This window comes from Macrotis lagotis, chromosome 5, assembly GCF_037893015.1.
Source record: "Macrotis lagotis isolate mMagLag1 chromosome 5, bilby.v1.9.chrom.fasta, whole genome shotgun sequence".
NCBI lineage: Eukaryota > Metazoa > Chordata > Mammalia > Peramelemorphia > Peramelidae > Macrotis > Macrotis lagotis.
This window is the reverse complement of record NC_133662.1, coordinates 153,001,704-153,145,882: the sequence shown is the minus strand read 5'-3', so window position 1 is coordinate 153,145,882 and position 144,179 is coordinate 153,001,704. Positions and strand designations below refer to the sequence as shown.

The window sequence follows — 144,179 nt, the reverse complement described above, 5'->3', positions numbered from 1 at the left end:
TTTGACTGATCATGGCTGCCCTTTAGAATCTGTCAAAATATAATAATAATAATAATAATAATAATAATAATACACGAACAACAACAATAATAGTAATAATAATTACTGTAAGTTTTTGCAACTGCATTCCTGGTCAAAGGGTTTTCTTAGCTATTGTGAGAAATGGAATGTGTCCCACTTAAGGTTTTGAAAAGAAAACATGTCCTGCTCTCTTTAATCCAGGAAAGAATTGTGTCCTCCTTTAGACTTAGAAAGGAGAACTTGTCCTGCCCTCCTTGTACTTAAACTCATAAAACTGTTATCTCTCATGGGCAAGATAACATTGTAGGAGGATGATTCTCTTTAAAAACAGAGGGCCCTCCCAAGACAAACCCAGAAACTGTATAAACACAATTATAAAGCACTTCTCCCCTAAATAAAGTCAGATCTAAATAAAAGGAAAAATGTCAAATGCTCATGGTTAAGTCCAGTTAATATGATTAAAAATGACAATCTAAATTAAGTTACATATTCAGTGCCATACCTATCAAACTACCAAATAACTACTTGATGGAAGAAGATAAAATGGTAACAAAATTCATGGGGAGCAACAAAAGAGCAAGAATAACAAGGGAATTGATGAAAAAAAGATAAAGGAAGGTGACCTAGCTCTACTAGATCTAAAGCAGCCAGGTACTGGTTTGGAAATAGGAGTAATGGATCAGTGGATTAGGATAAATTTAAAAGAAGTCACAGTAAAAGACTTCAACAATCTACTGTTTGACAAACCTAAAGACATCAGCTTCTGGGATAAGAACTCACTATTTGACAAAAATTGTTGAGAAAAACTTAAAAACAGTACGGAAACAACTAGGCATGGGTCTACATCTCACATCCTATATCAAAATCAAGTCAAACTGGGTAGAGGATTTATACATAAAGAGGAATATCATAGATAAATTAAAGGACCAAGAAATATTCAGTCTATCAGATCTATGGAAAGGGGATAAATTTATGACCAAACAAGAATTAGAACACTGCAAAATAAATGATTTTGACTATATTAAATTAAAAACATTTTGCACTAATAAATTCAATGCTGACAAAATTAGAAGGAAAGCAGAAAGCTGGGAAATGATCTTCACAAGGAGTTCTGATAAAAGTCTCATTTCTAAAATATATAGAGAATTGTATCAAATTTAAAGGTCACAAGTCATTCCCCAAATGATAAATGGTCAAAGGATATGAACAGGTGGTTTTCAAATTCGGAATTAAAGTTATATATATTCATATAAAAATGCTACAAATAATTATTGATTCAAAAGATTCAAATTAAAACAACAATGAGGTATCATCTCACACCTATCAGATTGGCCAAGAGGGGGAAAAAGGGAAAATGATCAATTTTGGAGAGGTTTTGGGAAGATAGGACAATTGATGCATTGCTAGTGGAGCTGTGAATGCTGTGAATGGATCCAACCATTCTGGAGAGCAATATGACCAAAGAGCAAAAAAACTATTCATACACTTAGACCCAGCAATTCCAATTCTTGATCTATATCCACAAGAAATTATAAAAAAATGGGAAAAAATGTTACAAAATAATCATAGCAATTATTTTTGTAGTGGCAAAGAACTGGAAATTGAGGGGATGCCCATCAATTCGGAAATAGCTAAACAAGTTATGGTAATATATATTATAGAATACTATTTTTCTATAAAAAAACCATAAATGGTCTGACTTAAGAGAAGCATGGAATGACTTCTGGGATCTGATGCTCAGCAAAGGGGGTGGAACCAAGAGAACAATGTACACATTAACAACAACATTGTGAGAGGAACTGTATTAGACCAGCTTTAGACTATGTTATCTCCATCTAGAGGAAGAAAAAAAAGCAAAAAAAAAAACCACACAAAAAAACCAGCCCTTAAGAATCTGATGAACACTTTATAAATTATCTCTTATGTATCTCTTTCCCTTAATCCTATTTCCTCATACTAAAAATGGCACACTGTAAACATTTTCATCAAAATATGTATGTATACTATTAACCTGACTGTTCACTGCTGAAGAGAGGGTGGTGGGAAGGGAGGGTGGAAGGAAAATTTTTAACTAGTAATGTACATGTGCACATGGATTAAAACAAATTAATCTATTTAAAAAATAGATAACTCTGAAGGAGAAAAATCAGACCCTTACTCATTTCCAAATCATGTGTATGTCATGCCATTACCTCCTTGATGTCTTGGCCTTCTTTGATAAGGAAGGACAAACATCTTCTCCATGGAAGTCTAAGGATTTGTGTACTCTTATGTATATTCTGTTCCCCTACCCTTGCTGCTATATAACTTTTCTGATCTTCCTTTGCTTGGGGTGATCATTACCAGAATGACCTCTACCAGCAGGTTGATGGTAAATCCCAGAGAATAAAACATCATGTCTAACCTATATTTTCTGTCATTTTATTTTAATCTTATATTTTAAAGGTTTACAGTTTAAGGTTCGAAAATTTTATTTTTCATCTATTTACTGTAAAATTAAGGAGTTTAAGGAGCAGGCAACTTTATTATGTAATAACAATTTAGGGGAAAGACTGTGATGATAATCTGAGTCACTCAAAGACTAATTCATTTCATCCTCGGGTTTCAGAGCTTGATATTTCTTTTTTGAGTTCTTGTGTTAACTAATGCCCTGTCCCTGAAAACTGTTCAATCTCTCTTCTCCTTTGCCCTTTATCATTTTTTATTTTATTTTTAATTAATTAAATTTTTTTGGTTTTAAAATAGTTTTTCATATATACATACACACACACACACACACACACACACACATATATATATATCTTTTTTCCCCTCATATCCTATGATTACAAACTTCCTTTTCAGAAAAGATAAAATGAAATTAAATAAGCCTGTTACACATGCAAGAAAATGTAGTGATGTAGTCTGACAATACATTCAGTATTCTATGTTAGGAATCTTCTGTCTTCCTTGTGAGAGAAGACAAAAATATTTCATTATTTTTCCCTAAAGCAAGATTTTAGTTGCTTCTCAGCTATTTAGATCTGGCTTACTTTTAATCATGTTTTCATTTATATTATGTGTATTGATCTTCTAATTTTATATTTCACTATTTACCAGCATCATAAAAATAGTTAAATGTTTCTCTGAATTTCTCATATTAATAATTTCTTAGTGCATAGTAATATTCAAGCGTACAATATATTGATATATATATGAGGAATGGACAGATGAAGTGGGTTTTTTTTGAGTATATAGAAGAAACAGATGTTTGTAGGCAGCAGCAAAACCCCCAATTGATAAAGAGAGAGAGATAGGAAATAAATGAGAAAGAATAGGGATGAAATTTGGGATAGTTTCCTGGAGAAGATGGAATGGAATGGGATTATGTATGCTTGTTGAAGGATTAACATTGTAAATGAAAAAGAATTAGCAAAGGAGATGAGGATCTGGAAGGGTTTCAAGGAGAACTACCTAAGGTGCTCTTTTTTATACTTTTGTTTCTTTTTAGTAGCTTTACTTTTTTTATTTTAAAAATTTATTTATTTTCCCAACTCTATGCACCAATAGTTTTCAAAAATCTTTTTTTGAAAGGTTTTGAGTTTCCCATTTTTCCTTCCCTTTTCTTCCCTTTTCTTTTCCCCTGTCAGAAAGCCATATAATATAGTTTTTCATGTTTAGCTATATTAAACATATTAATCATGTTGTGAAAGAAAAGTCAAATTGAAGTGAAAAAAACATGGGAGAGAAAAAAAATATATAAGACAAATTTTAAATATTGAAATTAGTAAATTTTGGTCTGCATTTAAAGTCCATAATTCCTTCTCTGGGTGTGGATTGTATTTTCTATCACAAGTTTTATAGAATTGTCGTTGGTTATTGTATTGCTGAAAAGAACTAGTTCATAATAGTTGATCATCACCCAGTGTTGCTGTTAGGGTGTACAATGTTCTTCTGGTTCTGCTTACTTCACTCAACATCAAGTTTATACAAGTCTTTCCAGGCTGTTCTGAAGGCCAGGTTTCATGATTTCTTATAGAATATGTATTATATAACATTCATATAAAATGATTTGTTCCATCATTCCCCAATTGATGGGCATTCCCTCAATTTTCAGTTTTTTGCCACTATAAAACTGCTATAAATATTTTTATGCCTGTGGGTTTATTTTTTTATCATTTTTTGTGATCTCTTAGAGATACAGACTTAGCAGTGGTATTCAAAGGGTATGCACAAATTTATTGCCCTTTGAGTGTAATAACAAATGACTCTCCAGAAAGATTGGTTCAATTCACAGATTCACCAACAATGTATTAGGGTTCCAGTTTTTCTACGTCCCCTGCAACAATGATCATTTTCCTTTTTAGTCATATTGGCCAATTTGATAGGTGTGAGGTGGTACCTTTGAGTTGTTTTAACTTGCATTTCTCAAATCAGTAATGATTTAGAGCATCTTTTCAGATGACCATGATAACTTTAATTTCTTTGTTTGAGAATTGCCTTTCATAATCTTTGACCATATATCAAATAGGGAATAACTTGGATTCTTATAAATTTGACTCAGTTTGCTATATATTTTAGAAATGAGTCCTTTGTCAGAAACACTATTTGTAAAAAAGCATTCCTTCTTTTTAATCTTGGTTGCATTATTTTTATTTCTGCAAAAACTTTTCAATTTAATGTGATTAATATCATTCATTTTGATTTTATAATCTTCTCTGTCTCTTCTTTGGTCATACACTGTTCCTCTTCCCATAGATCTGATAAATAAATTATTCCTTGTTCTCCTAATTTATATCACCTTTTATTCCTGAATCCTGTACCCATTTCAACTTTACCTTGGTATAGGGTGTGAGATATAGAGTTATGCCTAGCTTCTGCCATATCATCTTTCAGGTTTTCTAGTACTTTTTATAATGGAGTGAGTTCTTACTGCAGAAGCTGGAATCTTTGGGTTTATCAAACAACAGACTACTATAGTCATTTATTATTGTTTCTTTTGCACCTAATCTTTTCCACTGACCCATAAAATGATTTCTTAACTAGTGCCAAATAGTTTTGATGACTGAAACATTATGATATAATTTTAGATCTGATATGGCTAGGCTATGAAGGTGGTTCATTGAAACAAGTTTGATATTATCAACAGAATAAATTATTTCCCTTTCCTCTCTTATTCCCCACCCTAGCTAAATGTTATGAGTCCAAACACAATGAAATAAAAATCAAGCAATAACTCTGAAGACTAGAGAGAAGGTCTTTGGTCAAGGAGTATATAATTACTACCTTGTGGATCAACTAATAGACTTTTTTTAGGTTTTTGCAAGGCAAATGGGGTTAAGTGGCTTGCCCAAGGCCACACAACTAGGTAATTATTAAGTGTCTGAGGCCAGATTTGAACTCATTTGAACTCAGGTACTCCTGACTCCAGGGCTGGTGCTCTATCCATTGCACCACCAATCCACCAGCTAATAGACTTTTGAACTTTTGTGTAATCTCCTCTAGGTGCATTTTACATGGGGATCATGTAGAAACTATTTTGTAAAAACATCATTTATCTGAATCCCCAGCATCCAAATGATGTATTACATCAGATGAGAAAATGTTTGTGAGTCCCTAAAGATTCTAAAAGACAGAGGTAAGGAGGGAGTACCTTCTAGACATATGGGAAAATATATGCAATATCATGGAGAATGAGGAATATGAATGTATGTCATATATAAGTATGTATTTTTCTGTATGTTTAAATGTGTGTGTGTGTGTGTGTGTGTGTATGTGGACATGATGGTAGTAGAGTGGTGAGCAAAACTACCACTGATCAATTTGTGCCTAATCTCACATTTAATGAACTTATAAGATAAAAGAAGATTATATCAGAAATAGTACACAAAGTATAAAGAATAAGTAATTTAGTTAACAAATTTCAATTAATAAAGATATTAGAGCCTACTATATTAGGGTAACCAAAAGAGGCAAAAGATAGTCCCAGTCATCAAGAAGGTTGCAACCTAAAGGTAGAAGGGGGACAATAAACAAATAAAACATGAGCAAACCATATGTGTGTGTGTGTGTGGGGGGGTATATACATATATATATGAAATTGGAAAAATTAATTAAGAAAATGCAATAAAAATAAAAATAAGAGAGACTAGGAAAAGCTTCTTGTAGAAGGAGGAATTTTATTTAAAATTGAAAGGAAGCCAGGGAAATCAGTAAGCAGAGGTAAAGAAGGAGAACATTTCACACATGGGATTCAGGAACAGAAAATCCATGGAGACGAGGAATGGAGTGTCTTATTTGTGGAAAAGCAAGAAATCCAGTGTCATTAGATTAAGTACAGAAGATGAATTAATGTATGAGAAAACTGGTAAGACCAAGAAGGGGTGAGATTATGAAGGGCTTTGAATGCTAAACAGAAGATTTTTGTATTTGATCTTGAAGGTGATAGGAAGCCACTGTGGTTAATTTTTTTTGTCCTTCATTTTCAAAGAAGACGATGACATCAGGGCAGGTGATGTCATGACAAACACATTAATTGGATTTTAGTGAGGGGTATATTGTGCTAAGTCACCAACCTCACTTTCCCCTCCAGAGCCATCTAGGTTCAGTGGCCAGAAATAAATCAAGACGACTGGAGATGGCCCTGGAGGGGAGGCAATCAGGGTTAAATGACTTGACCAAGGTCACACAGCTAGTAAGAGTTAAATGTTAGTATAAAAGGAGAAAAGAGGTCTAGTAGAGAAATACTGTCAATGTGAAATCAATAGTCTTGGGCAATAGGGAGGTACAATAGAATTTCCTAATAGCAATGAGTGCCCAGTGGTATATGAAACAAAATAGTGGTAGTAGTAGCAAATGGTTTTTCTCTACCTTCAGTTAGCATCATATATACATACATACATATATATGTGTATGTATGTATATGAAGAAAGGAGGTAGATGGTGGAAGTGATCCAAGTCTGGGACTTGACAGAGAAGGTAATCAGTTTTATAATAAGGGCTGGAGACTCAAAAGGGGAGAATAATATAGAGTTGATCAGATTCAACAAGGTGATAAGATAGGGAAAAATGTAAATAATGGTAACTATAGGAGAGGTAGACTAGGAAAGAACTGTGGGGTTGAGAGACTGGTGATCATGTTGTGGACAAAATGTGGGATTTGTCAATAGAGGGGAGAGGGAGTGGTATAAATCCAGTCTGAGTATATCAGAGAAGGAAATAGCATCAGATATGTATGAGTTGCCTTAGCCATATGTGTTCCTCACAGTTAGTGTAATCTAAATGTCCATAGATTTAGTGCAAAAAAGCATGTGAGAGGCTCTTGAGTCTATTTCTGCTCCCTCCACAATTTTATAGATCTGGAAACTGAGGTTGGAAGAAGTAAATAACCTGACAAGAGATACAAAGCAAATCAATGTCTAACACAGTTTGAATTCAGATCTTTCTCACTTTTCACCTAGTACTCTATCAACTGCACTATAGTAAAATATGTCTTTCAAATAAAGACTCAAGAGAAACATAAAAAAGTAAACAGGAAACATTTATAATTTCTAAAAACATATTATTGGGGGGAAGCTAGGTGGCACAGTGGATAGAGCACAGGCCCTCGAGTCTGGAGAACTTGAGTTTAAATCCAGCCTTAGACACTTAATAATTACCTAGTTGTGTGGCCTTGGGCAAGCCACTTAACCTCATTTGCCTTGCAAAAACTTAAAAAAATAAAAATAAAAACGTATTATTGTGCAGGGGATTAGAGGGGAAAGGAGAAATTTTCTTATGACTTTTCATGCTGTAGCATTTCAAAAAAATACCTTTGGCTCAGGATAATAGTATCTTTTATCAGATAACTAGAAAAAAACTACCTTGAACTCATAAAACTAATGTCAACTTAACTGAAGGGTTTAGTATATGAAGGAGAGTAATATGTATGGTAGTTTGAAGTTGGTTTGGCAAAGGCTTTAAAATAACAAACTGATTTTTTTTTAATCCCACATATCATCTGAAACATCTTGGTTAGTTTTCTTCTTTTCCTCAGGAATGCTTGAAAGTCTTCTTTTTCATTGAATATTCATTTTTCACTCTGAAGTATTATACTCAGTTTTGCTGGGTAGTTGATTCACGGTTGTAATCCTAGATCTTTTGCCATCCAGAATATTATATTCCAAACCTTTCAATCATTTAATAAAGAGACTTCTAAATCTTGTGGCTCTATGATTTCTGAATTGTTCTTTTTTACAATATTTTCTCCTTACCTGAGATCTTTAGAATTTGGCTATAATGCTCCTGGGAGTTTTCATTTGGGAATCTCTTTTAGCTAATTAACTCTAGACTATCAGGGCAGTTTTCCTTGGTAATTTCTTGAAAGAATAATATAGACTTCTTTCTGATTCTGACTACAATAATTTTTAAATTACCTCTCCTGAATCTATTTTCCAGTGGGTTTCCCCCCCTGAGATATTTCAAAATTTCTTCTAATTTGTCATTCACTTGAATTAGTTTTATTATTTCTTGAAATCTCATACAGACATTAGATTCCACTTGCTCAATTCTAATTTTAAAGGAATCATTTTCTTAAGTGAGTTTTTGTACCTCCTTTTCTATTTGACTACTTCTACTTTTTAAGGAATTCTTCTTTTCAGTGAATTTTGTATATTTTTTTCCATGAAGCCAATTGTTTTTCAAGGCATTCTTTTCTTCATTGTAGTTGCATATTTCTTTTTAACATTTATCCTATTCTGTTTTTAAAGTGTTATTTTCTTCAGTATTTTTTGTGTCTCTTTTATGAAGCTGTTGACCCTTGTTTCATGATTTTCTTGTATCATTCTCATTTATCTTCCCGATTTTACCTCTACCTCTCTTGATTTTAAAACCCTGTTTTTCCTTTATGTCTCTTACTTGATTTTAAAATCTGAGAGCAATTCATATTTTTTTTTTGAGGTTTTAGATGTAACAATTTTGAGTTTGTTGTCTTCTTTTGAGCTTGTGGTTTCTTCTTCCTTGGCACCATAATAACTTTCTATAGTCAGGATCCAGTTCTGAGGTTTGCTCATTTTCTAACCTATTTCTTGACCTTTGCTTAGTGGGGCTCACCTTCTGGAGTAGAAGGATCATTTTACTAAGCTTCAAGGGTTTTTGGGGGGTTTTTGTGCAGTTGTTTTAGAAATAATTGTGAGCATGAATAAGTTTTTGGTTTTCTAAGGTGGTATGATCTAGAGAAAAGTGTTTGCTACTCTCCTGGCTTGTAGGGTTCTGGTATGTAAGGGTTCCACAAGCTTTCTTTTTTGTCCTGGAACTTTAACCAAAGTCTGAGATCCTCTTTAACCACAAGTTCTGGGGTGCTAGTGCTCCTTCTCACCTTGGGACAGAGGTGTAGGATTGCAATCCAGATCCCAATATCAGCAGTGCTGTAGAGTTATGTCTTTGGTGCCAGCAACAGAATTCCTCTAATCTTTTTGTGACCAGCTATATGATCCCCACCCCCTAGTGTCTGTGAACTGAGACATGTGGAAACTCCTACTTGTACCATTGATTCAATCACCTCTAACACCTACTGCTGATTTATTGATGAGCTGCCTATACTTGATGGTACTCCACTTTCACCCCGGTGCAAAAGACCCTTCTTGCTTACCTTCTAAGCTATCTTGGGCTGGAAAATTGCTTCATTTCATACTTTTGTGAGCTTTTTCACACCAATAAAAAAGAAAAAATGTTTTGAGGCAATATTTAAAGATTTTTTGGAAGAGATTTGGGGAGAACTCAGATGAATCTCTGCCTTTTCTTTACTATTTTGTTTTTCCTTCAAACTTTAAAAGTAATGTGGTTAACAAAAGACCCATTAAGAGTATGCTACAGAACTTGAGGCAAGAAATAATGAAACCTTAAATTTAGATGGTAGCTACTATATAGAGAGACAGGGCTGGATGTTGTAGAAATACAATCAACAAGCTTGTAAAAATTAGGAGTCAATTATGCTTCCAACTTCACAAGCTGTTTTGAATAAGAATAGCTTTCCAAAAATTCATGGCTTCCTAAACAGAGAGAGATTTGATTCCTTTGTCATTTCAGTTGAATTAGTCATAGAGTATTTATTGTTCCATTATTAATAGTGTCCCACTATATTGTGATCTCATGGATGGTCTAGTCCATGGAATTTCCTTAGCAATGATATTAGAGTGATTTGTCATTTTATTCTCTAGTGAATTAAGAAAACAGAGGTTAGGGGCAGCTAGGTGGTGCAGTGGATAAAGCACCGGCCCTGGAGTCAGGAGTACCTGGGTTCAAATCTGGTCTCAGACACTTAATGATTACCTAGCTGTGTGGCCTTGGACAAGCCACTTAACCCCATTTGCCTTGCCAAAAAAAAAAACCTAAAAAAAATAGAAAACAGAGGTTAAATTACTTTCCCAGAGACACACAGTTAGTTTCTGAGGTCAGATTTAAACTCACAACTATCCTGACTACAGACTCAGTACTCCATCAATTGAGAGACCTAGCTGCTTTTGGTTATAATATAATTATATATATATATATATATATATATATATATATATATATATATATATATAAAATTATATATATGTATATATATTCACACATATATAAAATATCTCTATAGATATATCTATATATAAATAGGGATAGCTATAGCTATAGTTATATCTATAAATACATATATATTATACATTTCATTATTATATAGATATAGGTATAGATTAGATTATTATGTAACAGGGTATTAAAATTATAAAGTATGAACTTCTCCTTTACTGTTTGTCGTAAGGTTTTATTTTTCACTTAGCTTAGTACTGTGATTACAAATATAAGCAAACAATATAGTATCTTCCATCAAGAAATTTTATTTTAAGAAAATTATACTTTAATTTGTACTCAAAGTTCATCAGTTCTCTCACTGAGGTGGATAGCATTTTTTTTATTGTTTCTTTAAATTCATTTTCATCTATATGCACATGCATATTTTTAATTTTTTTTAATTTAAGGCAAAGGGATTAAGTGACTTGCCCAAAGTCACACAGCTAGGTAATCATTAAGTGTCTGAGGTCGGATTTGAACTCAGGTCCTATTGACTCCAGGGCCAGTACTTGATCCACTGTACCACCTAGCTGCCCCAACATGTATATTTTTAAGGTACAAAATTTCCTTCCACCCTCCCTTTCCACCACCCTCCCCTCAGTGGCAGTCAGATTTACATTATACATACACATTTTGATAAACATGTTTACAGATTAGTTATTTTCAGCATGAGGAATTAGGATTAAGGGAAAGAGATACATAATAGATAATTTTTTAAAGTGTTCATCAGATTCTAAAGGTTTGCTTGTGTGTGTGTGTGTGTGTGTGTGTGTGTGTGTGTGTGTGTGTGTGTGTGTTTTGTTTTATTTTGTTTTTCTTCCTCTGGATGGGGATAACATAGTCCATAAACAGTCTAATTGTCCTAGCTCTCTATATTGCTGAGAAGAGTTGCTTCCATCAAGGTTATTCATCTCATAGTGTTGTTGATGTGTACATTGTTCTCTTGATTCTACTTCCTTCACTCAGCATCAGATTCCTTAAATCATTTTATGCTTCTCTTGAGTTCCTTCAAGGAACTTGCATTTTAATGGAAAGGCAAGGTGATATGGATCTAGAATGAAGATGGATATTGAGGAAGCTGAAGGGCAAGTAAAGAAGTCCAGAGTTCATGAATCCTGGAGTAGTTCATTCAAAGCTCCTCGGAATCTTTGACTCACCAATCAGGAAAATAGGACTCAGATTAGAGGCATCTCCAAATTAGGAAGGCTGCTGCTAAGAAGTGGAAGTCTGGAGAGAATGAACTTATAAATTACCAAATCTAGAAAGTTTCTCTCAGTTCTAAAACTGTTTTGTCAGGTAGAAGAGACTCAAAAGAAAAAACTAGCTCCTCTAAAAATAATAAATCAAACATTGAAATATATTTGATGTCATCTGATGCCCAGGTTAACTAGTCCTATTTTTTTTTTAATAAACCAAAGGTTCAATGAAATCTGTTACATTTCATATGGGTTCATTTAAGGTAATTTAAAAATATTATACTAGCCTCAGTCCTAAAACTTTAATTTGTTTCTAAGTCATGGGCTCAATTTATTAAAGAACTTCTGAAAATTTTTCCCTTTAATGGAAAAATCTAACAAAGCAGGAATCCAAAATGATAATTTGAAATATATGAGCAATAATGTTAAAGTACACTCAAATTAGAAACATTTTCAGCTTTAGAGGTTGAAAATCCTTTATATATAATTCATATGCATAGATAACCTATATATGAATGCATATATGTATATATTATATATAGATGAATGCATGTAATATATATATATATATATATATATATATATATATATATATATATCTGTGCTTATTCAGTTAGGATTTGAAGAGTGTTTGAGCATGAGATTCATTAATTTTAGTGGTTCTTCCCCTTCCAAGCTGCCAACTCATTTTTCAGATAAGAAGACTCAATAGATGTCAGTGCTGGGGGAATTTAAAATTCTTTCCAAAATCTATGACTTTCACTTCCAGGGTGGAAGATTGTATCAAAGCCAAAATGATAAGAAAAAAGTCATTGAAGAAAGAAACAAAATCTGACAGAAAGCAAAGCTTATTTTCTTCCTAACATTGACTCCCACAGAGAGCTCTGTATATTTATATCACATTTTGTTTTTTTTTATATTGATCAATTCATAGAGAATTTTTTAGCTTCAATTACATATATTTTCAGTTGTCTTAATGAAATACATTAAATTTCATAATTGTCTTTTTTATTTAATAATTTAGTAATTGCATTTTTTCTAATAGCAGGAAAACCAGAATGTTTCTTGTTTTATAAATGTGAAGATAATTGGAATATTGTCACCAAACATTCAGATATTTTACTAGCAAGATACAGCAGCAAGAAATAGAAGGAGAAATTCCATTTAAAACAACTTTAGCCAATTTAAATACCTGGGAGTCTACCTGACAAGGCACAATCAGAAATTTTATGAAAACATCTATAAAACACTATTAATAGAACTATTAGTAAATTTCACTGAATTAATGTGCTCAGAACTAGAAACCAATAGACTTCTTTTCGTATTATTATTTTTCTTCATTTTCTCAGATAGTACCATCCATTGTTTTGCAAAGTTTTGAGTTTTAAAATTTTTCTCCCTCCCTTCCCTCCCCCCCAGAAGAAAGCAATCTCATTTAGGCTTTACATTTGTATCTATGATAAGCATAGAATAAAATTATATATGCTGTGAGAAAAGAATCAGATCCATAAGGAAGAAAGAAAACATTAAAGATGACAAAATTACATAATGCATTAGACAACTTTTAAAAATTGAAGATAATAAGTATTAGTTTTCATTTTAACTCCCCAGTTCCTTCTCTGGATACAGATGATATTCTCCATTATAAATAGCCTAAACTTTTATTAGACTGATTATTAGACTTATAGAATGAAGAAGTCCATCATGGTCGATCATCATCCCATGTTGTTGTTAATTTGTACAATGTTCTTCTGGGTTTGCTCACCTCTCTCAGCATAAACTCATGTAAGTCTTTCCAGGATTTTCTGAAATTCTGTTCCTCATGATTTCTTGTAGAAAAACGGGGCAGCTAGGTGTTGATAGAGTACTGGTCTTGTAATCAGTAGAACTGGGAGTTCAAATCCAGACTCAGACGCTTGCCATTTACTAGCTGTATGACCTTGGGCAAGTCACTTAACCCTGATTGCCTTGTATCCAGGACCAACTCCAGTTGTCCTGATTCACATCTGACCACTGTTAGACCCAGATGTGTCTGGAGGAGAAAGTAAGACTGGGGACTTAGCACAGCACTCCCTCACTCAAATCCAATCCATGTGCTTGTTATGACATCAACTCCCTTATGTCATGATCTTCTTTGAGAACGAAGAAAAAAAGTCATAGAATAGTAATAATAATGTTAAGTCATGGATATATATATATATATATATGCATGTATGTATGCATATATGTAATATGTTATTCACATTGTTCAGTCATTCCTCAGTTGATGGGCATCTCCTCAATTTCCAATTCTTGGCAACAACAAAAAATAAATATATATTCTATAAATATTTTTGTACATGTGTGATTTTTACCCTTTTTCATGATCTCTTCAGGATACAGACCCAGTAGTGGCTATTGCTGGATCAAAGGATATGAATAATTTTATTACTCTTTGGGCATAATTCCACATTTCTCTCCAGAAAGGTTGGAAGAGTTCTTAGTTCCACCAACAATGAATTAGTGTCCCAGACTTCCCACATTTCCTCCAACACTGCTCATTATCCTTTAGGGTCATATTGGCCAATCTGAGATTTGTGAGGTGGTACCTCAGAGATACTTTAATCAATAATGATTTAGAGCAATATTTCATATGACTATAGATAACATTGTTTTTCTCATCCAAGAATTGCCTTTGCATATCCTTTGATCATTTGCCAATTGGTAAATGACTTGTTTTTTTTAAAGTTTGAACTAATATTCTATACATTTTAGAAATGAGTCCTTTGTTGAAACACTAGATGCAAAAAATATTTCACAATTTACTGCATGCCTTTTGGTTTTGGTTGTTTGTGTAAAACTTTTTTTACTTTAATGTAATCAAAATTATCCAGTTTGTTTTTTTTGTAGTATTCTCTACCTATTCTTTGACCACAAACTGCTTTGCTTTCCATAGATCTGACAGTTAAACTATTCCTTGTTCTCCTAAATTGCTTATTATATTGTCTTTTGTGACTAAATCCTGCATCCATTTTGACCTTTTCTTAGTATAGGATTTGAGATGTTGGTATAATCCTAGTTTCTATCATACTATCTTCCAATCTTCCCAGCAGTTTTTTTTTTTTTTTTTGAAGAATGAGTTCTTATCTTAGAAGTTGAACCCTTTGGGTTTATCAAACAGAGGATTACTAAATTTCCTGCTATCTCTTTTGCACCTAATCTATTCCACTGATCCACCACTCTATTTTCTAGCCAGTACCAGACAGTTTTGATGACTGCTGCTTTATAATATAATTTTTAGATCTGGTATGACTAGGCTACCTTCTTTTGCATTTTTTTATTAATTCCCTTGATATTCTTGACCTTTTTATCCTCCAAATGAATTTAGTAACTATTTTTTTCTAGTTCACTAACATAATTTTTTAAAAGTTTGATGGGTATGACACTAAATAAATAATTTAATTTAGGAGGAATTGTCATTTTTATCATATTAGTCTACCCATGAGCAATTGATATTTGCCCCATTATTTAGATCTGATTTTATTTATGTGAAAATTGTTTTATAAAAAATAAAAAATAAAGTTTCTGAGTCTGCCTTGGCAGGTAGACTCTCAAGTATTTTATGGTGTCTGAAATTATTTTAAATGAGATTTCTTTTTCCATCTATTGCCTTTGTATCTTGTTAGTAGTATATAGAAATGTAAAGGATTTATGTGGGTTTATTCTATATCCTGTTACTAAAGTTGTTAAATTGTTTCTAGTAGGATTTTAAATGATTTTCTAGGGTTCTTTAGTTATACTATCATATCATCTGTAGAGTAAGAGTTTTGTTTCTTCATTACCATTTCTAATTCTTTCAATTTCTTTTTTCTTCTCTTACTGTTAAAACTTACATTTCTAAAACAATATTGAATAATAGTGGTGATAATGGCCATACTTATTTCACCCCTGATCTTACTGGGAATACTTCTAGCTTAAGCACATTGTAAATAATGCTTGTTAATGGTTTTAGGTAGATATTGTGTCATTTTTAAGGAACAGTCCATTTATTCCTAAGTTCTCTAGTGTTTTTAGTAGGAATTAGTGCTATATTTTTGTTAAAAGCTTTTTTCAGTAACTATTGAGATAATCATATGATTTCTGTTAGGTTTTTTATTGATATGGTCAATTATCAGTACTATATTGGTGTCATAGAAGGAATAAGAAGACTTCTGTCTTCACCTATTTTTCAAATAGTTTGTATAAAATTATAACCAATTGTTCCTTCTTTCTTTCTTTCTTTCTTTCTTTCTTTCTTTCTTTCTTTCTTTCTTTCTTTCTTTCTTTCCTTCCTTCCTTCCTTCCTTCCTTCCTTCCTTCCTTCCTTCCTTCCTTCCTTCCTTCTTTCTTTCTTTCTTTCTTTCTTTCTTTCTTTCTTTCTTTCTTTCTTTCTTAGTTTTTTTTTTTGCAAGGGGTTCAGTGGCTTTCCCAAGGCCACACAGCTAGGTAATTATTAAGTGTCTGAGGCTGGATTTGAACTCAAGGACTTCTGACCCCAGGGCCAGTGGTCTGTCCACTGTGCCACCTAGTCATCCCTCCTTGAATATTTGTTAGAATTCACTTGTGAATCCATCTGGCCCTGCGGATCTTTTCTTAGGGAGTTCATTGATAACTTGTTGAATTTCTTTTTCTGAGATAGGGTTATTTAGGTATTTAATCTTCTTTTAACCTGGACAATTTAAAATTTTTTAAATATTTATCCATTTCAGTTAGATTATCAAATTTATTGACATACAGTTGTACAAAATAGTTCCAAATAATTACTTTAATTTCTCATTGGTAATGAATCTACCTTCTTCATTTTTGATACTAGTAATTTGGTTTCCTTTTCTCTTTTAATAAAATTAAGAAAATATTTATCTATTTTTTCATAAAACCAACTCTTGTTTTTATTTATTAATTCAATAATTTTCTAGCTTTTGATTTTATTAATTTCACCTTTAATTTTGAGAATTTCTAATTCGGTATTTAATGGGAATTTCTAAATTGTTTTTTCTCTAACTTTTTAAATTGCATAATCAGGGGCAGCTAGGTGGCATAGTGGATAAAGCACCAGCCTTGGAGTCAGAAATACCTGGGTTCAAATCCGGTCTCAGTCACTTAATAATTACCTAGGTGTGTGGCCTTGGGCAAGACACTTAACCTCATATGCCTTGCAAAAATCCTAAAAAAAAATAATAAATTGCATAATCAGTTTATTGATCTCTTTCTCTATTTTATTCATGTAAGCATTTAGAGATATAATACCTACTTTGTCTGTATCAGATAAGTTTTGATATGTTTTCTTGTTATTGTCATTGTCTTGGATGAAGTCTGTAATTCTTTTTAAGATTTGTTGTTTGATCTTCTCATTCTTTAAAATGAGATTATTTAGTTTCCAATTAGTTTTAGGTCTAAATCTCCATGGTCTTTTATTGCACATTATTTTTATTGCATCATGGTCTGAAAAAGTTGCATTCAATATTTCTGCCTTTCCACATTTGAATATGAATACTTGGTCAATTTTTGTGTAGGTGCCATGACCTGCACAGAAAATAAAACATATTATTTTCTATCCCTATTCAGTTTTCTGCAGATGTCTATCAAATCTAAGTTTTCTAACATTCTATACACCTCCTTAACTTCCTTTCTGTTTATTTTGTGGTTAGATTTATCTTATTCTGAGATAGGTAGAATGAGCTCCTCCACCAGTAGAGTTTTTCTGTCTACATCTTCCTTTAACTAATTCAACTTCTCTATGAATTTGGATCCTATTTCACTTGGTGCATAGATATTTAGTATTGGAATTACTTCATTGTCTATGGTACCTTTTGGGAGGGTATAGTTTCCTTCCTGGTCTCTTTTAATGAGGTCTATTTGGCAGCTGCTTTGTCTGAGACAAGAATTGTAACCCCTGATTTTTTCACTTCAGTTGAACCATAATAAATTTTGCTCCACCCTTTTCCCTTTACTCTTTGTGTACTCTCTGCTTCAAATGCGTTTCTTGTAAGCAGCCTATTGTGGGATTCTGGCTATCTGTTTCTGTTTTATGGGAAAGTTCATCCCATTCACATTCACATTCAAAGTAATAATTAATAATTCTTTATTGCCCTCCATGCAATCTCTCCTTCATTTATATTTTCCCTTTTTTTCATCTTATCCTAATTCCCCACTATTTTGCTTCTGAATATCACCTCCTTCACTTTGTTTACTCTTATCTAACCCCTCCCTTTTATTCCCATTTCACCTTCTTCCTTCCCTCCCTTCCTTCTATCAGCTTCGCTTTCCTTTTCAACCCCCTTCCCCTCATTTTTTTTTAGTTTTTGCAAGGCATTGGGTTAAGTGACTTGCCCAAGGTCACACAGCTAGGTAATTATTAAGGGTCTGAGGTCATATTTGAACTCAGATCCTCCTGACTCCAGGGCTGGTGCTCTATTCACTGTGCCACCTAGTTTCCCCCTTCTTAATACTTGAAAGGTAAGATAAATTTCTATATTCAACTAAGTGTGTGGGTGTATTAATCCCTCTTTGAACTAAAACTGATGAGAGTAAAATTCAAGTAGTTCTCACCTCTTTTCTTCTTCTCCTCTATTGTAATAGGCCATTTTTTCCTCTTTATGTGATATAATTTACACCATTCAATCTTCCCCTTCCTTGGTATTTGAATTGTTTCTGCTTGACTATTTGCAGGACTTTCTCCTTGATCTGATAGTTCTGGGGTTTGACCACAGTATTCCTTTGTGTTTTCATTTTGGAATTCCTTTCAGGAGAGGATTGATATATTCTTTCAATGACTATTTTACTCTCTGGTTCCAGGATATCAGGGCAGTTCTCTTTCACTATATTCTTGAAGATTTGAGTCCAGGTTTTTTTTCTTCGAGGTTTTTAAGTATTCCTATGTTTCTTAAATTGTTCCTCCTGGATCTAATTTCCAGGTCAATTATTTTGCCAATGAGGTATTTTACATTTTCTTCTATTTTTTCTTTTTTTCTTTTCTCTTTTGATTTTTTTTAATAGATTCTTGGTGTCTCTTGAAGTCATTAGTTCCCACAGATGCCAGTCATTTTTTAAGAGAAGAATTTTCTTCATTTACCTTTTGCATATCCTTTTTCAATTGGTCAATTCTATCTTTTATAAGAATTGTTTTCTTTTTCCATTTGACTAATTGTGTTTTTGAGAGAAAACATCTTCTTTTTGCACTTGTCCAATTGCATTTTCAAAGAATTTTTTCCTTGTTGTAAGATGTTAATTTTTTCTTGTATTTTTTTTCCCAATTTTTCCATTTGATGTTTAAACTCCTTTCTGATCTCTTCTAAGAAGTCTTTCTGGGTAAGAGACCAATTCATATTTTCCTCTGAAGCCCTAGTCTTCTCTGAATTAGGATACTTGTCTTCAAGATAACATTCAGTGTACCCTGCTTTGAACTAGCCGTTCTTTATTTTGGGCCCTTTCCCTAAGGTCTTGTATTGGGGAGGGACTTGTTTGCAGACCTTACATATTGAGATTCCTAGAGGCCTTGCTCACTGGGGTCAGGAACTCTAGGGAGATACTCAGTGGACCCACCAGTATGGGATGCCAGAAGCTTTCTCTGGATTGTTTTATTGGTGATGTCTGTGGTCTACTCCCTAAACCTGGGACAGAATCTGGACTGTTCTACCATAATCTCGGTTAGGCCCTCAGGCTAGAAAAGACACTAGATCTCTCCTGGTAATCAGAAATCAGTAATTAGCTCAGTACTCAGAGCTGGGGAAGATCTGCTGCCCATCCTGGGCCTTGGGGCAAGATGCAAACAGCCTTGGTTGTGTTTGTACTGGAGAAAATCAGGTTCTCCTACCAGAACAATGGGGAAGGTGAGACTATGGCTGAATTTGACTTGCTGGAAACACAGGAGCTCCCAGCCTGGGTCTCCTAGACCAGCTGAGTTGATTAGATAGATGTCTGGGCTGCCACACTGGAGTTCTCCCGTTTGCCTACCATACACAAGGCAAAGGCTTCCCCGACCAGGGTTCTCAGTTTAGTTCCCAGGCTCATCCTGCCGCCCCTGTGTTGGGTCTCTGCTCTTTGCTCTGGGCATATCCATGCTCCCCATGACAGACCATGATGGAAGATGTTTCTCTCTGCTCTTCTGTGGGTTCTGTGTATCCGTAATCTGTTAAGAGGCTTGATTCATGTTAGTTCTGAGGGAAAGCCAGGAGAGCTGAAAACAGTGCCTGGCTGCTCTCTGCCATCATGGCCAGAATTCCTGAAACTGATAGAGTTTTATAGTGACTTACTACTAGTTGAAATCCATGTCTTCATTATCAATAATACAAACAGTACAGTTCTAGGCTTGTATTACTACCTACTGAAAACTTCTTCAATATTTCCATGTCATCTCAAACTAACCTAATCAAATCCACGCTCATAATTCCTCATGATCCCAGACTTCCTATCACTTTTAATGGTAACACTGTACTTCCACTTATCAAGGAATACAGTCTTGGAATCATCTTTAATTCAACTCTCATTCTTTACATATAATCAGTCACCAATTTGAGTAGATTTTTCCCCTTCAGACTGTTTGTTGCATTTGTCTCTTCCTCTTCATTTTCTTCTATTTAACTTCTCAGCAGTGTTTTAGCTTTCTTCCTGACTTCTTTCTCTTTTCCCTTTAATTAATTCTTGAAAGTTTTTTATTTTTTTATCCACATCACTCAATTTCAATTTCATTTATTACATATATGATTTTGTCTGCTATATCCTAAGTACTATATTCACTGGTAAGGGGTATAAACAAAAAATGGATATAGTCTCTGCCATAAAAGGTACTAACATTTTAATAGACATCTTTAAGATATGTACACAAATAAAAATTAAAATTCAGGATAATGAAGTATGTTAAGAGACGATAATTAGTTCTTTGAATTCATTGATATAGAAAACACATAGATGAGTAAACAATCTCTACATTATGACTTTTTCCATCATAGTTATACAGAATGAATCAGCATTAGAAATTAAATGGGAATTTAGGAGTAATTTTCAGGAAATTCCAGTCAACACATAAAGGAAAGTAGATGACTCAGAAAAAGTTTAGAAACACAGAAATCCATGAAATATGTGTATCATATTATATAATCCCAAGCTTAAAGCAATTAAACTTATGCATTTAGTCTTTTCCTACTTTTTGTGACTCCATGGACTGCAGCACCTCTGACCTTCTATCATCCACTCTCTCTAGAAGTCTGTACAATCTGATTTTCATTGCTTCCATGATACTATATATCCATCTCACGCTATGTTATATTCTCTTTTCCTTTTGCCATCTATCAGTTATGCAGCACTCACTTTTCCTTATAGTCCATTTCTTATAGCCATACATTGCTACTGGGAAAAAAAGATAACTTTGACTGTACAGACTATTGTCAGAACGGTGATGTCTCTGCTTTTTAATATGCTGTCCAGATTTGCCCAAACTTTCCTTCTATATAGAAAACATCTCTTCATTCTATGACTACAATTACTATCTACAGTGATTTTGAATCCAATAACATGCAGTCTGACACGTGTGGTTCACTAGGTCCCAAAAAGTTGGACAAGAACAAACAAATCATTAATTAATTGACTTAAGCTTGGGTTTGTTATGTGCTGAGTTTTATTCAAGAAGGGAAAAACCTGTGTTTCTCTTGTATTGAATCCATTGTGTACAGTTGGTTTATGCTGAATTAAACTAATATTTAGCAATATCAAGATCAGAAAACTGAAGAATGAAATATTACTTTTGAGTATTAGAGGAAAAATTGGATACTGTGGCCTAAAGACCAAGAACTTACTATATAGAAAATTTTATTTGTTATTTAATGAACCTGCCTTAAAATATCCTCTGATATCCCCTTTGGCTTAAAAAGGAACCTCTTTTACAAATGTAAAAAGTATTACCAAATATTACCAAGCAGCTCTGTATACATACTGCCTAGAGAGAGCAACACTATTTCACTCTTGGCAAATTGGATATTTTGTATATTGTTAGTGGAAAATCTGATATTACCTATATATATGTAAATTGTTTCAAATGGCCTTTTTTCCCACTAAGTGATGAACAGGAATTAATGCTAAATATCAAGAATAATGGAATCAATTTTATTGACAAACAATCAGAAGACTCTTCTTTCACTAATAACCCTAAAGAATAACTGAAAGTTTGTATCTTGGGCAAACTTTACTTGAGCAAGATGGGGAAAAAATGTGAGCACAATACTGAACATGGATGACTATTAGGACTTTTAAGGTTGGTGTCCATTTTCCTAAACATTTATTTATATGACTATGGAACCCATTTAACTGATTTATCGACAGTATTGTTCATGAAGTCAAATATCAGATATCTTTGAAAGTCAAATACTGCAATTCTTGTCTTGTCTCCTTTGTGTTGTCAGACACTACTGAATTTCTTTTCATTTGGGTAGTCAAAAACTAAAGAAATTATTATATTTTATCTAGTGTATTAGAGAAATAATTAACTCTTAATCATTTATGATATGAATGTATTTGATGAAAGACTAAGTCTTTTATTAAAGTCTGAAGATTAAAGAGGGAAAAATCTCTTGCAGTGTCAGGTATTTTTTTTTGGCAAGGCAATGGGATTAAGTGACTTGCCCAAGGTCACACAGCTAGGTCATTATTAAGTATCTGAGGCCAAATTTGAACACAGGTCCTCCTGACTTCAGGGCTGGTGCTCTATCCACTGTGCCACCTAGCTCTTCCTAGTGTGGCATATTTTGCAGAAAGATAGGCTAGAAAGTAAAGGGAAGGGAAAGCTGTAGCTAACAAAGCTTCAACTGTTCCTTTTGATCTTTCCCTTAAATTTATTTGCATAACTAATAAGGAAAAATATGAAAGTTGTTATATATCTATCACAAAAGCTGTTTCTATTGGGAGGGTGTTGTGATAGAGGCCTCAAAATGGATTTTTTTAGATGTAGACTGACCATGATTGTTTTCTCAAGAGGGAGAAATATGTTCTAATCATCAATGAGTCATATAGTTGATTGAAATAGGGATAAGAAGTTCATACAGGAAAAAGAAACTAAGAATAGGATTATTATCTATATTTCTGCAGGCTGATCACAATGATTCATAACTCTAGGTGAGGCTCTATACTAAAAGAACATTAGTGCTTCCTTACTTTTAATACGTTTATTAGACAATGAAACAGAGATGATTTTTCAGATAACCTTGAATAATCTTAAAATCCCAAATCTAGAATATGATAGAATGGGATGATTTAATAACTTTGAGATAAGTAGAAAAGCTCAATAGAGAAAATCAATCAGAAAACATGGATTTGATTCAAATAGAAATAAAGTAATATCCAATGAACTGGAACCCTGAATTGGCTAATAAATAATTTAAACAGAGTAGAGCAAAGAATCACTAGAGGACATAAGCTTCTCTTCAATGTTGGATATTTAATCTGTTGTAGCTATAGGTTTGCCCTGACTGTGTAGGGTTCTGAGGGCTATGGGGCCCCATTACACATTTCCTGACTTCTTGTATTCATTGCCTTTAAATATTTCATGTTAATATGTTCCCTTTGTATGTGCCTCTCCACATGAAAGATATCTACAAACACACACACACACACACACACACACACTTAATTGTCATATTTTATTTTTATCTTTTGCTTACTGGCTTACATTTATGAATGTCAATAAACTCTATTATCTTCCTCTATATTTGAACCAAGCTCTTCTCTTTTCCCATAATTCTTTCTCCTTTGCTTAATCATTTTTATTTATTTTGTATTTATTTGTTTTATTTTGATTTTTAGCAACTAATAGTATAATCAAGTTGAAATCTTGAGGTATGGGGAATAATGTCCCTAGCCTCAGCATCTTCTTACTGTTATTTTTTGAGATTTATCTCAAAGTCTAAACTTAGAATCTCCTTTACACACCCAAGTCTCAGTTAGTGCTCCCAGGGATTGTTATTTATTGATTCTTCCTGGGAGTGTTTTCAATTCACTGAGGCCAAACTTCTGCTCCTGGAGTTCTGCTTTTTCTTGTGGTCTTCTCATATTGTTTTAGGAGGACAACTGATTTATCCCCTGTTTATTTCTACTCCTCTGAGGTAGATGCTCTGTCTTTTTTATAAAGGAAATTTGGAGAGCCTATAATTTTCTGACCTCCTCTACCATCTTCCCAGAATCCTTTCCCATGCTATATTTAAATACATTTTATTATATAAATATATTTGTAGATTAGCCCTAATGAAAAGTAATCTTTAGTTTACACAATACTTTACATCATAGATGGCATAAGTAATAACATTGGGAGAGAGAGAAAGTAAGGTTAATTTAGTAAAAATGCTTTATTTTAGCAGGAAAAATCCATTAGGTTCCTTGGATTATATATCTCCATAAGTAACCATCAGGATTCAATCTTCTAAACTTTAAAACCTTGAGAGAATTGAGCACATTGCTATTTCTAACCAATTTTGATTTCTTCATTTAAGCAGATATGAAAGAATTTTTATATTGATAAATAGATACCTAAAAATAGATATAGATAAATTTAAGTATTAAAATATATTAATTTTCCCAGAACCTTTGTCTTAAAAGATTTCATTTAAGTAGTACCAGAGAAGGTCTAATAATACTGAGGTTACTTAATGTTTAAAGGTTCAATGTTTATTTCTACACAAGAATTAATAATATAATAATAAATAAATAATAATAAATAACAAATAATATGTTATTTTTTCCTAGAGCTTGATGCATCTTTGATTATACTATACCTCTCTTCTACTTTTCAAAAAACATTAATAGTCAACTGAAAAATTAAAAATATATGCTCTTTAATGTGAGTACTAGAAGATAGAGGAAGATAGGACAACATAGATGCTATTCTTATATATGTGTATATAATTATATAAACATATAATATATATATACATACATACATATATATATATACATATATAAATATATGCTATTATGATAATGAGTCTCAGAAAAAAAAGCATAGACTACAAAAAAAAAATAAACTCATCAGAAAAGTTTTCAAGCAGTCACATATACCAGGGAAATTTCAAGGCAGATGGCTATGTTTATTGCCTATTATCATATGACATTATCAGTGTGGACAATTGGGATATTTTCAATGTTACAAAAAAGGAACATTTAAGTATTTAATTATTGATTAAATTTTCTAGTACATCATTTCACTTTATCATTAGTGTCAAATCAATAATCTAGGTGCTACTCTTTTTTTTTCTATCTCCTCCCTTGCATCATCTTTTTTTTTTTTTGCCATGGGTTAAACGAGACCAAACAAAATGGAGAAGAAAACATGATGTTCTTTGCATAAGCTTTTCCTCCAGTCTTAGGTAGAAGACTGAAATAAAAATTTTATAAACCTCTAACAACTGAATATGGTATCTGTGGTTGAAATAAACAATGATCTACCTTCTGACAAGGTAGGAATGAAATCAAGAGTAAACATTGTGGCTCCCTAGCAACAGTTGACCCTAGGTTTAATGGATACAATTGTTCTGAGGCTATGGTCCATCTGTACTAGACTGAAATTTCCTAACTCTACCTGCTATTACAATGGATACCATATCTCAAAATCTCACAGGTGGCTGGTAAGTGAAAAAGTAGTACAAGTGAAAAACACTATGAGACAATAATAGAAAGGAACAGATGTACTGGAGATTGGTTAATTTATTTTATTGAAGCTTAGTACCCTTTCTAGTCTGTCTTGTAAATGGGAGAATATAATCAATTTTATATTTGGGATAATGAGTCCCTAACAAGTCCTGGATTAGATACTGTCTGTATGCTTGTACACAATTTGTAATTTCTTTGAGCACCAGTATCCTCCTCTGCAAATTAGTATCAATAAGTTTTGCCACAACTTCATTAATGTATTTTTGTAAATGTTTTTTTGCTAGGACAAAATTAATGTGTTGAAATGATATGCCTATTTCTGTATATACTTATACTGAAAAGATGTTATTGAGTTAGAATGTTAGTTTCCTTAATGGCAAAACATGATTGGAAGGGAGACTTTTCCTTACTATGCTATCTATTCCTTATTTTGATGTTCTCCTTGAGAAGAGGAGAAAACTTGGTTAAGAAAAAAGATAGCACCTTAATATGAATAAATTCATCTAATTCTGTTACTGTCCAGACTATATTTCTCCATCTTTCCTTTAAGCACACACACACAACAAATTATCAGGCTAGAGTCATTCAAATTCTCTTGTATTCAGTTTCCTCATCTGTAAAATGAAGTTTGGATTAAATGACTACCAAACACTCTTCCTGCTCTAAATCTATGAAAACATATCCTGACCATTCAGAAAAACCTATCCAGAGGCAAGGTACAGTCCAAGAAAATGCCTCTGTATTTTGACCAAACTACCATTTTGATTTTTCACTCTAACATAGATTTCACATTATTCAATGGCCATTGCTGCTACTGTTGAATACCTCAGGATAGGTAGTCATAGTTACATTAACATTAGGTTCACAACATCAAAGTCAGTATAATGAATAGCTAAAGACATTTTCCTTTTAAGTCTGTAACTTTATGTAAGGGGGGAAATTTAAATTTACAAATTAAACTGCAATTTTAATTTTGAATATTAATAAAACCCACATATTAGGGTATCCTTCACAAAATGATAGGAGTATAATTTGTGAAATCTATGGTATCATTTGATCTATCTAGATATCTGACTTCCTTAGATCAGCTTTTTCAGAGGTAATGAAGAAGCTCATTAAAGTTGTCTGATCTTCCCCATAAGCTTTTTAAAGGACTGATTAAGATCCTCTGCAGAAATATGCTATGGTTGAAGGCGTAAATTGACTCTGTTTCAATACATTTATTAATTAATTCTACTAGAAATATCAATTTGTCTTGGTCTTTCTGCATTTGTATAGTTTGTATGTACAAGACAAAGCATTATTTATTTTTGGCCAATGTTGGTTTAAATGAACCCATAACATTTAAAAATGTTATCTTCCTCACCCCCCCCAAAAAAAAACACAGTATTGTGCTTGTCATTATCACAATCTATCCTCTAACAGTTTTTTAAAACAAAACAACACTGGACACATAAGCTATCCTGGTATCTCACAAACCTAAATTAAATAAATCTTTTGACAGTATGTAAATGATTTGCCAATAATTCCTTCATGGTACCCATAGCAAAGAATTCTTTTTAATAGAAGATAGAAGTTGTGATAGTCTAGGGGACCCTCCAGCTATAAGATGAAACTGGCTTATGATCCAGGAAAAAAAATTCAAGTCCAAGTGGAATGAAGTAAGAAATGGTCCATCAAGGGAAACATGGAGGGGAATATTAACCAGAGTACAAAGTTCTGGATCTCTGAAAATGTGACTAGAAACCTGAATTCAGTTATATATATATATATATATATGGAAAATGATTGTGGGAGTATATTATGCATGTATAAAATTCAACTAAGATTTGGGAACTTATTGAAATCCAATTTTCATGTAAACACTGGTTTGATGGAAGTGACAGGTTTGTGAAATGAATGCAACTGACAGATTTTAATTCTGTGTAAAATAATTTCAGGATTACCTGTGATTCTGATTGTCTATAAACTTCTTACAGCAGTCAAGGAACATGAGTGACTGGATCTTTTATTATATCCCATTATAATTAGTAGCAATTAGGTAGCTTAATGGGTAGAGCACAGGACTTGGAGTCCAAATGGCATTTGACACAGTGTTCCTTTTCCTGAGACACCAAGTGACTTAGTCTCTCTTTTCCTTGGTTTCCCCATCAAATGACAATAATAGAAGTACCTAACTCAGGGTTGTTGTGGTAACATCATAATGAAATAAACATGTAAATGTTTATCATCATCATCATCATTATTATTATTAGTAGTAGTAGTATTTAATATGGGGGCATCTAAGATGTCTCAGTTTGAAGAATATGGGACATAGGGAATCTCAGCTCATTGGACAGCTGATGACTCCAATAAAACATCTCAATGACAATAAATACAAATGAAGCACCTGCTGGTCTCACCACTCTTTGCTGACCAAACAATACAAAAGTTAAAAAAATGATACAGTCTCTCTGTTACAAGAGGAATATACCATGGATCTCTAGATAATTGAGAAGCTGGATGGTATAATGGTTTGAGAGCTAGTCTCAAAACCAGAAAGAGTTAAGTACTGGTTCAAATTGATCATATGACTCTTAAAATATAGGACCAGCACTAAGTCCTATCATTATATAATGGAAGATTAATATAATGCAATGGAAAAATATAGAGTGACCTTGATATAGTTGTAATCAGGAAGACTAAGACTCAAATTTTCCATTAGCTATTTTTTTAATTGTGTTACCATAGATTAATTGTGTTACCATAAGTCTCTTAACTTCTATATGCTTGGCTTTGTTCATCCATAAATGTGGGGATTAGACTTGGTGGCCTTTGATGTCTCTTTTACCTGTTTCTCTATGATTCGAAATGGGATGCTATTTGTAGTACTTGTTCCTAGAATGTTCTAATCATAACTTGATCAGTGTGACCTACCAACCATACCTTCTTCCATCTTCTAATTTTGCATTTCATTTTCCAGGCATTGTCTTCATCCCCTATTTATCTTTTTTTAATTTTACATAATTCCCAATTATTTTTACTCCAGTTGAAGTTGTAAGTTCATAAATTAGTCAGCCACACTATTTCAGGGGAAGGCCTATTTTCATGTCCATGGTATTCTCCTCTTTATTATTTTTTTTTAGAGTTTTTTTTTTTTTTTGCAAGGCAAACAGGGTTAAGTGGCTTGCCCAAGGCCACACAGCTAGGTAATTATTAAGTGTCTGAGACCAGATTTGAATCCAGGTACTCCTGACTCCAGGGCTGGTGCTTTATCCACTGCGCCACCTAGCTGCCCCTCTCCTCTTTATTATACAAGGAGCAAAAATTTCATGATCATGTCAAGAAAATGCTATATGCTAAAATTACATCTTCATTAATACAAATAGGACCAAAAGGAAAAATTGATGTAAAGTATTAAAAGAAAATTTGAAAAGGGAGAGAATACCTTTAACTGAGAAGAATAGGAGAAGGGGCACATGAATTGAGTCTTTCAGGAAGACAAGATTCTAGAAAAAAATGGGGGTGTTTAGTGCAGTTTTAGGTGGTTGCCCTATAGTCTAGAGCCTTGCTTCTTCCATTCAATATTGGTCTTCAAAAGGGTACCCAGCTCTTGCCTTGGGGTCCTGAACTCCTGATTAGTAAGCTCTAGGATGGTCTAGATCTTCATACCCTGCTCAAACTCTCTCTTCATGTCATGATTCTATATAGAGAAATAAAATACATTTCCTCCCTAACACCTCTCTCTCTCTCTTTTATCTTTTTGTATTTGAATAAGGTCTCATTGAAATCAATGGCTGTTTTCCTATTGGCATTTGAATGTCTCTAGAATTGAGCAAACTATCTGGCACATAATAAATATTTACTACCCCTCATTTATTCATTTAGATGTGTTAAATTGGTGAAAACCTACTCATGTATTTTGGATGGAGGATCTAGCCTATAAATGAGATAAAGAAATACACATAAAAAAGGTAAATTATAGATAGGTAATCAGTATCTCAGTATATAAGCATTCAGGAGTCATTGACAGATTTTGAATAAGGGAATGACATGGAATGACATGGTCAAATCTTCAGTCTAAGAAAGTCCAAGGAGTGTACTGGTAACCCTCATTGCTTTCCCAGAAGCATAAATTACAAGATCACCTTCTGCTTAGGCTATGATTATATATTCTATGTCTGCTGACAAGGCATGTCAGAACACTGTCACAAGTAGTCATTGGGTATATTGTCCCTAAAGATGGTTTTCTTCATGTGATCTGGGTTGACCAATCAGTCTCTCTATGAATACCTCCATATAAAATATCAATGAATTGAATAATTCAAGAACCCATTGTGAAGGAAGTTGAAAAAACTTAATAGAAATAATTAGCAATAACTTACCAATAGGGGCAGCTTAACGGTGCAGTGGATAGAACCAGCCCTGGAGTCAGGAGTACTTAAGTTCAAATCTGGCCTCAGACACTTAATACTTCTTAGCTGTATGACTTTAGGCAAGCCATTTAGCTCCATTGCCTTCAAAATAATAAAAAAAACTAACTGACCATAGGCAAGTAAATTACCTTCTCTGGTCTCAGTTTTTGTTTTTGTTAAATATGCAAAATGGTCATACCTTATGACCTTTCCATCTCCATATTTGTGATCTTAGGATCCTGTGAACCAGATTATAAATCTCCCCTTCTCCCTCAAAAAAGTTGTATACTCAAAATACTGGTAGATATTTTTTGTATCATTTTGAAAAAAAAATCACCCTGGTCTCTCCTCCTCTTGTCAAATCCTTTGCCTCAAAAGTCCTTAGGCAATTTCCAGTTTTCAAATCTATTCATGTCTTAAATTATTGACCTTGCTCCCAATAATTCCCTTAAAATATGATTTTACTGTAGCCAGTATAATTTTCATAGGTACATTTGAAAATTATTCATATAATTTTTACTGAAAATGATGAATATGCCAAATAAAAATTCTTATTTCTTAACTACTAGTGTTATCATCGAGCACCTTAAAAAAGCTTTCAGTATTGCTCTCTGTCATCTTTACTCCATCTCATTTTCCTAAATATTATACTTTAAAAGGAAAATAAATTTAAATGTTAAAAGATTTGCATTTTTTTTGTAGACATGGGAAGCCCCAGAACTTATTCTTTCTTTAATTTCTAAAAAGTGGCTATTCATCAAAGTCTCTGTTTCCAGATTAAAATAAGAGAAAAGAGGTAGTCAACAAGTGTAAACACTGCTCTCTACCTTACATTGAAGCTACATGAAAAGATGAATTTTAGACTTTGAATAACACTGGGATCAGAGTCTTCTAGACTACACACACCTAATTCATTTCCACTTTATTTTTGTGGTGTGCTCACTGACATGCAAAGATTTGTAGACTTTTAGAGTCAGAAGTTTAATTTTGCTTCTCCCATTTTTCCTACCCCCCACATTATCATTAATGCAAAATGCTTTTCATGATGATTTCCAAAGCTGAATGTCCATTAATCACTCAAATAAATATTCATGTAAAGTGAAGTCATGCAAATAAATGTTCCTCAGACATAGGAAGAGAGCAGGGAGGGAATGTAATATACAGAAGTAAAAATATATTTTTTAATCTAACTGGGTGTCATTGCACCCTATGTAACAATTAGAAAATCATTCAAAATTCATCAGTTGAGTTTGCTTTCCATTCATACATATCTAATTATGGAGGGATTGCTTTAATTTAGAACCTAATTATAAAATGTTTTTCTTAGTGTACTTTAACTGATTTTGTATTAAAGGGCTATGAAATGAAAATGCCAGCCCCCCAACTTTCACAATTAACCATGGAAATGGCATAAATTAAAAAGCAATGAAGAAATGAAACATGAAATTCTATCTAAAACAAAATAAAACCATATCACCCATACCAAAGAAGAAGCAGAATTTATCTTAGAAACAGCCTATCTCTGTCTTTACATGTTAAGATCATCCTTAGGACATTGACACTAAATGATGAGGTATAGCTAGCATTTCTACAGTTGGAACACATTGGGAATGGGGGGGGTACATTTATGGCAGCCAAGTGCAAGAAATTTGCCCCAGTATATTATATTTCTAGATGGCTGAAAGGGAGTATTATGAAAGTCAGTTTGACTAGATTATATAGAGTACACTCAGTGGAGAAATGTGTAATAAGGCTAGAAAGTTCTATAGAGGTGTGAGAGTGGTCAGGTATGCTACCAAGGGGACAAAAATAGAATAATTCAGGATTATACTGTAGCTTTCTTTTTTGCTAACATTTGTCAAAAATAGAGTAGAATTATTATATTTTAAATACAATTACTCAGATGGTATATAATCTTTATAGTCCAATCACTAAGTATAGCCATCAAACAGGCCGCCTATGAAAAAGGCAGAGAATATGTATTTTAAGGACCTGGCTAATGATTATAATTTATGAGGGCAAAACAAAAAGAGCAAAATGTAAACCACTGAAATTCTCTTATTTTGTTTGAAAAAGACCAAGTCAATTTGTTTGAAGTCATTCAAGTGAAATGGCCTTAAATGGAAAGCAAGGGTTTATCCAATTGTGTGTTTTTATGACTAAGTCACAGAACTTTGATTAATTCCACAATTTGTATGTGAAATGTGAACTTGTAGTCATACATAATGAAGAAGGCTGCTACTTATAACTGTTAATTGTGGGGGGACAAACGCTGATAAACATACTTCAAAGTTTCTGAATTACCCAGTACTTTAATGAAATAATGATATACTGTATCTGGGTAACAATTATACATACATCATATTCTTTGTTGGTTTAATCTACAACTCTTTCAATAGTTTCTTACTGCCAGTAAGACTTCTACAAAAGAGCTTTAGGGATAACAGTGGACATTAAATTCTTTACTGCATCATTAATTTTCTTTTATCTAAATTTTTTTAAATTTTATTAATCATTTCCCAATTACATTTAAAATTTTTTGACATTTGCTTTTAAAGGTTGAATTCCAGATTCTCTTACCCCTTTTTGCTACTCTGCTACCCCTTGAGAATACAAGTGATATGATTTTGATTATACCTATGAAGTTGTGGAAACCATATTTTCATATTAGTCATGTTGCAAAAGAAAATGCATAGAAAAATAAGAAAAATAAGAAAGTGAAAATAATTTACTTCAACTTGTACCCAGAATTCAACAGTTCTCCATCTAAATGTGAATAGCATTTTTCATTATAGATTCTTCAGAATAATCTTGAATCATTTTCTCTACTTCCATCATAGTTTATATGAGACTACCTAGAGTTTTTATGAAACCATCCATTTTATAATTTTTTTATTGAAATTTTATTTTATTTTTCCAATTACATGCAGTGGTAGTTTTTCAACATTTAGCCATTTGTAAAGTTATGAGTTCTACATTTTTATCCTACTCTCCCTTCCCTCTCCCCTTCCTATGACAGTGGTTAAAGCTGTACATGTGCATTCATGTTTAACATATTTACATATTAGTAATGTTGTGAAAGAAGAATTAGAACTAGGGTGGGAAAGGACAAAATGTATGAGAAAGGAAGGAAAAACATATAAGATTTTTTTAAAGTGAACATAAAATGCTTTCAGATGTCATATTTTTTTTCCTTCTGAATGTGAATGGCATTGTCCATAATATATCTCTAAGGGTTGTCTTTGATCTCTCAACTGTGGAGAGGAGCTACATCCATAGTTGATCATCCCACAATGTTGTTAATGTGTACAATATAGTCTTGGTTCTGCTCCTTTCATTCAGCATCAGTCATGTAATTCTAACCACTCTTGATGTCTTTTAGAACAATAGAATTCTATTGCATTCATATACCATAACTTGTTCAACCATTCCCCAATTGATAGACATACCCTCAGTTTCAATTCTTCGTCACTACAAAAAGAGCTATTATAAATAATTTTGAACATGTGATACTTTCCTGTTTTTTATTGTTTCTTTGGGATACAGACCTAGTATTGGAATTACTGAGTCAAAGGATATGATCAGTTTGATTGTTCTTTGTGTTTAGTTCCAGATTGCTCTCCAAAATGACTGAATTAGTTCACAAGTTCACCAGCAGTGCATTAATGTTCCAGTTTTCCACATCCTCTACAAGATTGATCATCTTTTGTCAGCCAATTTAATAGGTATGAGTTGTTGTCTCATAGTTGTTTTAATTTGAATTTCTTTAAACAATAATGGTTTAGAGCATTTTTTTTAGGTTTTTTGCAAGGCAAATGAGGTTAAGTGGCTTGCCCAAGGCCACACAGCTAGGTAATTATTAAGTGTCTGAAACCGAATTTGAACCCAGGTACTCCTGACTCCAGGGCTGGTGCTTTATCCACTGTGCCACCTAGCCGCCCCAGACTATTTATAGCTTTAATTTCTTTATCCCAAAACTCCCTGTTCATATTCTTTATTCATTTATCAATTTAGGAATATCTTGTAATTCTATGAATTTGATTCAGATCTCTATAAATTTTAGAAATGAGACTTTCATCAGAAACATTACCTGTGAATACTATTTTTCAGCTTTGTCTTTTCCTTCTAATCCCTACTGCCTTGTTTTTATTACTGCAAACCTTTCTAATTTAATATAATCAATATCACCCATTTTTCAATTTACAATGTTCTCTATTTTTTGTTTGGTCATAAGTTTCTCCCCTCTCCATAGATCTGATAGATAGAGTATTCTTGCTCTCTCAATGGATCTGTGGTATCATATTTTATGTCTAAATCCCATACCTATTTTGACTTTATTTTGGTATAGGGTGTGAAAGATGGTTCTATGCCTATATTCTATATTATTTTCCAACAGTTTTTATCAAATAGGAGTTCTTATCCCAGAAGGTGATATCTTTGGATTCATCAAACAGTGGATTATTATAGTAATTTACTGCTGTTTCTTTTGTATCTACTCTAATCCACTGATTCACAGCTCTATTTCTTAACCAATATCAGACAATTTTGATTACTACTGTTTTATAATATAGTTTTACATCTGATGCAGCTAGGCTACCTTCCTTTGCATTTTTTCCCCCTCAGGTCCCTTGATATTCTTTACCTCATCTTGCTCCAGATGAATTTTGTTGCTATTTTTTCTAGCTCTGTAAAATGGCTTTTTGCTAGTTTGATTGGTATGACACTGAATAAATGATTTAATATGGGTAGAATTGTCATTTTTTATTATATCACCTTGGTATAACCATGCTGCTCATCATTTCTTATGGCACTATAGTAATCTCTCACAATCACTTACCACAATTTGTTCAACCATTCTACAACTGATATTCACACTGTGATTTCCAACTCTTTGCCTTACAAAAAAAGAGGCACCATAAATAGTTTTGTGCAGATAGGTTTTTTCTTTCTTCTCTGCTCCTTTTGAAATATAGAAGTAGTAGTGGTATTGTTATGTCAAAAGACATGAACAGTTTTATTACCCTATGGGAGTATCCAAATTGTTCTCCAAAATGATTGGACTAGTAGTTTACATATTGCACAGTATGGCATTAATTTCCCAATTTACACATACCCCTCTAATATTTTTCCTTTTCCTTTTCTGTCATGTTAATCAATATGATAGATTTGATGAGAGACCTCAGCATTATTTTAATTTGCACTTTTCTAATCTAACATGGTTTTGAGCATTTTTTCATGTGCCTTTTGATAGTTTTGATTTCTTTGTTGAAAAATTCCCTATTCGTAAGTGCCTTTTACTTTCATACATTTGAGTTAGTTCTCATTTGGTAATGAGGTATCAGAGAAACTTGTTATAATCCTCCTATCCCATCTCATTTTCTATTTTTCTTCTAATTTTGACTGCAATGGTTCTGTTTGGAAAAAAAATAGCAAACAATTTCCATTTTACTTCCCATAATCCTAGTTAGCTCTTGCTTGATCACAAATTTTTCCCTTATCCATAGATGTGGAAGGTAATTTTTCCATTCTTTGCTAATTTTATTATTATCGCCCTTTATGTCTAAATAATTCATTCATCTTTACCTTACTTTGACACACACACACACACACACACACACACACACACACACACACACATATATATAATGAAATGTTAGACTTTGACTATTTTCTGACAAGCTGATCTCACTTTCTTAGTCATTTTTGTCAAATGGTGGGTTCTTGCCATAAAAAAAAATTTGAATCTTTGGGCATATCAAACATTAGCTTACTATGATCATTTACTTCTATAGATTAATCCATTTCACTGAATCACCATTCTATTTCTTAGTCAATACCAAACTGTTTTGATGAAAACCACTTTTTAATATATTTTCAAAACTGGTACTGGTGGGATGCCTTTTCCACATTTTGAAACAAAAAAAATTACCTTATGGTCATTCAGATGAATTTTGGTTTTTTTTTGCTAAATCTATGAAAAAATTCCTGGTAGTTTGATTGGGATGGCATTAAATTAATAAAGTAATTTGGGTAGGCTAAGACTACCCATAAGTAATTAAATGCCCTCATTTTTTTAGTTCCATTTTTATTTGGGGGAAAGTGTTTTATCATTATATTCATATAATTCCTGAATTTCTCTTGACAGGTAGCTTCCCAGGTATTTTATATTTCTAAAGTTTTCATTTTGGGATCTCTTTTTCAGGAGGCGATTGGTGGATTCTTTCAATTTCTATTTTTACCCTCTGGTTCTAAAATATTAAGGAAATTTATCTTGGTACTTTTTTGTTCTTTACATTTTTTTGCTCTTTTCCTCTATGTAGTCCAATAATTCTCAAGTTATCACTCAAATCTATGTTCTAGGTCAATTGTTTTTCAGATAAAATATATTTTTCTCCTATTTTTTCATTATTTTAAAATGTTTGTCAGTGTCCCATGGACACTAGGGAACTATTTTATTCAATGAACTTTTGAAACCCTTCTTCCATTTCTTTTTCTGTTTGTTTGTTTTTGCAAAGCAGTGGGGTTAAGTGTCTTGCCCAAGGTCACACAACTAGGTAATTATTATATGTCTGAGGTCAAATTTGAACTCAGATCTTCCTGACTCCAGGACCAGTGCTCTATCCACTATGCCACCTAGCTGCCACTTTTCATTTTTTTTTAAAGGAATAATGTTCATTAGTGACATTTTGTAATTCCTTCATCATTTTACCAATTCTGTTTTTAAGGGATTTTTTTTTAGTATTTTTGTGCCTTTTGAAACCAATTATATTTCCATAATTTACCTTTATCATTCTTATTTATTTTCCTAGCTTTCCCTCTATCATTCTTATTTGATTACAATTATTTTCATTTTATTCTGCTTACAGGAATTCTTGTTGAGCTGTGTCCTATTTTGCATTTTTTTTCATTGAGGCTTTGCCTATAGGTATTTAGATAGTGTTTTCTTCTTCTGATTTTGTGTCTTGATCTCTGGCACCATAGCCTTTTGTAGCTGAGTTTCTCTTTTTTTATTTTTTTCTCATTTTATTAATCTATTTCTTGACTTTGATCTTGTAAGCAGATATGTTGCTCTCCAATATGGAACAGTAACCTGAAAGTGATTCTAGGCAATGAAGTTGCCAAATTGTAAATAGAACTGTGCTATGTGTTACTGGAGGGATCGTCTGCACTCTCTTTTTAATCACTCATTACAGTCTCTGCAATGAGAACTCACAGAGTTCTACTTCCATGGCCCATACCTGGTGTTGCTACCACATATGTTTATGACTGGCTCTCACCCAAGATCTTTACTTCTAAATTACTAAGTTGTTTTGGACTTTAAAAATGTCTCACCTTTGCCTTTTGTTGATTCTGATAATCAAAAAATAGATCTGAAGGGCATTTTTAAACTTGTTTAGAGGGAAATATTGGTAGAATTCAGCCATCAAGTTTTCTCTACTGCTATATTCAATCTCCCCTTAATTATTCATTTTTGAATCCTGAGGTTTTAAAGTTGAAAGGCAATCTCAAGACGATCATGTCAATCCCACTTTCCAAAAATAAGATAACTGAGGAAACTGAGGTTCAGAGAATTTAAGTGACTTGTCCAGCATCATAGATTTAATAAATGAGAGCATCAAAATTCATACCTAGAATAGCAACACAAGTTGATAGGTTTACTTCTACCTTTTAGTTCACTTTCCCTATCACACTTTCCCTTGAAGAGTGAGAATTATTGTAAATAAGCAGATGAGTTTGTTTTATTTTTTAGGGATCACTTCTGATGTTTTAATTTGGAGAATTTTTAATATCTCTAAATTTGGAAACAGGAGATGTGGGTCCTAATTCATTCTCTATCATAATTTCTAGTTCTGTGACCCTGAACAAGTTAATTATGTTTCACACCTTCAGTATCTTTATTAATAAAAAGGAGATTAGTTAAAATGACTTTAACAGGATTATTTTTAGAAGTGAATAATGAATGTAACTGATTTTTATTCATAAAATATTATATGAATTTATGTTGTTAATGTTATAAAGATGTCATGTATGAAAATTAGCTAATATAAGGGATAAAGTGAGAGACAAAGATTGTTATGGAGGCAAAACAATATCATCTTCATTTAAATATCAATTTTGGCATATAATATATCTGACCTTAAACAATTCTCTTGAGCTTATGGTACTTCTTCTTTCTCGCTTATAAAATGATAATGAGTTGAGGATCTTTTAAGTCTTTTCCAACTCTATATCTTCAACACTATTAGTTTATATCTATAGGGTACCCATTAAAGCTCTCCAGTTCTACCCAACTCTCTCCAACTCTACCCAAATGAAAATATAAGTTGCATGGAAATTCACCACTAAGTGAAGGGTGCAGGGAGGAATTGAAAATTGTGGTAGAAATTATACTTAGACCAGAATCAAATACTCTATAATAGGAAAAGTTCTAAATATCTCTATCCCATATTTAGGATGATAAGGAATACTTTTTTAATTAAAAATTTCATTTATATTGAGTTTTATAATTTTTCTCTAAATCTTACTTCCCTCCCCTCACCCCCCCCAGAAAGCAATTTGTCAGTCTTTACATTGTTTCCATGTTGTACTTTGATCCAAATTGGGTGTGATGAGAAAGAAATCATATCCTTAAGGAAGAAACATAAAGCATAAGAGATAACAAGATCAGACAATAAGATATCAGTTTTTTTCCTAAATTAAAGGGAATAGTCCTTGAACTTTGTTCAAACTCCATGGTTCTTTATCTGGATACAGATGGTATTCTCCATTGCAGACATCCCAAAATTGTCCCTGATTGTTGCACTGATGGAATAAGCAAGTCCATCAAGGTTGATCATAACCCCCATGTTGCTGTTAGGGTGTGCATTGTTTTTCTGGTTCTGTTCCTCACACTCAGCATCTGTTCATGCAAATCCCTCCAGGCTTCCCTGAATTCCCATCCATCCTGGTTTCTAATAGAACAATAAGTGTTCAATGACATACATATACCACAGTTTGCTAAGCCATTCCCCAACTGAAGGACATTTACTTGATTTCCAATTCTTTGCCAACACAAACAGGGCTGCTATGAATATTTTGTGCAAGTGATGTTTTTACCATTTTCATCATCTCTTCAGGGTATATACCCAGTAGTGGTACTGCTGAATCAAAGGGTATGCACATTTTTGTTGCCTTGTGGGCAAAGATCCAAATTTCTTTCCAGAAAGTTTGTATGAGCTCACAGCTCCCCCAGCAGTGTAATAGTGTCCCAGATTTCCCACAAGCCTTGCAACAATGATCTTTATCCTTTCTGGTCATATTGGCCAGTCTGAGAGGTGTGAGGTAGTACCTCAGAGAAGCATTAATTTGCATTTCTCTAATAAGTAATGATTTAGATTTTAGATTTAGATTTAGATTTTCATATGACTATGGATTGCTTTGATGTCCTCATCTTATGTCCTTTGACCATTTGTCAACTGGGGAATGGCTTTTTTTTTGTGTAAATAAGACTCAGTTCTCTGTATATTTTAGAAATGAGTCCTTTGTCTGAAACATTGGTTGTAAAGATTGCTTCCCAGTTTACTATATTTCTTTTGATCTTGGTTACAGTGGTTTTCTCTGTGCAAAAGCTTTTTAATTTAATGTAATTGAAATCATCTTGCTTGTTTTTAGTGATCTTCTCCATCTCTTCCTTAGTCACAAACTACTCCCCTTTCCATAGATCTGATAGGTAAACTAGTCCTTGATCTTCTAATTTGCTTATAGTATTGTTTTTTTTATGTCTACATCCTGTATCCATTCGGATCTTATCTAGCTATAGGGTGTTAGGTGTTGGTCTAATCTAAGTTTCTTCCATATTAACTTCCAATTTTCCCAACAGTTTTTATCAAAGAGAGAGCTTTTATCCCAATAGTTGGACTCTTTGGGGTTATCAAATAACAGATTACTATAATTGTTTCCTGCTATTGCACCTAGTCTGTTCCACTGGTCCACCACTCTGTTTCTTAGCCAATACCATATAGTTTTGATGACTGATGCTTTATAATATAATTTTAGATCAGGTAGGGCTAAGCCACCTTCTTTTGTACTTTTTCCCTGGAAAATTTGCACTTTAAATCCCTGGAAATTCTTAACTTTTTATTTCTCCATATGAATTTACTTACAACTTTTTCAAACTCTTTAAAGTAATTTTTTGGACTTTTGATTGGTAGGGCACTAAACAGGTAGTTTAGTTTTGGTAGAATTGTCATTTTCATTATATTAGCTCTACCATCCATGAGCAGTTGATATTTGCCCAGTTATTTAAATCTGATTTAATTTGTGTGGGAAGTGTTTTATAATTGTTTTCAAAACGTTTCTGAGTCTGTCTTGGAAAATTTACTCCCAGGTATTTTTATATTGTTTGAGGTTACTTTAAATGGGATTTCTCTTTCTAGCTCTTCCTGCTGTATCTTAGTAGTCATATATAGAAATGTTGAGAATTTTATTTATTATTTTATATCCTGAAACTGCTAAAATTGCTAATTGTTTCCAGTAGTTTTTTGGATGAATTCTTAGTATTCTCTCTCTCTCTCTCTCTTTTTTTTTTAGTTTTTTGCAAGGCAAATGGGGTTAAGTGGCTTGCCCAAGGCCACACAGCTAGGTAATTATTAAGTGTTTGAGGCCAGATTTGAACCCAGGTAACTCCTGACTCTAAGGCTGATGCTTTATCCACTGCACCACCTAGCCACCCCAAATTCTTAGTATTCTCTAGGCATACCATCATGTCATCTGCAAAGAGTGAGAGTTTTGTCTCTTCCTTCCCAATTCTAATTCCTTCAATTTCTCTTTTTTCCTCTTATTGCTGAAGCTAAAATCTCTAATATGATATTAAATAGTAGTGGTGATAATGGGCATCCTTGTTTCACCCCTGATCTTATTGGGACTGCCTCTAGTCTCTCCACATTGAATATAATGCTTGTTGATGATTTCATATAGATACTTCTAATTATTCTAAGGAACAGTCCATTTATTCCTACACTCTCTCTCTAGTGTTTTTAGTAGGAATGGTGCTGTATCTTGTCAAAAGCTTTTTCAGCATCTATTGATATGATCATATAATTTCTGATAGGTTTGTTGTTGATATGATTGATTATACTAACAGCTTTTCTAATATTGAAAGAACCCTGCATTGCTGGGATAAATCCCACTTGATCATCATGTATTATCCCAGAGATAACTTGTTGTAATCATTTTGCTAAGATTTTATTTAAGATTTTTTTGCATCTATATTCATCAGGGAGATAGGTCTATAATTTTCTTTCTCTGTTTTAACTCTTCCTGGTTTAGGTATCAACACCATATTGGTTTCATAGAAAGAGTTGGGCAGAGTTCTACCTTCCCCTATTTTTCCAAAGAGTTTATATAGATTTGGAACCAATTGTTCCTTAAATGTTTGGTAGAATTCACTTGTGAATCCATCAGGCCCTGGAGATTTTTTCTTAGGGAGTTCAATGATGGCTTGCTGAATTTCTTTTTTTCTGAGATAGGGTTGTTGAGGTATTTAATCTCCTCTTCATTTAACCTGGACAACTTATATTTTTGCAAGTATTTGTCCATTTCACTTAGATTATCAAATTTATTGGCATAGAGTTGGGTAAAATAATTTTTGAATTATTACTTTCATTTCCTCATTGGTGGTGAGTTCCCCTTTTTTATTTATGATAATAGCGATTTGGATTCCTTCTTTCTTTTTTTAATCAAATTGGCTAGAGGTTTATCAATTTTATTGTTTTTTTCATAAAACCAACTTTTGGTTTTATTTATTAATTCAATAATATTTTTTGCTTTTGCTTTTATTAATTTTTCCTTTAATTTTTAGAATTTCTAATTTGGTATTTAATTGGGGATTTTTAATTTGCTCTTTCTCTAATTTTTTTAGGTGTATATTTAGTTCATTGATTTACTCTTTCTCTAATTTATTCATGTAAGCATTTAAAGATATTATATATCCCCTGACAGCCTCTCTGAGTGAATCCCATAGGTTTTGGTATGTTGTTTCATTATCATCATTATCTAGGATAAAATGATTAATTTTTTTCTATAATTTGTTTTTGATCCACTCATTGATAAGGAATACTTTTAAGCAAAATAATAACCAAAAAGGAAAAGCCAACTATGATTGCAGGCCTTTTAAAGACTTGTTCATATGCAAAATCAATAGAATAATGAGAACCTTTTGAATAGGGTAGTCTCCACATCATAAATCTTTTACAAAATTATAGTATCCTAGATAAATAAGGAATTGATAGCAATACAAATAACCAGGAGCCAAGTAGTCAAATGCTAGGCATAAAAAGAGAAATTTCTAAGTAAGGAAAATTCTTGACATCAAATTTCTGATAAAATTCTTACATCCAGGGGTCCTAGAGAACTTACACCAAAGTTGAAATATAATGATCTAATAAAGTGAGAATCAAAGAATACAATCATTTACATATATATATATATATATATATATATTATATTTAATGGTCAAAGGGTATTAACAGTTTTCAAATGAAGAAATTAAAGCTATTAATTATATGAAGAAATGCTCCAAATCATTATTGATTAGAGAAATATAATTAAAAACAAGAAAGAGGTATCATCTCACACCTATCAGATTGGCCAAGATGAGAAGAGAAAATGATCAATGTTGGAGAGGTTGTGGGAGCATTGGGTCACTGATACATTGCTGGTGGAGTTGTGAATGGATCCAACCTTTCTGGAGAGCAATATGGAACTAAGCCCAAAGTGCAATAAAACTGTTGATCACCATTGACCCAGCATTTTCAATTCGAGGTCTATATCCAGAAGAAATTATTAAAAATGGGAAATGTCCTACATGTTCTAAAACATATATAGCAACTCTTTGTAGTGGCGAAGAATTGGAAATTAAGGGATGCCTGTCAATTGCAGAATGGTTAAACAAGTTATGGTACATGAAGAATAATACTATTGTTCTATAAGAAATCATAAATGAGGGGGCAGCTAGGTGGCACAGTGGTTGGAACACCAGCCCTGGAGTCAGAAGTACCTGAGTTCAAATCCGACCTCAGACACTTAATAATTACCTAGTTGTGTGGCCTTGGGCAAGCCACTGAACCCCATTGCCTTGCCAAAAAAAAAAAAAAGAAATCATAAATGTTCAAACTCTAGTGAAGCATAGAGTGACTTATGGAATCTGATGCTGAGGGAATGGAGTAGAACAAGAAAACAATGTACACATCAACAACATTATGAGATGCACAACCTTGATGAAAGCAGCTTCACTCAACAGTTCAGAAAACTAGGGTGATTGTACTAGATTGCCTATGGACTATATTACCCTCATCTAAAGGAAGAAAAGCAAAACAAAACACACACACACACACACATCCAAACAACTTTTCTGAATCTGAACACTTTATAAAAATTATCTATTATGTCTCTCCCTTAATCCTAATTCCTCATACCAAAAATTACTCATCTGTAAACATATTTATTAAAATAGGTATGTATTTGACTGTTGCTGAGGGGAGGGGGGGTGGGAAGGGAGTGTGGAAGGAAATTCTGTAACTTAAAAATGTGCATGAGCATATCTATGAAAATAAACAAATTAAATATATATATATATATATATATATATATATTAAGCTTTATTTTCAATCAACAAAAATAGGTTCCCATCCCTTATTACAAAGGGAAAAAATGTAACAAATACAGATGATCAAGGAAATAAATTCCAATAGAGGCCATGTCTAATATATTAATATGAATATTTAGATAAACACACACACACACACATATATGTGTGTGTGTGTGTGTGTGTTTTCAGTCATATATATAAGCCCCTATATGCAGGCACACTGCATATTTATATTTACATATCCATATGTCTATACTCATTTTGCATTATTTAATGAAAGTCTTCTTATCTTTCTGTATTTCTCTGAAGTTTTTCATTCCTATAGGAAAATAATAGTACTTCATTGCATTCATATACAATAATTTCTTTAGCAGTTTTCCAATTGATGGATACTATTCTAGTTTACAGATCTTTGCCACCACTATATATATGTATATATATATATATATATATATATATATATATATATATATATATATATATATATGGATATAGGAATCATATATTTTTTGTTCTCATTGTGGTTTAATGTTATTAGTGGTATCATTTGGTATATAGGTATGCCCTCATTAATAACTTTTGTGATATGGTTCCAAATTGCTTTCAAGAATGGCTAGAACAATTAACAGATGACTAACAGTGCATTAATGTGATTGTTTACTTTTTAACATTACATTTGTTATTTTCACTTTTTTGCCAACTTTGCTAAATTGATGGAGTTTAAGTGGAATCTCATACTTTTCATTCCACTAATTATTAATGTTTTGTAGTATATTTATGGAAATCAGTAACTTTGATATCTTTTTTACAAAAAGGCCTGTACATATATACTTTAATATTTATCAGTTTCAATGATTTTTCTTCTCACAAATGTGATCATTTATATATACATATATGCATATATTTCCATATATACACATATATTTATTTATTTATATAATGAGACCCCTACCAGATAAACTTGACAAAAACTTTTTTTTTTTATCCTATTTCATTTTTAATTTAGTTGCACTTTTTTTGGGGGGGGGCAAATTCTTATTTTATGTGTTCAATTGTTTTTCTGTGATATACTCTCTTTTATTTAGTCATGAATTCTTCAACTATGCAGAAATTTGAAATGAAGTCTTTTTCTTTGATCTAATGTATTTATGATGGAGCCTTTTTGTAAGAGACTGGTGAGGGTCACAGGAAAGTCATTGCCTGACTGGGAATGATTTAAAGGTCCTCTTGCCCATATGCATCAATGGCCTACTACTCACCTGGGTCAGCTGACTGGATCTTCTCATCTGTTCCTTATGTTTTGGCACTTTGTGGAACATTGTGTGTAAACACTAAGCCAGTGATAGTGATAGAGCATGGAGGCATTGTTTATTTGGCTAATTGGAGAATCCCATGTGAATTGGGAGTAAACCAGGGACTAAGGAGTTATTTAAACTCTTGCATTTTCTAAAATAAATGGAGAACTTGTCATTTTTGTCTCCTGTCTCTTTAAAGTTCACCTGAGAACTTGACTACAGTGGGACTGAGTGAAGTGAATAAGTTATGAATAAAGTATGTAGTATAAGTTAGCTGGCCACCATACAACACCTTTTATATCTAGGTCATGTATGTATAGACTACATCTCTAATTTATTTAGATATATATGGTATGAGATATCAGTTTAAAGTTCTGTCATATTGTGGTCCAACATTTCCAGTTTTTTGCAAAATAGTGACTTCTTATCCAGTTGCTAGAAGGAGTGAGGGATTCAGTTTATCTAAAATTAAACTACTAAAAAAAGGAATTAAGATTAAACTACTAAATTCTTTTGCTTCTGGTTGTTTGATACCCCAATTGGACATATAGTATACCAACCATTGGGGAATAATTGAGCAAGTTGTAACAAATACATTGGCATAGAATTTTGGTGAAATAAATAAGGACATCTGAGAAATTCAGAGAAATATAGAAGATGTGAATAAAATGATCACGTATTGAAGTAGACCTAATTGGAAGAAAGAATTACATAATGATTATAATAATATAAATGAAAACTAAACTATACTTAACCAAAAGGTCATCAAATTCTGATTAACTGTAATGACCTATTTTGGTTCTTTAGGATAGATGATGAAACATATATTTCTTTTCTCAACAGAAATATCAAGGACCATGTGTATAGAGTACTCTGATAATGTCAGTCAATAATAGACATTGTGTTGGTTTTGCCTAATTTTGCCTAATTTTGTTTATTGAAAATGGATGATTCAGTGAAGGGGGGGGAAAGAGGGAAATGAATAATCTTTAGTAAAAAGGAATAAATAGCAATTAAAAAATGAATAGGTTAAACTTTGTTCTAAATGTGCTTTCATCTTCTTTCCATTTGTAAACATATTGCCCTAATGAAGTGATTATTTTCATTCCTTTCTAGACTTCTTTCTTGACTCTCCCATATATTCTTTCCAATGTTTCAGAATCTTCTTCACCCTAAAAACCACCTTCACCCCTGTACCTGTGACTTCTACCTCTGGTCTGCTAGCCCTTGTCAAAATACACATTTTAAAGAGAACGTCCAGCCATTTCTTCTTTTTTCTGTCCTCTCGCTTTTCTTTTCTGTTGTCTTTCTCCATTCATATGTAAACATCTTGAAGGCAGGCATTGTTACTCTTTTTTGCTAATTTTTGAATTCTAGTACAGTGACTATAGATGATAAGAGCTTAACTTTTTTTTTATCTTGAGTTAAATATAGAGTTGGGAATAGAGTTGGTTGAATTTATATACAATAGATATTCTGACTGATGGTTTTCAGTCTAAGTCCCCATGCATAAATATCCATATTACTTAGAAATTATCTTGGTGTGCAAACTGGTCTACTTGGACTCCAAAAAACATATTTCTTAGTTGATTAGTAATCTCCCCTGATGGTAAAACTCTAGAAATTACATTATAACTCTGAAATTGCACAGTGAAAGACTTTGAAAAGTATGAAAATCTGGTCAAGAGACAGATAAAAATATTCTGGAATCTTTCTAAAAATAAGTTTTATACTATAGTTCAGAGATAATTGACATTTTCCTTTTATCCCCAGGGCATAGCACAATTTTCTACATGTGAATAGTTATAGAAAATGTTTTTTGTTGAAGATTAGTTAATCAAAAGACATTTTTAAGCACTTTATACAGGTCCAGTGTTAAGTGGTGGGAAGATAAACATAAATATATAACTGTCATTGATGATGATGTACTGCCTAGTGAAAAAGAAAGCTTGGTGACATAAAATTGAATTAAGTATTAAAAATTCCTTGGTTTGGTTCCTCACTCTTCTCACCTCTTGACACTGGGCAGATAACATATTCCCAGAGATTATTTCTTGTCAGTAAAATGGAAAAGCTAAAATTCACACTCAGAAAAGATTTGTAGGATACAGGTTTGAGGACACAGTATAGAAAGGGCCAAATTTGGGGTCAAGTTCTACATTGAATGCTTACTTGTTATGTGATCATGGGCAAATCATCCGACTTTTTCAACTCCTCAGAAAATTTTCTAAGGTTATTAATTAGAGAACATTCATAAGATCATAGATATAGAACTGAAAAGACCCCAGACATCAACACTTCCAAATTTTTAACTTTCTAGGCGAGGAAAATGGTGCCTAGAGAGGTCAAGTGATATACCCAAGATTGCCCAGGCTGTAAATATCACAGTTAGAATTTAAGTTCAGATTGTCTGACTCCAGGATTAATGTTGCTTCCACTATACCATTGTAGATGTGTACCTGTGAGGTGTTTCTAATAAGAATTTCCATATACCTATGAAATTACAAATCATAATGAGCAAAAAAATTTAATTACCAACTCATTGCTTCACTGGATACAAAATAAAGCAATTTATATATGTTGTTTAGGAATTAGTAGTATAATGTTCTTTCATTCTCACTAAGGGGAGTGAAGTGTCAAAAGTAAAGTTCTTCCATGTAAAAGATTTTAAAAATAGAGACAAAATTAACAAGATCAGGCCACAAGATTGAATTTACTGTGGAGCTATAATAGAACAAAAATAGACATGAATGAAGATAAAGTCATGGACATAGACAAAGATATTGTCATAGATGATAGAGAATGGGGTGAGAAGAAATGAAATGATTTCTTGCTCAAAAGCACTCTAGTAATAAAGTCACACAAGACCCAGCCAATAAACCCAGTGATTTTGGCTCTAAAATGCAATTTTCCTTCTACTATAACATTTTATTTTCCATGATTTTAAAGTCAATTAAAGAAACATACATTTATTAAAGAAATACCACGTTCAAGGCACTGTGCTTTTTCTTAAAGATGCTGGGGTAGGGGGCGGAGCCAAGATGGCGACATGAAGGGATCGAGTCTTAGGAGCTCTCTGATAAAAACTCATAAACTAAGGACTCTAACTAAACTTTCCAGAGACAGAACCCACAAAGGGACCCAGTGAGGCAGTTCTCCTACTCAAGGTAACCTGGAAAAGAGCAGAAAGGCTCTGCTCCCCGGAGCTGGAGGGGCAGCCCTTCAGAAGGGTGGCCACCCAGAGCGAAAGAACTTCAGCCTCCCGGAGGCAGCCCCAGGGCGCTGGGAGCCTCAGCTCACAGCAGCAGGGGAGTCTCCTGAGCTGCACCTCAGGGAGCAACGGGCACAAAGTGGGGCAACAGTGGAACAGCTGGGGAGCAGCACATGGAGCCCAGCCCTCAGGGCACACAGCCAGCAGCATGGTCTTTCCCCAGCCCTGATCCAGGAAACAGAAGCAGGCAGAGCTGGTAAGCAGGAGCCCCCAGGGCATGAGCCCATTGAGCTGAGGGAGGGGAGTGAAGAGAGACTGCAGAGCTCTGTCCTCTGCCCCTGGAACAGGACTCTGGGGCTCTGACCACATTCAGATCCTGATAGCAGTCTAGGCGCCCCCATAGAACAGCAGGGCCCCACCCCCCCCAACCTCAGCCCCGTGGCAGAAGGGGGCACTTATGGTCATTCACAGACCAAGAGGGAGGACAGAGCCTCACACAATGAGACCCTTGTGAGAGTCCCAAAAGCTCAGGAAGCACCCCCAAAAAATAGGCTTAGGCTGGGTAAATGAACACACAAAGAAACAAGAGGAAGACCATTGAGAAATATTTTGCAAATGAGCCCAAGAAGGATCAAAATACTCAGTCTGAAGATGAGGAAGCACAAGCTCCTGCATCTAAAGACTCCAAGAAAAACAAAAATTGGGCTCAGGCTATGATAGAGCTCAAAAAAGACTTTGAAAATCAAATGAGGGAGTTAGAAGAAAAACTGGGAAAAGAAAGGAGAGAGGTGCAGGAAAAACATGAAAATGAAGTCAGCAGCTTAGTCAAAGAAATCCAAAAAAATGCTGAAGAAAATAGCATGCTAAAAACCAGCTTAGATCAAATGGATAAAACAGTTCAAAAAAGTTATTGAGGAGAAGAATGCTTTAAAAAGCAAAATTGACCAGATGGAAAAAGAGATAAGAAAACTCTCTGAGGAGAATAAATCCTTCAGACAAAGTACAGAATTCAGGGAGATTGATGAATTTACCAAAAATCAGGAATCAATACTTCAAAACCAAAAAGATGAAAAATTAGAAGAAAATGTGAAATATCTCATTGAAAAAACAACTGATATGGAAAACAGACTTAGGAAAGATAATTTGAAAATTATTGGAATACCTGAAAGTCATGATCAGGAAAAGAGCCTTGACATCATTTTCAAAGAATTACTACAGGAAAATTGCCCTGCTATTCTAGAAGCAGAGGGCAAAATAGAAATGGAGAGAATCCACCGATCCCCCAGAGAAAGAGATCCCAAAAAACCAACCCCTAGGAATATTATAGCCAAGTTCCAGAACTCCCAAGTCAAAGAGAAAATATTACAAGCAGCCAGAAGGACACAGTTCAAATATCGTGGAGCTGGAGTCAGGATCACACAGGACTTAGCAGCAGCTACATTGGAAGCTCATAGGGCTTGGAATACAATATACCGGAAGGCAAAAGATCTTAGAATGCAGCCAAGAATGAACTACCCAGCAAGGCTGAATGTCCTCTTCCAGGGAAAAAGATGGACTTTCAATGAACCAGGGGAATTTCAAAGGTTCCTTTTGGAATGGCCAGAGCTGAACAGAAGGTTTGATCTTTAGATACAGGACTCAGGTGAAGCATGGAGATTGGAGGAGAGGGGGTAAATATGAGGGACTTAAGGAGGATGAACTGCATGTATTCCTGCATAGAAAAATGACACTGATAATACTCATATGAACCTTCTCAGTTAATAGAGCAGGTAGAGGGAGCTTTTATAGTTGAAGCACAGGAAAAAGCTGAAGTTGAAGAAAAATATGGTGTAAAAATGGAATAAATAAGAAAAAAAGGGAAATGGAATGGGAGAAAGAAAAAGGAGAGGGGGAATAGCCCAAGCTATTTCACATAATAAGATTTTTTTTTATTACAATGAGCTATTGCAATGATATGGAAGGGGGGGAGGCAAGGGAGAATGAGGGAACCTTTGCTCTCATCAGAGATGGCTAGGAGAGGAAACAGCAAATATACTCAATGGGGTATAGACAACAGGAGTAAGGAGGGGGGAGCAGGGGGAAGGGTTGGGGATGTGAATAAAGGAGGAGAGGATGGACCATGGGGGGACAGTGGTCAGATATAACACATTTTCTTTTTTTACTTCTTGCAAGGGGCTGGGATTGGAAGGCCTGCCCAGGACCATAGGGCCAAGTGGATGCTGGGCCTCAGGGGTGGTAGGGGGGCTCCAGGCTTCTTGGCCCCAGGACCAGGGATCTGTCTGCTGCGCCACTGAGCAACCCTACAGCAGAGTCAGAGTGAAAGGAGAGAGAAAATATAGTACATGGTAGTGGAGAAATAAGAAAGGAGGGAGTTGCGATCAGCAATGGCAACGTTGGAAAAATATGGAAGTAACTTTTGTGATGGACTTATCATAAAGAATGTGATCCACTCACAACAGAGTTGATGGTGTTGGAAGAAAGACTGAAACACATTTTTTGTTATTATTATTTGGGGGAGGGTGCAGGGCAAGTGGGGCTGGGTGGCCTGCCTGGGGCCACATAGCAGGGTAATCATTGGGTGTCTGGGGCCGGATTCGGACCGGGTGCTCCTGGCTCAAGGGCCAATGCTCTGTCTGCCACCCAGCCACCCCTACTATTATTACTATTTTATTTTATTTTGGGTCTTTTTTTTTTCCTTCTTTTTGGTTTTTGCAGGGCAGTGGGGATCGGGTGGCTTGCATGTCACATGGCTGGGTGATTGCTGGGTTTACGAGGCTGGATATGGGCTTGGGTGCTCGTGGCTCCAGGGCTGGTGCTTTGTCCATTGCGCCACCTGGCCATACCTACAATTATAACTATTATATTTTTTTTAATTTTAATTTTTTTTCCCCTTTACTTTTTTCGCCCAAGCAAGTCTATCTATATTCATGGGGGAGGAAGGGTATTTTGTTTACTTGTAAACAAGAATATTTTATTAATGTAAAAAAAATATTTGTACAAAATGTGAATAAAAAATTAAAAAAAATGGGGTAAAAAAAGTATAAAGTTTAGTGAACAAGTCATGGAAAATTAGTACAAGTCGTTAGTACAAGTCATGGACCCATTGCTTTTTTTTTTCTGACAACCTATGATTGTAATCGATTTCTAGTTGGTACATATAATAAAAAACGAGTATTAATTCAAGACCACAAAACTTACTAAATATGAGATGATGATGTTTCAGATGAAGATAGAATAGAGAACATATTTCTCACATATAAACTTGAAACAAATTACAAACTAGTCACTCAGAATAAGAATATTTATCATAAAAGCCACAGTATGAAAAGTTTTGCAAGGAATGAGATAAAGGAGGTCAATTAAGGTTAAAATGGAGACCACTTTTAAGATGGAATTGTTCATGTCAAGTGCAGAAAAGTATGTGGTCTCCTCTCTGTTCCTTTTTAAAGACAAAAATGACATTTGTCCTTAGCTTCAGGAAGTTTATCATCTATCAGAGCGAGGTGTGGCAACATTTATACAAATACAAAGTTTTAGATAATGAAGGAATATAAACACCTGGAATTGTAAGAAGAAAAAAAGCTTCACAGAGGAGGTAAGACTAGATCTAAACCTTGAAGGAATAAGAATTCTGAAAAGTGATGAAGAAGAGAAAATGGATTCTAGGCAAAGGGGAAATGGAGGCTTATGCAAATTCAAAGGCAAAAAAAATTGAATTCTAAGTTCAAAGAATTGCTAGTGTATAATAGTAAAGGAGATCAATATATTTTGATGTTGGAATTAGGTTAGGGAGACCTTGAATACTTATTTAGTTCGGTAGTTTATATTTTATCTTAGAGGCACTATCAATTTCTGATATTTTTGTTTGGTTTGGTTTTTTTCCTTGTTTTGTTGAAGTTTTTTGGCAAGACAAATGGGTTAAGTGCCCAAGGTCACACAGCTAGGTAATTATTAAGTGACTGAAGCAGGATTTAAAGTCAAGTCCCCCTGACTCCAGGGATGGTGCTGTATCCACTGTGCCACCTAGCTGCCAAATTTCTGATATTTTTGCCATGTGAAAAGACATATGGAATACTGGATGGGAGAGGTCACATGGCAAGATGGCCTTTAAGTGAGGAGAACCTGGGTTTTAATTCCGTATGGACATATCCTAATCATATCATCCTGAATAAGTCACTTACCCAGGCAACTTTCTAAAATTATTCATTGTAGAAGTATCTATATCCATTGTTAAAAGGTGTCAATTCTGGGAAATTACAAATGTGTAATTGCAGGATCAGAGCCTTTATTAAAAATTCTTTTCTTTAATCCTACTCCATAGTACTTGGCATAGGTATTCTCATTAAAGCCTCACAGCTACCTTGTGATATAAATACTACAATTACTGTTATGTCCATTTTCCAATTAAGAAAACTGAATTTTGAGAGTGGGTAAGTGCCTTGACAATGGTCACTTAACCATAAAGTGTCAGAGAAACAATTTAAATACATTTTCCTTAATCTGATTTCAGCACTTTATGTACTATTAGATACCACTTCTCAAAAGGGAACTGTTAAAGGATGTTGAGAAGTAGCATAGTCAGAACTTATAGGATCTTTAGTGCCTCTTCATGTTTATTTTCCTAAACTTATGGACTGCTTATTGGTAGCTGTTTTCCTGTATTTTTCATGAGGATCATAGGAGTATGCTGAAATATGCATTTCAAAGTAAATTAATTTTCCTTTACCAACAGAATACTTTGCTCTATTTTAAAAAGACAATGTGACGAGCTCAAAACAAACCTACCAACAGCAAATAATGATCACACCTGAGCATGTTTATGTTTTCTCTTTTCTGAAAGGAGTCAATTAATATGATAGTTTTTGTACTATATTTACAATCTGGAGGGTTTTTTTCCCAAAAAACCAGACTCTTTTCCACCCTCACTTTGGTTCTATACCAAGAAAACAAAGCACATTGTCCAAAACTGAAATAAAGTCCTGTGGCTTCAGGGCTGCTGTCCTCCCCTTAAGAGTCAAATATCATTTATGTGCATTTTATATTCATGTATTATATTTATTGGGTAGGCTTATTGCTTAATAACCTCTGGGCACTTTTACAAAGGTATTAAGGCCAGCTTTGCCATTGCAGCTTTCAATTTAAGAGTCAACATAAAAACAAGACACATTTAGTCACACAAAACACAAGTGAAAAATAGGACCAAATGAAATATTCTTAACATCTTGAAGAATTAAATAGATAAAGATTTTAATGAGATGCCATTGGGGAAAGTTACACTGCCTTCATGAAGAGAGGAAAATCTGAGCATCTGTCTTTCTTTTGCTCTTGCTTTGGTTTTGTTCATCCTGAGCCAAATATTTCATAGTGGATAAATGAGAAAATAAAGTGAGTGAAATCTAGGGCAAGGCAGCATGTGGATTACCTAAGGTGTTAAACGCTGTGATAACAAACAAAGGCGATTCCCCCTTTTTAATCTAGGCTGTTTCAGGAGGCATTTTATTCCTATTCTGGGTAAAAGAACTTTCTTATGAGCAAATAGACAAATCCATGATGCTGGTAGCAAATATCAGAAATCATTCAAATATCATTTGAACCCAAGTCCTCTATATTCTAGAACCAGGGCTTTTAAGTTTTTATTTTTATGTGATAAATACCATTTTAACAGTCTAGTGAACCTCTTCTCCAAATTGTATTTTAAAGGCATATGAAAAATTAATTTTTGAATTACAAAGAACACTAATCCTATTGAAATAAAATTATCAAAACATTTAAAAAATCAGTGTCCATGTAAAGAATCTTTTCTCTAGAATAATGTTACTTGCTTCAAACAATGCCATTTCTTAGGGCTAATCAAATTGCAATTAAAATCTTCACTTTTTATTAAATAAGGTTAGCCTATCACTTTTGTAAGTATTTATGTATGTATTCTTTCATCATGATCTTTCTACATTTGAACTTTTCCTAACTACTGCATAATTTCCAGTTTACTCAGACTTCGATGCAAAAGTTGTAGTTTATGCTATTCACAGGACAAAGAAAATTTTTCTTGAAATGGGCTTAAATGATATAAAGAAAGCTAGAGAACAGTCAAAATTAAAACACAAATTTTTATTTTCATTCCAGTGGTAACTCAGCTGTACTTTGCAGCCATGGCTTTGTTGATTGTTAATCTGATTATGTTAGAAATCTTTAGAAGAAACTAATCTCTATCAGTTCTTATTAAATTTTACAGAATCACAAAAATTAGAGGCAGTTAGATGGAAGAGTAGATGGAGCATTGGACTTGGAATCAAGTAGAACTTAGTTGAAATTCTGCTTCTGCTATCTGTTAGCTGTTAGACCCTGGGCAAGTCTCAGCCTTGGTTTTCTTATTTACAAAATGTAGTCCTTACCTCCCAGAGTTTTGAGGATGAAAAATGCTGCTCCTGAAGCTGTTGTTGCTGATACTGATGATGATATGTATAGTTCATATTTTGTGTAAATCCCTCTGCTAAACATTTTATAACATCAACAATAATTCTAATAAACTTTTTTATTGGACATCCTATTTGCCATTCTATAATTATTATGTCATTTGGTCCTCATAATAACACTGGAAACGTTTTGCAGATAAAGAAATTGAGGCACAAACTAAGTGACTTATCCACAGTCACATAGCTTGTAGGATTTCAAAGTTGTGTTTGAACAGTTTTTTTTATGTTGCTTGGTTGCTCTATCCCCTGCACTGCAATTGCTATAAAATAAGCATCTCTTATAGTATTACATAACTGTTAACTCTTTTTATTGGAAGGAATTTCATTGGCTCACTAAACTAAGTCATTCTGGGAAAAAAACGATCTCCAAAACATTCCTGCCAAATACCAGCTATCCAACCTTTGTTTGAAAATCTCTAATGAAGATAAAGCTCGTAAATCAATCCATTCCACTTATGAATAGCTTAAGCTGAAATCTGCCCTTCTACACCATTACCCATTGCCCCAGTTCAGCCTTTTGGATCCAAGTAGGAAAAATCTAATCCATTTTGCATATCAAATCTCTTAAACAAAAACATAACAGGGAAACATGAATTTGGCTATTATTTCACCTACCCTAGCTAAATATTGAATTTTTAATCCATTTGCCCTTATTAAATTTCATCTTATTAAATTCAGCTCAACACTTTAACCTATTATCTTTCCATCTTCTGATTGTCATATACACAGTATTAATATCCTTTTTAGCTTGGTGAATTAACAGATACAGTAAATGTACCATGCATCCTTTTATCCTGGTCATTAATCATTAAAGACTATTAGTTAAAAAAAAAAACACCTCAATTCCACCATGACAAAACAAACAAAAATCTTTATAATTCTCTAGCCTACATACTTCAAATTTTCCAAAAAGATAACATGAAGAATTTGTTTTATGCTTACTAAAATCTAAGTAAACTATAGCTATAGAATTCTTTTGTAGGGATATTTCACTAAGAAAAGAGAAGGAAATAATGTTATCCAAGCAAGGTTGATTGTTGATAAAATCCTATTGATTCCTGTTATTCTTCACTTTTTTTTCCTAGATATTCGCTTATCATCACTTTTAAACTGTGTCATTGAATTTTTCCATAAATTTAAGTCAATAATATGGAAATATGTTAAACATTGTTGTACATGTACAATCTATAATCAGGTTGCTCATTGTCATGGAAATTAATTTTGATTATTGTCTTATTTTTATTTAAACAGCCTAGACATTAACACAGAATAAGTCAGTTCTTTCAGAACTTAAGAGATGAATCTATATAAGAATATTTGTCTGTGTTTGGGTAGATTTGTTCTTATTTTTCCTCTTTCTATGGCTATTTTTATTTAAGTTTACTTTTCTCTTACTGCATTATGAATGCTATTATTATAATATAGGAAAACTTTGAGTTTTATGAGTTTATTATTAGTCTGCCATTTTTGCTGAAGAAATTATGTCTTAATTTCCTTTTTTATTCCCTTGAGTTAAGTCATCTGCACATATAGTTTTATGTCTTTGTTAACGTTTACAACTCTAATCTTATTGTTACCGCTAGTTTTTCTAGAACTACATCAAATAATAGTGCAGAGAGGGAGTATCTAGTATTATTCTCTATTCATTGGGGGGGAAATTCTAGTGTATTACCATTGCATAGCAATTGATTCTGGTTTTAGATAGATACATCTTACTATTTTTTAAAATTCCTTAAGTTCAAGGTCAAGTAACCAACAATATGAATAGATAAGCATTTATCTAGCCCTCACAAACTCTCTAAGTACTTCCAAATAATTATGTTCAAGAGGTGAAGCAATTATAGCAGTCTGTTAAATAACAACAAAATGTTTAACGAGGTAATAATCTGACGGATTAATATCAACAACAGAGAAAGTTACTTCCAAAATATTCAACCAGGACACCTCCTGCATCAGTACTTTTGCAGAATGGTAAAAGCAAATCCTTGGGTTTCAGGCTTTAGGGTCTACCTAGCAGTTTTCATACTGCAGCCTCTACTACATCCTGTCTTTGAAATCACTCTGCTATTTTATGGAAACATGCAAGTGAATGATATTTTTCCCCAAGTTATTTTTTATTGATTTTTTATTTTTCCAAATATATGGGTATGAAAGTTTTTCAATATTCATCCATATGCATGGGTATATTTTTAAGTTAAAAAATTTCCTTCCACCCTCCCTTCCCATTCCCCTCCCTTCAGCGGACAACAGTTAGGTAAATAATATACATACACAATTGTGGTAAACATGGTTATGGATTGGTGGTTATTTTCATTATGAGGAATTGTGATAAAGGGAAACAAACACATAAGAGATATATATTTTTTAAAAGCAAATGTTATGTTCATCAGATTCTGAAGGGTTTTATTTATTTTTTTTTTTTTGCTGTTGTTTTTCTTCCTCTGGATGGGGATAGCATTGTCCATAGCCAAGTCTAATAGGGTTATCCTAGCTGTCTGAACTGCTGAGAAGAGTTGCATTTATCAAGACTGATCATCTCACAATGTTGTTGTTAATATGTAGAATGTTCTTTTGGTTCTGCTCCTTTTGATCCACATCAGATCCTATAATTCATTCCATGCTTCTCTGGAGTCTGATCATGCATGGCTTCTTATAGAACAATAATTGTTATATCATACTATTACCATATACTATATGGTAATAAAATCTATATACCATAACTTGTTCAAACATTACCCAACTGATGGACATCCCCTTAATTTCCATTTCTTTGCCACAATATAAGAGCTGCTATGAATATTTTGGAACATGTAGGACTTTTCCCATTTTTATAATTTCTTCTGGATATAGACCTAGAATTGGAATTGTTGGGTCAAAGGGTATGATCAGTTTTATTACTCTTTGGGCATAGTTCCATGTTGCTCTCCTGAATGATTAGATCTGTTCACAACTCCACCAGCAATGCATCAATGTCCCAATCGACCTCTCCAACATTGATCATATTCCCTTTTTGTTTTCCCCAAGGTCTTAAAGAAAAGGAGTTGGTATAGAAAACAGAAGCAATGCTCTACCTAGGGAAGGAAGAGGACATAACAGCTCAGCACCAGAAAACTAAAGACCAGAGAACTATACTGCCTTGAGAGTTGTGAGTTTCCCTTCACTAAAGATTTTCAAAAAAGCCTAAATAATCTCATATAGGGTCTTCTAAAATTAATTCTTTTCGAGTAAATTGCACAACAATGCCTCTGTTCTCTTCCAGAGGTGATTCTATAATTCCATGATTTTTTTTTATCAATGGTATCACTATTTACTCACTTACTTTAAAATATTAGGTTTATCTTTGTCTTTTCCTCTAACTTATCTTTAATTTACAATCAAATTCCCAGACCTTTGAACTTTTACTTCCCTGATACATATTTCATTCAGATTCTCTCCATTCCCAGATTATGACCCACCTTAAATGTCTTCCAGATATTAACTCTTTATTCTCTTTCATTCAGGGATTCTTAACCCTTATTTGTTAGTCTGGTGAAGTCTGTGCCTCCTTTCTTAGAATAATATTTTAAAAGTCTAATACAGGATTCATAAAAGAACCAAAAGAACTCCAAAGTCAATTAAAATAAAATTTTCCCCATCCAGTTACACATAGCTGAATTTCTTCTTCAAACAATTTTACCAGTTGAAATCTGAATCCTTTGCCCCAAGTTAAGAACCCTAGCACTAAACTTGCCTTAGTACTGCTGAAAAAAAATCTGATACAGAAACTTGTTTTTTCTCTCCTCTTCTTAAAATTTTCAGGAGCCTTCAGTTGACCTATGAAATAACATTCAAGTTACTTTGCAAAAAAAACTATACTTTTCTAACTTTTTCTGTAACTAACCCACATCTTTAATTCTATTCCCTAATTAATCTGGATTTATCTGTGTGCCTGACACTTGAACTTTACTATCTCTGCCATTTAATTCATGATATTCCATATTCCTAGAATGCTTTCTCCCCTTCTTCTCCAAGGATACACACAAATTTAATTGCTATCCAATTTTGAAATCCCAGCAAAATTCCATCTCTTCCATGAAGTCTCTCTTTATTCCTTCATCAAATAATGATTCTCTTTATTACATCAAACTTCACATAAACCTTTGTTTAAGCCCTTTTAATGCCTTTATTTTTGTATTATCATTATCTGTTTATGCATCTAGTTTGTTACTAGATTTAACAAATACCCCATGAGGGCAAGAATCACTTCTTACATAACTTTGTACCTCATTTAGTGTATTGCACTGGATATTATGAGGAGAATGGAGAGGATGGGAAGGACATTCTTTGGAATTGGGCTGCTAATCCATGTAAGTCAGTCAATTTGCAGCTCTCTAATTCAAATTTCTGACCCCATTTTCTTAAATCTCTCATTACTTCCATTTTAAAAAGCAATAATTTTTATTGTTATTAAATGAGAATACAGGAACAGTAAAAAGAATTGATGAAATTACAAATAAAAGACAATAATATATCATGGATAAAGGTGGGTTTTTTTTCTTCCTTTCTTTTTCTTTCCTTCCTTTTCTTTTATACTGGTTACTGACTAGACGTTTTATTCAGCACTGAAAGTAGAACACTGTATCCATGGAAACAAGTTGCTCAACTTTAGCACATGAAAAATATTTAAGTTTCCTTTTCTTTTTAATATTTTCTTCGTTCAAGATACTAATAATGACTTTTGGCTTAGGCATCTCCTGACATTAATGGCAAGATGAATTTGAGCCTTAGGCAAAATGCTTTAGGAAGTCATTAAATGTCAGAAAAATTTGTCCCAAGCTTAAAGGTCATCATTGCTTCAATATTTGGTAATTAATGTTTAATACTGACTATTATATAAATGTCTAGGGGAAAAGCCTGTTTGGAAGGTAAATTATCCATACTAACTATATTACCTGGAAGAAAATGTGTTATAAGGGGGAGAGTGAGAGAGAGAGAGAGAGAGGGAGAGAGAGAGAGAGAGAGAGAGAGAGAGAGAGAGAGAGAGAGAGAGAAACAAGGCATTAAATACTAAAATTACAATGTAATAATGTTTTATATTTCATGCTCTAGAAAAGTAGAATTTGTATGATTCACTTATGGCATCAATTTCTCATTTAAAATGTATGATTCATTGATCATAGTGAAAAAGTAAGCTGAATCTTTCAAGTGAGAACCTAGCAAATATTAACATAGACATCTCTTAAGAATTTAATTATCAACATACCCATTTACATATATGCGCCAAATATAGTTAAATTGATTGTGAGATCTCTATTTCTACCTACTTGTATTATGTTATTATTTCTACCTACAGTATTATGTTATCATATAATATATTACACATTTTAGGTACTTACTGGGAGAAACAGGAGGCAAGGGTGCCAGACAGGTCAAAGCACTATCACTTTGATGACCATCTCCCTTCAGACACTGGTATTTCCCTAGGACACTGAACCTATAAGCTTGTAGAGTAGCTTTGATTCTAGGTAAATGTCTGGGTCATCATCTTGGGAAGTAACCCCAATCTGGTAACTGCTCTAGCAGGTGCTATGGACATATATACTAAAGTCTTAAAAAAAAGACAATTCTTGTAACCAAAGTTAATGGCATTTTCAGATAGTCCAATATCAGATACCGAAGAGATGTACTCAATGTAAATGACTTTACAAAGCACTACTATCTTCTTTGTTCTGCTAGCTTCAAGACCATGGAACCTTTCCATTTGACTTCCACCTCTCACATGCGTTTTCTCCCCTATTAGAATTTGAGTTCCCTGACTGTGGAGATTGTGTATTACTTTTCCATTTGAATCCCCAGTGCTTATCACAGTGTTTTTAAAAAATAAATTCTTTTTTTTTTTTGCAAGGCAAACGGGGTAAAGTGGCTTGCCCAAGGCCACACAGCTATGTAAATATTAAGTGTCTGAGACCAGATTTGAACCCAGGTACTCCTGACTCCAGGGCTGGTGCTTTATCCACTACACCACCTAGCCGCCACCAAAAATATATTCTTTATTCATTCATGTACATATATACTCATGAAAAAGATTAGGAGATATTTATTTTTTCATCTATTTTGTTCTTAGTAAAATGTAAATATTATGGGACTTCGCAAGCATGAATATATACGTTTTTATATGTATATAACTATAGTGGTGTCTATGCAAAGAATCTGCTATTTTCTATGTATGGGAACCTTTGTCCATTAATGAAGACTGAAAACTGTCTATGACTTAGTGATTGATAAGTACTTATGTGTCTCAGAGAGCACATATAAAGGTAAGAAGACTTGCTCCAAAGTCATGTATCTGCTGCTTATAAGAGATAGGAACTGAACTTATTTGGAAACTGAGACTGCGCTATATTACACAGATGCTGGCATAAACTTACATATATTAGGAGGGAGATAAGTGACTCAATGAATAGAGCCCTGGATCTAGAGTCAGGAAGACCTAAGATCAAATCTAACTTCAGGTTCTTATTAGCTGTGTGATCCTGGGCAACACTTACCTTCTTTTTTTCTTAATTTATTAGAGAAGAAAATGGCAAACTATTCCATTATTTTTGCTGTGGACATCCCATCATCCATGATCCTTGGGGTCACAAAGACATGATTGAACAAAGCATATAAGCATACATACACTCATAATATATATATATATATATATATATATATATATATATACACATATATATATGTATATATATATATATACAGACATGTCTAATTACATCATATATAACCATACATACATGCATAGGCATGAATACACACATTTCTATATATCTCTATCAAATTTATATCTGTGTCTATATTTGTACCCATCTGTATCTATCCATACCTATCTAGCTATAATGCCCCTTGTGATACTATCCTTAATACATTCCATTGTTATACAGCGATTTCTCCTCAATACTACTCCATGCTCTCCAAAAAAAATAGAAATACTTAGAATATATGCAAATGTTTTCTGCCTATCCCAGAAGGACTTTATAAACTTATGAACATGTGCAGATATCTTTTGCCTGTTGAGATACCCCAACAGAGTGTGGGGTATTGGAGTCAGGAATACCTGAGATCAAATCTAGCTGAATAACCCTGAGAAAGTCATTACAAACTCTCTCTTTGCCATTGTTTCCTTATCTATAAAATCGGGATAAGGATAATAAAGGTTATTGAAATAAAATTATAAAGAGCTTAGCATATAGTAAGTACTATATAAATATTATCTTTATTATTATTATTAGGCAAGGTAGAAGAAGAGGCACCTTACAGATGGTTGCCCTTTGGGGTTTTATTTTTTTTTTTTGCACTCTAAGCTGTAAAATGTGATTTCAGTGAGGAGTGAAGAAGAAATACCTTCTCTAGTATTTGATTGGCAAGACCTTTACTCCTCAGGAGTTATAATAATCTCAATTCAATGGTTTTGTACTGGAGTCCCTGGTTGCCTTTGCAGCTCTTGGGTGATTCCTCTCTTTAAAATTGACCTTGTTTGCATTGAAAGGTCCTGGAGTTCTGAGAGTGATGGTGAGAAACAGCAATAGTCACCAAACTGTTTTGAAGATGCAGCAGTAGTAAGAGAGGATGAGCAGCAAAGAAATATTTAACAACATAGAGGAAATGAGGACAGATGGAAAAAGAATACTCTTAGATGTTCGAAAGGATTGTGTTCAGTGGAGGTGAAATGTAAAATGGCTTATTTGTAGTCTTGCAAATAAATTGTTTAGATCCTATTGAGGCTTAGCTATTTTCTCAACTGATGATACTAGTAACAAAAAGTTTCTGTACACTATTTGAATCACTCTATTACTTACTTTTTTCCTTGAGAAAAAAAGTTTGTTCTATGCCCGATTCATGTGTATGTATTAGATATCTTCTTACTTCTTCCTCTAATGGGGAGAAAATTTGAGTCCACAACTCTTTTTATAAGTAGCAACTTTCACTAGGAATCTGAGGTGGTGAATAGATTAAAGTGCAGGGGAGATTAGTTCCCTAATTGACTAGTTAAGTTAGAGCAATGAACTCAGAGTCAATTGCTATGGCAGTTAAAGGACATGAATTATTACAGGTCACCAAGCCTTGTGGCTTGAACCTCATAGTACATAGGCAGCTATATGTGTGTGTGTGTGTGTGTGTGTGTGTGTGTGTTTATCTATGTGTGTTATTGTGTATATGTATATTTTATATATGATTATCTAGATATAATATCTAAATGAGTATAATGCATCTTTGTGAATCTGCAGATAGAAACCAGGTCCTTGGTAGGTGGGTTGAAGTTGGAATTTGATGGGACTAATGCTATGTGGGACTTGAGTAATGCAATGAAACTATTCCCCTTCTTTCCCCAAAGATTGAGGTATAGTAATGAGGATTATGTCTGAAAATTGTGGAGAAAATGAATGAATATTTGTTATTGTAAAATAAATATTCCTTTGTAGAAATTATTTCAGATTGTTAAATGGTTAAATGAACCTGGAGTACTAGAAGATGGGGTTATATCAGGGAAATAAAATTAATGGGGGTTTCACTCTAGCAGAGAAGAGACTCTTCTCTAGTCTCATAAGGATACCAGCAAATTCTGGGGAAAGTTGGAAAAGAGAGAGGCTTGACCTTTAGACTTCACACAGTGGGGACCAGAGAAAGCAATAACAACATATATGTGTATATAAGCGTATAATACATAAAAATTTTGTTTATATAGATGTGTCTACATAAATACATATGTACATACACAAATTTCCATTTTCCCTTTTGTGAAATTCATTAATATGTTACCAATAAAAATATGCATAGTACATAATTTAGTTTTTCAACTAGCTTGCTTGAAATTAAAACACACACGCAACTTCATTTTAATGTTTTATTTAAATCAAGATAAATCATACATTTGAGCATTGTTCATCATACACTTCCAAATGAGATTTTTGTCTTTTAAAAAATGTATTATCAGAATATGAGCCAACATCTTTCTAAAAGAACATTTATTTAAACTACACAGAATTTAATTAATTCACAGTCATAATGATTCAACACCTAACAGATATAAAATGATCCATCCATCAATTTATCTTTCTCCATTCCTTGATATTAAATTCAGAGGACAAAAACTAAACACCATTGACCTATTGCCTATTAAAATTGTTAAATCACTCTAGAGTTCATTAAAACTTGCTATATGAACTCTGTGTACCTCCTAACATTTCTTTTTTGCAGAATTTTACTACTCAACTACCATTTAAAATTAGTCTGAATGAAATCTAAAATATTTCTATCTAAGAACATGAATATTCCACAGGTTCCTTTTTAAATATCTAATTTTAAAACCATCTGATTTTTTGGAAATATTTAAAAATAGTGTGAACTTCTAAACTGTAATTTTTGAATTTCAAAAGGTTAATGTTATAAAGAGTCAAAAAAGGAAATCTGTGACCCCTCCAAATAATAGCCCTTCATTAAAAGAATCAATAACAACAGAGACTTCACTAGACTTGAAAATGCAAAAATAAATATGAACCATTGCTGATTTGCAGGATATTATACTCTTTTCATAACTTGTTTCATTCCAAACATTTCAGGTCTTCTCATTCCTTACTCTCCTTCAGGTATTCTATGAGCTAGTGAGATTAGCTTCCATTCTTTTCTTCTCACAAAGCACCTCATCTCCCAACTTCTTTATTTTACTAATCATGGAATTTTCTCTTCCTTCATCACTACCTTCCTTGGGTTTCTAAAAGTTAAACCAAAGAGACTTCCCATTCATTGTGAGATGTTTTGTTAGTTATTGTTAAACAAATATTACTTAAGTTCCCATTCAACATATTCTCTATCAATAGGCCTTGAACTATAAGTTAAATGACAAAGACTAATTAAAATGAAATAATCAACTAAATAATAATGTCTATATGTTAAGTTCTGTGCTTTCAGTATGAAATCAACCAATAAGCATGCATTAATTAAGTACCTCTTTTTTGGTCAAAATTTTGCTAGGTATTGGAAATTGTGCATGTGCACACACACAAACTAAATACAAATTAATTTTCTTAAGGGAGGAGGGGAGTAATTGTTGCTGAAGGGTCAGAAAAGACCTCATGTAGATAATTGCTCTTGAGGTCAGAAACAAGGTCAAGACAAACGGCATTTCAGATGTGAAAGCCAGGATATATAAAACACATAAATAGAATTCTAGGTATGAAGAACAGTAAGTGGATCTATTTTGTTGGAAAGAGAATTTGTAAAGAGGAATGGTTTTTAATAATAATAATAATCCTGAAAAGGTAGTGTGAAGTCAGATTATAAATAGCTTTACCAGCCAAAAGGGAGTTTATACTTTATTCTAGAGGGAATAGGGAGCCATTGGAATTTTTTGATTAGGAAAGTGACATTATTAGCCCTATACTTTTAAACTATCCCATTGGATTAGTATAAACTTCTGAGAGTAAGAATCTGAATTCATACATAAACTATTATAATAATTTAGGACAGAGAGACAATAAGAGCTTTTCAGGATCTATGTTATGAACTTTGGCAATTGGAAAAATAGAAATTCCTTTGACAGAACTGAGCAAGTTAGGAAGAGTACAGAGTTTTGGAGGAAAGATTATCAGTTCTGTTTCAGAATTGGATATGTATACGAGACATCAAATTGAAGATGTCTAGCAGACAATTAGTGGTACATCAGAAACACTGAGGCTGAATATGTAGATCTGGGAGTCATATACATAGAAGATCACTTTCCTAGTCTTACCATATCACCCTCCCCATCCATTAACCTTTAGTGACTCCCAATTATTTCTAGAATCATCTATAAAATACTTCATCTTTCAAGACTTTTTGTAACTTGTCTCAATTCTACATTTCAATCTTTTCATTCCTTACTTTCTTCTAAGTATTCTATGAGCCAGTGTTGGCTTTTTTTTAAGTACAAAATACCTTATTTCTCGACTCCATGAATTTTCAGACTGTTTCTCAATCATAGAATTCTCTCTTTCTTCATCACTGTCTTCCCTGGGTTTCTTCAAGTCTGAACAAAAACCCTATTTTTGAAAAAAGCATTTCCCAGCCTTCTTTGAGGAAATTATATGGTAAAGTCGATAAAGTACCAGGCCTGGAGTCAGGCAGACATCTCTATGAGTTCAAATCTGGTATCAGAAACTAAATATGTACATGACACTGATTAAGTCACTTAATGTTATTTGCCTTTAGTCTTCATCTATAAAATCAACTGGAGAAGGAAATGGTAAACTACTCTAGTGTCTTTGCCAAGAAAAGCTGTTATGATGTCACAAAAAAGTCAGACATGATTGAAATTGAATGAAAAACAACATCAAAGTACAGGGAATGGTTTCCTTTATTTTTTTTTTCTTTAAATATTCCTGGGGGTTAGCATAGTACCACAATCACAGCAAGTTCTAAATAAGTAAAATCTTGTTGACTTGTATAGAGATTATAATTAAACCCAACAGAGTTGATGAGGCCTCAGAGTGAGGATATATAGAAAGAAAAGGGGCAGGATACATTTTGGAGTAAACCTAAACATAGGGAATGATAATCCAACAAAGAAGATTTTGAGAAATAAGAAAATAGGTACATACATAACCAAGCTACAGCAGTGTCATACTCATCTAGAGAGGGAAGTATACATGGGGCGAGGATAATCCACAATGTTAAATGCTTCAGAAAAGTCATGAATATTAAAAACTGAGAAAAAGCAAACTATTGGATCTGCCAATTAAATGATCATTGATAACTTTGAAAAGATCAGTTTCATTTGAGTTGTGAGATGTAAACCAGTTACAAAAGATTATAAGTGAGAGGGAAAATAGGAAAGGAAATTAAATAATATAGAGAGTTTAAGGAAAGATAGTATAGAATAGTAGGTATTATGCTGAACTTGGAAAGACTTGTTAAAATCCTGTCTTTTCGAATATAGTTTTATCCTCTTTGAACTTTAGTTTTCTTATCTCTAAAGTAGAAGTTTTTCTTAAGAAAAACTATGATAACTACCTCACAAAATAATTGTCAAAACTAAATAATATAATTGTTATGTAATTTGCTTTATAAACTTTAAAGGTGTCAGTTACTACATTTAACATTTTCTTTGATCCTTACAATGGTTACATAATATGTTTTCAAAGAGCCTTACAACTTTAATCTCATGTTATATTTATTGTTGTCTTTTGAGGTAGGAAATGCATATACTTTTGCCCCCATTTGAGAACAGACACTGATAAGAAATTTTCTAAAGACTTTTATCCCCTTTTTTCCCATATTTTCCTAGTTTACTCTCCCTAAAACATAAGTTCAATCTTATTTTCTCCATGTTCAAAAATATTCAGTGACTCCCAAATGTCTTTTCAAAAAAAACTGTACACTCTATTCTGTCAACCAAGTCACACCATAATTTTTACCTCAACTAATTTTCTAAAGTTAGCCATTTCTACTATTTTTGTCTTACATTGCACTTCAGGCCAAATGGATTACTTGTGGATATACGTGCATCACACATATATCACTTATCGGCAAGGGAACTAATGGAATATATACTTTTTACCAGGAGGAGGAAAAAAGAATCTGAAAGCTCATAGGAGACAAAAACTGAAGAGAACAGGAAAGGTGTTGACCTTTTGTTCTCTGAAAGGAAGGGAGGCTCAGGTTCCAGTACTGACATGTTCCAGTGGTGATCAAATGTAGGAGTAAAATGCCATCCTGAAATGAAAATTATCATGAGTGATTGGATCTCATCTTGTTAACAGTTCAATTTAGAAGTAATCTACCTGTATTAAAAGTGATGAATGAATATCTGTGCCTCCTTACCACTCTATGGAATATGAGTCAATTCTCTCCAAACTCTTCCTCTTCTCATTTCCACCTGATAATTTGACATTGCTTCTCTTGAGGGTCTCCTGGTTTGATTTAAACCTTGGTTTGTCTCCAGATAAATAAAGTTGAATTTTGTTGCATTGTGAATGAATATTTGTTATAAAGGAATGGACCATATAAGAGAAAGATGCAAAGGGAACTTGAGAACAATGACCCTAGATTAGTTCTGAACCTGTATTAGTTTTTTGCTAACTGTAGAGAGCAGATATTCATTCATTTGTTCACTTGTTTACTCTAGGAATGCTTTGTTACCCTAGCTCCTATCTATTCAAATTCTATTTGTTTCCCCCAAGGATCAATTAAATTTTCACCTTCATGAATTTTCTCCCAATCTCAGCTTTAAGAACATCTCCTTCTTCTGATCTCCCATATGACTTTGTCTATACCTTTTTGCAGTACTTTCATAATGTATTTTACTTGATGCTATTATCCCCTCTACTAAATAATAAACTTAATGAAGGCAGGAAGCAGGTTATGTTTATATCTGCTATACAACTGTACTCAAATCTTTCACATCAGGCACTTGATAGCTATTTGTTGGATTCCATTGTTTTGCACAAAATTTAGATATCTAGTACATTAAAAAATATTAACCTAAATTCACCCAAATGCCACTTATACATATAATCTGCATCTGTATATATGCATTTGTGTATATGTATATGAATGTGTTTATAGGAAATGCCTGTAAATATGACAGACATAGCAACATTTTAAAATTATGCTTGACATATGTACACAGTATCCAGAAATAAATCAACACAATAACCTAGTGTTTGATTAACTCAAAGAGCTCAATGATTGGAGCAAAAAGACATTATTTGACCTAAGTGTTGGGAAACCTGGAAAGTAATCTGGCAGAAACTAGATTTAGACCAAAATTTCATAGGCAGGAATATGTATGAGCAAGTTAGTGAATCATGGAAGAAATTACTTTAGGCCTATGGATAAGAGAAGAGCTCATGACTTTCATGAGAAGTTTTCAGGAAGTTAAATGGATAAATTTAATTATGTAAAATTAAAAGCTTTTGTGCAAACAAAATAAATGCAGGAATAAAGAGAAGAAAAAGCATGATTATTTTTTTGAAGCAAATTTCCTGGATAAAGGTCTCATACAGGGACCTGACTCAAATTTATAAGAAAAAAGAGCCATTTCTTAATTGGTGAAGGGTCAAAGAATATGAACAGGCAGTTTTCAGAGGAAGAAATCAAAACTACCAATAACCATAAATAAAAAATGCTCTAAATCACACTAATAATTAAAGAAATGAAACTTAAAATCATTTTGAGATTCCATCTCACAACTTACCATTTCCACTAGAAAAGAAAGAAACATGACATGCTGGAAGGGACATGGGAAGATAAGTACAATGATGTGCTGTTGATACAGCTATGAACTAGTCCAAACATACTAAAAAGCAAATAACTATGCCAAAAAAAGTTATTAATCTATGAACACTCTTCAATCTAGTAAATACACTCTCTACCTTAAAGAGAACAAAGAAAAAGGAAAAGGGTTCATAAACTTAAAAATATTTAAGTCTTCTTTGGGGCAGGTAGGTGGTACAGTGGTTAGAGCGCTGACCCTGGAGTCAGGAGTGCCTGAATTCAAATCTGGTCTCAAATGCTTAATAATTGCCTAGCTGTGTGACCTTTGGCAAGTCACTTAACTCCATTGCCTTAAATAAATTAAAATATAATATTTAAGTCTTTTTTTGTGGTAGTTAATGAATAGATGCCCCTCAATTGGGGCATGATTCAATATATTATTATATATGAAGATGATGAAATAGTATTGTGGTGTAAGAAATGATGAAAGCGATGGTTTCAGAAAAACCTGGGTCACATAAACAAATGCAAAGTGAATTAAGCAGAATCTGGAAAATAATGTATATAGTAACAGTAATGTTTTTTGAAAAACCTTTGTAATTTTTGGCAACAAAACATGACCAAACACAATTCCAAAGGACTCATGAGGAAACTTGGCATCCATGTCCAGGTAGAGAGTTGATGGAATCAGAAGGCAGATTGGAGCATATTTTCTCATATTTCTTTTTTGCCCTTGGGACATTACTATAGACATTTGTTTAGCATGTCTAAATATATTTATAATGAATTTTATTTACTTGTTTTCTTAATAGTTGGGGAGGATAGAGACTTTGAAACAAAAATATAGCAAAATTGAATTTAAAGAAATTAAATAAAACAAATTAAGCAATAAAACATTTCAGCAAATATTTCTTAATCACTGTCTACTCATCAGATTCAAAGTTAGGCAACCATGATGCAAAGACAATTAATAAACCATCTCTGCCCTCAAGAAACATATTTTACTTAACATTGACAATTTTGCAGATCATTTTTTAATCAAAATCTCCATACCCAGCACATCATTTCCTTAAGAGGTTCACTTGAGATTTGATATTAGATGTAAATACTGAAAGGTAAACTTTATTGACCTTGAGCAACCTAGAAATATCTGTGTATTTTTCTTCCACCAAAAAAATTACATTTTTCATATATTATTGATCATAGCAATTCTCTGACTTGGTGAAAGAGCAACAGGTAAAAAAAAAAAACTTCCTAAAATGAAAATTTCTTGGAGGAGGAGGGTTAATGCACTAGCTTACATTTTTTGTAAGTATTGGGCTCTTCAGGTATGCATAAACATAATTGTTTATCAGCATGACTACTTGGCATAAGTGAGAGTCATAGGCAGGGTTCAGTTAAAAAAAACAAAACACAAAATAACCCTGTTGTGATTTATCCAGTGATAGCATCAATAAAACTTCTTGAGGGGAGAAAATGCTTTCTTCATTTTCCTTATTATATTCCTTGTAATAAGTGCTCAAAAATATTGATTAGCTTGGATTTATTAAAAATATTCCTATGTTTTAGTTGAATTCTTAGATCCTTATCATAGCTACATCTCTAATTTTGGACCATTTCTTAGTACTCCTGAATGTAAGTTTTAAATGATTTTGAAATGACTGCTCTCCACATAAATTTCCGTAAGTGACTAAAAAGAAGTTTAGAATTTCCATATTCATAGCTAATGCTTGAATGTAAGGTGATATTTCTCCTTCCTCCCTCTCCCACTCAGAACAATTTTGAAGTAAATGAACTATTGGTTTCCTCTCGCCTTTCTTTTCTGTAGGCATCTCCTCTTATTGATACTTTAACCCTAATGTTCTTATGGGGTTTTGATTACTTCCCAAATAACATATATACACACACACACACACACACACACACACACACACACACACACACACACACACATATTTTATGTTTTTGGAAAGTTTCTCTTAAACTCATGTTGGTTTAAGCTCATGTGGCTTAATAAATTATCTTTACCAGGCTATTTGAATAAAGAACATTATATTTAATAGTAAGATTTGAGGTATTCTCAAATTGAGTATTTTATGGTGATTCCAGCCCCTGATTTATTTCATATAAATATTCACTCACTCTAAAAACATGAAAACATCTCTAGAGAATAATAACCATTTCATAAATCATATTTCTGTTTGCACTTCTATTAGACAGGTCATATATAAAAGGTTTAATTTAACTTAGGCATTATTAGCTTGAAAGTATTACTGTGATACTTTGTTACAGTATTATGATGATACTGTATTGTCAAAAGCCATTGAAGCAAATTGTAAATAACAGCAGGTCAGACTAATAAAGAATAGATGTAAGGGTTCCAGAAGGGACATGGTACATATATACTGTATTTGGAGTTAAAAATTCTAGATTTGAATCTTGGTTCTGCAGAGCTTAGACATCATCTTTTAAGAAATTATCAATAAAAAACTGTCCTGATAACCTAGAATTAGATCACCAAAGATCCCGAAATGAAAGCTCCAAGAAATATTTGTAGCCAAATTCTAAAAATATGTCATCAAGGAGAAAATATTGTAGGCAGTCAGAAAGAAGCAACATATATCAAGGAGACACTGTCCAGAATAATGTTTGCCCTTCATTCTTAAAGAAGAATATGGCATCAGAGAGATTATGCCATGACAAGCACATGAATTGAATTTGAATAAGGGGGCACTGTGTTAAGTCCTTAGTTTCACTTTCTCCTCAGGAATCATCTGAGTCCAAAGGCCAGCTATGAATCAGGATGACTAGAGATGTCCCTGAATGCAATTAGGGTTGACTATCTCAAGGTCACACATCTAGTTAGTGTCAAGTGTCTGAGGCCAGATTCAGACTCCCATCCTCCAGAATCCAAGGCCAATGCTCTATCTATTGTGCCAAGTAGCTGCTAACAGCTCCTATATTAAAGTATTGGAGACTTTTGAATATGATATTCCAGATCAAGAATCAACTAACACAATTGAGTACACTCTTTTAGGGAATAAATGGACATTCAATGAAACTTTCCTGTTGGAAAGAACCAGAGTTGAACAAAAAGTTAAATCTTTAACCATAAGACTCAAAAGAAACCTGAATGGGGGTGGGGGAGGGGGGGCTAGGTGATACAGTGGATAGAGCACCTCCCTGGAGTCCGGCCCCAGACACTTAATAATTACCTAACTGTGTGGCCTTGGGCAAGTCACTTAACTGCATTGACTTGCACAAACCTCAAAAAAGAAAAAAAGAAAAAGAAAAAAGAAACATGAAAGGGTAAACAGTAGAGTAAAAAAAACATATTTTTTTTCAATAAGATCAAACTGTTTATATCCTTACTTGGGAAGATGATATTTGTAGCTCTTGATAATTCTAACTTTATTAGGGCAGTTAGAAGGAATCTAATTCGAGAATGTTGGTATTAGTCAATTTTGAGGTGATGATATAAAAAGGAATTAAGTAGTAAAAAAGAAAGGACTATAGGAAGAAGAGGTAAGGGGAAAGTAGAATGGGATAAATTAAAGAGGTACAAAAGCTCAATTATAAAAATGGAAAAAAAAAAAGGAAGGGTAGCATTGTTTGAACCTGACTATTATTGGATTCAGTTCAAAGGGAAAAGTTTAGAAATCTATCTTACTCTATAGAGAAGTAGGAGAGAAGGGGAAAAGAATAGTATGGGGAAAAGAGACATTGAAGGGGAGGTATACTGGGGGAGGTAGTAGACAAAAACAAAATATTGTTGTGAAGAGATAAGAGAAAAATAGGAAAGATGGAAATACACAGTAATCATAAATGTGAATGTGAATGGGATGATCTCTCCCATAAAAATGGAAGTGGATAACAAATTAAAAAATAGAATCCTACAATATGTTATTTATGAGAACTGAGACACACAATGTTAAGGTAAAAGACTGGAAAAGAATATATTATGGCTCAGCTGAAGTTAAAAAAACAGGGATAGCAATCCTGATCTCAGATGAAACAAAAGTAAAAATTGATCTAATTAAAAGAAACAAGGAAGGAAACAACAAATTGCTAAAAGGTACCATAGACAATGAAGTAGTATCAATACAATACATATATATGCACCAAATGATATAGCATCCACACTTCTAAAGAAAAAGTAGAATAAGTTTCAGAAAAAAATAGTAAAACTATTCTAGTGGGGATCTCAAACTGCCCTTCTCAGAGCCAGATAAGTTTAACGTCAATATAAATAAGAAAGAAGTGAAGGAATTGAATGAAATTTTTGAAAATTTAGATATTATGGATCTCTGGAAAATATTGAATGGCAATAGAAAAAATATACCTTTTTTGCAGTGGTATATGACGTGTATACAAAAAATTGACCATATAATCAGGCATAAAACCTTATAATCAAATTCAGAAAGGCAGAATATTAAATACATCCTCTTCGGATCATGATATAATAAAAAATTGTATGTAGTAAAGGGTCATGGAAAAATAGATTAAATTAATTGGGAACAAACTAATCCAATCATAAGGATGATTAGGAACTATGCCCAAAGGACAAGCAAGCTGTATACCATTTGATTCAGAAATACCATGTCTGTATCTCTAAGAGATCCTTAAAAAAGGAAAAAGGTCAGCAAGTAAAAAGAAAAAATATTTTAGAACTTATTTTTTGTTGTCACAAAGAATTGAAAGTCATGACAGGTCAATTTAATGGGATAATCTTTTTCTATATGGATTTCAGAAAAAAACTGATGAGCAGATAGATTAAAAAAAAACTTGGAAAGACTTCCTTGAACTGATGCTGAGTGAAGGGAGTAGAACCAGGTGAGAATTGCACACCATAATGGCAACATTATGTGATGATCTATTCTGATTGTCTTAGCTATTCTCAGTCAAACAGTGATTCAAGACAATTCCAAAAGACTTATTAATGGAAAATGATATCTCCATACTGAGAAAAACCTATGGAGTCTGAATGTAGATCAAAGTAAACTAGTTTGATTTCTTTTGTTGTGTTGTGGTTTTTTGTGGTTTTTCCCTTTTTTATGATTTTTTTTCTTTCACAACATGACTAATGTAGAAATATGGTTAACATGACATCATGGGTATACTGTATATCAGATTGCTTGCTATCTTAGGGGAGGGAGAGGGAGAGGGAGAGAAAAACTTTGGAATTCATTATCTTATAAAAATGATTGTTCAAAACTACTTTTACATGAAATTGAGAAAAATACTATTAAAATAAAGGGGGAAGGGGGGCAGGAGGTCCATATAAGCTCTAAGATTGCTAGGATCACAACACTTTGGTGAATAACCTTTCTGGAACATTAGTCCTTCTTTGATCTATCATATTTTATATGTTTAAACTTAGTTCATAGCAAAGCATGAAAGAATAATTTCTACCTGGGTGGAGACAACTCTTTCTATAGTGTCAGGGTTGAGAGCAATTCATTTAGATTCAATTCATTTCAATTCTGTCTGACAATCATTTATAAAGTATCTACTATGTTTAGAATCCTCTACAAGTCACTGGGAGAAAAATTAGAAATAAATAAAAATCTCTATCCTCATCAAACTTGAAGGAGGAATGAGTACTTTCCAAAACATCTATAATTAAAATAGGATGTGATAAATATATGACATGCCTTCAACCATCACAGAAATGAAATACAAAGAATAAACACAAGCCATCAATTTTCTTGAGAGTCATAGAATTCAAATCTGTACTTTTATATGAATCCTCTGTACAAGACATACAACAAATGGTTATAAAGGTTTTGTTTGAAAGTTGCCAATGAGACAGCATACTCTATTTTTTGAAAACTTTAATTGTAACAAAAAGTCTTCTCCTCTTCACCTCTCAATACCAAATGTAAATTTGCCATTTTGTAACTTGGTGTAAGTGGTCTTGCTGAAAAACAAATACATATTTGGGGCTTACATGTGTGTATACAGGAATGTGTGCATGATAAAGTATAAGGTGATGAAAAACAAGATGCTAAAAAGTACACTAGACAAAATCAGAAGATGTACGTTCAAATTCTGTGTCTAGCATAGAATTATATATACCAATCAGAATAAGTTCCTTCATTTCTCTGTTTCTTCAGGTATAAAACAAGGGAGATTCAATAACATCTAAGGACACTTTCAATTCTAAATCTGATGATCTTTACATAGTGACTATGAAAACTGCAACTACGAGCACAACATCTTTGTAAACCTGAAAGCAATTTATCAATATAAGCTCTTATTAAAGCCAGAATCTGTGTTTGGCGCTAACTTTTGTTCAATAATCAGAAATTCTGTAATAAAGATGTGGATGTAAACAAACAGGATGGGAAATTCATTTTGTAGTAAGGATGAAATAGTAAAAACCAACTTAGCAAAAAGTAAATTTGGTACTCTGCAGAAAGTCCCTCAGAATGTACTTCATAACCAGAGCCTCTCTTCTAGATGATGCACAAATCTTGAAAACTGAATTATAGATGTGTATGAGATCCTATCACAGCTTCATAAGAAACCTTACAAGTCTAAGAAGATTTGTCAAGTGGTGACACACTAAGTACTCTTGGCAGTGTATTGAAATGTTTGTAATTTTCATGCTTTATAGTTTCCTGGAATCATTAGTACAAATTCTTATTTCAGAGACAGAGGTAGACCTGGTGGTACAGTCAGTAATTTGGGGAAATAAACATATGAGGTAGAATTAATTTTAAGAGGTAGTAAAATAGATTGGGAGAAAGATACCTAATTTTTTTTTCTAGAAAATTCTAGATAATTACATTTGAATGGTGAAGGAAAGGAGAAAGGACATAGTAGGCAAGCCAATTGGGGAGTGATTAGGCTGAAGATGAAAGTTAAAATGATGTTCAGAGAGAAATCTTGAGGGGGCAAGGGGAGGAAATATATAGAAATTAGGAGAGATTGCTAAGCAACATCCACATAGGAATGGAGGTCACAGATCAGACCTTAGTATTAGTTTTTTAAAAGTTTTAATAAAATGAATTTATTAATGAATCTTTTCTTGTTTTTTATAGATCAAATTATATATGTATTAGATATATGCAGAGGCACATATACATACCTTTATCATTTCTTTAGATTGAAAAAGCACCCACTCCTTTGTCAATGTTTTTTGCTAAATTATAAAACCCTTAAGAGGATGAACTGCATATTTTAGCTTAATTATGCCAGAGGTCAAGTGCAACATTGTGTATATATAATTATTTCATATGCAATGTGAAGTAGTAGGGGAAACGTTGAATTCAATTGATCACTGGCCCCATACCACAAATTTTTTTATTGTCTAACAGTGTCAGGAAATAGTAAAGAAATAAAGTATTAAAATTCTACCCTCCAGACACATAAGTCATTACCTGGCATTCTACCCTCATGGACTTCCAAAGGATATTTTTAATGCCTATCTTTAAATTTCAGATAAAGCCCCACCTTCCAAAGGAACCTTTTCCTGATCCTTTTTAATCCTAGAGCTTTCTTTCTGTTGATTGTTTCTTACTTATGAGTAATTTTGGGGGTGGGGGGGGGAGTGGAGGGGGTGGTACATAGTGTTTTTTGCCTGTGTTCTTATCCATTAGATTGTGAGCTTCTCATGGGCAGGAATTTTCTTGTGCCTTTCTTGGTATCCTTCATGCTTAACACCATGCCTTACAAATAATAAGCACTTGAGAAATACTTTTTGACTAACTTACTGACCTGAAGAACCAGAAGATAAAAACTGGACAAAGGTAGAGATAAATCTAGTGGAGAAGGAAATGACTGGTATCATTGGAGATCCAGGTTCTCCTCAATTCTCATTTCTCTAATCAAGGGTATCTGGAACACATTCAGAGTGAGCAAAAAAAAAAGATTTTCAAGAAGTGATATTAGCAGAATGAGTAGTTCTTGGTAAGGTAAATGAGTTCCCTAAGTTCTGGTTTTGACTTATGGGTTTGGGTCCCTCCATGGCATATATGCAGGTTTTTTAAACATTTTTTTCAATAACATATAAAATAGTTTTTAAAATATTGACTTCCAGATATCTCCCTTTCTCCATTCAATCCCCCTGTCATAGAGGAAGCAAATAATTCTATTTAGATTATATATGTGTGGTCATGCAAAGCACATTTTCAATTAGACATGTGAAAAAAAGCTAAACAGAAAGATAAAGTTTAAAAAGTATATTTTGATCATCATTCAGAATTTATCAGGTCTTTCTTTGGAGGTATAAGAATTGTTCATCAGAAATCCTTCAAAATTACCTTGGATCATTATATTGTCATTCACAGTTGATCATCACATAATATTGCTGATACTGTTGTACACTGTTCTCAATTTCACTCTGCATAAATTCATGTAAATCTTTCCACGTTGTTCTGAATGCATCCTATTTCTCATTTCTTAGAGCATTAAAACCATTCTATCACAATTATATACTACATGTTCAACCATTCCCCAATTGATGGACACCACCTCATTTTCCAATTATTTGCCATCACAAAATAGCTGCTATAAACATTTTTTGTACACACACACACACACACACACACACACATATATATATATATACATATATATACATATATGTGTGTATATATATATATATATATATATATATATATATATATATATACTTTTTTCCAATCTCTTTGGGCTACAGACCTAATAGTGGTATTGCTGGGTCAAAGAATATGCACAATTTCATTGCCCTTTGGAACAGTTCCAAATTACTGTCCAGAATGGTTGGATCATTTCACGATCCACCAACAGGTATTTTAGTTGTTCCTATTTTCCCCATTTTCCAAGAATTGACATTTTTCTTTTTTGTTGTATTTGTCAATGTGATGGGTGTAAAGCGGTATCTCACCATCACTTTAACTTGCATTTCTATAATCAACAATATTTGAGAGAATGTTTATATGATTCTAGATAACTTTAATTTCTTCATCTGAAAAATGCCTGTTTATATCCTTTGACAATTTATCAATTGGGGAATGACTTGTATTCTTATAAATTTGATTCAGTTCTCGAAATAGTAGAGAAATGAGGCCTTTATTAGAGAAATTGGCTCTTATTTTTTTATTAGTAATATTGTTTGTCCTACTCTTTCTCCTTTCACCTTGTCATCCCTCAAAATATTTTTTGCTTTTGATTACCAGCTCCTTAATGTTCTCTCTCTTCGAACAGTGCATCCCACCTTTTCTTTATCCCCTTGTTCAGACACTTCCCTATTGGGTAAGATAGGCTACTCTATTCAATTGTGCAAATTATTTCCTCTTTAAGCCAATCCCAATGAGAGTAAAGTTCAAGTGCTGTCTACCACCCCATTGTATATTTCTGTCTACTATGAAAGCTCTTCTACTACTCCCTTTCTCTTTCTTAAAGTAAACCTCTCTTTTTCATACTTTTTAGATATCATCTCATCATAGCTATTCCTCTCTCTCTCTCAATTTTATTGTTTTTAGACTTCATTCAAGTTTGGTCAATTCACATCCCTGCCTTCTAAGTATACTTTTTTTGAATGTTACATGTAGAAATATAAAACCTTTTAAACTTCATTGAATCCACTTCTATTTCACTTAACTTTTTATGCTTATTTTGGATCTTGTAATATGAAAGCCAAATTTTTATTCAATTTATTTTAGTCAGGAATGTTTGAAATTTTTGTTTCATTAAATATCCATTCCCCACCCCCACCCCCTGGCCCTCTGAAGCATTATAGTTTTGCTGTTAGGTTATTCTTGATTACAATCCCATCTATTTGTCTCCCACAATATCATATTCTTATCCCATTAATCTTTTTAACTTAAAAGCTTCTAAATCTTGTATTATCTTTATTAAGGCTCCATGATATTCAAACTGTTTCTTTCTGCTTACTTGTAATCTTTTCTCCTTCATCTAGAAGTTCTGGAATTTAATTGTGAAGTTCCTCAGAGTTTTCATTTTGGGATCTCTTTCAAGAGGTGACTGGAGAATTCTTTGAATTTCTGTTAAATAAATATTCTATCCTCACCCTCAAATAAGAAAGACCTTTCTTGCTGACCTTTTAAATTGTAGAATGAACAAATTGTTTCTCCTCTATCTTTTTGTTGAGTCTAGTCTTCCAGAATTCATTTTGAGGCATTATTTTAAAGTTGTATGGAGGGGAAATTTGAGAGAGTTCAGATGAGTGCTTCCACTATCTTCACTCTGCCTTAGTCTATGTGTGGAGTTTTTCACTTGTCTTGATTATTTAAAATTTCATATTCAGGCACAGATTACCTTCTAGGCAATCATACTGATTGCATACACTCTTCTATATAGAACTTGTATATTTTGGATCATTGTCAGCACAGTTCTGTAGAGTTTAAAGGTTTGGTAGTACTAGGTATAGGTGTCTGTATAAGTGAAAGAAGATTCCTTATGAGGTAGCACTAACTTTCAGAATGTGAGTTTAATCAGTCTTTTTCAGTACCCCCTCTTCCATCAGCCTGGTGGACATGATTTGCCATTGCTTCAAGACTCCATTGCAGCTTTCTACAGATACAGACTAACTTAAAAAAAGAGACAATAACTGGTGGTAAGCATGTATATTGCCTGATTTTTCCTTACCATGGCTTCTTATACCACCTAACTTACCTTACTCTATGGATAAATGATCCTAAGTCTCATGACTCAATCTTTCTCCAAAATTGAAGAATTTATGACAATTATTAATTAACTAAAATCATAAGATGCTCTCTTTTCAGTTCAGTTCCTAGCTGGAGGAAAAACTTATTGTATTAAAACAAACCTGTTTCCTATTTAAATCTCTGTATATCCAGTTGCTTCTCTAGTGGATTAAGACAGGCAGAATTTATTTGCCCAGGGTCACCCAGCTAGTGAGTATCTGAGGTCAGATTCAAATTCATGTCTTCCTGACTCCAGGGTCAGTGCTCTATCCTCTGAGCATTTAATTGCCTAATGCAAAGTGGGTAAAGTGCCAGGCTTAAAGTCAAGAGGACCTGAGTTCAGGCATTTACTATCTGTGTGACCTTGGGCAAGTCATTTAACCCTGATTACCTCACATCCAGGGTTCTCTTTAGTCATACTGATTCATATCTGGCCACTGGACCCAGCTGACTCTGGAGGAGAAAGTTGAGGCTGGTGACTTAGTACAGCCTCCTCTCTCAAATCCAATTCACATGCTTGTCATGGTTTCACCTCCCTGATGTCATGATCTTCTTCAAGATCAAAGGACAAAAAACCATAAATCTCTGTATATCACAATCCATTCACTAAAACTGTTTAATTTAGTCCTATCGTTTGCAATCAAGAGCATAAAATATCAAAAGAATTTATGACTAGTGATAATTTTATATAAAAAATCAGAATTTATGAATAATTTAAAGAATGGAGAAATTTCTTCCATCTTAAGGCAAAAAGGAGAGAACAGGAGTTAAAAGACTTCAGTCATTCTGTGATATCACTTCCACTCTTTTTAGTCACATTCTTCTATCTGTCTTGATAATACAATTTTATAATAGCTCCCATACACATCATCATCTAAACTAAAACTTTAAGGGGCTGTCTATTTTGATGTAGGTATAAGCTGGGTGGGTGCATAGTTAAGAGTACTGAATTTGGAGAAAGAATACCAGGATTCAAAGTCACTTATTACCAATCTGACTTTGGACAAGTTGATTTATCTTTCTCAGTCTTAGCTTCCACCCCACCCCCAAAATACTGGACTAGAACACTTCTGACACTGTTTCTCTTTCTAAATTTATGATAAGATATTGAATTTCAGTGGAAAGGGGTTGGATTTGCAGCAGAGCTCCTGTACTCAAATGTTCTTTCTTTGTACCACTACTTGAGATACCTTGAGTAAATCACTTGCTCTCTTTTTTTACCTCAGTTGGTTCTCTATAAATTTAGAGGAGTGGACTAGATGACTTTAAGGTTCTTCTACCTCGAATGAACTTTTAGCAATATTATGTTGTTATGATCCTAATTTCTTTCAATCTTGCTTTTCCCCCAGTTACCATTCTCCTTTCCAGGATGTTTCAGTCCATGTGTTAAAACATATTCTTCTCTGGACAGTGCCTCAAACATGAAAATCATTTTAAACTTTAAAGATTCTAAAATGTAGCCCACAAGATAAACATATTTTCCCATTACATGCTAATAAAATGTTAACACACTAAATGCTTAGATCAGTTCCAGAAACTGAGCCAACAGATGGGAGGGATATTAGAAGAGCCAGAGCTTTAGAGCTAGAAAATTTCCATAAAGATGAGTGGTGAGGCCCACCCAGATCCCATCTCTTTGGGGCATTCCACATGGGGAAGCATTTTATTTTTTGCATAGTTATTTTCTCTAGGATACTTTGTAAGATGAATATAGTGAAAAAATGTACCTTTGGGATATTTATACCCTTTTTTTTTTAACATGAGTGACCCTTTTGAGATGTTTCCTATGTCCCTCTCCCCCCTCTCTCCAACCCTTCCCGAAGAACTGAGCTTATTGTTTTTGCTACAGTTAGTAGTATTTTGCATACTGCAGCCTAGTGTGTGATATGAATACCAATTCAGAGGTTGTGAATGAAAAGTGTGTGAAAGGCAGAGTGCTAAATGCAAAGAGTGACAAGGATTGACAGGAAACAATGTGTTGAGTCTGTTAATAGAGTGGCTGAAAATCTACATACTGTATATGTTAGATAGCATATGAGTACAGTCATTGCTGGCTTGGAGTGTGTGTGTGTGTGTGTGTGTGTGTGTGTGTGTGTGTGTGTGTGTGTGTGTTCCATTTGACTTTTACACTCTAGAATGAAATGCATACAGAATAGCTCAGACTCAAGGAACATATTTCTTCTCCCAAGAAAACCATTTATTATATTGTTTGGGTATGAAGTTTATTCTAAAGATATTTGCTCCATGTATATTGTTTTCTTTTTATGACCGCATTGCTTCTGCCAGGAAAAGGAGAACTAGAAAGCTTACAGACTTCCAATAAATAAGCATCCACCCTAGATTTTCAGAAATCACTTCTTTGCTATCTGTAGCAAAAATAGAGCTGTCTTTTTCTCTCTCAGACTCTGTCTTCTAAAAGATCTTTTGTTCCCTCTTATATGGAAATGTCCTTTTAACAGAATAAATTGGCACCCACTGAAAGATCTAACATTACATAATTGTAATATATAGACTGCAATGCTACAGACACTGCAACCCATATTAAAAAGCAGCAATTTCAATGCTATTCCATATTGAAAAGCAGCTTCACATCTTTTTCTTCCTTCTAGCCAGACTGAAAATCCACTCTCATTACAAAAGAGAAGAAAATAATTATTTTTTGAACCTGAGTAAGGAGAAAAAAGAGGACGGCAAAGAAGGCCAACAATACTGTTAACAGACCATCAGATTTACTAATCATTTGGATATAGCATGTATTTTACATTAAGAGGCAAACACTCCACCTCAGGGATTGATTCAAATGTAATTTTCCTTGTTTATAATATTGTCACATCATCACGGACAAACACTTTCTAAGTCCTTATCAGAGGCATGGATTCTATTTAAATGAACAATGGTGTTTTTCTTCTGTTGTTGATATCCAGGCCCCAAATCAACTCAGGGAACATTTATTCAGTGACAACTCTGTGCAACTATATAAACTAAAAATTACAATTTAAGGTTTAAGAGTACAGAGGCACAAGTCAATGCTTCAAAATGACAAATATAAAAATTCCTAGTCTTAGCAACATTAAAATCAAAGAACAAGATGAGATTGGGGGGTAACATTAATATTGTAGACATGAAATACCTTTGAAAAAGAAACCTAATAAAGTTACCTAGAAGAAAAAGACCGAGATAATTGACTAAATGATAACCTAGCTGTCATTCATTTTATATATATGAGAAATATGTTTTTGTGAATGCTTTTAGTAAACTCAGTTAAGAGTTTTACTTTTGATGTTTATAATAAAATCTATTGATAAATAAGATAAGAGGGAGAAAATGAGAAAAATGACTATTATATGACTAACGAGATGGCTTTATCTATGCACACAGCTAATTTGGTTATTTGGAAGGAATTATGCACTCATTAATTAGCAACTTATTGATTATAATTTGTTTATTCACTAAAGAGTAAGTTTAACCTTGAGTCACTAATCTTAGGGGTACTATACTTGCTCCCTGTTTTGAACTCAGGCATATGACTTTGGATCCTGTTAAGTCCTATGGGAGAATGTCTCTAATGAGAATGCCCCTGTGTTTATGATAACTTGCTTATCAGACTCAGACTCCAGTATCACAGAGGAAAATTTTTTTTGTTGTAGTCTGGGGTCTTCTGCTATGAAAAGGACATGGAGTTATTTAAAAAAAATTCAATTTGCATTTATGTATCAGGTATAGAGCAGATTCTTTATTCCCACTTATAAAAATAATGATAAACATAAGCTACCAATGTATATTTCTCAAAAAGCAAACTAAGATAGGACTTAGTAAATAGCAAAACTACTAGTATAATTTACTGGGAAGAGAGATATTTATAAAGCATTTTTCATTTTATCTCATCTCTGCACCATCACTGTACTACAAACTTGAATCTTCTGGGAATTCAACTAGTTCTGCTACAATAAGCATTTTGAAAACACTCATGTGTTCCAATATGATGGATATATTAGGGAACATTTCAAGTATAACATTAATGTTGAGTTTGTTTCTGTGACATTTCATTCTGGAGAAACAGTGAGGGAAAACAGAGAAAACTATCACTTCTCATTAAATCACAAACTTCAGGTCTCCTGAAGTCTTTTTTGTTGTTTTAGTCCTTCATTCTTGAGGAAGACCATGACATCATGGACCTAATTCCATGACAAGCACATGAATTGAATTTGAGTGAAGGGAAGCTGTGCTAAGTCACCAACTTCACTTTTTCCTTCAGTCATCTATATCCAATGACCAAATATGAATCTGGATGACTGGAGATGACTGTGAATGTGAAGTAATCACAGTTAAGTAACTTGCTCAGGATCACACAGATAGTAAGTGGTAACTGTCTGAGACTGGATTTGATCTCCTGTCCTCCAGACTCCAAGACCAATGCCCTATCTACTGCTGCACTCTCCTGTAGCCTATTTCCATGAGCAATCTTCAGGTCTTTGTCAGAGAAAAGTATCATATTTGTTGTATACTGGTGCAATTAGAACTGTAAGAAGAGGAGATTGATCCTTACCATCTTACATTCATTTCCACCCCCTTCCTTAATGTCCAGGAGTTGTGGGCCTACTTAACTCAGTCATAACTTGTACCACAATCAGAAACTGAGGATATTGCCATGATATATAGTATTTATATATTTATTAACCATATAATATATATGTGTTTCCATTTCTCTTAGACTCATCTTTCTTTATGTCATTAATGTTTTTTGAGTGTTATGCCCCTAGCACTTTGACTTTTATTGTACAATTTTGGACAGAATAGTGCTGCTTTTATACCCCCCCACACACACTTTTTTTAAATATACCAAAACTAACTCTAGTACACTCAATTGCTCCATAGTCAACCATTCTTTCATCTGCCACTAATATAAATTTCTCTTATTCTACCTTATACTTCCAAGCTTTTTAACCTCAGTGTTAACTCTAATCCTGGACATGTACACCTAAACAATTTTGTTATCACCTTCTCAGAAATGAAACACAAAGAAGAAAAGGCTACCAGGCTCATCTATAATCTCACTCAACTAAGTTTGTGCTCAATATGCAGAGCAGTGTGGGGCAAGGAGTGGGACCAATAAACATGATACATTCCTCCATATCCTTCATAGGAGTCTAGATCCTATGTCATAGCATCTATTCAGAAAACTCACAAAGAAAAAAATGGACTGTAAGCTATATGTTATTGGAACACATGCAATGGTCTCTGTCACTGTCATGGATGGAGGAACAATCAAGGGATTATTCAGTATCCAACACATCATATAGGCTAGAATTAGACCTCAAAATATATATTTGAGCACCAGAACCAAAAGGCAACTCTAAATATGAATCTCTCCACCTCCAATATCAAGTAAGCCAAGACTGATCCAAAATGTTCATTTTTAACATGAAGGGGGAGATAGATTATATGATTTCTAAGTGTCTTCTAGGGTTAACTCTGTGATCTTATGATCCCATAATCTAAATATAAATTATCTATTATATTGCTTTGCACAAGCTTTAAAACATGGTTAGTATTTAATGAATATGTGTTGACTGATTTTCTCACTATTTGCTGGGTGCTCAATATTATATCATCTCAAAAAGTATCATGGTAAACATCAGACAGTTCTGACCCAAGGCTAAGCCAGGACTTAAGAATAGATTTCTCATTCATATGAAATAAATTAACTTTAGGACACCTTGGAGTTTTCTTCTCTTTGAGTACCTCTTTTCCAGATAATAGCTTTCTTATTTTGCTTATACAAGAGTCTCCCAGTTGGACACATAGACATAGCCATAGTGATTTTTTACCCACAAAGATGAAGACATTATGATTTTAAAATAAAAAAGATATTTTTAAATGTTGCAGGAAATAATATTCACCAGCCATGCAAACTAAAATAAGGATCTCTCATGCTGATTGTTATTTCAAAAAGAGAAAGCTAGAAAATTCCTGGAGTAACTTTTGAGGATTTTGAAACTAAAGTCTATAGTTCTCTTGGGACCATTTTAACTACTCAGACATCTGTTGTGTGCCATATATACATGGATCATCAGAAAGCTGCATAAGTTACATAAAGGACAAGTTAATGATGCAGAAAGTAGAAAAATACAACTAGTAGAAACCAGTTGTGAATCTTACAAAGGTAAAAAAAATGTCTAATGGAAATATGTTCCCTGATGCTTTGAAATTAAGAAAAATATCGCTCTGAAGATCTCTGTTCTGTTCCCCTCCCTGTATGAATATGTGTGTTTGTGTATTTGTGTGTGTGTGTGCATGTGTGTATCTCTCTCTCTCTCTTCCTTATCTTCTGTCATTCTGTTTTTTATATACCATTCTCACTAATTTTTGAGGAAATCTCTTTGACTTTTCTTATGGCTAGATTTGAATTTCACTTTAAAAAATCATTATTTTTTGTTTACTCATTATCCCAATATCTATTTTTACCTACTTAAGCTAAGGAATTAAGAATGCTTGTAGTTTCAACTGCCATATTCAACTAGTATAATCAATGCCTTCATGAGAGAAAATGATCATACTTCATTCTCTAGGACATTTAAAAATTTTGTTTCTCAGTGTTAGCCACTTAATCCTGATGATCACTGAGTTACATGAAAAACTTGTCTCCAAACACCTAGATAAACTTTGGGAAAGGAAAAAAAAGTGATTTACAGATACTCAGATGCATATGTCAAAGTTTCATTGTGGAATTTAACCTGATTATGCTCCTAGATGACAAAGTCATTCTTCCTAAGAATACAAAAATTTATTTTCAACGTGAAATAATTTAGAAAACCTGTTTCATTTGTTATATTTCATGTGAAGAAACTAAAGGAAGATAGAAAGAGAGAAATGGAGAAAGAAATAAGGAATGAAGGAAGGGGAAGAATAAATCTTTTTATATTAATTTATATTAATATTAATTCAATCTTTCATTTTGCCAATTATTATATATTGATTTGATCATCATTCTATATAATGAGAGTGCAAATCCCTTAAACATCACAAAAATTCTTACTCAATATTTTTGGTCTCTGTGCATTTTGACATATCAATAATCCCACTGTTCTTTGAGCCTCCTGATTGGACATTCTATGGTCCCAAGGAAGACATTCCACATAACTTATTTTTTAAAAATATAAATTTTATTGAAGCTTATTGTTTCTTTTTGTCATATTCATTTGAACATTTACATTGTGAGACTTTCTTTGTAACAAAGAAAAAACAAATAAAGCTAATGAAAATAGCAAACAAATTCTGTCCCTATAGCTCCCTCATTTCACCATGGACATGAGAACAATGCAATCTCTCTTTTCCTCTTCCAGAGTAGGATTAGTCATTGAAAATATAGCACATTTGGGGCGGCTAGGTGGCGCAGTGGATAAAGCACTGGCCCTGGAGTCAGGAGTTACCTGGGTTCAAATCTGGTCTCAAGCACTTAATAATTACCTAGCTCTGTGGCCTTAGGCAAGCCACTTAACCCTTCCAAAAACCTAATATATATATATCACATTCAATTTCAAGTTAGTTTATTTTTCTTTACATTATTACTCATCTATATTGTTAAGATTCTGATTATTTAACGGTATGCCAGTTAATATGAATTTTCTAGATGTTTATTCCTTTAATTTCTCATATATATAACTCCTTTTATCACAATAATATTACAATATATTTTGTCACTTATTCTATGTCACATTTCCCATTTTAGGTCAGTCACTATATTTTCAGATTGCTGACTACTAGGAAAAAGTACTGTAATTAAAACATTTTAAAATATATAAGGGAACTAGCTTTATCTCATTGATCTTCTTTAAGAATATGCAAAGGAATGTGATTTGTGTGTCAACAATTTGACTGATATTTTTTCTTATAATTCTAAATTATATTCTGTGATGATTAGACTATTCATAGATCGACCAAAAGTGTATTAATGTCCATGTCTTCCTATATTCCCCAACAGTGATCCCCTATATCTTTTGTTAAATCTTGCAATTTTCTGGGTTTCACAGAAAATCTCAAATTTAGATTAATTTATGTTCCTTTACTAAAATAATTTAATTAATAATTGGATAAATATTTTACATGACATTTGGAAATTTACCTCTTTTTTTCCTGAAAAGGTTGATTTGGTTTTTTGTTTTGTTTTTTTTGTTTAGTTTTTCCTTGTTTTTGCTGTTGTATTTGTGACCTCATTGGTTTGTACAGTGTTTGTCACATAGTGAGCAAATTCAATCAAGTTAAAAAGCATTGTTTCAGATACTGTGGAATTAGGAGTGTACAGAAAAGCTAAATATAGTCCCTCTTTCAAGGGGTTTAGTCTAGGTGGAATACAATTGGCAAGCATCTATAATGTACAATAGAGGGGGATGTATTCAAGGAAGGATATATTCAAGGAAGACCAGTACCTTGGTGTGAGAGCTGCTTTCCATCTTTGCTGTCCACCTGAGTCACCTAAATCCCAACTGTGGCTCCAAGAAGTAGCATGTACAGCAGCCACACCCGGTAAATTGCTTTGGCAGGCAGGCTAAACCAGGTTGAGGGTAACAGAGGTAAACTTTAGATCATCAATGAGTAATGGGTGCAGATGAGAACAATTCATTCCAATGACCATGAAGTCAGCTGAAGCAATTGTGGAACACTTGGAGCTTGGTTAGTCATCAAAGATGCCAAGATCATCTACTACATCTAGAGCCATCACCAGTTATCTTGACTGTCTTGCTATTGGATTATGATGACTTTGCAGCTCTACCTCACTAAATCCAATTCATACATGCAACAAAAGATATCACTCATAACTATTCCTCAAAATCCTGTGGCAACAGGCAAGTGATACACTCGGAGCTGAAGTCACAACCCTGCATGCAGGCAGCTCAGACCACAGGGTTATTTCCCCACTGAAAGAAGCATTGGGATTTGGCAGCCCCCTGGGTGATTCAGCAGCCCTTTTAAGGATCACACTGCTCACTTCCTGAAAGGAGAAAGGGGGATAGAAAATGTGCCATAAAAATTGTCTGCTTACCCACCCCTGGCATGATTATTGCAGCAGGCAAGGTATTCTATAGTAAAGTAGAGATACAAAAAAATCTACAAAAGCTTTTTCAAAGTAGATTCCACTCACCATCCATGCATGGAAGGTTCAAACATTCATAGACAATACAAAATCCAATAGATCTGAAAGATGAACAGCTATTATTGCAAGAGAACTCAGAAGGTATGGTATCCAAATAGCAACCCTGAGTGTAACAAGGCTGACAAATGAAGTTCAGCTTCCAGAAGTTGGAGGTAGATACACAATTTTTTTTCTGGAATGGTCACAATGAAGGGGAATGCTGTGAAGCTAGGTTAGATTTTTCAATCAAACCTAATCTAGTCAACATTCTTCAATGCCTACCAAAAGGGCTGAATGATAGGCTCATGTCAATGAGATTGCCACTTCCAGGAAAATGTCATGCCACCATCATCATCAGTGCCTATGCTCCCACTATTATGAACACTGAAGAAGTTAAAGAAAAATTTTATGAAGACCTGGGGACCCTTACCATCAATGTGCCAAAAGAGGACAAACTGTTAATTCTGGATGATTTTAATACTAGAGTAGGCTCAGATTAGAGGCATGAAAGGGAAACCTTAGAAGGAATGGAGTTGGAAACAGCAACAACTTCACACTCATCTTCTCTAAGCTAAATATTCATACTCAACCTAAGTGGTGGCCCAAGGGCAAAATGACTGCTAGAAGAATTAATGTCAATAGGTTAGAGTATCTCTCTGAGCTGGAACAATTTGTTGCTAACTTGGAGGGAAAACTTAGCCAAAGCACAGTTGGCAAGAGTGGAGCAGAAAAAAGAGTGGTCAGTGTTTGGAGATCTGGTGTGCAGCAATGCATTTACTCATCTGGGCCAAAACACTAAAAAATATCAAGACTGGTTTGATGAAAATGATAGGGAAAGACAGAAGCTGCTAAATGGAAAAACAAGAACTCCAGTTTTAACAGCAGGATAGTTCATCTATTTCTTCTTTCTTTCTTTCTTTCTTTCTTTCTTTCTTTCTTTCTTTCTTTCTTTCTTTCTTTCTTTCTTTCTTTCTTTCTTTCTTTCTACCTTCCTTCCTTCCTTCCTTCCTTCCTTCCTTCCTTCCTTCCTTCTTTTCTTTCTTTCTTTCTTTCTTTCTTTCTTTCTTTCTTTCTTTCTTTCTTTCTTTCTTTCTTTCTCTATTTATTTATTTTCACGATGCAAATGTATGTTTTAAAGTTAAAAAATTCCTTCAGTCCTCCCTTCCCACCCACCTCCTCACAGTGGCAAACAATCAAGTTATCATTGTACATACATATGTACAATGTTTACAGATTAGTTAATTCTTTTATTTCTGAGAAGGCAGCATTTAATTCCATCAAAAATACAGATTCAGGACTTTTGGCTCAGCAAGAAGGCAAATGAAATTCGACTTCATGCAGACAGTAATAAACCAAAATGATTTTATGATTCCCTGAAGGCTATTTATGGGCCAAAGACTTATGATACATCTCAACTACAAAGTACTGATAGATCCACATTGGTCAATGATAGGGACATGATCCCAGAGAGATGAGTTGAACACGTCCATAGTGTTCTTAACAGACTATCATCAATCAATGCAGAAGCCTTTGGCTGTTTACCTCAACCAACTGAAAAAGAGATTTTGAATCACATTAGGCTTCTTACAAATGGTGCTGATCCCATTCCAGCTGAGAGCAATGAGGTGGGGGGGGGGGCTGCATTGCTCATCCAAAAACTGACTGGAATTCTCCAGGTTATATGGAATGAAGAGGTTATCCTCCAAGAAGTCAAGGATGCCTCCATTGTCCATCTCTATAAAGGTTAAGGGAACAGAATGTCTTGTGACAATCACAGGAGTATTTCTCTTTTAATCATTACTGGTAAGATTCTTGCCAGAATCCTCCTCAATAGGCTGATCCTTTACCTGGAAGATGGTCCCTTCCCTGAGAACCAGTGTAGAGGAACAGTTGATATGGTGTTTGCTGCCCAACAACTCCAAGAAAAATGGCAGGAACAGAACAAAGATCTGTATATAACAATCATAGATCTGAGCAAGGTCTTTGATATTGTCAAGAAGGTTTATGAAAAACTATGTCAAAAGAGAAGTTCATCAGAATTTTATGTCAATCTCATGATGACATGCATACCTGGGTTCTTGAGAGTGGACAATGCCATTGAGATTTCCTATGTGCCCTTGCTCCCATACTTTTTAGCATGATAGTTTTCAGGCATGTTATCAAACATCTTCACTGAAAGTAAACATGGCTTTAAAGTCAGCTACCACACTAAAGGCAAATTCTTCACCTTGAAAAGGCAACAAGCCAAAACCAAAGTGGAGGGAGTATTGGTGCACGATACCCTGTTTGTAGATATTTGTGCACTCAATGCAGCCTTTGAAGCTGCAGGAAAGTATTGATTAATTATCTGCTGCTCATTCTAATTTTAGTCTAACAATTAGCACCAAGAAATGCAAGCACTGTCAGTCAGCATTATATCATCCTTATATGGAACCATCGATTACAGAAAATAGACAAGTTCGCTTACCTTGACAGTGTCCTTTCCAAGGAAGTACACATTGATAATGAGGTTAACACATGTATCACCAGATCTAGCTCAATATTTGGGAGGCTCAGGAAAAAAGTGTGGGAAAGAAGAGGTATAAAACTGATTACCATACTGAAGGTCTATAGAGCCACTGTGCTGTCCTCATTGCTTTATGCCTGTGAAACCTGGACAGTCTATCAGCACCATGTCAGGAAACTAAATTGCCTCTATTTAAATTTTCTTAGGAAAATTCTGAAGGTCATCTGGTAGGAGAAGATATGAGAAACATAGATCCTTTCTCAAGCCAAACTGCCTGGCATTCCAACATTATTACAGAGAGTGAACCTACTATGGGCTGGACACATTGTTAGAATGCCAGATATATGCCTGCCTAAAAAAGGAAAACTCACACTGGGCAAGTACTCACAATGAATTCAGAAGAAGCCATACCAAGACACCATGAAGGTGTCTTGAAGAACTATAGAATTGAGTGTACACCATGGGAGACACTGGCACAGGACAACTCAGCATGGAGTGCCCTCAGAAGTGAAGATGCTGTGTTCCATGAGGAAGGCAGAATTGAAGCAGCTCAAAGGAAAGTGACATATGTAAATTTAGAAACACTCACTCCAGGTGTTTCACATGGATTATTTGTGCCTAGCTTGTGGCATAGCCTTCTGAAATCCTATTAGTCTGATCAGTCACAGTTGGACACACTGTAATTTGTCTCAAACATAATGACATTATTTTGGTCTTCGATGGCAAAGAATAAGAACCAATAGTAATGGTATACACAAGATAAATTGCAGAGAATCAGAGAGAAGGCAACAGCATTAAGGAAGAGTAGGAATTTTTCTTTTTGTAGAAGGTGAAATTTGAAGGAAATTGAGAGAAAGAATTTCCTGAAATGGGAAGAGACAGTAAAAGTGCACAAAGTTGAGACTGATTACCTTGTGAGAGAAATAAGCAGGAGGACATTGTCACAAGATAACATGGAGAGTAGTAGTAAAGTGCAAGAAGATCAAAAAGTTAGCAAAGGGTCAGTTTATAAGGAGTTTTGCAGGTCAGACAGAGCATTTTATATGTTGTCTTAGATGTGTGAAGTATCAACTGAATTTTATTAAATGGGGGACAACATTCAGATGAATATATTAGGAACATCAGTTTATCAGCTGATTCAGTCAGTCAGAAGATGAACTAGAGGAGGGAGTGACTTGAGTCTGGGAGACCAACCAGTAAAGTTGTGTAATTTTTTGGCATGCACCAGTTTGACAGCAGTTTTTATTGTTGTTATTTCTGTTGGTTTTGTTTTGGGATAGAATTTTCCTCTGAGGCAAATCCCCTTTCTCAGTGTTGCAGATCATGATGCAACATCACTTTCAGAAAATACCTGCATAGAAAGTATTTTGTCATACTGTTGACCACCTGTTGACCACCAACAAGAAGAAATGTAAGTTAGATGTTGAATACTTAAGTGGTTCTGCAAAACATTGTGCTGCTTATTTCCAATGTTGTAAAAAAAATTGTAATGATCCTAATTGTTCTATGGATTTTGATGACACTGCTTTTTTATATCCTGAAGTGATTTTTTTCAAAGCAGACTTTGGAAACATTAACTACAATGAGTAGGAACTATGGTGGTTTGCTAAAGTTTTTTATTTGTAAACTTGACTTTATGGAAGTGACTTGCAGAAAACTATATCCCTTTTGCCTTATCCCCTCCTCTATAAAATATGAGGAGAGGGGAGATAATATCAAGAGATTTTATAGAAGCAAAATTGATAAGACTTGGAAAAAGATTTTATTTAGTGAGTGAGTGAGTGATTGAGTGAAGAATTGAAAGGATAACACCTCAAGTGAGAAATTGCTGAAACTATAAGGATGGTCATACCTAGAATAATTAGGACACAATATCTTCTATTTATTACTCTTCCATTTGTCCATTCATTTCTCTTTCTGTTTTTATGTATTGCAGAATAATTTGGTCCTTTATATCTGTTTTTATTCCATATATATTAAATCTTAATTTGTTCCAAAGGTAGTTCATGGAATTTTTTATTGCTGAAAATTTATTTTTCCATTTACATGTTATGAAAGTTTTTCAGCATTCATCCACTTGCATATTTGTGTAGAATAATTTTCTTCCACTCTCCTTTCCCTCAGTGGCAAGCAATCTAATGAATGTTGCTGATGAACATTTGTGTTTAACGTGTTTACATATTAGTCATTTTGTGTATGAGTAACTAGGACTAAGGAAAAAGAAAGAAAATCATAGAAAAGAAAAACATAAGAGAAATTTTTCAAAAGTGAACATAGTATTCATTCAGATTCTGTGGTGGTGGTGGTGGTGGTGGTGGTGGTGGTGGTGTGTGTGTGTGTGTTCTTTCTTTTTTTTTTCTGGATGTGGATGGTTTGTCCTTAACAGCTCTCCCAGAGCTGTCCTAGTTCTCTGAATTACTAAGAGTACCTGCATCCATCATTATTGATCAACTCACAATGTTGTTGTTAATGTATAAAATGTTCTCTTTGTTCTACTCCTGTCATAAGCAATAGTTGGTATAATTGTGTTCATGTTTCTCTAGGGTGTGACCTTTCATGGTATCTTTTTTTAAAATTTTTTAAAATTTATTTAAGGCAATGGGGTTAAGTGACTTGCCCAAGGTCACACAGTTAGGCAATTATTAAGTATCTGAGGATGAATTTGAACTCAGCTACTCCTGACTCCAGGTCCGGTGCCTTATCCACTGTGTCACCAGGTTGCCCCCATGGTTTCACATAGAACAATATTCCTCTATACATTCATATACCATAACTTGTTCAGCCATTCCTCAATTGGTGGGCTTTGCCTCAATTTCCAATTCTTTGTCACTACAAAAAAAAGTGTCACAAATATTTTGGAACTTGTGGAAATTTTCCCATTTTTTATGATTTCTTCTGGATATAGATCTATTATGGATATTGTTAAGTCAAAGGGCATGATCAGCTATGGGCATAGTTGTATTTTGTTCTCCAGAATAGTTGGATCAGTTCACAACTTAAGCATCAGTGCATTAATGTCTCAGTTCTCACACAATCTCTCTAACATTGATCATTTTCTCTTTTAGTCATCTTAGCCAATCTGATAGGTATGAGGTGGTACCTCATAGCTGCTTTAATGTATATTTCTCTAATCAATAATTATTTGGAGCATTTTTTTCATATGATTATCTATAACTTTAATTTCATCATTTGAAAAGGGCCAGTTCATATCCTTTGACCATTTATCATTTGGGGAATGATTTGTACACTTACAAATTTGATTTAATATTCCATATATTTTAGAAATGAGACCTTTAGTAGAACACTTAGTTGTAAAAATTGTTTCCCAGCTCTCTGTTTTTCTCCCAATTTTGGTAGCATTGGTTTTATTAGTGCAAAAACTTTTTAAATTTAATTCAAGCAAAATCACCCATTTTGCATTTTATAATATATTCTATTTCTTTTTTAGTAATAAATTTCTTCTCTTTCCATAGATCTGACAGATAAGAGTATTTATTCATCTATTAATAGGTCTATGGTATTGTCCTTTATGTCTAAACCCTGTACCCATTTTGACTTTATTTTAGTATAGGGTGCAAGATGTGGGACTCTACCTATTTTTTGCCATACTATTTTCCAGTTTTCCCAGCAGCTTTTGCAGAAAAATAAGTTCTTATCTCAGTAGTTAATGTCTTTGAATTTGTAAAACAAGAGATTACTACAGTCATTTACTACTGTTTCTTTTATACCTAGCCTAGCCCTCTGAATCATTTTTCTGTTTCTTAATCAGGATCAGGCAGTTTTGATGACTCCCACTTTATAGTACAGATTTAGATTTGGGACAGCAGATTTAGATTTGGGACAGCTAGTCCAACTACCTTTACACATTTTTTTTCATGCATTCCTTTGATATTCTTACCTTTTGTTGCTCCAGATGAATTTTGTTACTATTTTTTGAGCTTGGTAGCTTGAGTGGAATGACACTGAATAAGCATTTTTATTTTGGTTGAATTGTCATTTTTATTTTATTAGTTCAGGCTTACTGTGAGCAACTGACACTTTTTTATTGTTTAAATCTGACTTTATTTGCGAGAAAATGTTTTATAATTGTGTTCTGAGTTTGTCTTGGGAGATAGATTTTCAAGTATTTTATGTTGCCTGCAATTACTTTAAATGGAATTTATCTTTCTATCTCATGTCCTTGGACTTTGTTGTTCCTATATAAAAATGCTAATGATTTAAGTGGGTCTAGTGTATATCCTGTTATTTTTGCAGAATGTAATTGTTTTGAATGAATCCCATAGGTTTTCGTATGTTGTTTCATTATTATCATTATCTAGGATAAAATGGTTAATACTTTCTATAATTTGTTTTTTGTTCCACTCATTTTTTAAAATGAGGTTATTCAGTTTCCAATTTGTTCTGGGTCTATATCTCCTGGCCCAGTATTGCATATGACTTTTATTGCATTGTGATCTGAGAAAGATGTATTCACTATTTCTGCCTTTCTGCAGTTGATCATTAGGTTTTTATGTCCTAGTACATGGTCAATTTTTGTATAAGTTCCATGTACTGCAGAGAAAAAGGTATATTCCTTTCTATCCCCATTCAGTTTCCTCCATAAGTCTACCATATCTAATTTTTCTAACAATTTATTTATCTCCCTAATTTCTTTCTTGTTTGTTTTATGATTTGATTTATCTAGATCTGATAGTGGGAGGTTGAGGTATCCCACTAATAGAGTCTTGCTGTTTATGTCTTCCTGTAGTTCTTTCAGCTTCTCCTCTAAGAATTTGGGTGCTGTCCCACTGGGTGCATATATATTCAATATTGAAATGACTTTATTGTGTATGGTACCTTTTAGGAGGATAAAGTTTCCTTCCTTATCTCTTTTAACGCTATCTATTTTTGCTGCTGCTTTGTCTGAGATAAGGATTGCTACTCCTGCTTTTTTTACATCAGCTGAAGCAAAATACATTTTGCTCCAACCTTTTACCTTTACTCTATATGTATCTCTCTGCTTCAAATGAGTTTTGTAAGCAGCATATTGTAGGATTCTGGTTTTTAATCCACTCTGCTATTTGCTTATGTCTTAAGGGAGAGTTCATCCCATTCACATTCAAGGTTATGATTACTAATTCTTTATTGCCCTCTGTGCTATCTTCCCTCTGTTTGTATTTTCCCCCTTTCCCCCCTTTTATCCATATTCCCCAGTATTTTGTTTCTGAATACTCCCCTTCAGTGTGTTTGCCCTCCTATATCACACCCTCCCCTTTATTTCCCCTTTCCCTTTTTCCCTTTTCCCTTCCCTTCCTTTTGTTATTTCCCCCACTCCCCTTCCTTTCTCCGTCCCCCTCCCCTTTTCCCCTTTTAATACTTGAAAGGTTAGATGTTTTATAAGTTTAACTGAGTATGTGTAGGTTGACTTTAAGCCAAGTCTGATGAGAAGAAGATTCAGGTGTTTCTCCTCTGCTCCCTTCTTCCTGTCTATTACCATAGGTTTTTGTACCTCTTAGTGTAATGAGATTTGTCCCATTCACTCCCCTCCCTCCTCCCATCTCTTTCCTGTCCCCCTTTTTAGGGAGGTTGTGTATTTTTTTAGATCATTCTATCTAAGTCATAGAAAATTCTGAGTGTCTTTCCCTTCTAGTTCAGTATATTCTATTGAATAGTCAAAATTCCTGAGACTTATTAGAGTCTTTCTCCTAAGTGTGGTTAAAGCCAGTTACATCCCATTAGATAGCAGTCTCATGGATAGGTCATGGATGTCCATCATTTCCAGCTAGGTATATTCTCTCTGTTAGAGTTATATTTCTCAGGATTTATGAGAGTCTCCCCCCCACCCCCATGCTGGGATATAGCCAGTTTCAACTTACTGGATTGCATTTTTTTTCCTTTTACTGCCCCCCCCCTTTTTTTTAACTTTTCATGTGTCTCTTGAACCTCCTGTTTGATGTCCAAATTTCCTGTTTAGCTCTGGTCTTTTTATCAGAAATTTTTGGAATTCTTCTATTTCGTTAAATGTCCATCTTTTTCCCTGGAGGAGAAGGCTCAGCTTTGCAGGAAAGTAGATTCTTGGCTGCATTCCAAGCTCCCGTGCTCTTTGTAATATTTCATTCCATCCCCTTTGACCCCTTAAAGTTGATGCAGCCAGGTCCTGCATGATCCTTACTGTGGCTCCTTGATATTTTAAATTGTTTCTTTCTGGCTGCTTGAAGGATTTTCTCTTTTATCTGATAGTTCTGGAATTTGGCCACAACATTCCTTGGTGTTTTCATTTTAGGATCTTTTTCTGGTGGGGATCGATGTACTCTTTCAATAACTACTTGCCCTCCAATTCCATGATATCAGGGCAGTTTTCCATCACTAGATCCTGTAATATTATGTCCAGGCTTTTTTTCTCTTCAATGTTTTCAGGAAGTCCTATAATTTTCAGGTTCCCCCTCCTTGATCTATTCTCGAGGTCAGTGGTTTTGTTGATGAGGTATTTTACATTTACTTGTATTTTTTCTGTTTTTTTGATTTTGTTTAACTAACTCTTGCTGTCTCATGGAGTCTTCAGTTTCTGTAGACTCCATTCTTTTTTTGGGGGGAGGAGTTTTCTTCATTACCCTTTTGCAACTCCTTTTCCAATTAGTCAATTCTACTTTTAAAAGAGTTTTCCATTTGACCAATTGAGGTTTTGAGAGAATTTATTTCTTTTTGCATTTGCTCATTTGAGGATCTGAGAGATTATCCTCCTTTTGTGTTTGTCCAATTGTACTTTCTAAGGTTTTGTTTTCTTGTTGCAAGGTATTAATTGTCTCTGCCAAATTTTTAAGCTCCTTCCTTATTTCTTCAAGGAAGTCTTTCTGTGCTGGAGACCAGATTGTATTCTCCTCAGAGGTTCCAGGTCTCTCTGAGTTGGGGTCTTTCCCTTTCAGGAATTTTACCATGGATCCACCTTTCCGCTGACCCTTCTTCATTATGCTAAGACCTTGAGTTGTGGGGTACTGGTTCACCTGGGCTTGGGATCGCTAAAGGCTTTACTGAGTGCCGTTTCTCTGGCTGGCCAGTAGGAGGTGCTGGTTGCTTTCTCTGGAGTGTCTGTGACCTTGGTTGAGGCCTTCTCCCTTTGCTTGAGGGAGGGAATTGGAGCTATTGAATTCTTTTGCCTTCAATCAATGGTGGGCTTTACCCTGTCCTGAGGTCATTCCTCAGCTGGGCTGGTTCTTTTGCTCACACACCTGGGCCTGAGGCAGAAGCAGTTTGCATTTGTTTGTTTGGGAGGAGGCCTCAGTGCAATACAGGCGTGGACTCAGAGTTTCTCAGACCTGAGGAGCCCAGTGATGGTGTCCACAGCTCTCCTGTACCAGACCTCTCCCCGCAGCCCCTTCCCCAAGCTCCAGGGGGACAGGACCAACACCAGTGCCTCTGCTTCTCCGTGGACCCAAGCCCCTTTTGTCCAGCCCCACTGCTGATCCAGCAGGTCCGGCTCTAGGGCCCTCAGACTCCCGTTTCCAATTCAGCTGTTAATCTGGCTGATCCTCCCTCTGAGCCCAGACTCACCTGACGATACTTACCCAAAGCTGCTGCGGGAGACAAATCCTGAGGTAGATGTTCTCTCTCCTGGCTTTTCTTTCTGGGTTTTGTGGTTCAGATTTCTTTTAAGAGGTTTGTTTCATGTGATAGATGGGGAAGAGATCAGGAGACTTTAGAACTGTGCTTGTCTTCTCTCTGCCATCTTGGCTGGAAGTCCAACCCTGAATTTAATTGTTTCAAGTAATATTTCAGATGATTTCCTAGGATTCTCTAAGTATACCATGGTATTAACTGCAAAGAGTGAAAGTGTTGGTTCTTCATTGCCAATTCTAATGCCTTCAATTTCTTTTTCTGTTCTTATTGTTAAAGCTAACATTCCTAATACTGTATTGAATTGTAATATGAGAATTGGCAGCCTTGGGTCATTCCTGATCTTACTGGAAAGCTCCTAGTTTATCCCACTATACATAATATTTGTTGATAGTTTTAGATAGATACTCATTATTTTAAAGAAAATTCAATTTATTCCTATACTCTCTAGTGGTTTTTGGGGTTTTTTTCTTTTTTGCAGCATAATGGGGTTTAGTAACTTGTCCAAGGTCACACAGCTAAATAAGTGTCTGAGGATGGATTTGTACTAGGTCCTCTTGACTCCAGGGCCAGTGCATTTTGTCAAAGACTTTTTCAGCATATATTGAAATAATCATATGATTTCTGTTGGTTTTGGATTGATATGTTCAATTATGTGATTTTTATCTAATAATGAATGATACCTTCTGGTACAAGTACTACCTGATCATGGTGCATTAACTTTCTTTTTTAAGTTTTTGTAAGGCAAATGGGGTTAAGTGACTTGCCCAAGGCCATACAACTAGGTAATTATTAAGTGTCTGAGGCCGGATTTGAACTCAGATCCTCCTGACTCCTTGTTGATGCTCCATCCACTGTGCCACCTAGCCATCCCCTATGGTGCATTAACTTAATAATAGCTTGTTGTGATCTCTTTCCTAAAATTTTATTTAAGGTTTTTGCAGCAATGTTCGCTAGGAAAATTAGTCTATAATTTTCTTTGTTTGTTTTGACTTTTCCTGGTTTAGGTACCAGCACCATATTGGTATCATTAAGGGAATTTGGCAGAACTCCTCCTTTTTTTAAAAAAAATTGTTTATTCATAATTGGATTTAATTGTTCCTTAAATGTTTGGTAGAATTCAGTTGTAAATCTATCAGGATCTGGAGATTTTTTTCTTAGGGAGCTTATGATGGTTTCATTTTTTTTCTGAAATGAGGTAATTTAGCATTTTATTTTTTCTTCTATTAATCTGAGTAGTTTGTATTTTTACAATAATTCATCCAATTCACTCAGGTTATCAAATTTGTTGACATACAGTTGAGCAAAATAGCTCTGAATAATGTCTTTAATTTCTTCCTCAGTGGTGTTCACCCTTTTCATTTTTGAGAATGGTAATTTAGTATTTTTTCTTTTTAAAATCAGGTTAACCAAAGATTTATCTATTTTATTGCTTTTTCATAAAAGAAACTCTGATTTTTTTATTTATTAGATGAATGGCTTTCTTACTTTCAATTTTATTAATCTCTCTTGATTCAGAATTTCTAATTTAATATTTAACTAAGGATCTTTCATTTGTTCTTTTTCTGTTCTTTTTTAGTTGCATATTCAATTAATTGATCTCATCTTTTTTCTATTTTATTCATCTAAGTATTTAGAGATATAAAATTTCCCCAATACTGCCTTGGCTGTATCCCATAAATTTTGGTATGCTATCTCATTGTTATCATTTTCTTGGAAGAAATGGTTGATTATTTTTATATTTTGTTGCTTGATTCACTCATTTTTTAGAATTTAACTATCTAGTTTCCAATCAGTTTTTGATTTATCTTTCCATGGCCCTGAAGTCCATGTAAATTTATTTCATCATGATCTGCAAAGCATGCTTTGTTATTTATGCTTTTCTGAATTTTATTATGAGGTTTCTATACTCTAGGCCATAGTTAATTTTAGTATAAGTGCCTTGTACTTGAAGAGGAAAATGGTATATTTTTTTCTATTCCTATTTAGTTTTCTCCAGAGCTCTATCATATCTAAGTTTTCTAAGATTTTATTCATCTCCTTAATGTCCTTCTTGTATATTTTGTAATTAGATTTATCTAATTCTAAGAGAGGAATGATAAGATCTCCCATTACTAAATTTTGCTGCCTGTGTCTCCTTGTAATTCGATTGATTTCTTCTCTAAGAATTTGCGAAGGTGCACTACTTGGCTCATATATGTTTAAAATGATATAGCTTCATTGCCTATCTAGCCTTTTAAGAAGTTGTAGTTTCCTTCCTTATCTACTTTAGTGAAATCTACTTTTGATTTTTTTCTTTGTCTGAGATCAGGATCACCATCCCTGATTTTTTTTGCTTCCTCTGAAGCATAATATATGTTACCAAAACATTTGACCTTTACCCTGTTGAATTCTCTCTGCTTCAGATGTTTTTCTTGTAAACAACATATTATAGAATTCTTGTTGTTTTAATACATTCTCCTTTTCACTTCTGATTCATGGAAGGGTTCATTCTATTCACATTTACAGTAAAGATTACCAATTTTGTATTTCCATGCAGTCCTTCCTTGTCTATATTTTTCTCTTTCCTTTTCTCTCATTTCTCTTTACCAATGCTTTACTTCCTGTCACTTTTAAATTTTCTTTTAAATTTTAACTTTTAGTATGTATTAATTTTTTTTCAGTTCCTTCTTCCCATTCTTTCTCTTACCCCCCCCCCCCACTTCCCTGTAGGGTAGCATAGATTTTTAAACCCATTTGGGAATGTATGTTATTCCCTCTTTGAGCCAAATCTATTGAGCAGAGAAATTGCTGAACCTTATGAGCAAGGTAGAATTAAAATAAGTCAAAGGAAACATGAGATATGTAAATTTAGAGTAAACTTCCCAAGTGTTTACCTGGATTATATGCCTGAGCTGTGCTAGAACCTTCTGAGCGAGTATTATGTCTGCTTTGTCACAGTAGGATACTTGGTAATTTGTCACAAACATAATGATGATATTTTGATACTCTTCAATAATGAAGGACAAGAACTAACCATACCTGTATACTCTAAGTATAATCCTTTCAACTGCATTCAAGAGGAATACAATTGTCAAGAGTTTCAATTGCTAACTTTCCTTATTGTGATGTATAAAATTTAACGTTCTTGACTATCATTTATTTTTTCTTTCCATTTACCTTTTTATCCACCTCTCGAGTCTTATATTTGAAGATCAAATTTTCTGTTGAGTTCCGATCTTTTTGATCAGAAAATTTTGGAAGTCCTGTGTTTCATTTAAAATTTATCTTTTCCCCTGACAGAATTTTGCAGGATAAGAAGTTCTTGGATGTAATCCAAAGGTCTTTTGTCCACTGAAATATATTCCAAGTCATCCAATTCTTTAATGTTGAAGCTCATAAATCCTGTGTATTTCTGATTGTGCTTCCCTTGATTTTAAATTACTTCTTTTTGACTGCTTGCAATATTTTCTTCTTTATTTGAGAATCTTGGAATTTGAGTATTATATGTCCTTGCAGTTTTTATCCTGGGATCTATTTTTGGAGATGTTCTCTATATTCTTTCAAAGAATATTTTGTCTTCTTCATCTAGAATAATAAGACAGTTTTTCCATGATAATTTCCTGAAAGATATTTTCCTGGCTCTTTTATAATTTAGACTTTCTGGTAGACCAATAATTCATAAATTATATTTGTTGGATCTATTTTCCAGTTGTTTTTTTTTTTCCTGAAAAGGAACTTTATGTTTTCTTCATTTTTTTTCCCTTTTCATTTTGTTTGTTGAAATCTTGGTGTCTAATAGATTTGCTAGCTTTTGATTTTCCAATTCTAATTTTTAGGATTTTAGTTTCTTTAGTTAGCTTTTCTGTTTCCTTTTCCAACAGGTTAATTTTATTTTTTACTAAGCTGCATTCCCTTTCCAGTTGGTCAATTTGACTTTTTTTTTTTTTTTTTTTTTAGTTTTTGCAAGGCAATGGGGTTAAGTGGCTTGCCCAAGGCCACACAGCTAGGTAATTATTAAGTATCTGAGGCCAGATTTCAACTCAGGTATTCCTGACTCCAGGGCCGGTGTTGTATGTACTGTGCCACCTAGCTGTCCCAGTCAATTCGACTTTTAGCTGAGTTGCATTCCTTTTCCACATGGTTGATTTTATTTTTGATAAGTTACTTTATTTTTCTAAATGGTTATATTTACTTATAAAGCAGTTAATTTCTTTGGTCAATTTTTCTTAATTTTCCTGCATGGCTTTCATTTCTTTTTTCTATTTTTCTTCTTCCTCTCTTCCTTGGTTTTTAAAATCTTTTTAAGTTCTTCTATGAAGTTTTGAATTTGAGTCCAATTCATAAACTCTTTTGAGTCATCCATGTAGGTTATTTGACACTGCTTTCTTTTACTTAGATGGCATTTTTGTCATCTCTATCTGAATAGTAGTTTTCTATGGTTACCATTGACTTTGTTGTCTTTGAACTCTGCTCCTTGGGTATAGGGAGTATAGTTCCAACCTTTTTGTGCTGGGGCTGGGAGATTGATCCCTGGTTTATTGCTTGCCAAGATGTTGCCTATGCAGTAGTTTGTTTCCTCCTTTTAAGTCCAGGCTCTGGCTTTGCAGAAATTTGTTCCCAATCCTGTCCTTTCTTTTGTCCCAATGTTCCCAGGGTTCATACTTCCTCTTAACCTGCTGGCCTACTAGCTAGCTTCTCGAAACTAGGCTGCTGTCCAACTTTTGCGACCTATGCTGCACTGTGGTTACAAGTCTTCCACTGACCTTCCTATTCTCCTGCCTAGCTGGCTTTTATTTCCCCTATTCCCTGGAAGAGAGGGACCTTTACCAATGATTTTTCCATGTCTACAAATGAATTAATATCTATTTTGTTTTTGCAGAAACTGTAGCTTTAATGTCTGAGTAGAGGTTTCAGTTAATGTTGGGGGTGTTTTTTAGGTTTTTGCAAGGCAAATGGGGTTAAGTGGCTTGCCCAAGGCCACACAGCTAGGTAATTATTAAGTGTCTGAGACGGGATTTGAATCCAGGTACTCCTGACTCCAGGGCCAGTGCTTTATCCACTGCCCACCTAGCCACCCCTCATTTAATATTGTGTAAGGAAAAGTTCTAGGAGAAAGATAGCTTCATACCACCATCTTAGCTCCACCCCCAGAATGTTTTATTAATTGAAATTTTATTTTCATATCCAACTTAAATTAATTTCCTCCTCAAAAAGTTTGTTTTATATATCAGAAAATAATGATTGTTCATTTTATAATTACTTCTATACTTTTTTGAATAAAGAATTCTTTAATTAGACATATAGGGAAAGTCATAGTCTCTTTTCAACCAGCAGTTGTGATGACAAATTCTATATAAAGTAGTTTGAGGTCTGGACATATCAGTCTCCTGTCATTCCTGTTCTCTCCTCCCTCTCTGTCCCATTTCACTACTCCTACTCTTTATTCTATTTCTTCAAATGTGTCATTATAAATTTTTCTAGCTCTATAAAGTATTCCTTTAGCAATTTGGTTCAGTCCTACTAAATTATTATTAAAAATTACAAATATATTGATACAATGTAACTATGAATCTTAAATTTTTGGGGTAGGGCTTTTTGCAAGGCAGTGGAGTTAAGTGACTTGCCCAAGGTACACAACTAGGTTATTATTATTATTTTTATTATTTTTTTTTTTTAGGTTTTGCAAGGAAAATTGGGTTAAGTGGCTTCCCCAAGGCCACACAGCTAGGTAATTATTAAGTGTCTGAGACTGGATTTGAACCCAGGTACTCCTGACTCCAGGGCCAGTGTTCTCTCCACTTAATACCACAGAATCTTACAGTTTTAAGGGGGGAAGATGGTGGTCCATACTTGTAATTTTATCAGTGTAGAAAATTCCTATTTCTCTATTAGTGAAAATCCTTTTATTAATGGTAATATGATTTTCTTTTGCTATTTCTAATTTTAGAGTTTCTAATTGCATTTAGAAGTTATATACTATGTCCATGGCAACACATACATAGTGTCTCAGAAGTAGGAATAGAAGTTAAGTCTTTCTGACTTAAAATTGATGATCTTTTTTTAAAAATGCTACTAGTATTTATATTTTATGAATAATGATTGATTTTGATTTTTATAAATATCCTTTTCACAATTTCTACAGAGATCTTTTCATGGCTCTGCTTTTTAGTATTATTTAAAGGCATAAATAAATCCATCAATAGACAATTATTAAATCTATGTTATGTACTAGGTACTATGATAATCAACAGCAAACACAGAGGCAAAATATAATCCTTGCCTTCCAGCAACTTACAATCTAATGAAAAAGACAACATCTAAACATAGATGTATGTGTTTTTATATATATGTATATGTATATACATATATATAAAAATACATATTTAAAGAAAGCTGTAAACAGGGTAAACAAAAAATAATTAATGGGGGGAAAAGCATGAATAGTGGTTAAGGAAGGCTTCCCTATATATCCCTTAACATTTTTCATTTTTCTTTACTATTATAATTGCCAATTTGATGGGTAAGAGTTGACACATCAGTATTATTTTTATTTGCATTTCTCTAACCAATAGCAATTTAGAGAATTTTTCATATGACTATAGATAGTTTTTTTTCTTCTGAAAACTGCATGCTCATATTCTTTGACCATTTGTCAGTTGGGGAATGACTTGTACTCTTTTTATCAATGATATAGTCTTTTTAAAAAACTAGTATTTTATTTTTCCCCTGTCATGTAAAAAATAATTTTTAACATTTGTTTTTAAATTTTGAGTTCTAAATTCTTTCCCTAACTCCTTCTCCACATCCCATCCGCACTGAGAAAGCAATCAATTTGATATTTTATAAATGTGAAATCATGTAAAAAAATTCCACAATATGATTTGCTCTATTAAAATTTTTACATTTCATATATATATTAGAGAAATGAAGATTTTATTGGAGACACCTGCCAAATGTTTTTTCCTAGACTTCTCTTTCCTTCTCATATCAACTCTATTTGTTTTATGTGTACAAACCATTTTAAAATTAATCACAAATAATGCATTTTGCATACCATTTTGCTCTCCATCTCTTGTTTGATCATAATTTTTCCCTAAGATCTGACAGGTAAACTATGTAGATAAACTATTCTTTGCTATCCTAATTTGTCTAGGGAATCACTCTTTATTCTAAATAATGTCCCCACTTTGATCTTATCCAGGCAAGTAGTGTGAGATATTGGTCTAATATTTAATTTCTGCTACAAAGCTTTCCAGTTTTCCAGTAATTCCTTTTGTCACATCATGAATTCTTATATCAAAAACCTGTATCTTTGACATTATCAAACATTAAATTACTATGAACATTTACTGCTGTGTATTGTGTACTTAATATAATCCACTGATTATTTGTAATTTGTTAGTCATTACCAGGTTATTTTGATGATTATCAGTTTTGGGTCTTTTTTAGGTTTTTGCAAGGCAAATGGCGTTAAGTGGCTTGCCCAAGGCCACACAGCTAGGTAATTATTAAGTGTCTGAGATCGGATTTGAACCCAGGTTCTACTGACTCCAGGGCCAGTGCTTTATCCACTACGCCACCTAGCTGCCCCTTGAATATCAGCTTTTAATGCAGTTTGAAATTTTAAAAAAATAGTATACTTTGATCTTCATTCAGACTCCATAGAACTTTACCTGGATGTGGATGGTATTTTTCATCATCATTCTTTTTAAAATGTCTATGATCACTGTATTGATTAAAAGAGTTAAGAATTACATTGTTGATCATGACACAATGTTGTTGCTAAAGTGTACAATATTCTTCTCACTGTGCTCACTTCATTCAACATGAGTTAATATAAGTCCAGAATTTTCTGAAATGTCTCATGATTTCTTATAGAAAAATGATATTCCATTACATTCATATACATAACTTGTTCAGCCATTCCCCAATTGCTGAGTATCCCCTCAACTTCCAATTCTTTACTATAACATATAAAGACCTCCTATAAACATTTTGTACAATGGGGTCCTTCCATTTCTTTTTTATAATCTCTATGGGATACAGATCTAGAACTGGTATTGCTGGATCAATATGTAAACAAAGTTTTTTAGCCCTATGATCATAGCACCAAATTTCCCACATTCCCTCGAATATTTATCATTTTCCTTTTCTGTTGAATTAGCCAATTCAAAAGATGTGAGGTTGTTCTTCAAAATTGTTTATATCTCAATTTCTCTAATCAAAAGCAAATTATATAATTTTTTCATTTGATTAAAGAAAACTTTAGGGGCAACTAGGTGGCACAGTGGATAGAGCACCGGCCCTGGATTCAGAAGTATCTGAGTTCAAATCCGGCCTCAGACACTTAATAATTACCTAGCTGTGTGGCCTTGGGCAAGCCAATTAACCCCATTGCCTTGCAAAAAAAAAAAAGATAATTTTAATTTCTTCATCTGAAAAATACCTTTAACAACTTGTCAATTGGGGAATACCCTGTATTCTTTAAAAAAAAAAACTGACTAAGTTCTCTAAATAATTTGGAAATGAGGCCATTATCAAAAAATATTTTAATAAGTGTTTCCCTCTTTCTGCTTTTCTTCTAATCTTAGCTTGTGTTGATTCCATTTGTGCAAATCTTCTGAATTTAATTAATCAAAATTATTTATTTTTCTATCTCAAAATTTCTCCAACTCTTGTTTAATTACAAATTCTTTCCCTTTCAATAGATTTGACTGATAAACTGTTCCTTACTCTCCTAATTGACTTATATTATCAATTTTTATGTTTAAATCATATACTGATTTTGACCTCAGCTTTGCATAGGGTGTGAAATGTTGATCTATACCTAATTTCTGCCATACTATTTTTCCAATTTTCCTAGCAGTTTTTACTATTTAGTATGTTCTTATTCCAGAGGAAGAATTCTTTAGTTTTATCAAATCATAGACTACTAGTAATTTACTACTCTCTAACTTCTTTTAGTGATCCAGCATGCCATTTTTTATATAGTATCAAATAGTTTTGATGATTGTCACTTCATAATACAGTTTTAGATTTGGTACAACTAGACCACCTTACTTTACATTTTTTTATGAATCTTTTTTTAAGGGTTTTTTTTTTGCAAGGCAAATGGGATTAAGTGGCTTGCCCAAGGCCACACAGCTAGATAATTATTATGTGTCTGAGGCCAGATTTGAATTCAGGTACTCCTGACTCCAGGGCCAGTGCTCTATCTACTGTGCCACCTAACTGCCCCCTATGCCCGTGATATTCTTGACCATTTGTTCTTCCGGATAAACATTATTACTAAGTTTAAGTTTTCTAGCTCTATAAAATAATTTTTGGAACTTTGTTAGGGCGCTGGATAAGTAAATTAATTTAGATAGAATTGTGACTTTTATAATATAAATTCTTCCTGTCCATGAGTAATATGTATTTTTCAAATTGTTTGATATGACTATATTTTGAAGGAAAAGCATTTTGTAATTGTGTTCATATATTTCCTAGGTTTATCTTGGCAGGTAGATTGCCAAATGTTTTATAATGTCTACAGTTATGGAATTTTTCTTTGTATGTCCTGTTGCTGGTTTTTCTAAGCAATATATAGAAATGTTGATGATTTATGAGGACTTATTTTATATTATTCATCATTGAGAAAACTGTTAATTGCTTGAAGCAGTTTTTTTTTAGTTGACTCTCTTGTATACTATATAGGATTCTCTAAGTAAGTCATCATATAATCTAAAAGAAGTGATGTTTTTGTTTCCTCGTTGACGTTTCTGAATTTTTCTATTTGTTTTTCTTCTCTTTTGGTTAGAAATAACATTGCTAGTATAATAGTGAATAATTTTATTGATTACAGGAATCCTTGTTTCACTCTTTATTTTATTAGGAATGCTTCTAGCTTAACCCGATTACACATAATGCTTGCTGATAGTGGTAGATACTACTTTTATTTTAAGGAAACTCCTTTCATTCCTATGCCTTCTTGAGTTTTTAATAGGAATGTGTTCTAGATTTTGTCAAAAGCTTTTTAAGCATCATTTAAAATAATCATATGATTTCTGTTAGTTTTGTTATTGATATGTTTGATTATGGTGCTAGTTTTCCTAAGTTCTTCCAATTCTGGTATAAATCCTACCAGGATATAGCACATTATCCTGATGAAAAAAATTGCTGTCATCTCTTTGTTAATATTTTATTCAAACTTTTTGGAGCAATATTTATTAGGGATTTATGATAATTTCTTTCTTTGTGTTGGTTCTTACTCGTTTAAATATAAGCAACATGTCTTTTCCATAAAACAAATTTTGTAAGACTTCTCATTTGGACTTCTGGCCAAGATGGTGGAGAGAAGACAGGCACTGTGTTAATCTCCTGATCTTCCCTCGTAAATAATATGAAACAAACCTCTCAACAGAAACACGATCGACAAAACCCAGATAGAGAACCTAGGAGAAGAACATTTACCTCAAGGTTTGTCTTCCAGGAACGTGGGTGATATGGGGTGCAGAGGGCAGGTGAGAGACTGAGAACTTGAGAGCAAGACTGACCTGATCTTCTGCAGGGGCAGGGGCAAATGGGGAAGAATGGCATTGGTGGTGGCACTGGCTGTCTGGAACTTGCCAGCATGGCTGGAAGATGAGTTCCAGTGTGGGAGAATTGCAGACAGGCTCCTCTGTTCCATAGGAACTCAAGAGTCTATACCTTCATTTCAGGTGAGGCCTTTTCCCAGAACAAACACAATCATAACCCAACTCTGCCCCAGACTCAGGTATGAGCAGCAGAGGTCCTTCAGCTATGAATAGGAAGAGCAATTACCTTGCCTATTGTTCAAAGATGAAAGTATTCAGAAGTTTCAACCAGGCCAAGGGAGAGGGCCTCAAATTAAGGTCACAAACACTCCAGAGAAAGCAACCAACACAGCCTACTGGCTAACCCATATGGAGTTACTAAACCCAGGGAGTAGGGATCTCATCACCAAACCTCTGTAAACCAGTCCTTCCATAACACAAGATCTTAATAAAATGAAGAAAAAGCTAGCAGAAAGGAGTGTCCATAGAAAAATTCCTAGAAGGAAAAGACCCTAACTCAGAGAGACCTAGAACCTCTGAGGAGATTATGAACTGGTCTCCAGCACAGAAAAGAAATTTCATCCTTGAAGAAATCAGGAAGGAGTTTAAAAATCAATTGGAAAATTTGGGAGAGAAAATTAACATCTTGCAACAGTGGAACAAATTTTTGGAAAATACAATAATTCTCTCAAATTCTCAAGTGGGCAAATGCAAAAAGGAAAATTTCTCAAAAGCTTCATTGGTCAAATGGAAAACTCCTACAAAAATAGAATTGACCAATTGGCAAAGGAGTTGCAAAAGGTAAATGAAGAAAATTCTTTTCTAAAAAAAGAAAAGGTAAATGAAGAAAATTCTACTCTAAAAAAAAGAATGGAGTCTTCAGAAAGTAATGACTTCATGAAACAGCAAGATACTGTTAAACAAAACCTAAAAAACCCGAAAAAAATAGAACATGTAAAATACATCATCAGCAAAATGACTACCCTTGAGAATAGATCGATAAGGGACAACCTGAGAATTATAGGTTTTCCTGAAAACATTGAAGAGAAAGAAGGCCTGGACTTAATATTACAGGATTTAGTGATGGAAAATTGCCCTGATATCATAGAAATAGAGAGCAAAATAGTTATTGAAAGAATACATCAATCCTCTCTTGAAAGAGATCCTAAAATGAAAACACCAAGTAATGTAGTAACCAAATTCCAAAACTATCAGATACAAGAGAAAATCCTGCAAGCAACCAGAAAGAAACAATTAAAATATAAAGGAGGCACAGTAAGGATTATGCAGGACCTGGCTGCATCAGCATTAAGGGATTGAAGGGCCTGGAATGAGATATTACAAAGAGCAAGGGAGTTTGGAATGCAGCCAAGACTACACTCAGCAAAGCTGAGCCTTCTCTTCCAGGAAAGATGGACATATAACAAAATGAGAGACTTCCAACATTTCCTGATGAAAAGACCAGAGTTAAATAGAAATTATAGACCTCAAACAGGAGGCACAAGAGACACATGAAAAGGTAAAAAAGAAGGAGGGGGGGTAAAGAAAAAAACCACTATCCTACAAGATGAAACTGGTTATATCCCCACTTGGGAGAAAGATTCTCATAACTCTTGAGAATTATAACTCTATTATATTCTCTAATATACTTAGCCCGAAGTAATGGTCACTCATGACTTATACATGAGACTGTTATTCAATAAGATGAAACTGGCTAAAGCCGAACCTGGAAGAAAGATTCTAAAAATTCCTGAGAATTGTAACTCTATTAGAGAGACTATATTTAGTCAGAAGTGATAGGCACTCATAACTTTTATGTGACTCAGATAGAATGATTTAAAAACAATACATTAAAGGTACAAAAGACCTATTGTAATAGAGGGGAAGAAGGGTGGAGGTGAGAACTACCTAAAAGTTCATCTCATGAGACTTGGCTTAAAGTTAACTTATACACACACTCAGTTAAGTTAAGAAATTTATCTTACCTTTCAAGCATTAAAAGGAGAAAAAGGGAGGGGGGACAGGGAGGGGCAGAAAAAAGGGGAAACTAATAGAAGGAAGGGAAGGAAGAAAGGGAAAATGGAAAAGGGAAAGAAAAGGGAGGAGGTTTGATATAAGAGGGCAAACACACCGAAGGTGGCAGTATTCAGAAACAAAACACTGGAGAATATGGATAAAGGGAAAAAAGGAGAAAAATACAAACAGAGGGAATATAGCATGGAGGGCAATAAAGAGTACTTATAACTTTGAATGTGAATTGGATGAACACTCCCTTAAAATGTAAGCAAATAGTAGAGTAGATTTAAAAAAGAATACTACAATACTCTACTTATAAGAAACTCATTTGAAACAGAGAGTTACATATAGAGTAAACGTAAAAGGTTAGAGCAAAATATACTTTGCTTCAGCTGAAGTGAAAAGAGCAGGGGTGGCAATCATTATCTCAGACAAAGCAACTGCAAAAATAAGTAGCATTAAAAGAGATAAGGAAGGAAACTATATCCTCCTAAAGGTACCATAGACACCAAAGTCATTTCAATACTAAATATATATGTACCCAGTGGTGTGGCATTCATATACTTAGAGGAGAAGTTGAAAGATCTACAAGAAGACATAGACAGCAAAACTCTACTAGTGGGTGACCTCAACCTCCCATTGTCAGATTTAGATAAATCTAATTATAAAATAAACAAGAAGGAAGTTAAGGAAGTAAACAGATTGTTAGAAAAACCTAGATATGATAGACTTATGGAGGAAATTGAATGGGGACAGAAAGGAATATACTTTTTTTTCTGTAGAATGTGGCACTTACACAACAATTGACCATGACCTAGATGTTAAAACCTAATGATCAATTGCAGAAAGGCAGAAATAGTGAACAAATCTTTTTCAGATCATAATGCAATAAACATCATATTCAATAATGGACCAGGAAGATATAGAACCAGAATAAATTGAAAAATAAATAACCTCATTTTAAAGAGTGGATCAACCAACAAATTATAGAAATAATTAATTATTTCATCTGAGATAATTACAATAATGAAACAACATACCAAAACCTATGGGATATACTCAAGGTGACTGTTGGAGGATATAATATATCTTTAAATGCTTACATGAATAAATTAGAGAAAGAGGAAATCAATGAACTAAACATGCAACTAAAAAAATTAGAGAAAAAATAAATTAACACCTACAAATAAATACCAAATTAGAAATTCTACAAATTAAAGGATAAATTAATAAAAATCAAAAGAAAGAAAGCTATTGAACTAATAAATACAACCAAGTGCTGGTTTTATGAAAAGACCAATGAAATTAGTAAGCCTCTGGTCAATTTGATTAAAAGAAAGAAAGAAAGAAGAAAACCAAATTGCTAGTATCATAAATGAAAAAAAAGGTGAACTCACCACCAATGAGGAGGAAATCAAAGTAATAATTTGGAATCATTTTGCTGAACTATATGCCAATAAATTTAACAATCTAAGTGAAACAGAAGAATATTTACAAAGTTGCCCAGATTAAATGAAGAGGAAATTAAAGACCTAAATAACCCTATCTCAGAAAAAGAAATGCAGTAAGCCATTGTTGAACTCCCTAAAAAGAAATCTCTGGTGCCAGTTGGATTCACAAGTGAATTCTATCAAACATTTAAGGAATAATTGTTTCCAGTTCTATATAAACTCTTTGGAAAAATAGGTGAACACAGAACTCTGCCTAACACTTTCTATAACACAAATGTGGTGCTGATACCTAAACCAGGAAGTGTTAAAACTGAGAAAGAAAATTATAGACCCATCTCCTTGATGAAACAGAAGCAAAAATCTTAAATAAAATCTTATCAAAATGATTACAACAAGCTATCACTAGGATAATACATTATTACCAAGTAGGATTTATCCCAGGAATGCAGGGTTGGTTCAATATTAAGAAAACTGTTAGTATACTCAATTATATCAATAGCAAACCTATCAGAAATCATATGATTATATCAATAAATGCTGAAAAAGCTTCTGAAAAATACAACACCCATTCTTACTAAAAACACTAGAGAGTTTAGGAATAAATGGCTTATCCCTTAGAATAATAAGCAGTATGTATCTGAAACCATCAATAAGCAATATATGGAATGGGGATAGGCAAGAGGCATTCCCAGTAAGATCGGGGATGAAACAAGGATGCCCATTATCACCACTACTATTCAATATTGTATTAGAAATATTATCTTCAGCAATTAGAGAAGAAAAAAATTAAAAGAATTAGAATTGGGAAGGAAGAGACAAAACTCTCACTCTTTGCAGATGATTTGATGGTGTACTTAGAGAATAACAACAAATCATCTAAAGAAACTACTAGAAATAATTAGCAACTTTATTAAAGTCACAGGATATAAAATAAACCCTCATAAATCCTCGTTTCTAAATATGACTACCAAGATACAGCAGAAAGAGCTAGAAAGAGAAATTCTATTCAAAGTAACCTCAGACAATAAAAATGACCTGAGAGTCTACCTGCCACTGCAGACTCAGAAACTTTTTGAAAATAATTTTAAAACACTTCTCACACAAATAAATTCTGATTTAGATAATTGAGGAAATATAAGCTGTTCATGGATAGGTTGAGCTAATATAATAAAAATGACAATTCTGCCAAAACTAAACTACCTGTTTAGTGTCCTACCAATCAAAATTCCAAAAAAAGACTTTAACAAGTTTGAAAAAGTTGTAGATAAATTCATAAGGAGAAATAAAAAGTCAAGAATTTCCAGGGATTCAATGAAAAGAGGTGCAAATGAAGGTGGCTTAGCCTTACCAGATCTAAAATTGTATTATAAAGCATCAGTTAGCAAAACTGCCTGGTATTGGCTAAGAAAGAGTGGTGGATCAGTGAAATAGACTTGGTGCAATAGCAGGAAATGATTATAGTAATCTGCTATTTGATAAACCTAAAGAGTCCATCTATTGCGATAAAATCTCTCTCTTTGATAAAAACTGTTGGAAAAATTTGAAGTTGGCATGGAAGATGCCTAGATTAGACCAACACCTCACACCCTATATCAAGATAAGATCAAAATGGATACAGGATCTAGACACAAAAAACAATTTTATAAGCAAACTAGAACATCAAGGAGTAGTTTACCGATCAGATCTATAGAAAGGGAAGCAGTTCATGACCAAGGAAGAGATGGAGAATATCATTACAAGCTGGATAATTTTTATTACATTAAATTTAAAAGCTTTCACACAGACAAAACCACTGTATCCAAGATCAAAAGAAATGTAGTAAACTGGGAAACAATTCTTACAACTAAAATTTCTGACAAGGACTCATTTCTAAAGTATATAGAGAACTGAGTCGATTTTTTTTAAAAAGCCATTCCCTCAACTGGAAAATGGTCAAAAGAGATGCAAAGGCAATTTATAGATGAGGAAATCAAAGCAATCCATAGTCATATGAAAAAATTTCTCTAAATCATGACTCATTAGAGAAATGCAAATTAAAGATACCACTTCAAACCTCTCAGACTGACCAATATGACCAGAAAGGACAATGGCCAATGTTGGAAGGGATGTGAGAAATCTGGGACACTAATACATTGTTGGTGGATCTGTGAACTCATCTAACCTTTCTGGAGAGCAGTTTGGAATTACATCCAAAGGGCAACAGAAATGTGCATACCCTTGGGGCAGCTAGGTGGCGCAGTGGATAGAGAAGCAGCCCTGGAGTCAGGAGTACCTGAGTTCAAATCCAGACTCAGACACTTAATAATTACCTAGGTGTGTGGCCTTGGGCAAGCCACTTAACCCCATTTGCCTTGCAAAAACCTAAAAAAAATTGTACATACCCTTTGATCCAGCAATACCACTACTGGGTCTATACCCTGAAGAGATTATAAATAAGGGTAAAAACATCACTTGTACAAACTTATTCATAGCAGTCCTGTTTGTGGTGGCAAAGAATTGGAAATTAAGTAAATGATCTTCAGTTGGGGAATGGCTTAAGAAACCTGTGGTATATGTATGTCATGGAACCAGGAGGGATGGAAATTCAGGGAAGCCTGAAAGGATTTGCATGAACTGATGCTGAGTGGGATGAGCAGAACCAAAAGAACATTGTACACACTAACAACAATGTGGGGGTGATGATAAACCTTAATCAACTTTCTCATTCCATCAGTGCAATAATCAGGGTCAGCTTTAGGCTGTCTTTGATGGAGAATACTATCTGTATCCACTATTACCTTTAACTTAGAACAAAACTTGTTATCTTTTTATATAATTTTGCTGTCTCTTATCCTTTATTTTTCTTCCTTAAGGATATGATTTTTCTCTCATCACATTCAACTTAAATCAATGTATACCATGGAAACAATGTAAAGACTAACAGACTGTCTTCTGTGGGGGTGGGCGGAGGGAAGCAAGATTAGGGGGATAATTGTAAAACTCAAAATAAATCCTTCTTGAATGACAATATTTAAATATATATATATATATATATATATATATATATAATAGGATAAATAGGAGTATGTACAGAATGATCTTACACATATCTATATCCAAATTTATGCATATTTGTGTCTATTGTCAGCCATCTCAAGGGTGGGGGAGGGGGGGGAAGGAAAAAAACAAATTTACATAACGATTATATTTTTAAAAGGAATTACACATTGTACTTAATAGAGTTATAGTTCCAAGAGCAATCATCTTTTTATTATATTATATTATAGAAATGCTCATTTTATTCCATGAATTAAAAATAAAATAAAAATTTCAAAAAACCCTTCTCATTTGTTAATTTTTCCAAACGATTTATAAACTGGTAACATTGTAAATCATTTTTGCTAAAATGTTTGAGAGAACTCACTTGGAAATCCATCTGATCATGGAGATTTTTTTTTTCTAAAAGATATTATTCAAACATTTTATTTCCTTTTCAGTTTATCTAGAGAATTTATATTTTTCTGTAAATATTCATTCATTTCATTTAAATTATCAGATATATTGTCACACAGTTGCACAAAATAGTTGCTAATTACTGCTTTAATTTCCTCTTCATTGATGTTGAGTTCTTTTCATTTTTGATACTGGCAGCTTGGTTTTCTACTTTAAAAACAAATTAACCAAAATTTTGACTATTTTATTGTTTTCTTCATAAATTCAGAGTCTTGTTTTATTTATTAATTGAATAGCTTCCTTCTTTCAGTTGTATTAATACCTCCTTTAGTTTTCATATTTTCTAGTTTTAATATTTAATTACGGCTTTTAATTTGTTCCCTTTCTAGCTATTTTAGCTGCAAGTCCAATTTATTTATTTCCTTTATTTTCTCTTTTTCATTTATGGAAACATTTAGAGATATGATATTTTCCCTAATAACTGCTTTGGCTGTATCTCACAGTTGTTTCCTTATTGCCATTGTCTTGGATGAAATTATTGATTGTTTCCATGATTTGTTGTTTGACCCTCTCATTCTTTAATACTGATTATTTCATTCCAAATACTTTTTAATCTCTATTTCCAGGACCCTTTATTACACATATTTTTCCTTGCATCTTGATCTTAAAATTATGCCTTTAACATTTTTGTCTGTCTGATTTTGATTGAGGTCAATTTTTGTGTCATATGCTGTTGAGGGGGGGAAAAGATAGATTATTGTTCTTTCTCCACATAATTTTCTCAAGGCATCAATCATATTTAACTTTTCTAAAATTCTAGAAACTTTCTTAATTTCTTTGTTGTTCATTTTGTCTTTAGATTTATCTATTCCTGAAAGAGTTATATTGAAGTACCCTATTGCTTTAGTATTCCAGTATATTTCTTCTTGCAACTCATGTAACTTCTCCATCAGGTATTTAGTTGCTCTACCATTTGGGGCATATATGTTTAGTATTGAAATAACTTTTATCTCCATGGCATATTTGAGCAAGATATAGCTTTTTCCCCTTTTTCCTTTTAATTAGATCTGTTTTTCATTTTACTTTGGAGATTTCCTGTGTTTTTTTTATTTATTATAATTTCTTTTAATGTTTGGTGAAGCCTAATATACTCTGCTCCAACTTTTTTTACTTTTACTCCGTGTTCATCTATTTTCTTCAGATGTGTTTATTTTAAATAACATATTGTAAGATTCTGTTTTTTAACTGTTCCACTATCTTCTTCTGTTTTATGGGAGAGTTTATCCCATTCACATTCCTAGTTATGATTACTAACTGTACATTTCCCTTCTTCCTATTTCAGTCATTGTTTTCATTTTTCTTTCTTTTTTTTAATCTATCCCTCTTCATCAGTTTTGTTTCTGACCACCACCTTACTCAATCTGCCCTCTCTTCTATTAGTCCTTTTTTTCCTTTCCCTTTTTTATCTCCATCTTCTCTATTGGAAAGATAAATTTCTAGACCCAAATAAGTGTGTGTATTATTCCTCATTGAGCTAAAGCCATTGAGAACAAGTTTCAAGTAATAGTCATCCTTAACTCTTCTTTCTAATGTAATAGGTTTTTTGGTACCTCTTCATGTGATATAATTGATCCTATTCTGTCTCTATTTTTCTTCTTTCAGTATAATTCTTTTTACAGAACTTTTTTTAAATACCATGACATCAAAGTCAACTTATATCCACATTTCCTGTCAATGTATATACCTTCTGAATAGAAATACAGTTCTCAATAGTTCAAGTATTACCTTCCCACGAAGGAATGTAAATGGTTTAATCATATTAAAAAACATTTTTTCCAGTTTGCTTTTTTTTTTTTGCTTCTCTTGATTCTTGCACTTGGAGATTGAATTTTCTGTTCAACTCTGAACTTTTCTTCATGAAAGTTTGAAAGTTCTCTATTTCTTTGAATATCCATCTTTTCTTCCAAAAGATTATGTTCAATTTTGCTGGATAGCTGATTTTTGTTTGTAATCCAAGTTCCATTGACTTCCTGAATTCATATTACAGACCCTCAAGGCTTTTAATGTTGAAGCTCCTAAGTTCTATGTAAACCCATCTGTAGTTCATTTGCATTTGAATTGTTTCTTTCTGTCTGCCTACAGTATTTTCTCCTTGACAGATAATTCTGGAAATTGACCACAGTATTCCCTGGAACTTTGATTTTGGGATCCTTTTCAGAGGTGATCAGTGGACTCATTCAATGATCTTTTAACCCTATTGTTCTAGAATATCAGGGTCATTTTTAATGATAATTTCTCAAAAGATGTTTCCCAGGCACTTTTGCTCATGATTTTCAGGTGGTCCAATAATTCTTTTTTATTCATTTGTCTTTATTTATTTATTTACTTATTTGTTTGTTTTTAATTTATTGCAATGGGGTTAAGTGACTTACCCAAGGTCACACAGCTAGGCAATTATTAAGTAACTGAGGTCAGATTTGAACTCAGGTTCTCCTGATTCCAGGGCTGATGCTCTATCCACTGTGGCACCTATCTGCCCCAATAATTCTTAAATTACCTCTCTTGGAACTATTTTCCTTCTAAATTAGTCATTTTTCAAATGATGTATTTTACACTCTTTTTTCTTTTTCATTCTTTTGATTTTGTTTATTATATTTTTTTATCTCATAGAGTCATTAGCTTTCAGTTGTACAATTCTAATTTTTAAGAAATGATTTTCTTCATTTAGTTTTTATATCATTTTCCATTTGATCAATTCTACTTTTAAAGTTTTTTCTATTGTCAATTTTATTGTGCTTCCTTTCCCAAGGTGTTGACTCTTTTCTCATAATTCTCCTGTATAACTCTCATTTTTTCCATCTTTTCTTCTACCTCTATTTATTTTTTAAATCCTTTTTGAACTCTCTCAAGAGTCCTTTTTGAATTTGAGCTCATTTTATATTCCCCTTTGAGGTTTCTCTTGAAGATATTTCATCAATGTCTTATTCTGAATTACTCTTTTGATCTTCATGTTGGCATACTTAGCTTTTTATGGTTTAGGCACTTTTTGGTTTTTATATTCATTTTCTTTTTGGCAAGGCAATGGAGTTAAGTGATTTGCCCAAGGTCACACAGCTAAGTGTAGGCCAGGTTTGAACTCAGGACCTCCTGACTCCAGGGCTGGTGCTCTATCCACTGCGCCACCTAGATGCCCCTATATTAATATTTTTTAAAGTTGACCTCTGCTCCTGGAGCACAGGGAACACTGTTGCAAGTTTCTTGTGCTAGGGCAAGTGACCTGGTTACTGGCTTTTCACACTGAAGTTTCAGATGCTATTGTCTCTCCCACTGTACTGGGATTTCTCAACCTAATTGCTCCTGTTGTGCCCAAATTCTGAGTCCTGCAATTTGCTTTTTTAAAATTTGTTTATTTGTTTTGTCTTATTTTTTGTTTTTTGCAAGGCAATGGGGTTAAGTGACTTGTCCAAAGTCATATAGCTGAGTAATTATTAAGTTTCTGAGGCTGGATATGAACTCAGGTTTGCCTGACTCCAGGGCCAGTGTTCACCTTGCTGCCGCTTGCAATTTGCTTTCTGTACTGGGACGTGGGGCCTCACAATTGGCCTTTTATGCCTCTGTGCTGTGGCTAAGAACCACTCTTGCTGTTCTGCTTGCCTCCATCTGTACTTAACAGTCTTTGTCTCTTACCTCATTAAGAGAGACATTTCCTGAAGTCCTAAAATACCTTAAGCTGAAAAATTGTTTTATCCATCTTTTTTTGTGGGTCCATTGCTTCAGAATCCATTTAGATGCTTGATTTAATACTTTTTTTTTGGAGGAAAACTAGGAAGAGCTCTATCAATTTCCTAGTTTTTCTCCATCATCTTGATTCTACCTACTCTGAATTGTTTATTTTCTTTTTTTCTGACTGCTTGCAATATTTTCTCCTTGACCCAAGAGCTGGAATTTGGTTATAATATTCCTGAGAATTTTCATTTTGGGAGCTCTTTCAGAATGTGAGTGATAGATATTTTCAATTTTTTTTATCCTCCACTTCTAGAAAATCAGGGCAGTTTTACCTAATTAGCTTTCTTTTCCTCATCTACTTGTTTTTCTTTGACTGTTCTCAATTAAAAATAAATTTCCAAACACTTTTATTCATTTTTAAAGTCTTTTTTGAATTCTTCTATGATTTCTTATTTGGATAGGTAACCATTTTGGGGGTAAGAAAGTTTTTTTTGTTTTTGTTTTTGTTTCAGTTTCTTCCTCTGAAAATGTAGTCTGGCCTTCTCTATTCCCATAGTAACTGTGCATAGCTGGATTCTTTCTCTTTTGCCTACTCATTTATAAAAAAATAGTAGATTGTTATTATAATCACTTCTTATCCTGAGGTGTGGGAGATGGAACATCTGATCTCAGGTTCTTCTTACAGTTATTTTTAAAGTTTTGTGTGGATCAACCTCTGTACTTCTGCCCTCCTCCCATTACCCTCTTTTGACCCCCCCCCACACACACACACAAAACCTGTGCAAGAAATGTTCTTGATCTCTGAGAATTCTCTAGTGGCTATAATCTTTATTCATCTGTTACTTCTTTCTCACCAAGGACCACATCTGAGCCGCACATCTGGGCCTGATGTTCCTTTTCAGCAGAAGTTCCCTCAGTCTTCCCCCTCTCAGATATTCAATTCTTGACATTGTCTGAGAGGTGAAAATTCTTGTTACTGAGGACCCTCTCAATCCAAGATGCCCTCAGGATTTACCACTTATTATTTCAGCAGAGTTAGATTGGCGATATTTATACTTAAGTGGCATTAACCTCTATTCTGGCACCTTTCCTTAGTTCTTCTCCTGTTGTCTCAAACGGACCACTGTTTTACCCTAACTTGTTTTTCTTTTGGTGCTCTATGTTCACCCTGATGCATCATTTTGTCTTGTTTGTGGAAGATATCAGGAGGCTTGGAATTTTCTGATCAACTCCTAATCTTCCAAGAATCTTTTCTATGGCTTCAAATATTAATCTGTAATGCTTTTTTTATACTTAATGGTTTTAAAATTTAAGTCATTTTGTCCAATTTAGATACAGTGGGGAAGCCTCAATTGCTTTCAAAGTCCTTCCCTTTCCAAAATCTTTATTCCAAAATCCCTGTCAAACAGACTGTCAAACCTTTATAGTCAAATTAAATAGGTTCATGGTAGTGAGGTAGAGATTGTTGGTTTCAGCAGTTCTAAGGGCATTAGTTTGGGATACTATGTCTTTAAAAACTTCTAAACTTGAATTAGCAGCAAGTGAGTTGGTTCTAGGAAAGAGAGGAATTACAAAATAAGTACTATCATTCTATTGTGGATTTAGGCCTTCTGTTTCTTCCTTTCCCCTATACTTCCATTTAATAATATTAAAATTCACCTACAGTTTAATCATTTATAAAGCACTTCATCTTATTCATTTTTATTTCCACAAAAAAGTGGAATTAATATAATGGAAAAACTATTTTCATCATCTTGCAGAGGGAAAAAGTGAGATTTGGAATTTCCTGGAGTTATATACCTAGAAAGTAGTAGGCTTAGGAGTGGAACTGAAATTTTCTAAGGCCAATTCAGTGTTGCTGTTACTGTTATTTTTCTATGACACATGTATAGATGGAAGAATACACCAGTTCCAATCAGTATTATGGATCTACTCACTACCTATGAGTTTTTCCCAAGCTCTGAGCCCACTTGCATTCCCTGATAAAATGTTTTCCTTCTATGAAAGCTATTGGTAGCTCAGAACTATTTTATTTAGATTTTAAGATATAACTTTTAATTATTCTTTTTATTTTACTTTTATTACTATGTTCAGATGATAAAACTTCTCCATGGGGGCATAATAAGGAGACAGTATGTAATCAGTCTTAGTTCCACACTGTGCCATAATCCATACCTATAATTCCTAAATCTTAAATTTTCTTTAGGTAAAATCTTAGCCCTCCAGGGAATAGTAACTGCAAACAACAAGAATCTCTTGATGATTATATTTAGGCTCATCAATAGCATAACATGGTCAAGGATCTACAAGCAGTCCAAACAACAAATTTGATTTTAATCACATTCTCCTTGTTTCTACAGATTCACATGTCTCTTCTCTTCTCTTCTCTTCTCTTCTCTTCTCTTCTCTTCTCTTCTCTTCTCTTCTCTTCTCTTCTCTTCTCTCTCTCTCTCTCTCTCTCTCTCTCTCTCTCTCTCTCTCTCTCTCTCCCATTGACACTAATAATTAATCTAACTCTAGTACTTATTCTTTGTCCTTATTATGTTCTTTCCTCTGCCCAAACTCTATGCTTCATTTCCCAAGGGTACATGCTTGTTGAGCTGAATGCCATCTTTGGAAGAATATCCTGACCAAATTTTTATAGAAGAAGGGTAATGGTTATTACTAATTTTAGAGAGCTAAGAAACTTCTTTAACTCAGGCATAAATTGTTTCTCCATTTAGCATTCCAAATAACATGCACAATAATTGTAAATATAATAGCTCAATAAAAAATCAGTCCCACTAAGACTGTAAAATATAACTATTTTAGACAGAATGATATAATATTCAGAAAGAAAATATTCAGTACTTTTACACTAGTACAGAGACTAAAAATGTTTTGGAATGGACCTCAGAATATTGCTATAGTTGAACTTGTGTATCTAATTTTCAAAATTCTCAAACAATGAAAATTCAATCAATCTTTGAAGATTTAAATCTATTCATTCTTCTTTAGAACAAATCTAATGATTAAGAAATATTTTCTTACATTGGACCAGAAATGACTCTCCCAGCAAATTTAACCAGTGCTTCTAGATCTGCCTTTTAGAAGTGATGCAGAACAAGATTAATCCTTTTTCCACATGACAGTTGATCAAATACTTAAAGGATAACTACTTTGTCCCTCTAAAGAAATCCCTTTCCCAGGCTAAGTATCACACACTCCTTCAATAAATTCTCATGCACCATGATTTCTGGTCCTCTTACCATCCTGGTCATTCTCTCCTGGGTACACTCCAGTTTGTCAATGTCTTTCCTACTGTGTCTGACTCCCTACTGTTGTTTCAATTGACATTTCATGTACTCTGAGATAAAGCAAAATGCGTTCCCTGGAGCATAGAATCATTTATTGTGTTTGCACTAGGTCCCAACAGAGTACTGCAAAGATGTGCATTCCCACATGATTAGGCAGTTTGGATGGGTAATGTCACCTCTTGTAAATTATAGTCTAAAAATTGCCTTTTCTTTAGCATCTGCTTTAAGTATGGAAATGGAAACAAAATAATTCAAACACAAAGTGATTGCTACAAGCATGCAATATATTCTCAGATTTGGTTTATATAAATTGTGTCAAATCTCTAAAAATAATATGCAGATTTTAGAATATTTTATCTATTAATTTAAGTGATTTAAATGATTCTCACATAAGGAGCTTTTTTTTAGAGTTTGTAAAGCACTTTAGTTTTAAATATCTTTTAAGGTGATAGTATGCTATTATTTTTACATGATGAACCTGAGGTTAGGTAATTTGCCTGAGGGCTCATTGTTAGTAACTGATGAAGCAAAATTTTAGAACTGTGTCTCCTGTCTCTGAATGCAATGCTTTTACATGTTACTCAATAAATTTCCTGGAGTCAGTTTAGATCAATGGAAAGTGAAGCTGTAGAATAAAGTAGAATTTAATCTAAATATTTTTGAAAAAAAATCTTAATTAGATGTTTTTCCTCATTTTAGTTCAGTCAACATTTTTTCATGATCGAAGTTGATTTATTAAATAAAATATGAGTTTCAGAAAATTAGATTCAGAATATGAGGTTGCTCAAATTATTCTTTAAATAGATTAGAAGTCAATTTTCTAGGTACAAAATGGCACTATGAAAACAAAATACTTAATTGATTTGCTTTCATATTATACTTTTATTGCTATTTTATCCTAATTCCTTTATAAATTTGTCTTTAAAATAGTATTATATTTTTATCCAACTACATGTCAAGCAATTTTGACAATTTTTTTTGAATTTTGACATGAATTTTTACAAGATTTTGAATTTCAAATTTTCCTCTCTCTCTCCCTCCCATTCCCACTTCTGAAAACAGTAGTCAGTTTTATATAGGTTATATTTCTGCTATCATTTAAACCTTATTTCCATATTAGTAAAAGAAGAAACAGATCAAAAGAAAAAAATAGAAAAAATAAAGGGAAAAAATATACTTTGATCTGCATTTAGACTCCAATATTCTTCCCCTGATTATGGATAGCATTTCCCTTAGTGAATCCTTTGTATTTGTCTTGAATCATTGTATAGCTGACAAGAATTGAGTCATTGATAGTTAATCATCATGCAATGTTGCTGAAACTGTGTATAATATTTCCCTGGTTTTGTTCATTTAATTTTATATCAGTTCATATGAGTCTTTTCAGATTATTCTGAAATTTTTCTGTTCATTTCTTATTGCACAAGTGACATATTACATTCATATATTGTAATTTATTTAGCTATTTCTCAATTGATAACCATCTGCTCAATGTCCAATTCTTTTCCACATCACAAAGAACTGCTATAAATATTTTTGCACATTCATACTTCCTAATGATATATTCTCTCTTATTTTACCTCCTCTTTGCCCTTTCTTTCCTTTCATCCTTTCCCTCTTCAAAAGTGTTTTCCTGCTCTCTACATTTTTCCTGGTCTACCCTCCCTACTGCTGGGCCTCCACCCCCTTTCATTTATCTTCTTCCCTCATACTTTCTTGTCAGATAAGAAAGATTTCTTTATTTAACTGATTATAGTGTTTTGAACTTTTTGAGCCAATACCAAGGAGAGGAATGTCCAAGTAAGTCCCATCACGCACCCTCTCATCTTCATGTGAAATAATTTACCCTGTTCTACCTCCGATTTCTTTTATACCTAGTGTACTCCTATTTCTCAGCCCTTAATTGTTTGTTATGCTATTCCCTCCAAATCACCTTCTCTCTTTGTATATTCCTTATGACTGTACTATTAGTTGCACAATTTTTAAGATTTAAAAGTATCATCTTCCCATGTAGGAGTATAAAAACTTCTCCTCCAATGAATATCGTATGTCATCTCCCTTCCCCCTTTTTTTTCTTATTTTAGGCTTCTCTTGGATCTTTCGATTAAAGTTCAATGTTTTTTGTTCATTTCTGGTCTTCTCCTTACAAAAATTTAGAATCCTTTTTATTTCATTGAGTACCTGTTTTTCTCTTGAAGTATTATGTTTAATTTCACCAGTTTGTTGATTCTTGATTGCATTCCCAGTTCCTTTGCCTTCCAGAATATCAAATTCCATGATCTCTGATGCTATAATGTTGCAGTTGTTAAGTCCTGTGTAATACTGATTATAACTCCTTGTTATTTGAATACTTTTTTCCCCTAGCTACTTGCAGTTCTTTTTCCCTTGATCTGATAGCTCTGTAATTTGGTTATAATGTTCCTTGGAGTTCTTATTTGGGGGATCACTTTCCTGAGGTGATCAATAGATTCTTTTTTTTTTAGATTTTTGCAAGGCAAACAGGGTTAAGTAGCTTGCCCAAGGCCACACAGAGAAGTAATTATTAAGTGTCTGAGACCAGATTTGAACCCAGGTACTCCTGTCTCCAGGGCCAGTGCTTTGTCCACTATGCCACCTAGCCGCCCCTTAATAGATTCTTTCAATGACAATTTTGCCCTCTGGTTCAAAGACATCAGGGTAGTTTTCCTTGATACTTTCTGGAAAGATGTTGTCCAGGTCCCCTTTATGATTATGGTTTTTTTTTTTTGGTAGATAAATGGTTCTGGCATTGTCTCTTTTGGATCTATTTTCTAGGTCAGTTTTTTCCCAATGAAGTTTTACATTTTCTTTGATTTTTTCCATTCTTTTTAATCTTTTTGATTGATTCTTGATGTCTCCTAAAGTCATTACATTCCACTTGTCCAATTCTAGCATTTAAGGAGTTGTTTTCCTCAATTATTGTTTGCACTTCCATTCCCATTTGATCTATTGTATTTTTTGATGAATCATTTTCTTTTCTCAAGCTGTTGAGTTTTTTTTCCATAATTCTCTTACATTTCCATTATTTGTTATATATGATTTTAAGTTCTTTTAAAACTCCTACATGAGTTCTTTCTAGGCTTGAAACAGTCATTCCTTTTTGAGGAGGAGAGGAAGTTTGCCCATTGGTATTTTGACTTGATTTTGCCTAGCACTATAATAACTTACTATGGTATATTATTTTTTAACTTAGTTATTGCTCATCTAATTTAGACTTTTTTCCCTTTCTTTTAAATTTAAACTCTTTTCCAGGGGTAGAAGAGGCACTGTCTCAGTTTTTATTTATGGGAGAAGCATGTCCTGGTATTTACCTGGTACTGCACTGATGATACCCTGATTTCCAAAGGTACTCCACAAGGCTGGTGCTGGGCTGAGGGGATCATATCAGGGTACAACTTGCACTAATTGAAATTGTAGAGTTCTGGAAGTTTACCTGGTGTTTTTTGCTCCTAGTCCTGGTGTCTGGGATATTCTGAGACCAGAGGATATTTCTGCATTTCCCTAGGACTATAGTGAAGTATTTACCTTTCTGATCACTGGAGGTTGCCTGTTTGCCAGGGGCTACACTGAAGCACATGACTACCTGGCTATCCGTTTGATGTTGGCTATGTTGAAGCACATGATGATTCTCAAAACTGGAGTTTGCTGGTTTCCTTGGCTATGCTGAGTCAGGTTGGGGAGCTTGGTGTTGGTGTTTGTCTTCTCCACTGCACTGGGGCTCATGATCACCTATTGGTTTGCTGAGGTGGGGCTTCCTAGGATGCTTCCTGTCCTAGTTTGTTCCCCTTTACTTGAGTTATAGACCTTTCTTACTAATCTTTGAAGATTTTTTCATGAAGATGGTTTCAATTCATCTTTTTTGCTGATTCTGCTGTTCCAGGATTTTTGGGGGGCACTATTTTATGGTTGCTTGGAGAAGAATATGGGAGAGTTAGGGTTATTTACTGATTACTCCATCACCTTGGTTCCTGGAAGAATAAGTTCATATGATAATTTAAAGGAGACTATTTAGAAATCTCTTAAAATAATCTAAGTGAGAGTTAATGAGAAATTTGAACAAGGGTAGTGACCATGTTAGAGGAATGATTATTTCTTCTTAGAATAATTTTTGAGATTAAGATTTTCCTTTTTTTTAATTTTCTCATTTAGAAAACATCTGCTTTGTAGGCTATTGAACTCCAGTCACCATTTAAAAATGTAAGACCCTTAAAGAACAGGTAATATTGAAATCTTGATGATCATTTAGTATATGTAGTCAATCTAGTTAATACTAAATAAAAACTTTGAACAATTCATGATATATCCTTACAAACTGAGTGGTGAGTCTGTCAGGATAATTGCAAAGAGCTCCATGGAAGGCAATCTATCATAGTTGATAAAATATCATGGCACAATGGAAAGAATACTATCATTAGTCAGAACTGTCTTTGATATTACAAGGTTGACTTTGAGCAGCCATTTAATCTTCTTGAACCTCAACTTCCTCATTGGTTGAACTAGATAGAAGATGTACTTTGAGGTCCTTTCTAATTCTAAGTTCTATGATATTGTAAATCACAGCTGTCACAGAAAACTGGTTTCCATGAAGCTCTTTGTAGGGAGAACAGTTTTAGATTAGAACTGGCCACTTCACCTCTCTGGAAATGCTGTACCCTCATAGCTGTGACTATTTTTCAGTGAAACTACTCTTTGACCCTATCTCAGTCTTGAAAAATTTAAGAAATAAGTGAATTTGAAAGCATTTCTGAAGCTTTTTCTAAGTGTCAGGCACAATTAATGGCAAATTTAAGTCCCTGGAAAAAAGACATGTGTTTGTATTTGAAGAAGATAGATAGTGAAGTTAATAGAAGACAGGGCTTAAAATTTGAAATATCTGAGTTGCAATCCAACCTGAGTCTCATAACCCTGGACAAGCTACTTAACCCCAATTTTCTCATGTGAAAGTTTTAACTAGATGACTTCTTTAATCCTTTCTTACTCAAAAACTATAATTTCAATAAATTCAGTAAAGAATCATTCATTGCAGAAATATAATCAATATAATGTCACACATATAGGAAAACTATGTGTTCATTTCAATTGGGTAATGACATAATTTTATACATTTGTAAAAGTTTTTTTTAATATTTGAGTTGAGAACTTTATCTGAGAAACAATCTATAACCCCCCCCCCCCCATTTTCTGCTTTCCTTCTAATCTTGGCTATGTCTTTTATTTGTACAAAATATTTTTATTTAATTTAGTATGATTAAAATCATCCATGTTTCACCTGTTCTCTTTCTCTTGTTTATTCATTAATCATTCATCTATCCATAAATTTGATAATTTATGTTCTAGGGTCTTCTAATATATATCTCATTTTAGATATATAGATCATGTATCCATTTTGAACTTATCTTTGTAAATAGTGTAAAAATATTGGTTTGTGCCCAGTTTCTGTAATATTGCTTTCTAATTTTCCTAACAATTTTTACTAAATGATGCATTCTCATTCCAATATCTTAAGTCTTTTTTGCATGTTAAATGCAAGTTTATTAAATTAGTTTGCTACTGATCATTACCTATTCTGTTACACTGATCTATCTTGATTTCCTTCAGATGGTTTTGATAAGTATTGCCTTATAATATTGTCTAAAATCTGATACTACTAAACCTCATTCCTTTACATTTTTTATTTGTTCCTTTGATATTCTTGACTTTTGTGTCCTTCCAAATGAATTGAACTATTATTTTTTTATCTAATCCAGTAAGATACAAGTTTTTGGCAATTTAAGTGCTATTGTATTGAATATAGAGATTGGCTTATGTAAAATTGTGATTTTTATTATAGAGGCCCTGCCTATCCATGCCTAATTACTATTTCTCTAATTATTTAAATCTGACTTCATTTATACAATTTTTAATACTTTTTTTATAGTTCTTTTGTTTCTTTTAACAGCTATACTCTCAGGAATTTTATACTGCCTAGAAAAATTTTAGATGAAGTATCTTTTATGATCTCTTTTTCCAGAATTTTGGTTCTGAGGAATGATGATGATTTATGTGGATTGACTTTTATCCTGAAACTTTGCTAAAATCATTGCCTCAACCAATTTTTTGGTTGAATCTTTGGGAGTTTCTAAGAATATCATCATATTTTCTGCAAAAGAGATAGTTGCATTGTCTTATTCCCTATTTTGATTCCTTCTATTTCTATTTTTTTTTCTTATTGCTATTGCTAAGATTTCCAATAATATTGATGGCAGCAGACACTCTTGTTGCAGGCAGTTTTCCAATGAATAAATCAAAACAATTTATAGTCATATAAAAATTCCCTTAATCATTATTAATTAAAAGATGAAAATTAAAACAAACTTCAGATATCATTTTATACCTACCAGATTATCTAAAATGATTGAAGGGAAAAGTAACAAATATCGGAGGGCATGTGGAAAAATTTGGAGACAATTTATTGTTGGTGAAATTGTCCAAAATTAACCAAAAGTTTTGAAAAGCAATGTAGAATTATGTATAAAGAATTATTAAACTGCCTGTGGCCTTTGAGCCATCAACACCACTGCTAGGTCTATTTCCAAAGATGATTAGGGAACAAGGAAAATCACCTATATATCCTAAAATGTTTATAGTAGCTGTCTTTGTGGTAAATGGTAATTGCAGGGATGCAATTAGCAATGGCTAAACAAGTTGTGGCATATGATTGTGGTGGAATTCTACCATTGTATAAGAAGTAATGAGCGCATTGATCTTAGAAAAACATGGAAAGACATAAATTAAAAAAAATGAAGCATTAAATGAAGAGAACTAAGAGAACACTGTATACAGTCAGAGCATTATTGTTTTAGGAATGCTTTTGAAAAAATAGGTTATTTTGACTATTATACCTAAATTAACTATAAAGGACATATGAAGAAAGATGCTATCCACGTGCAGAGAAAGAACTGAGAAATGAATGCATAGAATAATTTTCCATATGCATGTGTACTTATTTATGTAGTAGAGGTAATTATCTCTAGGATGTAGGAAAGAAAAAAATTTCTATGATAATTTTATTATATATTTTAAAGAAATAGAAAGTTTTACATAATGAATTTGTAATGTTTCTTTAAACTTTTATTGGGTTAAGGGAATGTTTGTTTTATTCCATGAATTAAAAGTAAAATAAAATTTTTAAATGTCACAAATGACATCTCCAGAGATAGATTTTACAAATTAAATTAAACTGCTTAATTGCTGTTACAACTGGTGATTGTCTTTTTTTGGTGGCAGGGTGGGGTAGGGTAGTAAATTTGATACAAGCTCTTTTCCTAACTTCTTTTGGTATTCATTCTGTGATGTCAATTGGTGTCAATTTCATATGTGTTGTTCATTTACCATTATTATTATTATTATTATTATTATTATTAATTTTTTTTAAAAATCCAAGATCAATTGCTTCATAGAGAATAAATATGTTACCTTAAAGGATTTGAATTTAAAAAATTATCTAATCCTATTGTTTTAATATTTCTACCAAAATTAGTTTCAGTTGCCTCTCTAGACACATGACCTATCTGACATAAATAATAGTAACAGAGTGCAAGGACTTTTCTGTAATGCTAATTTGAACTCAAGACCAATGGGTACCAGAATTTGTCAATATTTTTCTTTATTAAGGGGTTTACTTTCTAGATTTTTTTTTTGCTACAGAAACCATAGTGAAGTTGTTGCTAAAGGGAGAATTCTTTTTTTTCTACTGTACTATTTTGATTCTTTGAATTACTAGACTTTTGACTTTCATTCTCATTTGCTATTAAAGAATCTAGGAATTTGATTATTTTTGTTAGATTTCTCAATTCAGTTCTCCACATTTGTTGACCTTTTTGTTGACTAAGTTTTCTACTGTGTGAACCAACTAAATACTGAAAGAAATCTCTTAATGTCTTTCCATTCATCTTTACTAGCTTTCAGAAGGTCCTTCTGCCATGGTGATATTTGGTATTTGTCTTTCAAATTAATCCTTAATACCTCCAACTTTTTTCTAGGGCTACCCCATATACTTCTAATTTGGGGCCTGAATTATCTTTACACATTTGGTCATGCACAAAGGGAAAATGTTTGATTCATTATACTACATTTTTAAAATTATTCTGTCAGTATAATTAATCTGATAATTTGATTTATTATCAATTTCCAAAAGGGCTTTAGAAAATTTTATATGTCTATTTTCTCTATAAAATCATTTGGGACATCACTATGATTATGCTATTCAATTTGTAATTAGAAGTATTTTCAGATTGTTTTTTAATTATTATTTTAGTTCCAAATTCTGTCCTCTCTATCCATTGAGAAGGCAATATATATGATACTCTTCATACTTATGAATTTATGCATATTTCCATATAAGTCATGTAGCAAAAAAAAGCCGAAAAATAAATTAAAAGATAAAAATTGTGTATTTGCATGTAGAATTTATCAGTTCTGTCTCTGTGATCAGCATTTTTTTTATCTTGGGCCAATTTGAATTCTCAAGGATCATTGTATTGATCAGAATTGTTAAGTTTTCACAGTTAATTATTGTTTCTGTATTACTGCTACTGTGTATTGTCCTCCTGGTTCTGCATGCTTCAATTTGACTTAGTTTATATAAGTTTTCCCAGGTTTTTAACTTAAATGATCCCCTTCTTCATTTCTTTTAGCTCAGTGATATTCCACTTGCCATAAATTATTTAGAAAAGAGGTGCTCTAATTTTTTTTTAAATATAAATTTTTGATTTCTTTCAGTGTATAAATTGAATAGCAGTATTATTAAGTCAAAAGGTACACCTATATTTATACCTTTTGGATACAGTTACAAATTGTTCTCCAGAATGATTTGACTGGTAAACAGCTCTATTAACAGTACATTAGGTTATACATTTCTTCATATCCTATCCAACATTTGTCATTTCCCTTTTCCATCATCTTAGTCTGTTGGAGGTGAAGTGGTATTTCAAAGGCATCTCAATTTCTCTTATTATTAGTTATTTAGAGCATTTTTTCATATAGTTTTTGAGGACTTTGATATCATCTTCCGAAAATTTCTTGTTTGGAAGCATTTAACTTCTGGGGATAGAGCCAAGATGGTGACATGAAGCTATAAAGATCCTGGAATTATCCCTAAAACAACTTTAAATGAAGCCTCTAAACAGACCCTAAAGTGACAGAACCCACAAAAACAACAGAGTGAAACAAGCTATCAACTCCAGATATCATGTAGGAAATTCAGTAAAGTCTCATATAGGTAAAAGAGGAGTATAACACAGCATAGAAGAGTTAGCTGGAAAGTCAGTAGGAGGTTTTTAATCACAGAGAAGCTCATATCCAGGTTTAGCAAGCTAGCAGTGCAGCAGGCTAGCAGTGAGGGTCCTAACCCCAGTTCATTAGACAGTGTTTGAGTCTTAGGAATGCTGGAGCAACAAGTGGACCTGGGTTGGGCTACTCTATAGCAGGGAACAAACAATTTGTACCTGAATCACCATAGCAAACAGTAAATCAGAGAACAGACTTCAGACCCCAGCACAAAAATGTTGTGACTGTGCCCCCTTTGCCCCAGGATTAGAGCTCAACTCTCAAAATGAGCCCCCCCCCAAAAAAATGAACAATTAAAAGCTACTTTTCTGAGAAAAATGATAAAAAATACCATCTCGGAAGAGGAAAGTACTTCTAAGATGCCCATATGTAAAGCCTCAAATAGATTTTTGAATTATCTCAAATCCAAAAAGACCTCTTAGAAGAACTCAAAAAGTAGATTATTTGGGTTTTGGAAAGGCAATGGGGCTAAGTGACTTGCCTAAGGTCACACAGTTAAGCAATTATTAAATGTCCGAGGTCAAATTTGAACTCTACTCCTGCCTCCAGGGTCAGTGCTCTATCCACTTTGCCACCTAGCTGCCCCTCAAACACTGTTTAAAAACCCAAAACAGAGAGGAAGAACAAAAATGAAGGAAAGAAATAAGAATCATACAGGAGAATTATGAAAAATTGACTGAAGAAAACAATACCTTTAAAAGCAAAATTGGCCAAATGGAAAAAAATAAATCAACTCCTTTAAAATTAAAAAATGACTGGGGCAGCTAGGCGATGCAGTGGATAGAGCACTGGCCCCGGAATCAGGAGGACCTGAGTTCAAATTCAGCATCAGACACTTAATAGTGTTAACAAACAGATCCCATCTCTGATTATGGATTAAGTAGATCAACTATCTAGCCTGAGGGGTCAGCTCACAGTGTTCAAGGACAGCCAAGATCCTGCCATCCCCCTCACACATAGCCCCCCCCTTCCCCCCAGGCCAAGGGAGCAGGCCACTAATTAACATCACAGACAATTCAGAGAAGGCTACCGCATCCCCTATGGAACAACACATGGAGTCCTCTGGAGATCTCAAAACTGAAGTTCTGTGAATCAACCCATTCCCTAACAAAGATCCTAGGGAAAGGGCCCAAAATGATAGAAGGCCATCACAAAGGGAGCTCCATTTAATGTAACTTTGAAGACAAGGAACCTAACTCAGAGAGGACTATAGTTTCAGAGGAGAATATGAATTGATCTCCTGCCCAGAAATACTTTTATTATAAGAGATAAGAACAGAGTTTAAAAATCAAATGGAAAAGTTGGGTAAAGAAACACAAGAGGAAATTATAACAAGTAAACAAATCCTTTGAATATACAGGTGGAATATCTTAGCCTATTCTACCTCTCCTTTCCCTTTCTCCCAATACATTTCCCTTTTACCCATTGACTCCATTTTTACAATATAATATACCTTCATATTCAGCTCCCTCCTGTGCCTTGTCTACATATACTCCTTCTAACTGCTCTAATAAATGAGAAGGTTCATATGAATATTATCAGTATCATCTTCCCATGCAGGAATACACACAGTTCATTATCAATAAATCCTTTCTAGTCAACTTTCTCTAAAGTTCCTTTGAGTTCTATACTTGAAGATCATATTTTCTGTTCTGCTCTGGTTGTCTCAACAGGTACATTTGAAATTCCCCCTGGTTCATTGAAAGTCCATCTTTTCCCCTGGAAGAGGATGTTCAATTTTGTTGGGTAATTGATTCTTGGTTGCATTCCAAGCTCTTTTGCCTTCCAGAATATTATATTCCAAGACCTTTGGGCCCTCAATGTGCATGCTGCTAAGTCCTGTGTGATCCTGACTGTAGTTCCACAATATTCCTTCTGGCTGCTTGTAATATTTTCTCTTTGACTTGGGAATTCTGGAACTTGGCTATAATATTCCTGGGAGTTATTTTTTTGGATCTCTTTCAGGAGATCAGTGGATTTGCTCAATTTCTATTTTGCCCTTTGCTTCTAGGATATCAGGGCAATTATCCTGTAGAAAATTTTAAAAAATGAAATCAAGGCTCTTTTCCCCATTATGCCTTTCAGGTAGCCCAGTAATTTTTCAAGTGTTTCTCCTGAATTTATTTTTCAGACCAGTTGTTTATTCAATGAGATGTTTCACATTTTCTTCTAGTTTTTTGTTCTTTTAGTATTGGATTATAGGCTAAGATATTTCATGTAAAAGACTCAAGAAATAGCTTTTGCAATGGTATGGAAGCGGGGAAGGTAATGGGAAATGAAGGAGCCTTCATTCTCATTATAAATGACTCAGAGAGGAAACAACATACATATTCAATAGAGTATAGAAATCTAGAAGAAAAAGGAGAGGAAAGAGGATGGGGGAGAGGGGATGTAGATGATAGAGGAGAGGGTAGATGATGGGAGAGGATAGTCAGATAACAAAATAGAAGACTTTCAACTTTTCCTGATGAAAAGACCAGAGCTAAACAGCAAATTTAATCTTCAAACAGGAGACTCAAGAGTCAAACGAAAAGGCAAAAGAAGGGAACAAGAAAAGAAAAATGTTATCCAAGAAGATGAAACTGACTATATCCCCAGTTAGGAGAAAGATTCTCATATCTCTTGAGAATCATAACTCTATTAAAGGGAACATACTTAGTCAGAAGTAATGGACACTCAAGACTTGTCCATGATGCTGATGGAATGATTTAAAAATATTATCTCCTCAAAAGGGAGGACAATCAAGAGTCAGGAGGGAAGAAGAGATTGAATGGGGGTAAATTACATTATACGAGAGGTGCAAAGGACCTATTGTAATGGGGGGGGAGGTGAATTCACCACCATTGATGGGGAAATTAAAGTAATAACTTAGAACTATTTTGCCCAATTGTATGCCAATAAATTTGATAATCTAAGTAAAATAGAAGTATATTTATAAAAATAGCAATTGTCCAGGTCAAATGAAGAAGAAATTAAATACCTAAATAACCCTATCTCAGAAAAAGAAATCAACAAATCGTTAATGAACACTCTAAGAAAAAACTCCAGGGCCAGATTCATTCACAAGTGAATTCTATCAAACAATCAATGAACAATTAGTTCCAATTCTATATAAATTGTTTGGAAAAATAGATGAAGACAGAACTCCGTCTAATTCCTTCTATTGTTGTACCCAGAAAGCAAGTCAAAGACCAAGCTATGAAATTTAGGAGTGGACTTGATTTACCTGGGAGTTGCTAAGGGTAAAAACCCAAATCTAATAACCCCAAGAATAGAATGAGAAAGGTTTTTATAGTATTTTGAGGGGTGGAAATATTGTGAGCAAGCAGGGTACAGAAGCAGAAATAGCAGTTAGATATATTTCCTTGTCAGACTGTTGCACACATGTGACATAGTATAGATAAGAGGCCATTAAAAGACAGAAAGGGGTCAGGGTCTAGCATGTTTCCTGGAGTACAGGAAAGTCACGTACAAGAGAGAGGGTCAGGGGGTCTGCCTGCGGTACAGGACAGTCACATACCAGAGAGACTTAAGTTGGGTGGAGTTTACTATTTCACAGCTCCAGTTGCACCTGGAGAGAGGGGAGGTGGTTTTAGGAGGGAGCAGGAATATTGCAGAAACAGCAAAAGGATTAGGTTAATAAGAACATTAGGTGAGTCCCAGATAAAATTTAAGGTATATCTCATGACTCTCAGGGTAACTGTTTTAGCCCTGTCAGAATGTTCCCATACTTTGGGGTGTTAGCCAAATAAAGAAGTTTCTTGGGGCCTAGAAGTGTCAAGGACCCCCTTTGCCCAGGGGTTACACAAGTATTAATATTGTACTTCATTATGACACCAATGTGGTGCTGATACCTAAACCAGGAAGAGTCAAAACAGAGAAAGAAAATTATAGACCAATTTTCCTAATGAATGTGGATGCAAAAATCTTAAATAAAATATAGCAAAGTGATTACAGCAAGTTATTACTAGGATAATGTATTATTATTTATTCCAGGAATGCAGGGTTGATTATATTTATTCTGGCAATGCAGAGTTGATTACATTAGGAAAATTGTCAGCATAATTGATTATATCAATAACAAACCTAACAGAAATCATGCGATTATCTCAATAGATGCTGAAAAAACCTTTGACAAAATGTACCACCCATTCCTACTAAAAACTCTAGAGAATGTAATAATAAATGAATTGAACTTAAGCAGTATCTATCTGAAACCATCAACAAGCACTATGTGCAGTGGGGATAAATTGGATAAATTAGATAAATTAGAAGCATTCCCAATGAGATCAGGGGTGAAACAAGGATGCCTGTTATCACCACTACTATAGATTATTACATTAGAAATGTTAGCTTCAGTAAATGAGAAAAAAAATCAAAGGAAGTAGAATTGGAAATGAAGGGAAAAACTCTCATTTTTTGCAGATGAGATGATGATATACCTAAAGAATCCTTAAAAATCATCTGAAAAAAACTACTGGAAACAACTAGCATCTTTAGCAAAGTTGCAGGATAAAAAAATAAACTCACATAGACCTTCAGCATTTCTACATATTACTAACAAGATTTAGCAGCAAGAGTTAGAAAGAGAAATCTGATTTAAAATAACTCCAAACAACATAAAATATTTGAGTCTGCCTGCCAAGGCAAACTCTGAAACTCTATGAAAACAAGTATAAAACAATTTCCCCACAAATAAATTCAGATCTAGATAACTGGGCAAATATTAACTGCTCGTGTATGACAATTCTACTTAAATTAAACAACTTCCATACCAATTCCAAAAAATTACTTTAGTAAGCTAGAAATAATTGTAACTAAATTCATATGGAGAAACAAAAGGTCAAGAATATCAAGGGATTTAATGAGAAAAAATGCAAAAGGAAGAGGCTTAGCCTTATCAGATCTAAAATGGTATTATAAAACATCAATCATCAAAACTATTTGAAACTGGGGCAGCTAGGTGGTAAATTGGATAGAGCATGGACCCTGGAGTCAGGAGGACCTGAGAAAAAATCCAGCCTCAGACAATTAATAATTGCCCAGTTATGTGACCCTGGGCAAGTCACTCAAACCACATTACCTTAAATTAATAAAAAATTTTAAGAAACTGTCTGGTACTGGCTAAAAATTAGAGTAGTGGATCAGTGGAATAAATTATGTGCAAAAGAGATAGCAGAAAATGATTAAAGTAATCTACTGTCTGATAAGCCCAAAGACTCCAGCTTCTGGGATAAGAACTCACTCTATGATAAAAACTGCTAGGAAAACTGAAAGATAGTATGGCAGAATTTAGGATTAGACCAACATCTCATACCCTATACCAAGATAAAATCAAAATGGGTACAGGATTTAAACATAAAATATTATAAGCAAATTAGGAGAACAAGGAATAGTTTACTCTCAGAGCTAAGGAAAGTGGAGCAGTTTATGACCCAGGAAGAGATAGAGAACATTATAAAAAGCAAACTGGATAATTTTGCCTACATTAAATTAAACAACTTTTGCACAAACAAAACCACCCTAACCAAAAGTAATGTAGTAAATTGGGAAACAATTTTTACAAATAGTGAAAAAACACAATTGACAAATGGTCAAAGTATATGCAAAGACAATTTTCTATAGCCATGAAAAATTGCTGTAACCCACTATTGATTAGAGAAATGCAAATTAAAGCATCTTTGAAGTACTACCTCACACCTTTCAGATTGGCCAATATGATCAAAAGGATAATTATCAATGTTGGAAGGGATTTGGGAAATCTGGGATACTAATGCATTGTTGGTGGATCTATGAACTGATCCAACCTTTCTGGAGAGCAGTTTGCAATTATGCCCAAAGGGCAATAAAAATATGCATACCCTTTGATCCAGCAATACCACTACTGGGTCTCTATCCTGAAGAGATCATGAAAAAGGGTAAATATCCCACATGTACCAAAATATTCACAGCAGCCCTGGTTGTAGTGACAAAGAACTGGAGATTGAGGGGATGCCCTCAATTGGGGAATGGCTGAACAAATTGTAGTATATGAATGTGATAGAACACTATTGTTCTTTAAGAATTCTGAAGGGATGGGATTTCAGAGAAGCCTGGAAAAGTTTGCATGAATTGATGCTGAGTGAGATAAGCAGAACCATAAGAAAATTGTCCACTGTAGCAGCAACATGGGGGTGATGATCAACCTTAATGGACATGTTCACTCCATCAGTGAAAAGATATTATGGAATACTATTGTTCTGCAAGAAATAATGAACACATGGTCTTTGGAGAAGTCTGGAAAGACTTGCATGCTGAGTAAAGACAGTACAACTAGAAGAAGGGTGTCCACATTAACAGAAACATTGTGAGATGAGCAATTATGATAGATGCAGCTCCTCTCAGAAGTTCAGTGATCATGGATAATCCTGAGATACTGGTTATGTAAAGCACAGTCCACATCCAGAGGGACAAATTATGGAGTCTGAATGCAGAGTAAAGCATGCTATGTTCATTTTTTAAAACATCTTTCAAATTGTTTCTTTCTCTCTCTCATGATCTTCCCCCCCCCCTTCAGTTCTAATTCTTCTTTAACAACATGCCTAATATGGAAATAAGCTAAACATGATTATGCATGTAAATCTAATTTTTTTAAAAGTTACCTGTTTATATCCTTTCTCCATTAATCAACTGAAAAACAGCTCTTATTTTTTGTAATTTTGACAATTTTCCATATGTTTAAGATATAAGACCTTTATCAGAAAAATTTGCTAAAATTCCCCCCAAACTTCATGTACTGCTTTTCTTCTAATTTTCCTTGCTTTGATTTTGCTTAAGTTAATCAAAATTTTCCATTTTATTTTCCATGATCCTCTCTGTCTTTTATTTGATCAAGAATCCCTCTCCTATCTGTAGATCTGATATATAACTTTTTTATAGGATTTCTTTGTTCATGATGTCCCCTTTTATGTCCATCATATGACCATTTTGATCTTATATTGGTATGTAGCTTGAGATGTTGGATTACATCTAGTTTTTACCAGACTATTTTCAAGTTCTCCAAGCAGTTTTTGTCAAATAGTGAGTTCCTACCCCTACAGCTAGGATCTTTGTGATTACCAAATACAAAATTACAACATTTATTTGTTTTTGTATATTTTTTTTAATTTTTATTAAAGATATTATTTGAGTTTTACAATTTTCCCCGAGTCTTGCTTCCCTCCCCCCACCCCCACCCCACAGATAGCACTCCAACAGTCTTTACTTTGTTTCCATGTTGTACCTTGATCCAAATTGGGTGTGATGAGAGAGAAATCATATCCTTAAAGAGAACAGAATTCTCAGAGGTAACCAGATCAGACAATAAGACATCATGGTTTTTTTTCCAAATTAAAGGGAATAGTCCTTGCACTTTGTTCAAACTCCACAGCTCCTTATCTGGATACAGATGGCACTCTCCTTTGCAGACAGCCAAAAATTGTTCCCAATTGTTGCGCTGATGGAATGAGCAAGTCCTTCAAGGTTGAACATCACTCCCATGTTGCTGTTAGGGTGTACTGTGTTTTTCTGGTTCTGCTCATCTCACTCAGCATCAGATCATGCAAATCCCTCCAGGTTTCCCTGAAACCCCGTCCCTCCTCATTTCTAATAGAACAATAGTGTTCCATGACATACATATACCACAGTTTGCTAAACCATTCCCCAATTGAAGGACATTTACTGGATTTCCAATTCTTTGCCACCACAAACAGGGCTGCTATAAATATTTTTGTACAAGTAATGTTTTTACCCTTTTTCATCATCTCTTCAGGGTATAGACCCAGTAGTGGTATTGCTGGGTCAAAGGGTATACACATTTTTGTTGCCCTTTGGGCATAGTTCCAAATAGCTCTCCAGAAGGGTTGGATGAGTTCACAGTTCCACCAACAGTGTAATAGTGTCCCACTTTTCCCACATCCCTTCCAACAATGATCATTATCCTTCCTGGTCATACTGGACAATCTGAGAGGTGTGAGGTGGTACCTCAGCAAAGCTTTAATTTTCATTTATCTACTAATTAATGATTTAGAGCATTTTTTCATATGGCTATGGATTGCTTTGATCTCATCTGTAAATTGCCTTTGCATATCCTTTGACCATTTGTCAATTGGGGAATGGCTTTGTGTTTTAAAAATATGACTCAGTTCTCTGTATATTTTAGAAATGAGTCCTCTTTCAGAATCATTAGTTGTAAAGATTGTTTCCCAATTTATTACTTTTCTTTTGATCTTGATTACATTGGTTTTATCTGTGCAAAAGCTTTTTAATTTAATGTAATCGAAATCATCTAATTGTTTTTAGTGATGTTCTCCAACTCTTCCTTAGTCATAAACTGTTCCCCTTTCCATAGATCTGACTGGTAGACTAGTCCTTGATCTTCTAATTTGCTTATAGTATTGTTTTTTTATGTCTATGTCCTGTAACCATTTGGATCTTATCTTGGTAAAGGGTGTGAGGTGTTGGTCTAATCTAAGTTTCTTCCATACTAACTTCCAATTATCCCAGCAGTTTTTATCAAAGAGGAAGTTTTTATCCCAGTGGCCAGACTCTTTGGGTTTATCAAACAGCAGATTACTATAATCCTCTCCTGCTTTTTACACCTAGTCTATTCCACTGGTCCACCACTCTATTTCTTAGCCAATACCAAACAGTTTTGATGACTGATGCTTAATAATATAATTTTAGATCAGGTAGTGCTAAGCCACCTTCGTTTACATTTTTTTTTTCATTAAGCTCCTTGCAATTCTTGACTTTTTATTTCTCCATATGAATTTACTTACAATTTTTTCTAACTCATTAAAGTAATATTTTGGAATTTTGATTGGTAGGGCACTAAACAGATAGTTTAGTTTTGGTAGAATTGTCATTTTTATTATATTAGCTCTCCCTATCCATGAGCTGTTGATATTTGCCCAGTTATTAAAATCTGATTTAATTTGTGTGAGAAGTGTTTTATAGTTGTTTTCAAAAAGATTCTGAGTCTGTCTTGGCAAATAGACTCCCAAATATTTTACACTGTCTGAGGTTACTTTGAATGGGATTTCTCTTTCTAGCTCTTCCTGCTGTTTCTTGCTAGACATATATAGGAAAGTTGACGATTTATGGGGGTTTATGTTATAACCTGCAACTTTGTTAAATTGCTAATTGTTTCCAGTAGTTTTTTAGATGATTTCTTGGGATTCTCTAGGTAGACCATCATGTCATCTGCGAATAGTGAGAGTTTTGTCTCTTCCTTCCCAATTCTAATTCCTTTAATTTCTTTTTCTTCTCTAATTGCTGATGCTAACATTTCTAATACAATATTGAATAGTAGTGGTGATAATGGGCACCCTTGTTTCACCCCTGATCTTATTGGGAATGCCTCTAGCCTCTCCCCATTGAGTATAATGCTTGTTGATGGTTTCAGATAGATACTGCTAATTATTTTAAGGAACAGTCCATTTATTCCTACACTCTGTAGTGTTTTTAATAGGAATGGATGCTGTATTTTGTCAAAAACTTTTTCAGCATCTATTGATATGATCATATGGTTTCTGATAGGTTTGTTATTGATATAATTGAGTATACTAACAGTTTTCCTAATATTGAACAAACCCTGCATTCCTGAAATAAATCCTACTTGATCATAGTGTATTATCCTAGTGATGACTTGTAGTCATTTTGCTAAGATTTTATTTAGGATTTTTGCATCTATATTCATCAGGGAAATAGGTCTATAATTTTCTTTCTCTGTTTTAACTCTTCCTGGTTTAGGTAACAGTACCATATTGGTTTCATAGAAAGAGTTAGGCAGAGGTTCATCTTTCCCTATTTTTTCAACGAGTTTATATAGGATTGGAACCAATTGTTCCTAAAATGTTTGGTAGAATTCACTTGTGAATCCATCAGGCCCTGGAGATTTTTTTTAGGGCGTTCAATAATGGCTTGTTGAATTTCTTTTTCTGAGATAGAGTTGTTCAGGTATTAATCTCTTCTTCATTTAACCTGAGCAACTTATATTTTTGTAAATATTCATGCATTTCACTTAGATTATCAAATTTATTGGCATAAAGTTGGGCAAAATAATTTCAAATTATTACTTTAATTTCCTCCACATTTTTGGTGAGTTCACCTTTTTCATTTATAATACTAGCTATTTGGTTTTCTTCTTTCTTTTTTAATCAAAATGACGAGAGGTTTATCAAATTTATTGTTTTTTTCATAATACCAACTTTTGGTTTTATTTATTAATTAAATAGTTTTTTGCTTTCAATTTTATTAATTTCTCCTTTAATTTTTAAAATTTCTAATTTGGTATTTGATTGGGGATTTTTGATTTGTTCTTTCTCTAATTTTTTTAGTTGCATGATTAGTTCATTGATTTCCTCTTTTTCCAATTTATTCATATAAGCATTTAGAGCTATAATATATTCCCTGATAGTTGCTTTGAATGAATCCCATAGGTTTTGGTATGTTGTTTCATTATTATCATTATCTAGGATAAAATGGTTAATTCTTTCTATAATTTGTTTTTTGGTCCACTCATTTTTTTAAAATGAGGTTATTCACTTTCGAGTTTGCTCTGGGTCTATATCTCCTTGGCCCAGTATTGCATATGACTTTCATTACATTGTGATCTGAGAAAGATGTATTCACTATTTCTGCCTTTCTGCAGTTGATCATTAGGTTTTTATGTCCTAGTACATGGTCAATTTTTATATAAGTTCCATGTACTGCAGAGAAAAAGGTATATTCCTTTCTATCCCCATTCAGTTTCCTCCATAGGTCTACCATATCTAATTTTTCTAACAATCTATTTACCTCCCTAATTTCTTTCTTGTTTCTTTTATGATTTGGATTTATCTAGATCTGATAGTGGGAGGTTGAAGTCTCCTACTAGTAGAGTTTTGCTGTCTATGTCTTTCTGTAATTCTTTCAAGCTTCTCCTCAAAGAATTTGGGTGCTGTCCCACTGGGTGCATATAAATTCAATATTGAAATGACTTTATTGTGTATGGTACCTTTTAGGAGGATAAAGTTTCCTTCCTTATCTCTTTTAACGCTACCTATTTTTGCTGCTGCTTTGTCTGAGATAAGGATTGCTACCCCTGCTTTTTTTACTTCAGCTGAAGCAAAATATATTTTGCTCCAACCTTTTACCTTTACTCTATATGTATCTCTGTGCTTCAAATGAATTTCTTGTAAGCAGCATATTGTAGGATTCTGTTTTTTTAATCCACTCTGCTATTTGCTTACGTTTTAAGGGAGAGTTCATCCCATTCACATTCAATGTTATGATTACTAATTCTTTATTGCCCTCTGTGCTATCTTCCCTCTGTTTGTATTTTTCCCCCTTTCCCCCCTTTTATCCATATTCCCCAGTATTTTGTTTCTGAATACCACCCCCTTCAGTGTGTTTGCCCTCCTATATCACACCCTCCCCTTTCTTTCCCCTTTCCCTGTTCCCTTCCCTTCCTTTTGTTATTTCCCCTTATATATTTGATTTTTGTGTATCTCTCATTTTTGTTGCATTTCTGAAGGCAATAGCCCTTCTTTATTCCTCTGCTCAAGTCCTAATTGCTACCTTGACCTCTTGTTCCATAATCAACTACCCTTAAAGAACTGCTTTCTTAACAACCATTAATCCAATACCTTCTATAAACCTTCTTATCCTATTCCCCTGTCTGTTAACTTATTTCCCTGCCCTTTACCCTCATCTTATTTTTTAATTTAGAAGACTTTTAAAGCTTTATGTATATATATGTATATATATAAAATGCATATATATATATATATATATATATATATATATACACACATATGAATGTTTATTGTTCCC

General features: G+C 33.7%; 1 long non-coding RNA gene across 1 annotated transcript; it reads left to right on the top strand.

Moving 5' to 3' along the window:
* The first annotated feature begins 25,322 nt into the window (after positions 1 to 25,322).
* On the top strand, positions 25,323 to 74,906 carry LOC141489937 (uncharacterized). Its single transcript, XR_012469024.1, has 4 exons — positions 25,323 to 25,408; positions 33,435 to 33,552; positions 57,458 to 57,578; positions 74,776 to 74,906. It is a non-coding gene; the product is annotated as an uncharacterized LOC141489937 (long non-coding RNA).
* Positions 74,907 to 144,179: the final 69,273 nt, after the last annotated feature.